This window comes from Mauremys mutica, chromosome 4 (genome assembly GCF_020497125.1).
Source record: "Mauremys mutica isolate MM-2020 ecotype Southern chromosome 4, ASM2049712v1, whole genome shotgun sequence".
In the NCBI taxonomy this organism is placed as follows: Eukaryota; Metazoa; Chordata; order Testudines; family Geoemydidae; genus Mauremys; species Mauremys mutica.
Genome location: NC_059075.1, coordinates 30455414 through 30564709, shown reverse-complemented (window position 1 = coordinate 30564709; position 109296 = coordinate 30455414). Strand labels below are relative to the sequence as shown.

Sequence of the window (109296 nt, the reverse complement as noted above, 5' to 3'; positions counted from 1 at the left end):
AAATCATTGTCAAGTGCATAAATTATCAAGAAGGTAAATGAGATGCAGATTATGAGTTGCCATTTGACTTAGCTGTGTCCACCTAGATTGCACTCACTATGCAGCTCTTCCTGTGGAAAGGAGATTCGGGGGACACAGTCAAATAAAAAAACGTAAAATCTAGTCCATTAAGAAAAAGTGAAAAGAAGTTTCAAGGACTGCTCCTGCTCCTAAGCCCCACAGACAATTTGTGATTTTATACTCACCTTTTTGCTATGTAAAATGTTTCTCCCCTGCCACTACTATGGGAAAGACCCACACAAATAACAGGAAAAACTGATTAACTAATTGACTGTAAATATGGGAAACAGACTATGTACAAAGAATCATTAAATGCACAAAGTCAATAAAGAGAAAAGATCAGAAGATATTTTCACTAATCTTTCAGTAACAGCAATCTTGGGCATTACTTACAATAGCAGCAGGAAGTGTGATTAAGTCAGCTCAGTCCTTTCTTTACTCTCTAGTGGCTAAATAATGGACTGAACAGTATTATTGCCCAAGGAGGAATGCAGTGGGGGAAACACAGTACCTCTAAACAGATAGTCCCAAGCTTACAGAAGCAATCTCTGCAATTCCAGGGGCTTATTAGAATTTGATTCATGTTTCTCTTGGAGAAAGGAAAATGTATTAGGGACTCTGACATTTCCTGCCTATTTTTGCCCCCGCCCAAGTTTTCCAGAGGATGGGAAGATTTAGGTGGCAGTTACCAAGCTATTGCATAACAGACCTGATCTAAAGTCCAATGAAGTCAATGGTCCCAATATGCATTATTTCCGTTAGCTATGAAGCTAACTTGTTTCACTTCTGTGCATTTTAAGTTCTATATAATTTTTAAAAATCAAGATGACTTTTTTGTGAAAAATAGTAATCAGCCAAAATGTGGCTGTCAACCACTAAATTCAGGAGACAGCTGCCAGCACGTGTCCACCTGTATTAATAATCTGTAAAATACATTATTTTTAAAAGGCAAACATTTCTGTCTATATCAGCTCATCAAAAGGATTTTATTCGAAGTGATTGCTCACCCTGAAATAAATATAATTACACGTATATAAGAGATTGCACAGATACACCACATGGTTTAAACTTTCTTTAGAGTCTTTTGGACAAAAAATAACCATTCCATGATGGTGGTTTTCCAATGACAATACACATTTTAAGTAACCTACCTGAATATTCTCAACAAAGGTATCCAAAAATTTAATAGGAATTTAAAATTTAGTTCTTATACAACATAATACTTGCTTTCATACATCAAATATGCCTACTGACCTTTCAGAAATCAAATTTCAAAGGACTTGAATGCATTCATTAATTTATCCATAATAGAGATTTTATAACAGATACTAGTGATCTGAAACAAAAATTCAACATGATTGATCTGCTTCTAAATTTGCCTTAACCTTCCATTTCAAATCCATAAAACTCTGCTACATTGGGGAATGTCATTATCGTATGAAAGTGATTCTGAAGTTGAATTCTTCGTGAAGACTGGAGTAACAAATTGAGAAACTTTTCTAGAGAACAGTTTAAAGGAAATGAAGGGATGTTACCATTTTATCTATATATAAATAAAGAAAAGTTTTGTTGCATTCATTATTTTGACAGATTCGATACAAGATTCTGTGATTAATTTTATTTAAACATAACTTTCGCAACAATTTAAACTAAGGGTACGTAATGAAAATGGAGAGGATTAAAGGCTGACAGTTCTAATATAGAACTTGCACAATAATCACCTTTAACACCGACTAAACAAGGAATGGCATAAACAGGATTAGAAACTAGACATTTTTAAACGAAGAAGCTTTGTTGCAGATTTTAACTGTTTTTCTGAGAAGGTTAGTTTTAACTTTCAGTATGCAATTCAATACTTTATCTGCAACATGTAGTATAAAGTGTACAAGTCATCACAGGTAAATTTACATAATTGGCTTTGGCTCTGGCCTTATATAGACCTATTTACAAATCTGGGATAAGTAAACATCTATTTACCTAAATTCTATACATATGTTCAAACTTTAAACCTGTTTCAAATCAAATCCTGCACGATAAAAGTCTTTTAAATATACATCTTAAACCATTACAGTACTGCAGCATGTGTGTATACATATTAAAATTCCCATGGATCTGTTAAATTCTCCATTGATAGCTATTCACCACATGGAAGTTTTTAGGGAAAAAAAAATCAAAGATATTCTCCAACTCCTTTGTTTCCAGAATTAACACCTTGGTGCCTGTGGTTTTGGATTGCCATAAGCAGCTATTAGACTGGGAAAAATATAGCTCCTGGTGCAAAAAGGATTGATGTGCCTCAAAGTGGCCCAAAATTTGGGGTGCAACTTATCCTCTTATTAAGAGAGGGATATGTTTTTACGTAAATATAGTTGGGTAACTGCAAGTATTTTTGTTGTCTCCAATAATCAAGCTCCTACATGCTTCCTTACCTCCTCCTTTGGAATTTGCATCATGAATGGGCACCCCAAATATTATTCTATATTAATTTTGGTTAGAAATATTAATTAATGTGCAGTGGTGCTTCCTCACATGCCCATTGTCAATAACAGATTGTGCTCTTTGACAAACTGACCCCAATACCAAAGAGTTAATATTGCTGTTGCACTCCTGAAACAACTCAGAATACAGCTAGTGTTTATGAGTCCTACAGTTTGTTTTGCAATTCTACAACTGAGATAGAATAAATTTTCTCCAGTTTAAAACCTACCTCAGAACTAATATGAACAAAGAGGGCAGTTATTCCTGTGACTCCTACAATTTCCAAAGCACGGTTTAGTTCATAATTAAATTTAAAGAAAAACCAAGTACATCTGCAAACAAGTACAGAGCTTTTTACAAAAGGCCTCTTTGTGATCAATTATATAAAATATAGAGTTCTCATTTTTCTTAAAGTGCTATCATCATCAATATTGATTCAGAATCATCTATTGTTTTAAGAGGTCTTTTAGTACAGCACCAGCACTGGCATCAGGCAACACTGGCAGTGGTGTAAAAGTAGGCAATGCATCAGAAATAGGTTTCATAAGCAGATGCCCTGATCCACCAGTTCCAAGAGAAGTGGGGGTGATTAGGGGCACTGCTGCAGATCGGGGTGCCAAGAACGGATTTGCATCTGGTCTTCTACTGGTTCCCGAGCCTGTAGTTTCTGAGATTTAAAAAAAAACAAAAAACAAAAACAAAAAAAACACACACACATTAGAAAACATTTACAATCCACCAATTTTCAACGCATTTGTGTAGAAAGCAGATTATCCTTCAACTCCTCCTTCTTCGTTGCATCAAATTCAATCTTCTTGCCTTACACTTCAAGGCCTTTCACAACTCTGCATCCTCTCTACTTATCTACTCTATTATTACATCCCACTGGTAAAATTATACTAGCTTTGATTGCCCATATATCAACTTCTCACAATCTGCCCCTTCTAGACAAAACTCCTGCCCATACTAGCTTTTGTCCAAGTCATTTCAAATTCAGTATAAAAATTCTCTCAGTCCCAGATAAAACTAGGGCCCTACCAAATTCATGGCCATGAAAAATGCATCACCGACTGTGAAATCTGATCTCCGCTGTGAAATCTGTCTAGTGTAGGGGAGGGGCAGGGCTGGGGGCTCCTATAGTACACCATGCTCCAGTTGCTAGTCATGGCCAGGCTGGGGAGGGATGGGACTTTCTCTTCCCCGGCAGGGGCCATTCCTGGGACTGGGTCAGATCCACCTCCGGGAACCTCCCGGCTGCAGGAAGCTCTGTGGCTGCTGACTGGGAGCCCAGCTCTGAAAGCAGCACCATAACCAGCGCGGAAGTGAGGGTGGCATGGTATGGAATTGCCACCCTTTCTTCTGCGCCCCCGCCAGTAGCAGTACAGAAGTGAGGGTGGCAATACTCAGGGCCGGTGCAAGGATGTTTCGCGCCCTAGGCGAAACTTCCACCTTGCGCCCTCCCCCATCCCCAAGCCCCCACCCTTAAGCGCCCCTCCCCCCCGGCAGCAGTTCCCCCCTCCGCCCTGAGGCACCCCCCTTGCAGCAGCTCCCCACCCTCTGCCCTGAGGCACCCCCCCACGCCCCAGCTCACCCCTGCTCCGCCTCCACCCCGAGCACGCCGTGGCTGCTTCACTTCTCCTGCCTCCCAGGCTTGCGGCGCCAATCAGCTTAGGCGCCGCAAGCCTGGGAGGTGGGAGAAATGAAGCAGCCACGGTGTGCTCGGGGAGGAGGCAGGGCAGGGGTGAGCTGGGGCGGGTAGTTCCCCTGCGTGCCGCAAGGTGAACTTACTTGCTGCAGGCGGCCCTCCCCACGGTCCCCTGCCCCAGCTCCCTCCACCTAAATGCCGGCTGCGACTGGGGCGGCCAAAGATCCAGCCGCCGCAGTCACTGCCGAAGAAAATGCCGCCGCCCAAATCCTAGTGCCCTAGGCGACCGCCTAGGTCGCCTAAATGGTTGCACCGGCCCTGGCAATACTGTGACACCTCCTATAATAGCATACCATACCATGCCACCCTTACACTTCTGTGCTGCTGCAGGTGGCGGTGCTGCCTTTAGAGCTGGGTGCCTGGCCAGCAGCTGTTGCTCTCCGGCTGCCCAGCTCTGAAGGCAGTGCCACCACTAGTAGTGCAGAAGTAAGGGTGGCAATACCGTGAGCCCCCCTACAATAAATAGCCTTGTGACCCCACCCATGATCCGCTTTTGTGTCAAGATCCCCAGGGTTACAACACTGACATTTCAGATTTAAATAGCTGAAACCATGACATTTATGATTTTAAAAATCCTATGACCCTGAAATTGACCAAAATGGACTGTGAATTTGGTAGGGCCCTAGATATAACCTATGTTTTTCCTTTGTGTTCAGCTATCAGAGGGGGAAGCAGGCAAAAAAAAAGTATATATATCAGGTTTATAGTGGAAACTAAGTTGCTACTGCCACTCCATAATAATTCAATAGTTTTTTTTTAAAAAAAGATCTTTTATCACACAACTGGATCAAACTCCTATAAATATAGCAAGGCTACTCAAGTCCTTTTGCATTGGTATGGGATTTACATCCTTATCTTATGCTTCTTCCATATGGTATATCTCTAGCAACTGAAAACTTAGATACCAAAACCAAAACAATTAAGGGATATAGGATGGGTGTCTGGTTTTATAACGGAACAATATGGTTCCTCAATGAATAAAGGACCTCAGAACTTAGTTTTTCCAGACTAGGAAAATGGGCTTTTGCCAAATAAAATAGGGTACCCTGCCTATATTATTATAAATGTCAAGAGTACAAAGAAATATGAAACCTAATTTAAGTTTATTGAAAATAATACTTTCAGAGATAAGCTGATACGGCAAATTGGAAATTCTTTCTTTATGTTTCTCCAATTTACTTGTGGCTTGAAAAAGTTATTTAAATCTTAATATTGCAGCTTACAATTGTTGAAATTTTAATTTAAAAAGGCTCTATGATCAGCAACAGTTGGCATCTAAAGATGAAGTCCTAAAAAGCATATTAAAAAAAAAATCATTCCATATGCAGAACTCTGATTAATTAAATTAAAGACTTGATCCTACAAGGTGCTGAGCATCCTAAACATGTATTACTCAGCAGCATGTGCTCAGTGACTTACAGGATCAGAATCTAAAGGAAAGTCAATTGATATTTATGCACATACCTGCTAGGAAGTATTTCAAGTACAGGCATAATTGTTAAAGTATTCTGACTTTACCAACACGGAGAACAAATTAGAGATCCTTTCTCAGATAAAAAAAATCAATCTCCGATTAGCTCACATTTTTAAACAATCTGCTAGTTTTAGCCTAATACTTAGGAAGTGAACTGGTGTTACACATCACAAACCATCATAAGCTTGGCATTCTTAGCTCTATGAGACCCAGGCTAAACAGCAGGGATGCTGCAGATCAGGACTAGAGAGCACAGACATCACCACATGCAGGGAAGATTAACTACCATCTGTCTGGCTCTAGTGCTGGCTCTCACCATCAAAAGCAATATATTCACTCAGAGATTAAGGGGACTTTTTGGGGGATGGGGGAAGGGGGAAACAGAATATCAAAGTGGTCTAAGGGAGCTAGGAGCTTAACTCCCGTATGGCCTTTAGAAAATCCCATCAGAATGAAAGGATGGACGGACACACACAGTTTCTCTCTCCCTTTAGATTTAACCCAGAACTTCAAATTTTCCACCAAGATATGGTGTTACCTGTATGGCTGCTGGATCTGGTACTACTAGGATTACAAATTCCTGCTGCTCCTAAAGGTTTCATGTCATGAACAGAGAGCGTGGGTAGGGGAAGGTTTGGACGTGATTCTGTTTCAAGGAACTTCACAAACAGTTCTGAAAAAGACTAGAAAGAACATGCCCACTAATTAGAACATTTTCAATAATGTTCTTTAACTGATAACTGCTTCTGGACCAGAATTTAGAAAGAAAGACTGGTCCTGAAAAGATCTGTATTGGGCTGCAAGAATTTTTCTAGCCCTAAGGTCACAAGAAATCAGACTTTAACATGCGGTGATCAAGGAATTTATTTAAAAAATATCAGTTAACCTTCAGTGACACAGCAAAAATATAATTGGAATTTATTAAAGTTTTAAAGATAACATTTGTACCTCCACCATCAAAGTCGGATTTTTTTTGAATCCCATGCTGCTACTGACATCATAAGCAGTATAACATGGACACAGGAATATTGTCACCCAAGTTACAACAGCTTAATAAAGAGGAGAAAATGTCAGATTTTTTTTTAAAAAGGCCATTACTTTCTCCACTTTGTTTATCTGGCACACTATGCCATGGATATCAGACTGCTTATGATGTCAGCAAAAGCACAGTACTCAGACTTTGCTAGGAGAATAAGCACTGCAGATACAAAATTATTAATCTTCCTCTTTATGCCTGTGAAACTACTAAGACAATTTACATTATTAGCAAACACACTGGGAAAAAACATTTTCTAAATTAAATTAATTGACATCTACACCTTAAAAATCACAGCTCTGGCTGGTGGCTTACTTTATTACTCCACTTCATTGCTTGTGTCATTTTAGTAGCCAATATCCTCCCATAAGCTTACAGTTAGAGATTAACGCTTTACATAAATTCTCCAACATTTTTATTCTGTGGCACGGTGAACAAAAAACAACTTCCAAACCCTCTTATTGCTCACTGCTTGATTCTCAAATATGTTCCATTCTGCTGATCACCAAGAAAGACTCCAGTCTACTGGGGGGCAGGGATAGCTCAGTGGTTTGAGCATTGGCCTGCTAAACCCAGGGTTGTGAGCTCAATCCTTGAGGGGGCCACTTAGGGATCTGGGGCAAAAATTGGTCCTGCTTGTGAAGGCAGGGGGCTGGACTCAATGACCTTTCAAGGTCCCTTCCAGTTCTAGGAGATTGGTATATCTCCACTTATTATTATTACTAGGTGTCAGAATCACCACTTTATAAAACTTGAAAAGTGGCTGCTTTCTCAAGAACTTCTGAATCTAAGACCAATGACATACAGCACAGAAAAGCTAGGAATTCCAGCTTTCAAGTTAAAATTGAAAGGAGGGTGGGGGGGCCTTTGGGGAAAGGGAAGGACAAAATTGTAATCAAAGTATGATTTCATGGTCTTATATCCTGCAGCCTGCTGAAGACTCCCAGCTTTCAAATAATGCATTTAACCTCTAGTTCTGAAGGTTCACACAATAAAAGTCCCTGGTGGACAATGATGTTATCAATCCCTAGAAGGGCTGTAATATTTTGGTAGTAGCCCAGCACTTAGCATGGACCTCAGGCCAGTATGACTTTTAACCTCCTGTTTATTACTGGTTTAAAAAAATGTTGGAAAACTAAGTAGTTGCACTAAGAACACAAGTAATTTAAGATCTATTATCAATAAAACCAACATTAAATCAAGACCAAAATACCAAAACTAAAAATGTTAGCATTTATATATAACTGTCATGGCTTTTGCATTCAAATGTAGAGAATTGTATAATTAATCCTTACACTATTGAAAACAGATTGATTAGTTGGTCTTATAGGTGTGCTCGGGACACTCTTTGATCCAGCTCCTCCTCCACCAAGCCAACCAGTCACCCAACTGGTAACACCTTTTTGGTCTTCAGACACTAACTAGAGAGAATTAAAAAAAAGAGAAATGCTGAAATAAAGAAAAAACAGCAAAACCAACCAACAAAAAGCAAACAAACAATAAAAATCAGCTTATGGGCTGGCTCCCTTACATTTGCTCACAAATGGCAAAGGGAACTGTTCCAGATTATCTTATTTGACGAACAGCGAACCCTTATTTACTGACAAAAGCTTTAAAACTGTTCTCCACCCCTCTGAAATATCCCACTGGTCTAAAATCTTGTTATGCATAAAACCATTGTTTAAATAAGCCTGTATACATGAGTTAAACTAGTTTGACTAACTGAAGTAAACATTCTGAGACTGTCATATTACAGCTACTGTACTAACAACCAAGTGAAGCTCTTTCCTTCCTCTACAGCAACATCCATCAGACAAAATGACATCCTGCATCTATTATTCTATTAAAATCATTGTAAGATCCAATAGAATCAGCATGTTCCTCTTTAAGAATGAACACAGATGAAAGGCCAAATTTTTTATTTTCCATAAACATTGCTTGGCCGTGGCATTTAATGTAGCAGCAGAAAACAACACTGTATTTTACTAACATCACAAATATATGTTAAATGAAAGAGGAAGTCTAGTTTTTAATGCGGTATTACCTGATCTAGCTCTTCCTTTTTGATCCCCAAAATACTTCCCATTAACCTTAAGACCTCATGACGCTTATTCTTTGGAGTATGAAAATGCCCAATGAAGAGATTTCTCATCAAGACCCTATAAAAATGAAGAGAAAGAGCTAATTAATCAATTCATCTTTTACAGAACTCATGTTGTCAAAATATTAACATATTAATCCTTATTCTTGAAATGATTTCACATACACTTTTCTAATTTATCATCATCATCATAAACCAAAGTCAAAATGTATGATGCAAGAAATAAATGGCAACCTCACCAATTTCCTTTAAGCTCCCAAAACACTTCCTCTACTGTGGGTTATAATTTGGAGAAGCTTGCAAATGGTCTTATTGTCTACTGAGACAGAGGGAACAATGATTCACATGCTGAGGAAGTGATATATTTCACTGAGATGGAGGAAGGAGCAAGAAGCAAGAAACAAAGTACTGTCTTGAACCAATCCTAAGGGAGGAAACAGTGGAGTGGCTATAGTTTTAATATCAATTCTAAGTGGGGGGAATCAAATGAGAGTCTGATATCCAGATGATACCAGCTATGTGAGAAGGCTTACTTTTTGTGCCCTAGACAGATTACAATGTACTAGCATTGAGCTACAGATAGAAAGTCAAGAAATTAGAGTCAAACTAGAATTATAAATAAGGAACAATCAATAATGCTAATTTTGTTTAGACGACATATTTTAATTCTGTTTAGACAAACATTTTTATTTCAATTTTCAAAACTAAGCTTTAAAATGACTGCACAATGGAAAATATGCAAGTATTCACTATTTTTTGAAAGATTTTATGCAGAAACCTAAATCTACACCATGACTACTATTCTTATTCTGTTAGTGTAGTTTTAAGAAGGGATGTATAGGATGAAGAGCAAAGAACTTATAATTACACCAATTAAAAAAGTCACTTACTTGTCCACTTTCCCTTCTGTGCTGTTTATAAGGTTCATTAGTTTGTTTTGTGCATCTTCCAACATTTCTTGTTTGATCTCACCTAGAGAATTAATATGTAATTTCACTGTAAATTAACTAAAATAGATGATTTTAAGATAATATACACTTCAAAGTTATATACACATATATGTTTTCAAATAAAATGCATCAATATTATTAAAATAACTTTTTTTTTTAAATAAAGATGATGTATTTGGAAAGTGTTCACTTAAGGTATTTAATATTTTAATATGAGCTAAAATACCCAGTACATTCAGTGCAAAGTGAGCCAAAGCACAGACAGCAGGATATAAATCCACTGCATGAGGCTTGGTAAATTGTTCAGCTGCAGTTAAATTAACTAAAGCTGGAAAATAAGATCTTATGCAACAGTTCATGAGCTGCTTCAGTACATTCTAGGTATGATTTCAGTCCTATCTGAAATCTTATATAGTGTAGAATATGAACTTAGAAACCACTTTGGTCATCATAATACCCAAACCTACCCCACTGGGTCTCCTGAATTAGCCATAAATCACTATTGACACCCCAACAGACTTGGAAATGTTAGCACTTTTAGAGCCATTTTCTCACACTGGGAAATAGAAACATTTATTTGTATTTTACTTTATCCCAATTTCCAGGTATAATTTTGCAGACTGCCAGTTTGACACAAGACTGCAATGACTCTTACGGTGTGTTCTGGTCTGTAACAGGGTCAGTGTATGTCATCTGGTCATGTGTGTGCTGCCTTTTTAGCTTCCAAGTGCACCCAGATTCTCATGAGAAGTTCCATCCCTTCTCGGGGTTTGGTTTATTAAAGTAACTTCACAGTTCAACATCACCTCAATGCAAAACAAACTTTCACGGACTCCACCATTCTTTCCCAAAAACCAGATCCAACTGTGGACCTACAGCCTCTCATCAGTAAAGCTTCAATCTCCCACTAGGCAGTCCCATCTGTTTGGCACGGAAGCCTCCCACCAGGGTCCTTCCTCTGGCCCTGGGTCTCTCTTCTTTTTCTCTTTAGCAACCCTGGGCTGCCAGCACCTAACTCAGCCACTGTCCCAAGCCGCAGAACAGGGTGCTGAAACATGTGCATGCACTCCAGATCCAGCACACTTACATGGTCCATTATGCCAATAACCCTTATGATGAAAAGGAGTTACAGGAGAGACTGAAATGGCTTTTTGGAAGTATGAAAGTTCAGTTTAAAATGGTTGGACTGGAACATCACAGATACCATGACATTTCCTTGAGACACGGAGCTGAGGGACAAATGAGAGGGCCAAAAGCTGTTATTTATTTAATTTGCAAATCATACGATATACCTATCAATACTTACGGAGTTAAATAAAAAAGTTTCAAAAATGGATCTTTATCCGCTATCCTGAATTCCTACTTGCCAGCTCCATGTTCCAATTGGTTGTTGTGATGCAATACCCTGATCTGCTGGATCACAGCTGAGTGGAAATCATAGGCAGAATGGTAAACTACAGTGTGGTTTTGTGATTGATATGTCCGGTATGGAAGTTACCAAGAACAATGATTCATTTCATACAGACCAAACAGGCATCAGATTTAGTCCTTTTGTTGCTATGATCATCATTCTTCCCAAACAGTTTAATGGCATCCATTTCTCTATGCATCTAGTATTACATATAACTCAACTGCTTGCCTTTTCTTATACACATACAATCACCTAACCACCCTATGGAAATGTATCCTGGACTCTGTTTGACCTTCCATCACCTTCATCATTCATAAGCTGATAAAAATAGCTTATGAATTCCTAAAATATCATGAGAGAAAAATAAATCCCTAAGAAAATTCACACAACAAAACCATTTTATTCAACATTAATGTTGTGAGAAAACATGCCAAGATTCCTACTCATAAACTTATATTAAAATATGAATCAAAAATAGCTGATATTAGATAAATTAAAGATTTTTTGCACAATGAAACAGTACAGTAATTGCTAGACAACTTCTTCACTTTCAAAATGTTTTGGGATTTAAGAAAAAGTTGACAATTGCTTAGGAACTAAAAGATATTTCCAGGGTAGTATTAGATGATAAATGGTAGTGTTAGATGCTAAACTCTGGTGGTTTCTTCTCCTCTCATCATCACGGCAAATCCCAAAGGAAAATGGCCTCTTTGCAGATCGAGCACCACTTGGATCAATCTTTGACTAGTTACATTTCTCATCAACACACAGGATATCGGAATGCCCTTTCCGCAAGGTTTCATTGGTCAGTTTCACCTCAGTGACAGAGAATCTCTTAGCCACTTCAGCTACATGGACAATTGACTAGATTATACTGAAGCTGACCATCTTGATAAACACCGTCACAACATGAACGACCCTGGAGAGGTCTTCTCCCCTGACTAGGGTTAAAATGATTGCCAAGTATGGATTTTGCAAGATGTATTCTCTCAGGGTTACATTCAATCTAGTGCAAAGGGCAGGTACAAATCTCTATGTACCACATATAAAGGATTAACTGGGACACAGGAGCTTCATGCAGAGCCTCTGTGGTAAAATGGATTTCACGCTCAAGTAACACTAACAGAGACCAGGAGCTTTTCCTTCCCTTCCTCTGCAGAGTTGAGTGGCTATCATCTTCAGTCCTGTAGGAAATGTCCATCAGGTTCATCTACCCTTGCAGGAGGTTCCCCTTGCTCATGTGTTTGTATATTTCAGAGCATTTCAAATTATACTTGTAAATTTTAAGTAAACTTTTTAAATTTAAATCCAATATTTTCTCTATTAAGAAGCTGACCATGAGATATGGACATCTACAAGCCTCAATCCCTAAAATATGTAGGTAAAATTCCTATCAATTACTATCAATAAGTAAATATATATTTGGGGCGGGGGAGCGTAACTTTATCTACCTTTTTTGGTTACAAGTCATCTGACATACATGGAAAAACAATTCACTCTAATTTCCACATGGCTTGTAATCCTTTATAAAATTCAGCCCACAACCATGTTGGCACAGTGGGGTTTTCTCAATTAACAATAATAACTCCCATGCCACCCTCAGCAGGACTTTCTATATACATCAAAGACCTTAGCTGTGAAACTGATATGTTCTAATGTATCCTGTTTGAGGACTCCAAGTATAACTGTAATAATTGTGAGTCACAAACTGAATTTTATAGAGTACAAAGCGGAAAGTAACTAGTGTAATGCTTAAAAAAAACCTTACTCCAGAGGCATAAGGATTAGTCTTTTTATTCAAAACAAAGTAAAGATTGATTAATCTGTCTTCGCAATTACACACACACACACTCCCCTCTAATAATCAGATTCATTATTGTACATCTGTATCAATTACACTCTGAATACAAGGGTATATTGAAAAATCCCACATATTAGCATTAACAAACTTTGAGGATGTGATGAGATCAGAGAACCATCCTGATGCGTAAAGTGCCAGAGAATGGCTGCTTAAATACAAACACACACTTGCAAATTCCAATTTTTTGCAAATGCTAGACATAAAAGGGTGTGGGGGGGAGAGAAAAATTACACTGCTTTTAAAATCAAGGTTTTAAAGATATAAAGAAGCATAATTTATATAAAATAACTTAATATGTGGGATTCCACAAGACCAAAGTTTAAAGAAAGAAATGTTAAGAAAAGATGACAGCTGTGGGGGCCGTATGAGTTAGTTGACATGGTATGTTGTGTAGGTCTTTCAGAGAGGAACAGGGAAGAGAAAATCATTTTAAAAAAATTGGAAAATGTGATTACAAAACCAAAAAAATTGACAAAGAAACTCAGGAGCAGGTGTAGTATCTGAAATACCTTTTAACAGTTCCCCCCTCCCTTTTTTTTTTAATTGAACATATTTCAACTTAATGGTGTTGCTTTAGACTACACTATTTTTCAACTGTCCATCTCAAAACTTATTCCTCATAGTCAATACAAACATTACCAATACATTTTTAAAGTGAAAATATTATTGCTAAATATATTATTCTACTTTTGTCAAAACATTTATTCTATCATGAGCTCATTAAGGGTCACTTTAATAGCTATATTCCATCATAAGTTTAATAAGGGTCAATTTTAATGGCTATTACACATTTACACATTTGTAGAGTGAATAAACTGTTTTATAATCAGTCCACATCTCAGAAATATATTTCCTTCTAAAGTATTGTGACATCACAAGTATAATTACACAGTTGAATACAATTTAATCATTTATTTCATGGGTATGAAAAGAGCGCATAGCAGAAGAAACCTGAGCCAAAATTCAGCATGGATTGCTGTAAACGAGACATTTCTGACAGTCTCCAATAATTTGTAAGCCATTTAGGGCAATTCAAAAAATTGCATCTGGTATGTCTTATATTTTCCCATTAAATATCAGTTCTCCTGCCAAAAAAATCCATAAAGAAATTCTTCAAAAGATTTGGCCAACAAAGCAGTGTCTGGGAATGTATTTGGCCCATTTTCAACAGTACATCATATGTTTTCTTGAATAAATAACATGTTAAAAAACTGAGAGCCTTTTCTGAAAAAAACAAAATCTACTATTTGATAGGTACTTCTAACCAAGTAAAATGTTGTTTCCCTTATGCATCAAGTTTTTAAACTAAACTGCTTATATCACACTGAGCGAGACAAGGTGGGTGAAATAGTATCTTTAATTGGAGCAACTTCTATTGGTGGAAAAGACAAGCTTTTGAGTTACACAGAGCTCTTCCTGAGATTTGAATATTTCCTCATTCACCTTGTCTCTCTCATATCCTGGGACCAACATGGCTAAAACAACACTGCAAATATCATATTATTGTTTGAAACCATACTAAGATCCAACCTTGCCTGTAAGTTCAAACCTACTGAGACCTACCAACCTTCCCACCACCACAATCACCAAATGCAAAACTATGGGACTAAGTTTACCCTGGCATGAGCACACCCTCTCACGGGGGGGGTGGGGGGGGGGAGTTTTGTCTGCTTATGCCGAGGTTCAATTTGGTCCTTGGTGTCAGGGAGAGTTTCACATGGAACGACTATACTGAAATCAAGCTATATATACAGATGGTTCAACTCAAACCAAAAAAGGTAACTAGCTGCATCTTCATGTTGCAGCTTGACATTTAATTTACGCTGTAAAAGTCATATGTGGACTTGGGAAAATACCCCTAACTTTGCCCACGGGAGGCCAAGTTTTGCGCACACACAACTGGAATTTGAGTAAACACTCATTCAGTGCATCTGATGCATCCGACGAAATGGGTATTCACCCACGAAAGCTCATACTCCAATATGTCTGTTAGTCTATAAGGTGCCACAGGACTCTTTGCTGCTTTTACTCATTCAATGAACTAGTAAGAGTCACAGCTTTTCTGGAGAATAGTTGCTGAAATAGCTGAGAGTTGCCAAATTACTTTGCACCCCTACTTCCTCTCTAACCCCAAGCTTTCCTATCTGTTTGCTTTAAAATGAAAAGTTTGTTTTAAGGGACAAGAATGAGTTGGTCAATGCAGATGAGGAACAAAAAAATAAAAACACCAAAAAAGTTTTAAAATGAGCAGTAGGAATCAGATGAATATGTTCACTGCTCAACAGCAGAAGCTACCATTACAGGGTGCGATGAGACACTCTGGGCTCCTTCCCCCAAGGAAACTCAAAAGAAGAAGGATCTTCCAATAATTTCCATTTGACAGGGGGAAGAGAATGAGAAAAACCAAGAGCTGCTAGTGACTGCAGGGCACAAGTGACCCTTTGCTATCCCCTCATCTTCAGACACTAATTAACATGGGCACCTTCTGGCTCTCTTCCTACCCCTAGACTCTCATATCAAGCCTGAATCCATGCAGTGAATTGGGTAGGTTGAAAGCAGGGCATGCAAGTAGAGTAATGGCAAAGCAGGTTGGACTAGGGCACCTGGACAGAGGAGGGATGGTCAGGAGAGCAAGAAAGAAGAGAAGGAAAAGGTAACAAGACAGGTACAGAACATCCCCATATGCCTGGAAAAAAAGGTTTAAAACTGGGCTAGATTATTTAACAAACTCAGTACCCTTAATTATTTGTGGGTATTTGTTCAGATCACAAAACCACCATAAAACTTGAGGCAATGGCATAACTATAAATCTTGCCTCAAGAAGGGAACATGACTAATGTAGAAGAGATAACAGGTCAGGACTGGGTTATACTGACGGAGCTGTGTAGGAGAGCTAGCACGTTTGATGCTATCAGACCACTCTGATGGCAACAATTAATTCAACAAGAAAATAAAAACAAAATGAACCCAAAGTTCTTCATATAGCAATTATTTGAATTGCATCAGAGGCATCTATTTTAAAGCTAGTATTCTCACAATCTAGCCTTACTGATGTTTGTTTGCCATATATAAACACCTAAATTTTCACAACTTAAGTTTTCACTTTGGGAACTTGAGACCATATCATACAATGTGCTGATAAGAGAGATGAAAAAGCAGATTTGATAATTTTCGCTAAAATGTTACTGTGTCTTTTAAGGTTTCCTAACATTGTTTTAATGTTAAAACTTTATGACAATGAATCATTAATCTCCAGCTTGTTTATGAAAGAAAAAGCCACACAACTCTTCTTTACACGATTCATGTCTAAGTGCAGTCATAAAGCAAAAGCCATTTATCTCTTTCAAAATTGTTTCTCCTGGCAAACTCCTTCACTGTCTGGCCAAGTTTTGTCTTAAAAATAAAGTACAGTATAACAACATTTATCAACATTTAGAGTACTTAATCCAAGAATATGTTCAAGACATCTTTCTAAACAATAGGGCAATCAAGAATCTTGCATTCCAAAACAGGTGAAATCAGATCCGAAAATTCAGTCTCTGATATAGGCACATAACTCCCATTGATGTCAATGGGAGATAGGTGTATGTGAAGTGATCTGACGCTTTATTATGAAGATTAAAAAAACAAGCAGAAAGTATGAATATAAATTGCTTTTTGCCTATTGCCACACAGATGTCAAACCATAACACATCATATCCTTTTTCTACTCTAATATCAATCACTACCTTTCTGAATGCCCCTCCATCCAATCTCACCTCTGCTGGTGCAACTTCTGCTACCTGGAACATCTTCTACTTCTCTGCCTCACTGCCTCTTCATCTCATTTCAAATCTCAATTGAGCACATCTTTCTCTCTTGTCTCTATATTTACCTTTCATTTTTCTTCTGCTATTATTAATTTTGTAACTATTTAATTCAGATCAAAACTTCCAAATACAATTTATATCAAAAAGACACGGTATTTTTTTAAACAGGATAAAAACACGGACCCGGGATAATAAACACAACAGAAAAACAGTTAATGTTCAAGAAAAAAAGCTGAAGCTCCAGGAGAGAGGAAATAAGTCAAGTTCTATTTGCATATCCATATTTTATTATGGAAACTATTTATAGTTACGATATTTTTATGGCACTCATCACTGTCATATCTGAGCACCTTAAAAACATGCTTTTAAAGAAGGTGACAAAACTCACTTAAGGGCACAGGTATCTAAGAAAGAAGTCTGAATACAAACGGCTTCTCCTGGTAGGAGATCATGAATAAAAGAACTATAAACTTCCTTCAAATCATCAGTTTATAAGAAAAAATTAAAGATTGTCAAGGATGGCACAAAACTGTTCTTTTACTTCACAAGAGGAAAAAAGGGAAGTTACCTTATTGTAACCCAATATGCATGGCTGCTACCTGTATTCTACTGTGGGGTATGCATGCACTCTACACACCTGGGACTGGCTACATCTTAGCTCTCCTTGTGCTTTGTAACAATGATATAAGGCAGTGGTTCTCAAACTGTGGGTCGGGACCCCAAAGTGGGTCGCGACCCTGTTTTAATGGGGTCACCAAAGCTGTTGTTAGACCTGCTGGGGTCTAGGACTGAAGCAAAAGCCCAAGCCCTGCTGCCCAGAGCCGAAGCCCGAGGGATTCATCCCTGGGTGGCGGGTCTCAGGTTACAGACCCCTCGCCTGGAGCAGTAGGAGCAGTAGGGTTTTGGCTTTGCCACCCGCACCTCACCCCCCCTGCCCTGTGTGGCGGAACTCAAGCTTTGGCCCCCTCCTGGGGTCATGTAGTAATTTTTGTTATCAGAAGTGGCAGTGCAATGAAGTTTGAGAACTCCATAAAGGATGGTGGAGACCAACCACCTCTGGTTCTCTCTCTACTGCAAATTGTTTAAAGGTCTGAAGCAGAGGGGAAGGAAGGCGGGTTGTGCAACATAGACAGGGACCACAGATCTCAGAGAACTCCAGTGACAATAAAATAACTTCCTTTTCTTCTTCAAGTGCTCACCCGTTTGTATTCCACTGTGTATGATTCACAAGCAATACTGAGGTAGGAAGAGGGTGCAAAGTTGCAAGCAGTTTAGGATTGTAGGATTGCCACCCCAAAGGATTAATCATCTGTGGAGGCTTGAAGAGGGTGTGGTACCTCATGAAAGTATGGCTAGAGCTCCACATTGCTGCTTTGCAAATGTAAGTAAGGACACCTCATGAAATGATTACTGAGGCTGCTTTTGTAGGAAGGGAGATACAACCCAAGATGCACTTAGGGATTCTTTGAGAGAATAAAGCTTGCCCTCTCATTCATTTTGCTATAGAAACAAATAATCTAGGTGGCATTCTGATCATTTTTATTCTTTGCAGGTAAAATGCTAATGTACATCTCACATCGAGGGAATGAAGTCTGCTCTCTTCATTGGTGATATGAGGCTTCAGAAAAAACCCACAGGTAAGTGTATCGCCTGATTTATGCAGAAATCTAAAACTACTTCAGGGGTGAATTTTATGTGCAGCCATAGCGAGACTGTCTTTGTGAACTACAGCATATGGTAGATCAGCCACCAGGGTCCTGAGTTCACCTACTCTTCTAGCAGACGTGATGGGCAACCAGGAAGGCAACTTTTATGGACAAGTGGGACATGGCTAACAGCTCAAATGGCCTAGTCCATGGGTAGTCAATAGCAGATCATGGACCAAATCCAGACTGCTAGCTAGATGCTTTTAAATGGACCACAAAATCTTTGTATTTACTTATCATTATTGTTATTATTTTCTCTGGAATCTGGACCTTGACTGTACCTTGACCAATAAATTTGGACCTTGACTAAAAATAAGTGATGACCCCGGCCTAGTCAATGTTGAGAATATGAAGATGAGTTCCCATTGTGGGGTTGGTTTCATCACTGGTGGGAGGGTTCTAATCAGACATTTGATATCACCAGGTGAGTGAAGGAATGAATAGCTTTCAATTGCTTGGGCCATTTGAGAGCAATGAGAATGACAAGCTCTCTGTCACAGAACCTGAGGTAATAGCAGAATGGGAGGAAAGGCATACCTCAGGTGGCCTGTCCAGGACAACAGGAGAGCATTTCCTTCAGAGCTGCGTCCCTGAAGTCTCATGGAACAGGATGTGTCACTCTTCCTGCTCACCTGGGATGCAAACATCTCAAGAAGGGGATCCCCTCTAAGTGAAGATGTTGCTCACCACTGAGTCATGTAGTCTCCATTTATGATCAGTGGCAAAATGTCTGGTGAGGCTGTCTGCCAGTGAATTGTGGCCACCCAGTAGATGCAATGACAGCATAATGTGGTTCCCAACACACCAATTCCATAAGTTGACCGCTTATGGTGGGTGGATTTTGCCCCCTCTGCTTGTTTATGTAGAACATTGCCATAATTTTGTCTGGCATTATCAGGATATATCAGGATCATGTGAGTGGTAAGAATGACATGCAAGCTTCAGAATGCTCTTAGTTCCAGGAGATTTATGTGCACTCTAGTTTCCCAAGGTGTTCAAGTACCTTGTGCTATGTGATCATCTATATGAAAGGGAGTATCTGTAATTACCATTTTGTGTTTGTCTATGCATACACATTGAGGGTCTTTCCACCATGTCAGCGAAGCCTTCACCTTGAGGGTATATATACTGTTCAGAGACAAGCTTGTAGGCAACAGAAATGGAATCTGGCAAATGGCATCACTTCATAGAATCATAGAATATCAGGGATGAAAGGGACCTCAGGAGGTCATCTAGTCCAACCCCCTGCTCAAAGCAGGACCAATTCCCAACTAAATAATCCCAGCCAGGGCTTTATCAAGCCTGACCTTAAAAATCTCTAAGGAAGGAGATTCCGCCACCTCCCTAGGTAACCCATTCCAGTGCTTCACCACCCTCCTAGTGAAAAAGTTTTTCCTAATATCCAACCTAAACCTCCCCCACTGCAACTTGAAACCATTACTGCTTGTTCTGTCATCTGCTACCACTGAGAACAGTCTAGATGCATCCTCTTTGGAACCCCCTTTCAGGTAGCTGAAAGCAGCTATCAAACCCCTCCTCATTCTTCTCTTCTGCAGACTAAACAATCCCAGTTCTCTCAGCCTCTCCTCATAAGTCATGTGCTCCAGCCCACTAGTCATTTTTGTTGCCCTCCGTTGGACTCTTTCCTATTTTTCCACATCCTTCTTGTAGTGTGGGGCCCAAAACTGGACACGATACTCCAGATGAGGCCTCACCAATGTTAAATAGAGGGAAATGATCATGTCCCTCAATCTGTTGGCAATACCCCTACTTATATGGCCCAAAATGCCGTTAGCCGCCTTGGCAACAAGGGCACACTGTCGACTCATATCCAGCTTCTCGTCCACTGTAATCCCTAGGCCCTTTTCTGCAGAACGGCTGCCTAGCCATTCAGCCCCAAGTCTATAGCAGTGCATGGGATTCTTCCGTCCTAAGTGCAGGATTCTGCACTTGTCCTTGTTGAATCTTATCAGATTTCTTTTGGCCCAATCCTCTAATTTGTCTAGGTCCCTCTGTATCCTATCCCTACCCTCCAGTGTATCTATCACTCCTCCCAGTTTAGTGTCATCTGCAAACTTGCTGAGGGTGCAGTCCACGCCATCCTCCAGATCATTAATGAAGATATTGAACAAAACCGGCCCCAGGACCGACCCTTGGAGCACTCCGCTTGATACCGGCTGCCAACTAGACATGGAGCCATTGATCACTACCCCTTGAGCCCAACGATCTAGCCAGCTTTCTATCCACCTTATAATCCATTAATCCAGCCCATACTTCTTCAATTTGCCGGCAAGAATATTGTGAGAGACCTCATCAAAAGTCAAGGAATAACACATCCACTGCTTTCCCCTCATCCACAGAGCCAGTTATCTCATCATAGAAGGCAATTAGGTTAGTCAAGCATGACTTGCCCTTGGTGAATCCATGCTGACTGTTTCTGATCACTTTCCTCTCTTCTAAGTGCTTCAGAATTGATTCCTTGAGGACCTGCTCCATGATTTTTCCAGGGACGGAGGTGAGGCTGACTGGCCTGTAGCTCCCCGGATCCTCCTTCTTCCCTTCACATAAGTACATGATGCCACATGCCCTAGAGGAGTGAGGCATACCCAAAGTGACATCTGATGGTTGCACATGACTTGGTCTATTAGATCAATTGTGGCATGGTATCGGTCTGTAGCAAAATAAGCCCTTGCCCTGACTCAAGTCCAGAGTTGCTCCTCTATATTCTATGGAGTGTGTCGGGGTCAGAATAGATTTTTCCAAATTCAGGCGGATACCCAGAAATGTTAAGAGATGGAGCAGCAATGGAGTTGATGCCAGGACTTCTGGTCGGGACCTGTGTGACGAAGTGGGGATTTTCCCTTGTTATGTTGTATGTGAGTCTTACTATTGAGCCTATGTGAGTTTTACTGTTTTGCAAGAATACTGTGCGCGCCTCAGTTTCCCTTTGTGCTGCACCAATACGTTGGTGCTGGGAATAGGGGTGTGTGACTTTGGCTGAGACCTCAGGGGCAAGTGAGGCTGCTCCAGCTGCTTGCACATATGCTATGACTGGTGCTGTAACCTGAGACCCAGGGGGAAACGATACAAAGACAAGGAGGAGGAGCAACGGGGGTTTCTGAGGTCGTGTAGCTGGAGGTTGGCAGTCTGCTTGGGAGACTGGAAGAGGGGGAATCCTGGCTGTCTGGCCCAGGACTCCTCAACATGGACTTGGCTGAAAGTCACTGATTTCTATGATAGCAAGCTCTGTCCTACACTGTCTTCCTGTCAACTAATAAACCCTTCTGTTCTACATGCTGACTGAGAGTCACTGCTAACTGAAGAGTTGGGGTGCAGGGCCCTCTGGCTTCCCCAGCAGCCCCGCACGGGTGGATTCACTATGGGAAACGCACAGTGTGGAAGGGGATGCTGAATGCTCCGAGGTCAGACCCAGGAAGGTTGAAGCTGTGTAAGCGTCTTGCCCTGGCAACAGAATGCTCAGAGAGAGGAAGCATGCTCCCCCAGAGTCCTGACTGGCTTCGTATGGAGTAGTTCCAGAACATTGGCCCGGTGACTCCGTGACAACCTGCCTTTCAGAAGCCAGCAATCTAAGTATGGGAGGATGGTGGAGCTGTTGTAACTGTGCAGCGCTGCTACTACTGCAAAGACTTTTGTAAAGACCATGGGGTACTGCTGCAAACCAAATGGAAGAATTCTATACAGGTAGCGGTCAGGACCCACTACAAATCTGAGGAACCTTCTGTGAGAAGGGTGAATGTACACATGAAAATAAGCATCTTTCACATTAAGAGCTATAAACCATGTGTCTTTGACTAGGGATGGAATTACTAATGTCATTGTGATAATGCAAAATTTCTGTTTACAAATAAAAACACTGAGTTGAAGTAGGTAAGGAATAGGTCTCCACCCTCCCTTCTTGGGGACCATGAAATATTTCAAATAGAATCCTTTTCCCTGATGCTGAGGTGGCATCCTCTCAATAGTCTCTCTCCTATGACAGGAAACAATCTCCTGCAGGAGAGTCTCCTTGTGATAGTGATCTCTGAAGATGGATAGGGAACAGGGTTTTGAATGGGATAGAGAGATACATTTAATGGTATAGCTAGGATGGATAATATCCAGCACCCATCTGTCTGTTGTTATTCTCCAATTGTGGGAAAATTGGGCTAGGTGACCACCAAAGTGAACCTTGGAATTGAGTGGATATGGCATCAACATCAGTTCACAGCTTCTGAGTGTCCTGTCAAAAATATTTTTTTTGCAGGGGGTGAGGTTGAGTAGATGCAGCTGATGTAGAAGGAGCAGTGAATCTAGATCATTGCACCTTTTGCCGTTTGCAGGGCGGCTCATACAAACACTAATAATAAAAGGGTGTAGAAAGGGCATATGTTTGCACGGCTGCTTATGAAATCATCTTTACCGGATTGGTGTGTATACAGGGAACGGAGGGCTGCCCTGGGGGTCCTTTAACAAGTGCAAGGAATCATCCATCTTTTCATTAAAAAGGCTGGTTTTGTCAAAGCACAAGTCCTCTGTGGTGTTTTGGACTTTTCTAGGGACTCTTCAAGTGTGTAGCCACAACTGACAGCACATCACTAGGGCAGTTGCCATTCATCTTGATGCTATGTCTCCTGCAACAAGCAAAGAGGTTCTGGCCACTAACTTGCCTTCATCTGTAAGGGCTTGAAATTTAGCCTGGTCTTTTTGAGGGAGTTTCTCTTTGAAGCCCAGAAACTTTATGTAATTTATAAAATCATACTTGAACAGCAGAGCCTGGTAGTTTGATATTCCAAATTGGAGGCTAGTAGACATAAATACTTTCCACCTGAAAAGGTCTAAGCATTTGGCCTCTTTATCTGCAGGGGTGACCCTGGGGTGATGCTGCCTGGATCTTTCAGTGGCTGCCTGAACAACCAAGGAGCTTGGGGCAGGATGGGAAAAGAAGAACTCTGCTCCCTCAGTTTTTCTACCCTCTTGGGGGTAGCGGCACATGTCACATATATCATACGGGTCTTGCCAGTTCCAGTATGGCTTCACTGATCGGGAGCACTATTCAACTGAGTATCATGGATTGTAGGATATCCAGAAGTTTATGCAGTGTGTCCTGGATCTCTTTTAAGGAGATCTGCAACTCCTATGCCATCCTCCATAGCAACTCCTGGAACTTTCAATGGACATCTGGAGGAGAGAGTGAAGCCTGAGTGACCATCTCACTGTTGGTATTGGTGATTCCAGCTCATCCTCTTCCTCTTCTGTGGGTTCCAGATGAGGTTCTGACTGACCCCTTGGAGGAGAGGGGTAACATGACTCCCTACTTGTTTGCATGGACTCCAAGTACCAATACCAAGTAGGAGGGGTCAAATGTAGGCTGTGGAGGCCCTGACGGCAGTGGGTACTACTGCTTCTGAGAAAGATATGCTAGGTTGGGTGGATGAGGCTGGTTGCAGGAGACTTTTGATCCCCTGTCTGGGCTGATCTCTCTCAGTGGAGTTGATGGAAGTTCCTCTGGTATATTTGATTCTCCTAACAATGAAAAAGTCAGGTCCATCTCCATCAATGGTGTGGTGGTACCACTGAAGCTGCAGGGAGCAAACAGGAAGGTGGACTTCTTTCAGAGACCCTGCTTCCTCCTGAAGTCATAATCTCCCTAGTCAGGATGGCCCCGACAGTAGGGGAGTTTTCAGACCTGGTAGGAGGAACATATCCTCCAGAGAGGTGTAAGTCTCTGCCCTCCTTGAGAATAATGGAGTCTTATCACCTGGCACTGTTGGTGTCGACATAGCTAGAGTCTTAGTGGTTGGTGAACCGTTACAGGGGTGCCCATAATGCATCTCCCTTTGAATGCTCTTCATGGATAACAACAACAGTTCTGGGTCCTTAGAGTCCCAGTACTTAGATTTTGTCAGTGTCTGAGCTGGTGCCACTGTTGGTGTAGAGTTCAGTACAGAAGGAGCTCTGCTCCTATGCATCTTTTGATCATGGCCATGCGGCTTAGGAGGGCCTAAGTTCCTGGGTCCAAAGACTCTCCCAACTCTGACAGGGTCAGGGAGGGATCTCTCTTCCTTGCAGTGGATTTACAGAGGAATCTGCTTTTATGTTTATGAATGTCCCCTACTCTCATAAGACCACTCAGACGAAGGATCTTTAGCTTTGCTTCTTCCTGCTCCTGAGTATGACATCATGCAGGGAGGCAAGCTCTTCGATGACTATGGCTGATGTACAAGGAGTCCCCCTAGTCTGGGACTATCTGAGTGGCAGATACTGAACTTAGTGGAGATATGCTTCCTTGAGGCAATAAAGGCATCATTAGCTGGTTGTCATTGACTGAAAAGGAGCAAGGACAGGAAACAGTTTTGAAGCCTGGTATCCTGGGCATAATCCAGCCTTCCCAGTATGGGATACAGGAGCGTACTGGAGGGGTTGGGGTGGGATTCTAACTAATAGCTAACTATACTAATAAAACTAATACTAGCTAGCAGAAAGTCTATAAAATCTCACAAAACTTTGTTATTTTGAATATTTACAGAATGAAGAGAAGGATCAGCTCTGGACAGTGGAGGGTCCATCACAGATCATATGGCAGTAAGGAGGAACTGGAAAGATGGTTGGTTTGCACTGCCCCTTATGCCTGTGGTTTGAATCACAAGGAGAGCAAGGGAGCAGGTATGGACCAATGGACAAGATTCTTCCAGTCCCAGATGCATGGAGAACGTTTGTATCCCAGAGTGAAATATTCACAGGGACCAACACTCAAAGAAGTTATTAGTTCACACCTTTGCTAACTTTCCCAGAGTACCACACCATCTCCTCAATTTCTTGCACACTTTTAGAAAAAAAAATCAACTTGTTTACCTTGTTTCCTAAGGTCCTCAATTTGCTCCTCTTTGAGATCCAACTGCTCAGTCAGCCTTGATGCTGCATCCAAGGCAGCATTTGCTTCCTCTAAACTTTCCTGTAAGGAGAGGAAAGTCACTATCACAATAATCTATTGTGATGACAAAAATAAAGTATTTCAAACTCAAAGATTTTAATCACTGTTATTTTAAATTCTTGGACTGTAAACATACGAGGAAAATGAATAATCAGCACAATTTCACCTAATTGGCTAGCTTGTCCTCCTTTTCTCCTCCCTTCCACCAGTCAAAAATTTTACTAATGACTTATAAACAGCATTATCTAATATATTCCTGTGTAATAAGGTATTTAAAACCCAACAATCGGGATTATTTAATACAGTAATTTAAAAATCTTCTCAGCCCACCTGTAAAGACTCAACCCTTCCTTCTAGCTTTTCAGCTTTTTTTTTCCATTCTGCAGTCTGTTTTTGGTGTTTTTCTAGTTCCGCTGAATACATGGCTTTCTCCTCTAAAAGGGGGGAAAAAAACAAAACCCACACAGTTAGTTCACACTTTCTAATCCTCAAGGTTTTACTGCTACACATCACAAAACCTAAGGTATGGAAATTCAAATACAGCACCGCTAACAGTGAAATTTCTGGACCCGCTGAAGTCAATGGGATTTTCACCATTGACTTCAATGTGGCCAGAATTTCACCCTAAGTGTATTAAAGGTAAAATTGAGATTTTGAAATTAAAATCTACTTGAATGCAATTGGTGATCGCCAAAATTAAAAACAATGCACCAAACCACAACTCTATTATACTGATTGAAAATGTTCATTGCAATCTTTTCTTCAAGATTTTTGATGCAACTTACCCTGCTGGAATTGCTCTAGTACCATCTGCAGGTTGGCCAGTGACAGTGCATACTGTTTCACCTGATCCTGTGACATGGTAAGCTGTAGCAGAGTTTCATCTCTCTGTCTGGACACTAGGTTCAGCTGCTCTTGCAAGGATTCCACCTGCAGACTGGCTTGATGGCTTCATCAAAAGAAAATATTTTTTTATATACATACATACATACACACACACCCATTTAATTCCAGTTCTCTTTATTCCCTCTATCTGATAAGCCGATAGTTATCTGAATCCAGAGTGCATTCCCCATGTTAATTAATAGCACTTCCATTGATCCAAAAGTTGGGAATGTCCCCCAGGACAGGAACAGGAATGTAGTGTAGTATAGTGTGTAAACTGCTTATTGAATACAGTAGAACCTCAGAGTTACAAACACCTCTGGAATGGAGGTTGTTCAGAACTCTGAAATGTTCATAACTCTGAACAAAATAAAAACAACGAGGAATCCTTGTGGCACCTTAGAGACTAACAAATTTATTTGGGCATAAGCTTTTGTGGGCTAGAGCCCATTTCATCAGAAGCATGACGTGAAAAAATACAGGAGCAGGTATAAATACATGGAAGGATGGGAGTTGCTTTACCAAGTGTGAGGTCAGGCTAACAAGATAAATCAATTAACAGCAGAATACCAAGGGAGGAAAAATAACTTTTGAAGCGGTAAGAGAGTGGCCATTACAGACAGTTGACAAGAAGGTGTGAGTAACAGTGGGGAGAAATTAGTATTGGGGTGATTGCATCATGCGTGGTGAAAGTGTGTATGGAGGACCACGTCGCTGCTCTGCAGATTTCCTGGGTGGGAACCTGCACCAGGAATGCCATTGAAGAGGCCTGAGCCCTGGTGGAGTGCACAGTGATCGAAGGAGCAGGCACCCCTGCCAGGTTGTAGCACTCAGAGATGCAGGATGCGATCCACAACAAAATCTATTGAGAAGAGACAGGAAGACCTTTCATTCTGTCTGCCACTGCAGTGAATACCTGGACAGACTTTCGGAACGGTTTCGTTCTCTCAATGTAGAAGGCTAGTGCTCTGCGGACATCCAGTGAGTGAAGTCTTTGCTCCCTGCCGCTCAAGTGCGGCTTAGGGTAGAAAACAGGGAGGAAGATGTCCTGGTTGATGTGAAACTGGGAGACAACCTTCGGGAGAAAAGCCGGGTGAGCTGAACCTTGTCCTTATGGAATACAGTGTAAGGGGGCTCTGACATTCTCCTAGCCGAAGTTATTGCTACCAAAAATGCCACCTTGTGTGAGAGATAGATCAGGGAGCACGTCGTCAAAGGCTCAAATGACAGCCCCATAAGTCTGGATAGGACCAAACTGAGGTCCCAAACTGAGACAGGCTGTTGGACCTGCAGGTATAGCTTGTCAAGACCTTTAAGAAAATGGCTGACCAACGGGTTGGCAAAGACTGAGCATCCCTCTGCACCTGGGCAGAAGGCAGAGACGGCAGTCAAGTGAACCCTTATTGACAACACAGACAGTCTCTGCTGCTTGAGGTGAGAAGATAGTCCAGTATTAGTGACACCAAGGCGGCGGCGAAGACGAATGGTGCTGCGACAACCAGACTGAAAATCTCTTCCACTTGGCAAGGTACGTAACTCTTGTGGAGGGTTTCCTGCTGCCAGGGAGAACTAACTTGTCTGACTTGATCAGAGTAAGAAAGCTCCACCGGGTTCAGCCATAGAGCTTCCACGCCACGAAGTGGAGTGTCTCGTAGTTTACATGTTGGAGACAGCTGTGATTCTGAGTTAGTAAGTTCAGAAAGAGCGGCAAGGTGACTGGAGCTTTCACGGATATTTCCAGGAGTGATGTGTATCACTGCTGGCGGGGTAAGCTAGAGCTATCGGTATCATTGAAGCTTCTTCCCTCCATATGTTGAGGAGCACCTTGTGAACGAGAGGGACGGGAGGGAATGTGTGTAGGAGACGGCCTCCCCATAGGAGGAGGAACGCATCCGTGATGGAGCCCAGCCTGCGATTCAGGAAGAAGCAAAACTGCTGACACTTCCTGTTGCATCACGCGGCGAAAAGGTCTATCTGGGGAAAGACCCACTGATGGAATATTGAGTTCACGACGTCCAGGCGATGGACCACTTGTGGCCGTGGAACGACCTGCTGAGATGGTCCGCCAACTCATTCTGTACTCCAAGGAGGTCTGATGCTTGCAGGTGTATTGAGTGTTCTACACAGAAGTCCCAAAGCATGAGGGCTTCCTGGCACAGGGGAGAGGAGTGTGCACCCTCTGCCCCATTTGTTGATGTAAAACATCGCCGTGGTGTTATCTGTCATGACTGATACACATCTCCCTGTTAGGTGGGCTCGGAAAGTCTGGCATGCCAGGCGTACTGCTCTCAGCTCTCTGACATTGATGTGTAGCGCAAGATCTGCCTGAGACCAGAGGCCTTGTGTTCTGAGGTCTCCCAAATGTATCCCCCAACCCAAGTCTGACGCATCTGTCACTAGTGAGAGGGATGGTTGCGGGATGGTGAAGGGAACCCCTACAGATACTACCTGCGGGTCGAGCCATCACAGGAGGGAGTTGAGTACCGGGCAAGGCAGGGTTACAATTCTGTCCAAACTGTCCCGGGCTGGATGATACACTGACCCTAGCCATGACTGAAGAGGTCGAAGTCTGAGTCTAGCATGCTGTACTATGTAGGTAAAAGCAGCCATGTGTCCTAGAAGTTTCAGGCAGTTCCATGCTGTATAGGTGAGGAACTGCCTGAGACCTTGAATGATGTTGCTGGGAGCTCAAAATCTCGCTTCAGGAAGGAATGCCCTTGCCTGTGTCGAGTCCAGTACCAACCCTTCAAATTCTATCCTCTGAATCGGGGACAGCTTTGATTTCCCCTCGTTCAGTAGCAGACCCAGTTCACCAAAAGACACTCTTATGAAGGTGATTTTCATCTCTACTTGAGCCCTGGTTTGGCCCTTGATCAGCCAGTCGTTGAGGTACGGGAACACCTGTCGCCTGCACAGGAATGTGGCTACGACTGCCATGCACTTGGTGAATACGTGAGGTGGCGTTCACAGGCCAAACAGGAGGACTGTGAACTGGTAGCGGGTATTGTTCATCACAAACATGAGGTATTTTCTTTGGGACGGAGTTATTGCTATGTAAAAGTAAGCGTCCTTCAAGTTGAGGGCGGCATACCAGTCTCCTGGATCCAGTGAAGGGATGATGGAGGCCAAAAAGGCCATGAGGAATTTGAGTTTCTTCACAAACTTGTTGAGTTCTCGCAGATCTACGATAGGCCTGAGCCCTCTTTTGGCTTTCGGTATTAGGAAATATCGGGAATAGAAGCCCTTGCCCTTTTGTTCCTGAGGAACCTCTTCCACTGCCCCTAGTGAAAGGAGCGAGGAACCTCCTGTATAAGGAATTGCTCGTGAGAGGGATCCCTGAAGAGGGACACGGAAGGAGGTGGAAGGGCAGGAGGGCACAGAATTGGATGGAGTATCCCCTCTCTACCATGCGGAGCACCCAGCAGTCCGAAGTGATACGGGACAATGCATGGTAGAAAGGGGATAGTCTGATGAAAAGGTAAGGTGGGGTAGATCCAGTTCTTGATCTGGTACGCTATCCTCTTGCGCACCTTCAAAAGGCCTGTTTCTGGCCCTCAGAAGGCTTGGTCTGGCCAGAGCCCTGCCCTGAGGATGGGTGCAGCTTCTTCCTGCCACTCAGATTCCTCTTCCGGGAACCATCCTGTTGGTTGTGCTGGTAAAACCGCAGAGGAGGTTTCTGCCTGAAATGCCTGCATTGTGTGGTGGGGGTATGTATACCCAGGGACTTGAGCGTAGCCCTCAAGTCCTTTAAACTGTACAATCTTCTGTCTGTCTTTTCAGAAAACAATGCCTGACCTTCAAAAGGTAGGTCCTGGATGGTCTGTTGGACTTTGTGAGGTAGTCCAGAGACCTGGAGTCAAAAGGATCTCCTCATGGCCACCACTGTAACCATTGTATGGGCGGCCACATCCGCGCCATCAAGAGCCACCTGCAAGGAGGCCCTAGAAATGAGTTTGCCTTCATCAACGAAGGCATTAAATTCAGAACGAGAGACTGGTGGTAACAGCTTGGCAAACTCGGTCATCGCTCCACATGTGTTAAAGCAGTATCTGCTAATGATGGCCTGTTGGTTTTCAATTCAGAGCTGTAAACCACCTGTGGACTATACTTTCCTCCCAAATAAGTCAAGTTTTGGCCTCTCGGCTTTTAGGGGAGGGTCCCTGGAACCCCTGGCACTCCCTTTGGTTCGCAGCATCCACCACCAGGGAGTTGGGTGGAGGGTGAGTGTACAAGTACTCATACCCCTTTGAAGGGACAAAATAGCGTCTTTCATTCCTCCTTGCTATGGGGGGGGATGGGGGAGGGGGAAGGGCAAGGAGGCCAGGGTCTGCCACAAAGTTTTTGTGATTTCGTTTATAGTTTTAATAACTGGCAGTGTGATACGCAAAGGTCCAGAGGGGGCAAGGATGTCCATCATGGGATCCGCATGCTCTACCACTTCCTCTGCCTGGATCCCCAGGTTCTGGGCCAGTCTGTGCAACAACTGTTGCAGGACCCTACTCTCCTCCAAGGCCGGGGCCATTGACGTACCCAGAACAGCCTCATCTGGGCAGGACGAGGACGAAAACACTGGCCCATGGCCCTGGTCACTGCCCTCGGCGCCAAGAGGGTCACGGTGCTCATGGGACTGGCATGCTGATTGTGCTGAGGCTGCCAGTGCCGAGCTCAAAGCGGCAGGCGGGGGTGCAGGAGTCATCACCGGAGATGGACCAGGTGCCTGTTCCTGCGGAGGGGCAAGGGATGCTGATGCGATCAACACTGATCTGGATCTTGACGCCTGATTCTGACGCTGGGCCCAGGGAGTCCAAAAGGGCCACTGAGTTGGTAGTTACCACAGAGGTGGCCATGGCCACGGAGGAGGCTGGCGGTGTTGCCTAGATCTAGACCTCCTGCTGCTGGACGATATGACCCTGCCTCGGACTCCGAGGTCTCCAAAAAAGAAGAGCACGGAGAAGCAGTACTGGATGATGCTGAAGAGTGATGCGGACCCTCTGGGGACTGATGCGGTTCCCCTCCATGGGCAGATGGCACCAGGAAGTAGTGTGCTGGAGCAGGGGAGTGGCGTGACATCATTGCTGACTTTGCCCTATCACCGGTGCCTCGTCCCTCCTTGGAGAAGGCGGAGCCATCAGACGAATAAGGTCCTGTACCACCTCAAAAGTCTCTGGAGTGGAGTTGAATGTCCCGGTCATGACAGTCCAGAGAATGGGAGTGGGCCGGACTCAACTGGACCCCTTGCGGGGCAGGAGTCAATGAGCCCCTGGGAGCTGCCAGGCCCAAAGTAGGCTGGGTGGGCTGAGGTCTCCCTGCCGGTGTCTCCTTAGGCTTAGGAGGGGAACAGCAACCACTCTCCTGCCTTTTTCTTCTTGGGCACCGGGGACACAGATCGGCACCTACCAGAAGTCTTATGTTTGGTGACATGTTGGTGCCAGGAATCTGTGGGTACCACTGTGGGTCTGTGGATGAGGGGAAAGCAATGGACGTGTTATTCCTTGACTTTAGCAAAGCTTTTGATACAGTCTCCTTCAGTACTCTTGCCGGCAAGTGAAAAAAGTATGGGCTGGATGAATGGACTATAAGGTGGAAAGAAAGCTGGCTAGATCGTTGGGCTCAACGGGTAGTGATCGATGGCTCCTTGTCTAGTTGGCAGCCGGTATCAAGCGGAGTGCCCCAAGGGTCAGTCCTGGGGCTGGTTTTGTTCAATATCTTCATTAATGATCTGGAGGATGGTGTGGACTGCACTCTCAGCAAGCTTGCAGATGACACTAAACTGGGAAGAGTGATAGATACGCTGGAGGGTAGGGATAGGATGCAGAGGGACCTAGACAAATTAGAGGATTGGGCCAAAAGAAATCTGATGAGGTTCAGCAAGGACAAGTGCAGAGTCCTGCACTTAGGATGGAAGAATCCCATGCACTGCTACAGACTAGGGACTGAATGGCTAGCCAGCAGTTCTGCAGAAAAGGACCTAGGGGTTACAGTGGACGAGAAGCTGGATATGAGTCAACAGTGTGACCTTGTTGCCAAGAAGGCTAACGGCATTTTGGGCTGTATAAGTAGGGGCATTGCCAGCAGATTGAGGGAAGTGATCGTTCCCCTCTATTTGACATTGGTGAGGCCTCATATGGAGTAGTGTGTCCAGTTTTGGGCCCCACACTACAAGAAGGATGTGGGAAAATTGGAAGGAGACCAGCGGAGGGCAACAAAAATGACTAGTGGGCTGGAGCACATGACTTATGAGGAGAGACTGAGGGAACTGGGATTGTTTAGTCTGCAGAAGAGAAGAATGAGGGGAGATTTGATAGCTGCTTTCAACTATCTGAAAGGGGGTTCCAAAGACGATGGATCTAGACTCTTCTCAATGGTAGCAGATGACAGAACAAGATGTAATGGTTTCAAGTTGCAGTGGGGGAGATTTAGGTTGGATATTAGGAAAATCTTTTTCACTAGGAGGGTGGTGAAGCACTGGAATGGTTTATCTAGGGAGGTGGTAGAATCTCCTTCCATAGAGGTTTTTAAGGTCAAGCTTGACAAAGCCCTGGCTGGGATTATTTAGTTGGGAATTGGTCCTGCTTTGAGCAGGGGGTTGGACTTGATGACCTCCTGAGGTCCCTTCCAACCCTGATATTCTATGATTCTATGATTCAGGAGTCCTTAGTCTCCTTTCTAGGAGCTGATGCATGCACCATCGGGGCTGTTGCACTGCACACGGAGGCAGTGGCACTTGGCATGGGCTCCGCCAACCCAGGGTTGGATTGCAGGTGGAGGGCTGCCCCCATGAAGATAAGTCTGAGTCTCTGCTCGCGATCCTTAAGGGTCCTCAGCCCGAACCCTTTACAAATGCGGCACTTGTCCTTCTGTATCAGAGGGGTAGCCGTGTTAGTCTGGATCTGTAAAAGCAGCAAAGAGTCCTGTGGCACCTTATAGACTAACAGACGTATTGGAGCATGAGCTTTCGTGGGCAAGTACCCACTTTGTCGGATGCATGCCTTGTCCTTCTGGTGACTCTCGCCAAGGCACTTCAAACAAAGAGTGTGTGGGTCCCTTTTTCGCCTCAATCTTCCGCAGACTTCACCACATGGTTTGAACCCCAGCGACCAAGGCATGCCTGGCGACGAGGGAGAAATGGGGGAGGGAGAACCCCCCCACAATGAAAACTTAGCCAACTAACACTACTACTACTATTAACTTAAGACAAAAACTATTAACTATATATAAAATACAATGGGACACTGTTAAAGGCACTTGCAGAAGCAAGAGCGAGGGAAGTTCCAGCTAGCCATCACTGGTGGTAAGAAGGGAATGAAGGGGTGGCAGGTCAGCAAGGCCCTATATTGGGCGCCATGAGGGCACGACTGCAGGAGTCACACAGGCCAACCCTACGGATGCTGCTAGGGGAAAAATCTTCCAGCTGTTGTGCACGCAGCACACATACACCTGATTGGAACTGACATGAACAAGCACTCGAAGAAGAATATCGATGTTCCATGCCTTCATTTTACTCAGTGCTTAGCACATCTATGCTCTTTAAAGCTAATAAAAATCATATCACCATCACTCTAGAATACTTCAATTATTCAAAGAAATGCTAATGCTGGATGGAGGCAAATATTACCTGGCATTTTCCACTGCAGTAGAAGAGGACACTAGTTTTTCCTCCAAAACCATGACCTTCTTTCTTAGCTTGGTCTCTCGGTCCTCTGCAGCTAAAGCTTCCTGTGTATAGGAGTCCTCCATTTCTAAGAGGTGATTGCGCAACCTCTCCAGTTCCTGGTTTAGACGCTGCTCCTTATCACGTAAATGCTGCACCTGGGTAAATATAGTGTATGTTCGATTGACACATACTTCTTTGTGCATGATACTATAAGCAAATCAAATTATTTCCTTTGATTTATATTTAGGGCTGTCAAATTATTTTTTAAAAAATCGTAATTAATGGTGAGATTAAAAAAATAATCATGATTAATCACAGTTTTGATCACACTGTTAAACAATTGAATAACAATTTAAATTTATTATAAATGTTTGGCTTTTTTCTACATTTTCAAATATATTATTTCAATTACAATATAGAATACAAAGTGTACAGTGCTCACTTTATATTATTTTTTATTACAAATATTTGCACTGTAAAAAACAAAAGAAATAGTATTTCTATTCATCTGTAGTGCAATCTTTGTCGTGAAAGTGCAATGTACAAATGTAGATTTTTTTTTAACATAACTGCACTCAAAAACAAAACAATGTAAAACTTTAGAGCCCACAACTCCCCTCAGTCCTACTTCTTGTTCAGCCAATAGTTACAACAAACATGTTTGTTTATATTTGTGGGAGATAGCGCTGCCTGCTTCTTATTTATAATGTCACCTGACAGTGAGAACAGGTGGGTTCTGCTTCATAACGAGCCAAAGCAGTGCAGCCCAATGCACCTTCATTTTCATCATCAGAGTCAGATGCCACCAACAGAAGGTTGATTTTCATTTTTGGTGATTCAGGTTCTGTAGTTTCTACATTGGAGTGTTGCTCCTTTAAGACTTCTGACAGCACGTTCCCCATCTCGTCCCTTTCAGATTTTGGAAAGCACTTCAGATTCTTAAACCTTGGGTCGAGTGCTGTAGCTATCTTCAGTAATCTCATATTGGTACCTTCTTTGCGTTTTTGTCAAGTCTGCAGTGAAAATGTTCTTAAATCGAACAACCTATGCTGGGTCGTCATCCAAAACTGCCCGAACGTGATATATATGGCAGAATGCGATACCACGGAGCAGGAGACATAAAATTCTCCCCCAAGAGTTCAGTCATAAATTTAACTAACACATTATTTTTTTTAATAAGTGTCATCAGCATGGAAGCATGGCCTCTGGAATGGTGGTTGAAGCATGAAGGGGCACACAAATGTTTACCATATTTGGTGCATAAATACCTTGCAAGTCAGCTAAAACAGTGCCATGAGAATGCGTTCTCATTTTCAGGTGACATTGTAAATAGGAAGCGGGAAGAATTATCGCCTGTAAATGTAAACAAACTTGTCTGTCTTAGCAATTAGCTGAACAAGAAGTAGGACTGAGTGGACTTATAGGCTCTAAAGTTTTACAGTTTTGAGTGCAGTTATGTAAAAAAAATTCTACATTTGTACATTGCACTTCCGTGATAAAAAGATTGCCCTACAGTACCTGAATGAGGTAAACTGAAAAATACTATCTTTTGGGGGTTTTTTTACAGTGCCAATATTTGTAATAAAAAATAATATAAAGTGAGCACTGTACACTTTGTATTTTGTGTTGTAATTGAAATCAATATATCTGAAAATGTTGAAATACTTCAAAAATATTTATAATAAATTTAAATTGGTATTCTATTATTGTTTAACAGTATGATTAAAACTGCTCTTAATCATGACTTTTTTAATCTTGTTAATTTGTTTTGTGTTAATCACTTGGGTTAACCGCAATTAATGGACAGCCCTAATTGTATTGCATAGATATATATTTTAGATGCCTTTTTTATACTTATCTAAGAATTCTTAAGGCACGGTAAATTCTCTGATTTTTCTTATTCACTCACCCTTTTTGTGCTTTACTCTTGTTTAATGTCATACCTCATTCTGTAGGGCACTGCTCTCCATTTGTTTCTGTTTGAGTGCTAACATGACTTGGTCTCTTTCTTGTTGAAAAGAAACAGCCTTTTCTTGCATTGACTTAACTTCATTTAACAGATGATTCAATTCCCCCATCTTGCCCTTTGGAAGGAGGACATACAATTAAAGAAAGGTTGGAAATGTATAAAAACTTTTTTTATTTGTTTAAAACACTAAACGAGTCTATTATAACTATTTATTAGGCATTTCTGCATAAACATGCAAGACACTGTATAAAAGGAGGTACAGTTTCTGTTCCAAAGAACTTGCACTCCAAAAAAAAAGATGAAATAGACAGACATGGATAGAAGACGAGAGTGCTTACTGGACAGAAGATCCTTTGAAGAAACGGTTGTCTATTTTGCAATGATTTTATTGGCATATTGTCTGATAGATTAAAAACTGTTTCTGAAGTCATGCACAAATATAATGTATTCACTAACAGCAGTAAAATAAATATCTAGCACCCCTCCATTTCAGACATGTAAACTTCGAAACTGCAATTCCCCTAAACAAATTTCTGAAGCTATACTTCCTGTTAAGATAGCTGTTTCTAAAGTAACTTGATTTGAATCTTCTTTGGGCATGTGGTTTATATTATTATTTATGTAATTTGTTTATGATAGCTATATAGAAATAAACACATTCCAAAAGGTATAAAGTCAGATGAGTAGAAATGAAATAAATAAACAAACAGTGGCTACTAATGTTTTTAGGCCCACTATGAACTTTCAGTAATAAAAATAAAATGATTATGTAAAAAATGGAATCTTCCATCTACACAGATCTGCTCTCTGCATGTATTCAAAATCATATCAGTTGACTTTAACAAAAACGCTAGAAACTTCTTCTTATTTAGTTACTACTCTTATTAGCTCTGCACAGCCAACATAGCTGAGAGAGAGCTATACTATCTGGTGCAACATCAAATAAGTTGTTTACTAAGTTCCAGTCAGTTATATTTGTGAAACCCCATTTAAAACATTTGGGCTGCACTGGTGACACCAAGAGGCCTAATTTAGTCTGCAAGACTTTTATTACTGAGGATTATGCAAGAGATGGAGAGAAACAAGTTTGACTCTCAAGCGCCTGGGCTGAGTTTGCAGGGCTGGCCATTAAAAAAAAAAATATTTTTATTTGTAACTTTATTCGATACAAGATCAAGAGTAAACATGAAACCCCACAATGACATTTTATAGTTTTTACATAACCAAACTGTATTTTAAATCACTGAAGTGCCTTATCATTGCAATTTCACAGTATTTAGTTAGAACAGTACGGAGTAAGAAATTTGGACTGGCAAGAGTACTTCACATGTGTCTGAAGATGTCATGGATAAAAAAAAACCCAAAACCAAAAAACACCCACACAATTCTAACTGCCATAAAGATTAAGTTATTTGAATTACATAAAAAGTACATTTTTAAAATCTACAAAGACATTCTTTTTCAGAGAAATTGTGCTCTAGATTCCACTTGGTAGATACAAAATGCTCTAAGTGATGCCAAAAATATCATCATAATTAAACTATGTCAGGTTACTTTGCAGTGGTTTATTTAAACATTAACAGTAATACTTATAACCTTTGAAGACAAATACAGGTTTCTAAGAGATCCTGAACAAAACACCCACTAAACTTTGAAATTCATTCACTTCTGCGAGGTTTCATATAGTAGATGAGAAGCTGCTTTTAGGCAAATACCTCCAGACTATATTTGTGAGAATTCAGTCATATGTATGATTTCAAGTTTGTATTTTATCACTTAAATATTTATAACTAATAGAACAAATAAAAATTCCTCACATACCTGTTCTTTTTCTTTCAATAGTTTTTCAAAGGCAAGAGCTTTTTCTTTCATTGAGTGGGATTCAAATTCTCTCTCTTTCAGCATCATTGAAAACTGCATGTTAGTCTCTTGTAATGCCCGGAATTCGGTTTCTTTCTCCCTGCACCTTGCTACTATTTTTTCATTTTCTTCTTTCAGCTTACAGATGTCCATTTCTAAAATTAGATTTCTTTCTTTAAGATTAGTGACAGCTTGTTTTAAAAGCTCATTTTCATTTTCTTTGTTACTAAGATTTTCACTTACAGAAAGTAACTGATCACTTTTAGATTTAATCAAGAGGTCTTTTTCCCTAAGTGACTTCTGGAAAACATCACATTTTCCCTTTATCTGCTTCATCTCTGGATCAGTGTCCTTTTGTCCCTTTCTTTCTAATTCTAATGTTATAGCCATGGAATCAGACAATCTTTGATTATTTTCCTTAAGAGTTCTGATAGTGTCATCTTTTTCTTGTAACATTTTTTTAAGCTGCTCCAATTCCTGTTGAAGGAGTTTGGATGCATCACTGACTATTTCAGGAGGAGTACTGCTTGGAATATCTGATGTTTGTGAAACAGAAGAAGCCATCAGCAGAGGTGGTGTTACCGTATCAAGTTTTCCCAGAAGAAGATCCTTGGTATTATGAAGCTGTCCTATACTATGCTGAACTTGTGCTAACTCCTGACTAAAACTTTTCATTTTTTTCTCATTCTGCTCATAACTCTGGATCAAGCCATTATAATCTATCTGTAATTTAGAATTGCTATCACTGTCAACTGAAATTTGTGCCTGAAGCTTGTGTAGCTCCTCTTGGAGATGAGCTGACTCATGCTGCATGTTCTGGACTGTAGTCATTACTTGTTGCTTCCACTCTTCCATCTTCTTTACTTGTTGCTTTAATTTATCACGCTCTTGTAAAAGCTCCTCAAACTGATTACTATTAACACCTCCTGATCCACTGTCAGTACCTATGTTGGATGTCTGTAGGACAGTCAATAAGGTTTGGCATTTTTGACTCAAGGCATCTATTTCAATATCTTTCTCTCGAATGATACGGGACAAATTCTGAACAGTCTCTCTAAACATATCTTGGCTGCTACTTTCAAACTTATTAGATAATTTTTGGTTCTCTTCTTGCAACTTCATCAGAGCTGCTTCCTTAGCTGCCACCATATCCATGATTTTATGATACTCTGTTTTTAACTGACTGTTTTCTCTAGTTTTTTCACTCAAAACTGCCAGCACTTGTTCTCTTTCCATGGCATAGGCTTGCAGTTGCTGTTGAAGGTACAGAACATCCTGTCTATATGATGAAGAGGAAATACTTGCATGGAGAGCTTGTATCTCTAAGTCTTTCTCTTGGATGATCTGAGTGAGTTTACCAACTTGATCTTTAGACAAGTGATCAATTTGTTGAGTTAAAAAGACATTCTTTTCATTCAGAAGCTTAATCTCCCTTTCTCTCTCTTTGATACCTTTCACTAGTCTTTCAATTTCAGACTTAGACAAGTCATGTTTTTCGTTACCATTTTCTCCATTAAGTGCCTGGGCTTTGGTTTCTTGAAAGAGATCAGAGGAGTCTGTCTGAAAGACGAGCCTCTCATTGTGCAACTGAGTTTTAATTTGTTCAATTGTTTTCTGCAAACTTTTAATTTCCTCATCTTTCTCCAAGAAAAGCTTTTCATGTGTGACATTCATTTGCTCATACTGAAATTTAGACTCGCCTATTTCCCTTTTATGCTCCTGCAAAGACTGTTGAAGTTGCACAGTTTTCTGACTCTGATCTTCAATTGTTTTTTTGTGAAGTTTTATTTCCTCCTCAAGATTATTCTTTATTACATGTAACTGTGCTATCTCAGTTTCAAGTTCAGTAATAATATCTAGTGTTTTAGGCTCAGCCACAGGTGGAGATCTGCTTTGCTGGTCCTTTAGTCTTTCAATCTCTTCTTTCAGATGATTGTTTTCTTCTTTCATGGCTGCAAGACTTTTGTCCTTTTCTTCTAAATTTTGCCTTAAAATCTCATGCTTTTTGGAATCCTTAACATATTCCTCAAGTTCCTGTTGCAACTCTAGAGCTCTATTTTTAAATTTTTCAACAAACATCTCCTTCTCTTTTATGAGTTCTGTCAACTGCTTTTGTCCTCCTAAGCTAGTTGTCAACATCTCTTTAGTTTCTTCATGGTCAGCTTCCATCTGCTCAATGTTTCTTTTGAGTTCTGCTATCTCAAAGTCCCTCTCTTGATTGCATTTCACCAGACGCTCATGTTCAAGCTGTAATGCATCGGTGTTCATGTTACGTGCATTTGACAGGTCCTCAATGGTTTGTTCATATTTTTGTGCTTGTTCCAACAGCCGCTTTTCGGTCTGGCTTAATTCAGTTTCCAACTGTCCTTTTTCCATTTTCAAAGCCTCTAATATGGTATCTTTTTCCAGGGAAATCTTATTTTTCTCAGCAAAGGCTTCATGCAACTGCTGTTTTAGTTCTTCACAGACAGCCAGCAGCTTTCCATTTTCTATTTTAAGATCACAAACTGATTTCTCCAAATTTTGATTTAGTTGTTTATTTTCTGAAATATCTTTATTTAGTTTTTCAATTTCTGCTTCTCTTTCTTTAAGTGAAAGATCTTGATAGTTACTGTTAGATTCTTGATTAATTATCTTTGTTAACTTGTTCTGGGAAACAGAAAGTTCCTCCTCTTTTTGTTTCAGATTTTGCTTCAATTCTGCAATTTCCTTTTTATTATTCAAGTTACAATTTTGGAATTTCTTTAGTTGTTCTTGTAAATCCTTAATGTTATGCTGAAGCTGCTGATTACTCATATGCAGATCATTAAGTGCAAATGTACAGTGGTTCATTTTTAATTTCTGGGTTTCTAATTCCTTACTCATTTCCATCTTCTCAGCTTCTACTTCAGACACTTTCCTTCTTTCAAAATCTATGTCAAGTTTCAGCTGGTTGATGGTACTATCAGCTTCTGTATGCTGTTTTGATAGCTGCTCTTTCAGGGTAATCATATGCTAAAATAAACAGAAACAAGCATTCATCAGGATAAAAACAGAGCCAGTAAAAACAGAGCTTTCATTCATCTTATCATCTGGATCACAAAAGAATGTAAAGGATTTTTTTAAAAGGAGTTGACTAAGCAGTTATTTTCAAATTATTAAAAATATATTCCATCAAACCTATAGAATCACTCTCCAAAAGAATAAGTCGAATGTAAAAGTCAAAAATTTCCAGGATTTCTCAGGATAATTAAATTGGCATACAGTAAAAATTCATTTTAGCTGTGTACTTCCATATATTTTGAGCTATTAGAGTTAGTATGCATTAAATCAAGTCACAAATAAGTAAACGTGATTAATGTTCATTCACATGAATACATAAATATGAATTAACATACAGTCTGTACCACCTGCAAAAAGTGTTTATATTTGAATTGCACAAAAAACTTGGTAAATTGGTACAGCATGCCTGCCTAATATAGACCATATCAGACTATTTGGGACTCAAACAGAGATTAATCATGTTATTAGAAATTATAAGAATATTTCTTCCTCCAGTCTTTATTAAAAAGCCTATGAAAAATATGGAACATTTTGAGACTATTTTAAACATGGTCAAAACACAATGACATTAGCACACAACAGCAAATTTATTGAATATTCACTTTTCAATAGACAGCTCTGTTCCAGTACATTTTTATGTTAAGAAACCCAATATTTAACAAAACGTACTGTCCTTTCATGGACTTGCTTGAGTGCCCCTAAGGGCTTGGCTACACTTACAAATTTGCAGCGCTGCAGCAGGGTGTGAAAACACACCCTCTCCAGCGCTGCAAATAGCGGCGCTGCAAAGCGCCAGTGTGGTCAAAGCCCCAGCGCTGGGAGCGCGGCTCCCAGCGCTGTCCGTTATTCCCCACAGGGAGGTGGAGTACGGACAGCGCTGGGAGAGCTCTCTCCCAGCGCTGGCGCTTTGACTACACTTAGCGCTTCAAAGCGCTGCCGCGGCAGCGCTTTGAAGTGTAAGTGTAGCCAAAGCCTAAGAGAAGTTAGTGCTTCCCAAGAGCGGACAGCCTAAGATTTTCAGATATACCGTAATAATTCTATCAAACCACTGGTGTTCAAGTGATGTACTGGAAGGAAATAGCATATTATATTTAAAAGAGAACCCATATTGGTCTACAAGATAGCTTAAGCCAGGAAGCCTTAACATCAAAGAAATCCCAGGTGCATATAAGATTTGGTTAAGACAAAGGAAAACTTTTTTCCCAACTAGGTCAAATGAACATTTGGAACTTTAAAATTCTTAACACAGTAGTAACAAAATACAATTGAAAATTTGACAGACAGCTCATTTATTATAGACAGCACAGACAGTGATGCATACAGTTAAGATGCCCAACATTTTCCATTATAAGACTTTGTTTTCAGTTAATTTTGCCAAACAAACCATTTGGGCTGAAATTTCTCATGCCAGGTGCCCAAGGCTGATGTTTTGGGGACAGTTTCAATTAAAATGCTTCAGCCATTTTTGAGAATGAGATTAGTGAAAAATACACCTTTTTGCCCATATTAAAAAAGTCTTTACAATAGTTTCAATGAGCATCTCTAGCACCTCCATACTTTGGAGCAGGGACTTGAAATTTTGTAGTGAGGGAATGGGATCAGGTGTGGGGGAGTCTCTCCCACTAATGCTAGTGATGTGCTTTTGCTGTCCCTGAGAAAATTCATCCAAATTTGGCAAAGTTCTAATCCTTTGAAAAAAAAAAAAAAAGTCTGTTTGCACATGCCCAGTAGAGAGACATTACAGTTTTGCAACTAAATTCTCTGAAGATTCCATTTGTACTGAGCATGCTCCACTTCTCACAGCTCTCATGTGCTGACTAGACTGCACATGATTCATGCCCACAGTGTGCTGGAGCATGCACCATCCTGTGGCTTCAGGGACTGAACAGGACCTTCACTGCAATTACTCCTCCTGGCTGCCAGGAGCTGCTGTAGTGACAAGGACAGGAATCGAGAGCAACTCCCAATGCTCTCTCTACTGGCATGCAGGCAAAATAGAGGAGAAAGAAGCTACCTGACTCAAATGAAGAATAAGGGTGAGGGTAAGGCAGGAATAGGAGCAGAAAGACAGGGGCAGAAGGGTCTATAACCACTGGGCATACTCCCCTATAGGACTGAGAATTGAAACCATTATTCTATAGTCTCAATATTCTTTTGCAGTTTAGCAAAAAGCTATGAAATCCACCTGACAGTGTGTCTTCACTCCTCGTCTAATGGCAGGTCCACATGGAAGGTGACAGTCTTCCATTGCTACCAGTTTCTCTGTTAGCTCATGTGGGAGAGGTCTATGTTATGAATCTAAAGATCCATGGCAGAGGTCTATGCTATGGATCTAAAGCTCCCAATCCTACAGATGACCCACATGTGGGGCCAACATGGTTCCATATAACTGAAAAAACAATTTTCTTCAAACCTCTTAAAAACATATGAAATTACATTAAACAAAATATATCTAGAATTTAAATTTAAATTAATTTAAAAATTAAGAGAACACTGAGGTTGCAAAGTAAAAAGCCTACAAAATGCTTGAATAAGGTTGCCCATTCAACCGCCTTGTGCGGATGTATTATTGGTCAAGCTTGACTGCATTTCTTTGTTTGGGTGTAATGCAATAACTTTTGACCATCTCATCCAATCAATTCCAAAAGTTAAGGGAATATTCGAAGCATTAATGGGCAGAACACTATATGCAATTTGGTGAAAAATATGAAAACCTTAAGGAGGAAATGGGGGACACATTAAGCCCCTGGCATCTGGTTAGCAGAGCTAACATCTCCAATCACCCTTGTAATTGTCTATAAATTGAAGAACTGATTTATCGCATTCATTAACATATTCCAGCATAACAAACCACCTCATTTGAGTTCTGCCAATCCTCCCAATGCTGCTGACACATTGAAAGGGAAAGAAACGGGGGAGGGGGAGAGAAGGAGACTAAGAACGGTGGTAGTGGGGAATGGAGATACACACAGAGGGAGAAGGAGAATGAGGGATCATGGTATTGGGGCATGAAGGAATAGAGGCAGGCACAAGCTCTGGCAGGAGAAAAAGGGGGACCTGGAAATGGGGGCACACAGAACCCCTGGCATGGAGAGGAGGGAGAAATGGGGGACACAGATCCCTGACCAAGGGGGTAAAGGGAAGACCCTCATTTGGGGCCACACACAGCCCTTGGCATTTGGGGAAATGGAGGGGTCACAAAGAACCCCTAATGAAGGTGGGAAATGGGGAACCTTGATACAGTTTGGAAGGAAGGTACGGGGGTGCACATAGCTTCCTGCATGGGAGGGAAACTGAGGGACCCTGGTATGGGGGAAGAGGTAAAGAGACAGCACACAGAGCCCCTGGAATGGGGAGTCACACACTTGGTGGAGGTGAGAATGGGGGGCAGAAAGCAAAGATTCTCTGGTATTGGGCTGTGTGTGTGCAGTGAGTCACTGAAGTAAAAGGGGGATAGAAGGGTGGCACACAAGAGGCTTGTTGGAGTGAATGCAAGGAGTCGCTGGTGTGTGCAATGATCACAGATAGGAGGAAGAATTTAATCAGAAAAATGTGAATGATAATTAGGAATCCTTTAAGAATACCTTACTAGATGCCCCAAAAGGCACAATCTCACAATCAAGGAAGAAGGCTGTGCTGGTAAAATAACCAACCTGGTTTAGAGGGAAGGAGAGTGAAGGCAGCTGTAAAAATGTGTGACAAATGGAAGAAAGGGGAAGTTGATATAGTGAATATAAATCAGAAGTTAGGAATTGTATAAAATTGATAAGGGAAGCCCAGGGACAAAAGGAGAAATCTATGGCTGGGAGAATTAAGGATAATAATATGGAGTATTTAAAATATATTAGGAACAAAAAGAATCCTGACAATGGTATTGGCCCATTACTAGATGGAAATGGTAAAATTATCAATAATAATGCAGAAAAGGCAGAAGTGTTCAATAAATATTACTGTTCTGTATTTGGGGGAAAAAAAACAGATGATATAGTCTCATCATATGGTGATAACACACTTTCCACTGCACTCACATCTCTGGAGGACGTTAAACAGTAGCTACTAAAGTTAGACATTACCTTGTACTCGAGGTATAAAAGAATTGGCTGCTGAGCTTGCTGGATGATTAATGTTGATCTTCAATTAGTCTTGGAATACTGGGGAAGTTCAGAAGACTGGAAGAAAGCTCATTTGCCAATTTTTAAAAAGGTTAAATGAGATAACTCAGTTAATTATAGGCCTGTCAGCCTGACATCAATTCTGGGAAGATAATGGAATGGCTCATTTGGGATGCAATTAATAAAGAACTAAAGAAGGGTAATGTAATTAAGGCAAATCAAGATGGGTTTACAGAAAACAGATCCTGTCAAACAAACTTGATATCTGTTGTTGATAAAATTGTTATGGGGTAATCCCCGGAGAATCCGTTCAGGCCTTAAGTAAAACCCAAACCACTTCATGTCTCCTTTACCACCACCATGTTTTATTTTGTTGTGCCAGCAGGTCTCTACCTGTAGTACTATTTATTTATATTTACAAGCCCTAGCCAGCACTTGCTTCTGGAGAAGGGAACAGAGCTGGCAGCAGTCAGCCCTGCCCATCTCTGCTTTCCTTCTGGTTCTCAGCTCCCCCTTCCACAGCTTCCTTCCTCTCAAATTATAGACTCCCAGATACTGGGGTTGTTTCCCCCTCTAATTAGCCCTTCAGATGTAGCTCTACTCAGCTGACTGACCCTTCACAATTAATCTATATTGGTGGGGATTTGAGAGACAGGATGCTGAGTCAGCTCCTGATTCAGCACACCCTGTAACAGAGATTACAAATTTGTTTGATAAACATAATAGTGCTGATGTAATATACTTAGACTTCTGTCAGGCATTTGATTTGGCACCGCACAACATTCTGATTAAAAAACTAGAACAATATAAAATTAACATGGCACCCATTAAATGATTTTAAAACTTCTAACTGATGGGGCTCAAAAATGTAACTGTAAACAGGGAATTGTCATCAAAGAGGTCTGGTTCTCAGTGACGTCCCTCTGGGATTGTTATCTTCGCCCTATGCTATTTAACATGTTTATCAAATAACCTGGAAGAAAACATAAAATCATCACTGATAAAGTTTGCAGATGACACAAAAATTGGAGAAGTGGTAAATAATGAAGATGACAGGTCTCTGATTCAGAAAGATCTGGATCACTTGGTAAACTGGGTGCAAGCAAACTGTGCGTTTTAATAACTTAAATGCAAATGTATACACCTAGGAATAAAGAATATAGGCCATTTTTACATCCACCGCTTCTCCCTTATCCACAAGACTCATTATCCTATCAAAGAAAGCTATCAGATTAGTTTGACATGATTTGTTCTTTACAAATCCATGCTGGCTATTCCCTATCACCTTACCACCTTCCAAGTGTTTGCAGATGATTTCCTTAATTACTTGCTCCATTATCTTCCCTGGCACGGAAGTTAAACTAACTGGTCTGTAGTTTCCTGGGTTGTTTTTATTTCTCTTTTTGTAGATGGGCACTATGTTTGCCCTTTTCCAGTCTTCTGGAATCTCTCCTGTCTCCCATGATTTTCCAAAGATAATAGCTAGAGGCTCAGATACCTCCTCTGTTAGCTCCTTGAGTATTCTAGGATGCATTTCATCAGGCCCTGGTGACTTGCAGGCATCTAACTTTTCTAAGAGATTTTTAACTTGTTCTTTTTTTATTTTCTCTTCTAAACCTACCCCCTTCCCATTAGCATTCACTATGTTAGGCATTCCTTCAGACTTCTCGGTGAAGACCGAACCAAAGAAGTCATTAAGCATCTGCCATTTCCAAGTTTCCTATTACTGTTTCTCCCTCCTCACTGAGCAGTGGGCCTACCCTGTCTTTGGCCTTCCTCTTGCTTCTAATGTATTGATAAAAAGTCTTCTTGTTTCCCTTTATTCCCGTAGCTAGTTTGAGCTCATTTTGTGCCTTTGCCTTTCTAATCTTGCCCCTGCATTCCTGTGTTGTTTGCCTATATTCATCCTTTGTAATTTGTCCTAGTTTCCATTTTTTATATGACTCCTTTTTATTTTTTAGATCATGCAAGAACTCGTGGTTAAGCAAGGTGGTCTTTTGCCACATTTTCTATCTTTCCTACCCAGCGGAATAGCTTGCTTTTGGGCCCTTAATAGTGTCCCTTTGAAAAACTGCCAACTCTCTTCAGTCGTTTTTCCCCTCAGTAGTTAGTAGAGAAGTCATTTTATCAGTATATTTGGCTCTAGCACATCTGCTGCTGGAATACTGTGCCCAGTTCTGGTGCCCTCATTTCAAGAAGGATGTGGATAAACTGGAGAGGGTTCAGAGAAGAGCCAAGAGAATGAGTAAAGGATTAGAAAACATGCCTTATTGTGAGTTTAACAAAGAAAGGGTAAGGGGTGACTTGATTACAGTCTATAAGTACATACATGCGGAACAAATATTAAATAATGGGCTCTTCAATCTAGCAGAGAAAGGTATACCACGATCTAAGGGCTGGAAGATGAAGATAGACAAATTCAAAGTGGAAATAAGGCATACATTTTTCAGTGAGCGTTATTAACCACTGAAACAATTTACAACGGGGTGTGGTGTATTCTCCAACACTGATGATTTTTAAATCAAGATTGGATGTTTATCTAAAAGATATGCTCTAGGAATTATTTGGGGACATTCTATGGCCTGTGTTATACAGGAGGTCAGACAAGATTATCATAATGGGGGGGGAAGAGATAGCTCAGTGGTTTGAGCATTGGCCTGCTAAACCCAGGGTTGTGAGTTCAATCCTTGAGGGGGCCACTTAGGAATCTGGGGCAAAAAAAAAAATTGGCCCTGCTAGTGTAGGCAGGGGGCTGGACTCGATGACCTTTCGAGGTCCCTTCCAGTTCTAGGAGATTGGTATATCTCCAATTATTACTATTACAAGATTATCATAATGGTCCCTGTTGGCCTTAGGATTTGAATCTATAGGGAACAAATCTGCATTGGATAGAACGCTTTTTTTGGGGGGGGAGGTCCATAGGGATAACAGAATGATTTAATAGGGGTTTTTAATTTCTGAACACTATAATTCTTTCCCCAGACGTTACAGAATTCTCTTCTCTCTTCTTCAATTTTGCAGATCAGAACACCCTGCAAATAAAACCAGTGAGCTGATATAACTGTGTGGCTTTTTCATACCAATTCAGTTTTTTCTATTCTGAGTTTATATTAGCATATGCTCAATAAGGCAGATAGACTCAAGTTTATGGGAAGTTTTGTCCTGAAAGATAAAATTATTTTGACTCACACGGCACATTTGTTTCATATGCTGTCATACTATTTTGTAATGTTATTGTAAGAGCCCTGCCAAATTCATGGCCATGTTCTCAGTGGTAGAAGATGACAGAACAAGGAGTAATGGTCTCAAGTTGCAGAGGGGGAGGTTTAGGTTGGATATTAGGAAAAACTTTTTCACTAGTAGGGTGGTGAAGAACTGGAATGGGTTACCTAGGGAGGTAGTGGAATCTCCTTCCTTAGAGGTTTTTAAGGTCAGGCTTGACAAAGCCCTGGCTGGGATGATTTAGTTGGGTTTGGTCCTGCTTTGAGCAGGGGGTTGGACTAGATGACCTCCTGAGGTCCCTTCCAACCCTGAGATTCTATGATTCTATGATTCTATGAAAAATGCATCATGGACCATTAAATCTGGTCTCCCCCCCGTGAAGTCTGGTCTTGTGTGTGCTTTTTTATATAGATTTCACAGGGGAAACCAGCATTTCTCAAATTGGGGGTCCTGACTCAAAAGAGTTGCAGAGGGGTCACAAGGTTAATTTAGGGGAATCACAGTATTACCACCCTACTTCTTCACTGCCTTCAGACCTGGGCAGCCGGAGATTGGCAGCTGTTGACTGGGCACCCAGTTCTGAAGGCAGCGCTATGGCAGCAGCTACGCAGAAGTAAGGGTGACAATACCATACCACCCTTACTTCTGCAGTGCTGAATCCAAAGCTGGGTGGCCAGAGAGTGGTGGCTGCTGACTGAGGGCCCTGCTCTGAAGGCAGCAGTGCAGAAGTAAAGGTGGTAATACCATACCATGCCATCCTTACCTCTGTGCTGCTGCTGGCAGCAGCTGTGCCTTCAGAGCTGGGCTCCCAGCCAGCAGCTGCCGCTCTCCAGCTGCCCAGGTCTGAAGGCAGCGCTGACGTCAGCAGCAGTGCAGAAGTAAGGGCTGCAGTACCGCAACTCCCCTACAATCACCTTGTGACCTCCCCGCCACCACTTCTTTTTGGGTCAGGATCCCTACAATTACAACACTGTGAAATTTAAGATTTAAATAGCTGAAATTTACAATTTTTAAAATCCTATGACCATGAAATTGACCAAAATGGACTTTGAATTTGGTAAGGCCCTAGTTATTGTGGTATTGGCCATTTTCTTTCTGAAAAGTCAAGTAGTTAATGTGAAACAGATTTATTTCAAATACATTTTTAAAATCTGAATATCAGTTTAAAATAGTGACAAATATAAAACTATTAATATTTGATTAAAAATAATCTGTGATCACTAAGTTTCACATACTTTGTTCAAAATCTGATGATTTAAAAAAAGTTTAAGATGTTATGCTACTATAAACTACTAACATTTAAAACTGATAAAAGGAAATACTTTTTACATAACACACTGTTAACGTATGAATTCATTGTCACAAGTTATTATGGAGGTCAAGATTTTATTAGAATTAAAAAACTCTAAACATATCCTTGGTATTGCAACATTCCTCAAAAGGGAAATAAACCCTCATGCTAGAGGGCACATGATAACCACTACCTGACAGAAATTAGTAAGAAATTTCCATTGTGGGTAGCAGGTATGTTATTCTATAATTGTCCATTACAGGAATTTTTTTGCATTTCCTTGAAGAATCTGGTATCAGCCACTGTCAGGACGGATGCTGGACTAAATAAACCACTGGTCTTATCTAGTATGGCAAGAATAGACTATTGGGAACCTAATAGGCCCTGATATCTGTGAGCAAAGATTAACATCATACACTGAATGTCTAAAAAGTAAATATGTCCATTAATTCTCGGCAATATTTGTTACCTGCACAGTTTCTTGATTCTGCTTGTCCAATTCTTCTAATTCTGCTGTTAGTGTTGCTCTGTCTGTAATACTTTCTTTGAGTTCATGCTCCTTCCTTTCCAACTCTTGCCTTAATTGATTTAATTCCAAATTCGTGTCTTCAATAGATGCAGATGTAACATCCTCATCTTTATGTTGTAAACTTGCTAGTTTCTTCTGAAGTTCTTCCTTATATTGGACATAAATTGGATTTTATACTATTATTCAAGTTTTTAAACACTGGTTTGAAAACAGACTTTATATTTAGTCAACCAGAGCATTTTAAGTTTGAAAAAAAAAAAGCAAGTCTTTTGGACACTAGAACAAGTTTACTTGAGTTTTATCCCAACTAAGCATTATTCAGTGTGAGGAAGGTGTCTCATTAACATTAATAAATATACATAAATTAGAAGCATTTTCATCACAAGGATCCCAGTGCAACTTATAACTGCACAAAGAAAAACCACATCATCCACAAGAGAAATCTGTCCTCAGCTGGTGTAAACTGTCATAGCTGCATAATGGATGTGGCTCTTGGAGCACAGCATGATGCATAATGGAAGAGGGAAGGGAGGGTTTTGACCAAGGGTATCCGAGTAAACCTCTGATGAAAAATACAATGGGACTTTTAGTGTCCATGCAGAGTAGAGGGGACCTCAGTTTGAAAGTGCTTCCAAACACATAGTAAACTACATGGAACTCTGATTACCATAGAATAACGAGTCAACCCTGCCAAAACTTAGAGGTTACTCACCATGTGCAGTAACATATTCATTGAGACGTTTGTTCCTATGGGTGCTCCACTGTAGGCAGTGTAGCAGCACCCCTTGCACCTGGGCCACACCGGCGCTTCTCCTTGTCTCACACCATGGGGGGGGGCATCTATATATAGTGCTGTGCGATCCAACCATCCTCAGTTTCTTCTCTACTGCAGGGTTTATCTTTGAGTTCTAAAGCAGAGGGGAGGAGGGCGGGTAGTGGAGCAGCCATAGGGGGACACATCTTGAAGAACCTCAGTTACTGCACATAGTGAGCAACCTTCTCTTCTTCCAGTAGTGTCCCTCTGGAGTGCTTCACTGTAGATGACTGTAGAGCAGTGCCCATAGATGTAAAGGCTGGGGCTTTGGAGTGGTGTCCAATAAGGAGGAGAGGACAGTGTGTCCTAGTAAGGGATCTGATACTGCAACATGGATAGTGCATAGTGTTGGCCAAAAGTGTCCACAGATGCCCAGGTGGCCCTTTGCAAATGTCAGTGATCGGCACATTGTTGAGAAAGGCAATCAATGTGGAAAGAGCACGAGTGGAATGCGCTCAAGTTCCAGGTGGAGTTGTGCAGTTGATAAGAAAGGCATATGCACTGAGAGATCCATTTGGAAAGACACTGTTTGGATGCAGCCACTTCCTTTGATCATTTGGTGGTTGAGAGGAATAAGCACAACAATTGTCTGAAAGATTTAGTTCTATCAAGGTAAAGGCTAATGCTCACCTAATGTCCAAGGTGTGTAGCATTGCTTCATATTGGTTGGTATGCATTTCAGGAAAAAGCAGGGAAGGTGGATAAGTTGGTTCAAATGGAAGAACAGCACCATGGCTAGGAATTTTGGATGCGTGCATAATGTGACCTTGCCCTTATGAAAAACTATTTGGGGGGTATGCCATGAGAGCCCCTATTTCTTCTCTGTCAGGCAGACATGATGGCTACAAGAAATTCTGTTTTCATTGAAAGATGAATGTAAGAGCATGTTGTTATGGGTTCAAATGGTGGTCTGGTGAGACAGTTCAAGATGAGGTTGTGATGTCGTATGTGAAGGTAAAGGTTGTAAAGGCCTTTAAGGAATCTCTTCATGAGCGGGGTATGTGAATATGGAAAAGCCATCTATCTTGGGGTGGGGAATGCTGTGATGGCAGCCAAGTGCACACGAACAGAGCTTGTAGAGAAGCCCAATCTTTTAAGATCTAATATATAATCTAGAATGAATGGTAATGGGGCATTTATCACAGACATGACTGGCTGTGCACCAGGATTGGAATTTTTCCCATTTTTGGAGGCAAGTACAGTGAGTCGTCTCACTTATTTAAGAGAACCTCTTTAATTGTCTCTGAACAGGACATCCCCAAATCCCAAAACCATGAAGGAGACATAGATTGGGTTGGAGGACTTGGCCCGCATCCTGCAAGAGGAGGTGTGGAATCAATTGCAGGGTGATCCAAGCACACAATGTCATGCATAGGATGTAAGGATACCAAATTTGTCGTGGCCATGTTGGGAATATGAGGATGACTCAGGCTCATTACACCTGTATTTTGTTCAGTACCTTGAACAAGAGGGGAAAAGGTGGAAAGGCAGGGTAGTGGATCATCCCATGTAATAAGGAAGGTGCTTCCTAGAGACCAGTGGCCTAGAGCTGCTTGTGAGCAGAATCGAGGGAATTTAGCATTCTTGGTGAGGCAAAGAGATCTATGTGGGGAAATCCCCAGTGGCTGAATATGCACTGAAGGACTCTTGTATCTAGTTCCCACTCATGGTCTTGTAAGAACTGGCTGCTCAGTGAGTCTACCATGGTGTTCTGCTTTCCAGGAAGGTATGCAGCTGAAATGTTGATTTACTGTTGGATACACCAGTTCCACAATTTCAGTGCTTTCAAGAATAGGGAGTGGGACCTTACTCTGCCTTGTCTTTTGATGTAGAACATGCAGGCAATATTATCTGTCATTACTTTTATGGCATGATGTCTGATCAGTGGTAGGAAACGTTGGCACGCATTGTTAACCGCTCAGAGTTCTAGAAAATTGATGTGCATGGAGAATTCTGCAGAAGACCACCTTCCCTGTGGGTCTGAAGGTGTGCTCCCCAACCAGTTAGGGAGGCGTTGGTTGTTAGAATCAGGGACAGTGTTGGTTGGAGAAAAGGGACCCCCATACAAACATTTTGGTGTTGAGTCCACCAGACATGAATAGGAGTTTGTGTAGACTTGTGTCTGTGAGGTACATACACTGTGTGTAGCCACACATGGAGACGTGCAACCTGGCGTGTTTTACCACGAATGTGGCCGCTGCCATATGGCCAAGCAGCTGGAGGCACTTCCTGGCGGAGAGCTGCGGGCTGGTTCTCACAGTGGATATGAGGTCGACTATTATAGAAAATCTGTGAGCTGGAAGGAAGGCTCTGGCCTGTATTGCATCCAGGTGTGGCCCAATAAACTCAAGATGTTGCACAAGTGACAGTGTCCATTTTTGGATGTTTATTTGAAGGCCAAGGTTCAAGAAAAGCTCCATCTTTCATATGGTGTGAATTGTTTCAGGTTCAGATGGAGCTTTGAGGAGAAAGTTGTCTAAGTATGGGACTATGACAATGCCTTATTTGCACAGGTATGCTGCCACTACCACAAAAATTGTGGAGAATACTTGGGGGTGAGGGGCTGTAAAGAGTCCAAAAGGTAGTACCTTGTATTGGTAATGATTGGTTCCCAGGATGAATCTGAGGAATCAGATGTGAGCAGGGTGTATGGTGATGTGAAGATGCGTGTCTTGGAAGTTGAGGGCTGAAAACCAGTACCCATACTCCAATGCTGGGATAATGGTTGATAGTATAACCAGACTGAAGTGTTGCAGTTAAATTAACTTGTTGAGGTTTCGTAAGTTTAGGATCTGTCTCCAGACACCGGATTTCTTTTGGATCAGAAAATAGTGGGAATAAAAACCTTTCCCTCTGTGTTGGGATGGGACCGGTTCTATAGCCCCCAGTCTCAGAAGGTTATTTCCTTCTTCTCATAGAAGGTGTTTGTGATAAGGGTGTTTGAAGAGGGACAGGAAGGAGGGAAGGGATAGGAATGGAATGGAGTACCCTTTGTTGATTATTTCCAGAATCTATGTATCCAAAGTGATTTGTCACCATGACAGATAAAAAGGGGCTAAACGGTCGTCAAACTGGTGGGTTGTTAAAGATGGTTGCAGCAACTTTAACGGGAGGCGGCTTTCTTGGGCCTCGACCAAACCTTCAAAATTATATTTTAGATGAAGGTGCATAAGAGGTAGCTTCATGAGACGGTATTTGTCTGCACTTCGGAAGGGGTATCTGTCGCCTTTGTTGCGTGTCATACTGACAGCGAGGAGTGAAACATGGAACTCAGGATCTCAGCTGGTATTTCCCCTGATGTGTCTTCAGCGCTGGTTTATATATGCCGAGAGAGCGGAGAATCACTCAAGAGTCCTTTAGAGTATGTAGGGACTCATCCATGTGCTCGGCAAATAGTTTGGAACCTTCAAAGGTAGATCCTTGACTACGGACTGTGCACCTCTTTAGGGAATCCAGAGAGGTGAAGGCATGTCACTTGTCTCGTTAACACAGCTGTTGCGATGGAGTGAGCAGCCATGACTGCAGAATCCAGGAAAGCTTGTAGTACCGTGCAGGCAAGGTGGTGTCCTTCAGACACGAGTGTCTGGAATTGCTCCTTATTGTCTGGCAGATGTTGAAGAATTCCTGTATTTTAGAATAGTTCATATAATTGTATTTGGCCATAAGAGCCTTGTAATTAGTGAGATGACACTGGAGTGTCACAGAAGAATATGCTTTGAGACCAAACAAGTCTAGTTTCATCCAGTCCCTCTTGTAGGAGTTTGCCCTGGGGTGGTGTTAGCATCCCTTCTTATGTACCGTATTGACGACCAGGGAGTTTGGAGTAGGATGGGGAAAAAATTCCAAGTCCTTAGTGGGGACATAATATTTTGTGTCTTCTTGCTTGTAGGTTAGCAGGATGGACGTTGGGGTCTGCCAGAGCACATTGACAGAGTCTAATAGGGCTTCATGAATAGGGAGGGCTATCGTCACCGATGTGGAGGCATGTAGGATATCAAACAGCTTGTGTTGTTGCTCTTGGGACTTCCTCCAGCAAGATCTGGAGAGATTCAGCGATTCTGCAGAATAGTTCTTGAAAGTGTCTGAAATAGTCTGCCGACGTAGGAGGTGGTGGCATGATCGCCTCATCAGGGGAAGAGGAGGAGAAGTGGAGTGGTGGTGTAACCTCTTCCTCTGTGTCTTCCTGCTGTTCCTCCATCATTACTGGGTTGACATCAGATGGTCAAGAAACAGATGAGGATGGCGATCATTCGTGTTTCTGGATCTGCTCTATGGGTGGTTTGGAAAACTGTGCCATACAGATAGCCCATGGGGCCCAGTAGGGCCAATCTGGAGAGATTGGCATGTGGGGTTGCATCCATGGGGGTCCATACCAGGCCCTCGGTTTGGTTCTGGATAACGCAGACGAGCAGAGGATTGTCTGTGTTCCAGATATGCAGGTGGAATGGAGTACTCGTCATCCTCTTCCTCTTTGTCGTTGCTGGGAAAGGGTGGTGCAGTTCTCAGTGGTGAAGGGGGTAGGGTTCTGATTCCGGGAAGAGGATGAACTATAAGGAGCTTGCAATGGAGGAGCGGAGACTCCAGTGTATCACAGATGACCAGGTCCCTTGGATATCTGAACTGCTGTAGCACAGGCAGGAGCATCATCAGCACCAGTGGTTTAGAAATTGAAGGAACTATCAATGCCGAGGGTGGAGTGCATTCCCTCGAGCAGCCAGTAAACGGTTTAGATGTCTTACTTGATCCCGAGAGCTTGCTCAGTGCTGAGAATTTGGTCGATGCCGACACTGTTGTCAGTGCTGACGCACCCAAGGTTGTCTTGGATGAGGCACTCAGTACCGTTTCGGAAGCTCTTGCACTGTGTTTCTCGGTCCTGAGAGACAGTGTATCCGCCTCTGGTCCTGTCCATTTAGGGCCCTTGGACTTTCGTTTAGCTCCAGTATCAGAGGTACTCAGATGGTCATGGGAGCTAAGTCTCACTCCTGATGATGTTGAGGCTAGTGACCTTGCAGGGGATGGCTTTCTCTGAGACGGTTCCTTGGAAGGTGAAGTAGTGGCCCATTTCTTCCCATCTGAGTGGGAAAAAGAGGATTTCCTCTTGGATGGCCATGGCGAGTGGGAATAGACTGCTGACCGAAATGAGGGTGAGAGCCAGGCCAGAGAGGTATCAAGGCTGGGATCCAAAGCTGGCCGTAGAAAACTCTCCATGAGGAGAATTTTGAGTCTGACTTCACAGTCCTTTGGGGCCTTGGAGGTCAAGTTGATGCAGTGGGTGCACTTCTGTGCGACGTGGCCCTCATTGAGGCAGCGGATGAACCATGAGTGCCCGTCACTCACAGGAAAGGCCTCCTAACAAGAGAGGTACCTCTTGAACCCAAGAGATCCTGGCACAGTCCCGAGGAGGATGAGGGCTCCCATTTGGGGAGGGCAGAAAACAGGGAAGCGTAAGGTAATGGGAAGGGAAGAGTAACTATAAAAAAAATGTTTTTAGGGGGAGAAAATTAACAGAAATGGCTATTCACCTACTAATGTAAGGTTAGCTAATGAGAGTTTCTCTAAAGGTTAAGGAGGTAGAAGGGCTCTGCTCCGGATTCCATACCAAAGGCGACTGAGAAGGAACTGAGGGCAGCTGGACCACACAGCTATAAGTTACCCACGGCACAAGATGGGGAGGAGTGCATGTGGGGCCCCATGGGCACTGCTACCAAAGATCTTCAATCCCAGGCACAGGGGATCACATCACATACAGTGGAGCACCCATAGGCACACTACTCAAAGAAGAACCTAAATTTCCAGGGAGACCAGGTATTTAAACTTGATGCTTCAAGCACTATGTCATTTTTCTATGTTAACAACTTTCTACCAAAGAAACTGAAATCTTTGGATCTATGGTGTAATATCAAAATGTCGTCGTCATTCGCGGGGTGGGATGCAGTGTGAAAATAACGGCAAACAGAATTTAGAGACCACAATGCAATGCCAAATATGAAGGGCAATCATATTTAACAAAACACTGACAGAAGCTGATGGAAAGCGATAGCTACAAAGCTAGTAATTCAGAGATTCTTTTTGTCCTTTTCCTTTTTTTTTTTTTTTAAATCAACATCTGAGGCAACATATCAATGCAATTCTGTAAAATGGTTAATTTACAACTCAAAATACATCAGCTTCTATGATGTAATATTTATCAAGTAAACAAAAAGTGCAAAGGCGGTCTCTTTCCCTTACAATATGTCAATGGGATGTACTTTCAAGCAGTAGTAACAAATACAATTCAGAATCGAATACCAATTTTAATATGGGAATTTAACTGAAATAATTTCTTTTAATTTTGAAATGGAATTAAATTATTTTCTTGAGATTTTGTAAAAAATTGAGAAATAAAAATATACTACAAGTCCAACAACTTCATACAAATACCTTAATGAACAAAGTCAAATTTTCTAAGTAGATTTAAGGCTGGTCTGAAAACTTTACACAGAATAGTAATACGTGCACAATGTGCTTGTTAATACTCTCTTATACTGCAGTAAATGTATATATAAAACTAAAAGCAAAGATGGTCAATTAACTAACATACCTTTTCTTTTCCTAGTTTATGATTTTCTTCTTTTAAAACTTGTGTATCTGTTTTAACCTTTAGACCATCTTCTCCTGCACCAATAAAACTATCAGCCTACAAAAAAAAAGTTGGTAATTCATCTGATAATTTTGTTTCTTCTGAATCTGTATCAAAGTATCAAAACAATAGCATCTGCAAGATGTCTACAACATTTTAGATTTTTCTATAAAGGAGCATGTAAGAATGAAAACAAACAATTTTTAGAAAGTGACAATGCAAATACTGTAATACTGTCGAAAAGTCTACATGTGATTTCTAGGATGCCTTCACCACTTAATTAAAAACAAGTTACACACTGTATTACATTGAACAATACACTGTTAGAGGGAGTGCAATAGTTCTAACTACTAGAGTGTGTGGAATTTCTCATACCAGATTATATATAGAAGAGATAGGGAAGGCATATTTAAATCATGAAATTATTAGCCTAAAGTTATTTCTTTGATTACCATAAGACTATCTACATGAAAATAAAAAAGCTTTAAAGATGTTCAATATAAAACATACAGTTTCAAAAGGGTGCTTTTCCTTACACTTGCACTGAGGTTGAGATAGAAGAGGGAGCAAGACCTGTTGAAAGCCTCTGGGTCAGGAGTAAAAGGGGTAAAAAACAAGGGTGATGTCCTGGTAGGGATTTACTATAGACCACCCAAACAGGAAGAAGAGGTGGCTGAGGCTTTATTAAACATTTAACAAAATCATCCAAAACACAGGAATTGGTGGTAATGAGGGACTTCAACTACCCAAACATCTGTTGGGAAAACAATAGACCAGGACACAGATTATCCAACTTTGGAATGCACTGGAGACAACTTTTTATTACAGGAGGTGGAGAAAACAACCAGGGAAGAAGCTATTCTGGATTTGGTTCCGACAAAAAGGGAGGAACTAGTTGAGAATCTGAAGATAGAAGGTACCTTGAGTGAAAATGATCATGAAATGATACAGTTCATGATTCTAAGGAACAGTGGGAGGGAAAACAGCAAAATAAAGACAATGGACTTGAAGAAGGCAGACTTTAAATACAAAAAGGTCCGTATGGATGTGCTACTAATATGCATAAATACGCTAGCCTATATAGTAAGTGTACCCAAAGATTTATGTGGGTGAGGGAATAAGATTTGGGCATGGAAGGTTGGGAACTGACATGAATATTCAGGATAGTCCAAGACCCTATAAGAGGGCAAACCACCAAGCAGAGTTAGTTCTTTTAGTTCATCTTTTGTTTAGCTACCAACTACATCTGGGTGGGGAAATTGTAAGCAGGGTTCAGGAAGTGGCTCAGGGTAAGGGACTGGGCGCGCGGGATGTATGAGGGGGTTCAGGGAAGGGGGTTGGGGGTGTAGGAGGGGTGCAGAGTGCAGGAGGGTGCGGATTGCGGGAGGGGGCTGAGAGCAGGGGGTTTCAGTGCAGAGGGATGTGGGGTGTGGCGGGGGCTCAGTGCAGGGGGTTGAGGTGCATAGGGGTGCAGGGTGCAGCAGGGAGCTAAGGGCAGGAGGTTGGGGTGCAGGGTGCATGAGGGGGCTCAGGGCAGGGGGTTGGAGTGTAGGAGGGGTTCAAGGTGCAGGCAGGGGGCTTAGGGCAGGGAGTTGGGGGGTGGGATACAGGAGGGGTTCGGGTGCCGGTGTGGCAGCGGCGCGCTCCGGGGCCAGGGCAGGCAATCTGCATGCCTTCCCTGTCCCCAGCCCCACGCTGCTCCCGGAAGCGCTGCAGCCCCTGGGGGAGGAGGGGCGGAGGGCTCGGCGTGCACTGCCTTTGCTGCGCCTCCAGTTACCTCCCCCGAAGCTCCCATTGCTGCGGTTCCCCGTTTCCAGCCAATGGGAGCTGCGGGAGGCGGTGCCTGGAAGCAAGGGCAACGCTTGGAACCCTCTGCCCCCCCATCCGGGGGCTGCAGGGATGTGGTGCCGGCGGCGCTGCAGGCCGGATCCAAAGCCCTGAGTGGCCGGATCCAGCCCGCGGCCCGTAGTTTGCCCACCCCTGCCTTAGCTACTCTACATTTGACCCTTCTCCCCACCATCTCAGCATTGAGGAACCTGGATCATCGGACTCATTTGGCATGCCAGAGACAAGGTTAGTCCTTTGTCTTCCATCACCAGGTCCCCAAGGAAGGGTGAGAGTAGCTTTTGTAAGGAATGATACCACAGGTACCCATAGAACTATATTATTTCTTTCTGATTCTATGGTTTGGAGCTTTGATGACCTTTTCTTTGATTTTAATAAAAATCTCTAAAGCTTGGCTTTGTCCTCAGCAGGAGTGTTCTTGCCACAGACCCTGAGAGTCCTTACAAAGTATTGGATTCTCTACATTCTCTAATTCTGTGGCCTGATTTCAGAACAAGAACCTGATTATGGTTTTACAAAAGGTAGATTGTGCCAAACCAACCTGATCTCCTTCTTTGAGAAGGTAACAGATTTTTTAGACAAAGGAAACGCAGTGGATCTAATTTATCTCGATTTCAGTAAGGCATTTGACACGGTTCCACATGGGGAATTATTAGTTAAATTGGAAAAGATGGGGATCAATATGAAAATTGAAAGGTGGATAAGGAACTGGTTAAAGGGGAGACAACAACGGGTTGTACTGAAAGGTGAACTGTCAGGCTGGATGGAGATTACTAGTGGAGTTCCCTCAGGGATCAGTTTTGGGACCAAACTTATGTAACCTTTTTATTACTGACCTTGGCACAAAAAGCGGGAATGTGCTAATAAAGTTTGCAGATGACACAAAGCTGGGAGATATTGCTAACACAGAGAAGGACCGGGATATCATACAGGAAGATCTGGATGACCTTGTAAACTGGAGTAATAGTAATAGGATGAAATTTAATAGTGAAAAGTGCAAAGTCATGCATTTAGGGATTAATAACAAGAATTTGTTATAAATTGGGGACACATCAGCTGGAAGTAACGAAGGAGGAGAAGGACCTCGGAGTATTGGTTGATCACAGGATGACTATGAGCCGCCAACGTGATATGGCCGTTAAAAAAGCTAATCCAGTTTTAGGATGCATCAGGCGAGGTATTTCCAGCAAAGATAAGGAGGTGTTAGTACCGTTATATAAGGCACTGGTGAGACCACATCTGGAATACTGTGTGCAGTTCTGGTCTCCCATGTTTAAGAAGGATGAATTCAAACTGGAACAGGTTCAGAGACGGGCTACTAGGATGATCCGAGGAATGGAAAACCTGTCTTATGAAAGGAGACTCAAAGAGCTTGGCTTGTTTAGCCTAACCAAAAGAAGGTTGAGGGGGGATATGATTGTTCTTCATAAATATATCAGAGGGATTAATATCGGGGAGGGAGAGGAATTATTTAAGCTTAGTACCAATGTGGACACAAGAACAAACGGATATAAACTGGACACTAGGAAGTTTAGACTTGAAATTAGACGAAGGTTTCTAACCATTAGAGGAGTGAAGTTCTGGAACAGCCTTCCAAGGGGAGTAGTGGGGGCAAAAGACATATCTGGCTTTAAGACTAAGCTTGATAAGTTTATGGAGGGGATGGTATGATGGGATAGCCTCATTTTGGCAATTAATTTAGCAATTGATCTTTGATTATCAGCAGGTAAGTATGCCCAGTGGTCTGTGATGGGATGTTAGATGGGTTGGGATCTGAGTTACTATAGAGAATTCTTTCCTGGGTGCTGGCGGGTGAGTCTTGCCTACATGCTCAGGGTTTAACTGATCGCCATATTTGGGGTCGGGAAGGAATTTTCCTCCAGGGCAGATTGGCAGAGGCCCTGGAGGTTTTTCGCCTTCCTCTGCAGCATGGGGCAGGGGTCACTTGTTGGAGGATTCTCTGCAGCTTGAGGTCCTCAAACCACAATTTGAGGACTTCAATAACTCAGACATAGGTTAGGGGTTTGTTACAGGAGTGGGTGGGTGAGATTCTGTGGCCTGCATTGTGCAGGAGGTCAGACTAGATTATCATAATGGTCCCTTCTGACCTTAAAGTTTATGAGTTTAAAGTCTATGAATCTTCTCATCAGATCATTGATGCATATAATTAACCAGCCCTCCATAAATCAGGTCAACAGGACAATCCAGGGAATTATAGACCTGTCAGCTTAACTTCAGTACCCAGAAAGATAATGGAGCAAATAATCCATCTGTAAGCACCTAGAAGAAAATGAGGAATAAGTAACAGTCAATAAGGATTTGTCAAGAACAAATTATGTCAAACCAACCTAATATCCTTCTGTGACAGGGTAAGAAGCCTTGTGGATAAGGGGAAAAGCAGATGATGTAATATATCTCAACTTTAGTAAGGCTTTTGATGCTGTCTTACATGACATTCTCAGAGAGCTATAGCCTACACAAATCTACTATAAGATGGGTGCACAATTGGCTGGAAAAATGTACTCAGAGTAGCTGTCAATGATTCACAATTAAGCTGGAAGGGCATATTGAGTGGGGACTCACAGGAATCTGTTCTGGGTCTGATTCTATTCAATATCTTCATGAATGATTTGGATAATGGGTACAGAGAATACACTTAAAGTTTGCGGATGACAAACTGGGGAGAGTTGTGAGCACTTTGGAGGACAGGATTAGAATTCAAAATGATCTTCTTGACACACTGAAGAAATGATCTGAATTAAATAGGATGAAACTCAATGAGGACAAATACAAATCAACAGCACAAATACAAAATAAGAAATGACCACTTTAGGAAGGAGAACTGCAGAAAAGGATCTGGGGGTTATAGTGTTCCACAAACTAAATACGAGTCAGCAATGTAATACTGTTGCAAAAAAAGCAAACAACATTCTGGGTTGTATTAGTAGGATAGTTGTAAGCAAGATGAGAAGTAATTCTTCCACTCTGCTCAGCACTGAGAAGGCCTGAACTGGAGTACTGTGTCCAGTTCTGGGCACCATACTTCAGGAAAGAGGTGGACGAATTGGAGAAAGTCAAGAGGAGAGCAACAAAATTGATTAAAGGTCCAGGAAACATGACCTGTAAGGAAAGATTTTTAAAAATGAGTTTGTTTAGTCTGGAGAAGAGAAGACTGAGGGACAACATAACAGTCTTCAAGTACATAAAAAACTGTTACGAAGAGGAGAGTGATAAATTGTTCTCTTTAACCACTGAGAAAAGGACAAGAAGTAATGGGCTTAAGTTGCAGCAAGGGAGATTTAGGTTAGGAAGTTTTTCCTAACGTCTAACTGTAAGGGTAGCTAATCACTGGAACAAATTACCTAAAGAGAGTGTGGAATCATTGGAGGTTTTTAACAAAAGGTTAGACAAATGCCTGCCAGAGATATTCTAAATAATACTTAGGCCTATGGCAGTGCAGGGGACTGGACTAGATGACCTGTCAAGGTTCCTTCCAGTCCTACATTTGCATGATTCTATGATTCACATTAGTTCTTACTATTATGACTTCAGCGTTGGTATCATTTCGAAATCAGTTTACCTGATTTAAGGTATTAAGTCTCATTATTTCTTTTTCTGCATCTGTAAAAAGAGCAACAAAATTAAATTATTTATTTTGACAACCAGAAGATTAGGTCATTTAAATTGCTATACAAATTAAGTAGAAAAATCTTAGGGAAATAAAACCAAATTGATGTCTCCAAGCAATAAACCTGTATACTTCATCAGCATGCTCCAATCAGTGGGAAAAAACCCATAATGTAACAACACAACAGTATGATTCAGTTTTCATCACTTCGCAGCTAGAGTCAAGCCAAGATGTTAGAACACAAACAAAGTTACAGACACAGTCCATCAGTAGTTACTGAAATTTAGCTTTGAATGACTAAGTACTTAAGACTTATAAAACACCAAAAAAAATATTCAAAACGAAAGGATTACATATTTTACCATAACACAGACACTGCCTATAAATCATAAAGACAGCATTTTATTTTTGTGAATTACATTCCTATAACATCAAAAAACAATTCCCTATAATGGAAAAATATTCATTTAAACGTAACTCCTACTACTGAGTTTCTATAATGGTTACAAGCAAAAACATATGCTTCTGTTACTTAAAAGTGGTCATTACTGTGGGAAACTCATGGCTAACAGTCTCGTTTTGAAAGCAATTCCCTCACAAGAAACCCCAAAAATCCCTATGTAGAAAAAGTTTAGGGGAAAAGAAACACTACAAGGTTCTCCTCAGTCTCTTCTGGATTCTGCAGTCAGGAATAGGATTTGTCCCCTAAGAAAGAAAGAATAAGGACTTCTGGCCCTGTGCTTTGCTATTTTCTGGGAAACTACTGCAGAGGCTCCCTGGCTGGACCACCATGTTGCCAGGACTTCCCAGACTGAATGCCCTGGAAGCCCCTGAATGGTAGCTTCTATAAAATGGATAGGGCTCAGACAGTATTAACCCCTGAGCAGATCTACTTTGGGGAGCTGCAGCCCTCCCTCTCACACTTTGAAAGAAGATCTCTGGACCTGCAAAGAACTCTCTATGGGTTTTGTGGGAAAAACCAAATACTGCTGCAGATAGGGAGATCCATATTCAGAGGGCCTCTGTGTTCAGATATCTACAGTATACCATACCTAGCCCAGGGTTTGCTGGGGGCAAGAGAAGTAAAACAAGACAAAGTGTCAGAGCAAGACAGCAAATGGATCCGAAAAAGGGAAGTAAAAGAAAACAAGCCCAGGTTGATAAGGGAAGGCAACCCAAGCCAACAGGAAAAGTCATATTTCATGTGCCATGCCATAATTTTAAATTGTTCAATTGTCATCTTTAGCGTCTCTTCTTTCCAGTGTAAATAATCTTAGTATTTTCAATAACATTTTAAGACCGGCCATATCTCTAACTTTTGTCAGCATCTCTCTACATATTTTGATCTTAGCTGTATGTTTACAGAGTGAGGCAAACAATATTAGAAACCACCATCATAAAACTGGCATTTTATTTATTTATTTTTTTTAACATTACGGCAAAACAGAGAACAAAAATTCCTGCTAGGCTCTAGCCAGGCATCTTCACTAAGCTATCCAGAGACTTCTACCTCACTATCAGAGTAGTGCCAAGGTAGTCCTTTCAGATCTTGTTTTACTTGATCATTTCAGAGGTAAACCCTTTTCTAAAGTGGCTCTATTCATAGTTATCACAATCTCATTTATTCATACTACTTTTCCTAAAATGGCTTCTATTTTTAAATGTGTAAAATATTTTGGATAGGAGCTGAAAATCTCAATTGCTTCCTACCCAACAGTGCTTGTTGTAGTCTGAGCACTTCTTCCTCTGACGATGTCATCAGTGGGAGTTTTTTCCCCTGTTCTTTCAGAAGGGTCTCCTGTTCTGCAACATAATTTTGAAGCTTAATAAACTCAGATTTCAGTCTTTCATATTCTTGTGTTATTTGGCTGTTTTCCATCTTTACCAGTTCTCGCTCATTCAGCAGGATTTTGTTCTCATTTTCTACAGAAGAAAATTTCTCATTTAAATTTTTTACTTTATCCTCCAGTTCCTTCATATTCTGTATGTCCTTTAGTTTTTCAGTTTGTAGGATTTGAATGTTCTTTTGCAAGTCGCTAATTTTAGAATAATCAGTGATTTCAATGCCTGCACCACCTGAAAAAGCACAAGAGATTGAGTTTAAACTAGTAACCAAAGTCAGCATTATAGAATTTTCTCCTGGAACAGCTACCAACTAAGAATTTTTATTCTTGAAAGGTTGGCAATGTTAAACAATAACTATAGTGAAATGGAGGCACTCACTTCATCTACAGAAAGCAAGAGAGACATTTAGAAGAACTAATGTTTGAAGTATATAAAGATACGTGGTTTGCTTTAGAAGAGATACACCTCACAGCTGCTTATGTTGATAACTATAAAATGGCAATTTTGAAATAAGTGAAGTGAGGCAGATACAGTTCTAATCACCAATAGTTAAAAAATGGACTTTAAGGGAAAAATAATCAAAAGTCATAATGAGCATCAAAAAATAAAATTGTCTAGTCAGTCCTTCATATGTTCCTAAAACTATTTCTCCAGAATACTGTTAGCTACCAGGTTCATTCCAGATCAAAGGACATTAGATTTTGTGGTTTGTTGTTTTAATGAGTTAATGAATGGTTGTCACAGGTTATAATAATTTGTATATTTCATATGTATTCATTTTAGTCAATTTTAAATTCTCAGGATTGTGGCTGAAAACTGGAGATTAGTACAAGCATATTAGATTTATTTTAAGTTCCTTCAAGAATTAAAGAATGTTTTGATGACAATCATATATTCTATACACAAACACAACATTTAAATTCTCATTACATTTGGTTTTGCCATTTTATATATAAATCCTTACATTTATAATTCAATATACAGTAAACAGTATTGACTTTTCCTCTAAAGGTTTACATTAAAAAATATACATTATCAAGCATAGAAGCAGAGACACATTATTCTGCAATAAAACTCTCAGACTTTCAACCTAAAGGTCATGTTCAAGAGAAGTTGGGTTTTTATAGATACAAGATATAATGTCCCTAAAACTTTAGAAGCCTCTCTATAGCCAGCGTAACTTATAATGCAAATCATTTATACAAGTTACAGAGTTCAAGAAGGCAGAAAGCCAAAATTTAGATAGAAGCTGCTAAAAGAAGACATGTTGCTTGTCTATTCATGACTACGTAGATTCTGAAAACAAGAATTTCTAGGTTCTGCATCCAGACGATCCCTGATGGGTGAAAACGCAATTTAGCAAGGGTATGGTCATAGGTGAGTAATATCATACTAAGAAGTGTGAGAAGTATTTTGTCTTACAGCTGAGTCATGATGCAAGAGATGTGTGGCTCATGCCTTTGATTTCACCCAAGACTCTTTAAAAGGATTCTTTTGAAAGAAGTCAGAAGACAGAACAATTTTAACAGGCATTACGATACCATGAGTCAATTCCCTACCACTCTGGTTCAGACCTCAAAAGGTTCTTACATGGTGCTTCTGCCTAACTCTATATCTGAGGAGACACTGTTGGTAATGGAGTTTCTCTTTCATTCTGGGAAGGGACAGTTGTCATTTGAAGTACGTCTCTTTCCCAAAAGGGTAACGTACTCTTTGGGTGGCATAGTTTTGATGAATCAATTACAAACGAAACTTACTAAGTTTAGATATGAACTTGTAAATGAGGCCCCCTTCAAAAAGAAACCCAATTAATAAGACATACAAACTTTCACTTCTATGCATCCAGAGATATCCCAGTACAAGAAAAACAGATAAAGGCACTTGTTGCTAGAAAATGTGCTATCTACCAACCCATCCAACCAGGAACTTATACAGCCCTCATCACCATCAACTCTGACTTCATATCATTCAGTGAGTGACCCATTTAGTACCTACTACTTGCCTCCAGAATTTTTTGTGTTGAAAAGTTTTCACTCTATTCTGCAGTCTCTTTCCAAATCAATATTGGATTGGAATCAAACATGTCTTGGCTTTATGGATTTAGTGCAGTGGTTCTCTAACTTTTGTACTGATGACCCCTTTCACATAGCAAGACTCTGAGTGCAACCCCCCCTCATATAAATTAAAAACACGTTTTTATATATTTAATACTATTATAAATGCTGGAGGCAAAGCGGGGTTTGGGTCGAGGCTGACAGCTCGCAACCCCCCTCATGTAATAACCTCATGACCCCCTGAGAGGTTCCGACCCCCAGTTTGAGAACTCCTGATTTAGTGCATACCACCTGCCTGAGGATATGGATGTAAGTAGATTATGAGGGGACAAATTAATGTCCAGGAGTTTAAAAAAATATCCCGCAATGAATACAAGTGAAGAGAGATATCTGTTTCTCAGATAGTTTTCAACTCTAGTAGATTGGGGAATAGCAGGAGAGAAGCCTTCCACAGATAGTAAACCCATAGGTCTGAAAAATTAATTTATCAGACTTGAAGAGTTTCTCACTCAGTATCTAGACCAGAATCTGTGTGGTGGACAGCTGAAAGTCACGTGTATTTTCTTCTGAAGAGCAGCCATTAACAATGCAATTAAATGTGCTCAAGTCAATTTTAATCAAACTAAAGATTTGCTAAATCCATATTAATCTATGTCCAATACATTCTACTGCTCATTTGTATGTGCATTTGGTATTCTGAATAAAGTTCATTCCATATAAAAGCTGAGGGTAACAGCCTATAAAATAGAATGATCGCAGGGTAATAAATACCTTGCTGTAACTGATTTTCAAGTTCTTCAATTCGTTCCTCATATTCACTTAACTCCTCCCGGTGCCGACGACTTATCTCTGCTAGTTTCTGTCGATGCGCATCCTGTAATACTGAAAGCTCATGCTGATGTTCATCTATGTCTTGACTTAAATTCTGTTTCAGCTCCTAAAAAGTGTAATTGAAAAAAAAAATATTTAGAATGCAGACACACAGTATGTGTACATTTTAAAAGAATATTTTTCTGCACCTGCAAAGATACTGCCAAATATTTTACACCAAAAATAAAACGTGCCTGTTTAAAAATTATTTATTTATACAATCAATGTGGTTGGCATGGTACAAACTAAAAAGAGCCCCACCTCAAAGAACTTGTAATCTCAGACACATAGGAGAATGTATACATTAGGACAGGGATCGGCAACCTTTGGCACGCGGCCCATCAGGGAAATCCACTGGTGGGCCAAGATGGTTTGTTTACCTGCAGCGTCCGCAGGTTCAGCCGATCGCAGCTCCCACTGGCCACCGTTCGCTGTTCCAGGCCAATGGGGGCTGCGGGAAGCAGCGTGGGTCAAGGGATGTGCTGGCCGCTGCTTCCCGCAGCCTCCATTGGCCTGGAATGGCAAACCGTGGGAGCTGCGATCGGCCGAATTTGCAGATGCTGCAGGTAAACAAACCGTCCCGGCCCACCAGCGGATTTCCCCTGACGGGCCGCATGCCAAAGGCTGCTGATCCCTGCATCAGGACATCCCCCACCTCACCTCTCACATACACACACTCCCACTCACATTAGATAAATTATAATCAGGTTAATATTGTCTCAAAATGTCAAATAACTTGTATTTTCAGATCTATCACCTTGTTTCAATGACAGACAAAACATCTCTAACCTCTATTAATGAACATTCAGATAATATTTTTGTTTGGATGGAGAACTCATGTTAATTAGGAAACACTAATGACTGATACATCAGGGCTGCCAAGTAAACAGGTGAACAAGTTTCTTGAACAAGAAATTAATGACAACAAAAATCTGTGTGTGTGTGTGTTTTTAATGGAATCATGAGCACAAAATGCTATTTTCCTATTTGTAACTGTACATGTTGTCTGACTACTTTTGTATAACACCATGCTGTGTCCCATGGATATGCATTTCTACTCTGATCTTTTCAGCACAGAGAAAAGTATAGCAATAGTGACACATACCCCACACCACCCTACAGTCCCAGGTAAAGCAATCCATAAGCTATGTTAAATACCCTTAGCTTTTCTTCAGATCCTCAAGTCCCTGGAAGTGCCCACTCTGAACATTATCACTTAGATAACAAAAGTACTTAGCACTTATACAGCATGTCACATCTTCTAAGAACTTTACAAATACAGAAAGGAAAAAATGTCATCTTGGAGCTTGACTGTAATACAAAATTGAAAACAAAAACATTTATCAACTATAAGGATAGTTGGCAGTGTTCTTTCATCAAAAAAGTAACTTAGGCCTTGTGCACATGACAAGTTAGTGCCTGGGAAGCCAGCATGTGAATCTACAAGGCACAAGCTTGCCATGCATTAACTCGCCCCGGGGACATTATTATAGTGCAGTGGAAGTGCCAAAGTACTATTCTACACTCCGGGACTTTTACTGTGTGGTAGCAGTGTCCATATAGTGAGTGGCAAGCTGATGCCCTGTACATTCACATCCTGGCTTGCTGGGTACTAACTTTCCACGTAGACAAGCCCTTACCTTATGCAAACACAGGAATTTACTAACAGCCAGAATGTAGCCCACAACCTTAGCCTCAACTTTCTCCTCTTTAAGCAACAAGAAAATTCAGCCTCACTAGGGAGAGTAGCTGGGACTATTCTTGAAAGAAGAATCAAGATCATGGTCAATTCATTTGTACTGGTGGGGGGGAAAAAAACAAAAACCAACTTCTGCCACAAATGGCTAAAAAAATTAAAATATTGGATTGCTCCTATTTTGACAGAAAGTGGGCTCAATTCTGTAACCTGGACTCATCTTGGAAGAGATTCCACAACCCTGAGATTCTCACAGAGGGCTTAAACTTGCTCCAACAGAAGTCAATGAGAGCCCTGCAACAGACTTCTTTTGGAGCAGGAGCAGGGCATAGGACTAGAGGCTGGCACTTGTTTTGGGAAGAGTTACAGTGTGTGGATTATTTACACCTTAGTAGACACATTACAATACATCACAGAAGGCAAAAGAAAGACTAACTTTCTGAACCAGCCACAGAGCAAAGTGTCACACAACTTGTGGAAAAGGCTGGTCCACAATGAAAAGTACGTAAAAAAGGGCTGCAGAGCTCACTCAGACTTCTGTTATACTTATTTAGAGCAGTGGTTCTCAACGATGGGTTTGCGTACTCCTGGGATACGCAGAGGTCTGCCCAGGGGTACATCAACTCATCTAGATATTTGCCTAGTTTTAAAAGGCTACATAAAAAGCACTAGCGAAGTCAGAAAAAACTAAAATTTCATACAATGACTTGTTCATATAACTCTATATACTGTACACTGAAATGTAAGTGCAGTATTTATATTCAAATTAATTTATTTTATAATATGGTAAAAATTAGAAAGTAACCAATTTTTCAGTAATATTGTGCTGTTGCACTTTTGTATTTTTATGTCCGTTTTTGTAAGCAAGTAGTTTTTAAGTGTGGTGAAACTTAGGGTACGCAAGACAAATCAGACTCCTGAAAGGGGTACAGTACTCTGCAGAGGTTGAGAGTTACTGATTTAGAGCTTTTCCCAATTTGAAAGTTGCCTTAAGTATCCAAGACTCTGGGGAAGAGACAACTGCAACAACATACCTTCCTTCTAATCATATTTATAAATTCAATATTATAAGCTTATTGGAACTCTAGAAAAAATAGCTGTTTCTAGTACTGTAACTAGAATTCTGCATCCCCGGCAAGGTGCAATTAGGTTTTTCACTTTTCAATACAGAAAAAAGGTGAGCACTGTTTACTTACATAGGATAAATAATAAGGATGTAATAACTAACATTTAATAGCAGCAATGCGTGATCAGGAGGAGTTTTCCTGTCATTCCCTGAACTTCTCCAGGTAAGTATTAATTACCAGGAAGTCTCCTCTCCATCATTCATTATAACTTACATTAAAACACACAAATATGGGAGAAAAACAAATTTAAGTTATACTAGATAATACACTTACTCTCACCTTACCATGTATTGAAGATAAAACTGATTTGATTTTCCAGCTTCATTGTAAGTATAAAAATGTATTTGTCTTATTTCACCATTTACATTATGTATTTATATATGTATACCATGTAACATTACCAGTATATGCCTTCACACCTATGTAGTACATTAATAAGTTAGAGTGGTTAACTTGAAAAACAGGACTCAGAACAGAGCAAAATTACATCCAGATATGCACCTGTACAAAATAAGACCAAAATTTGTATGGTGTCTAATTTAGCCATCAAGGGTCTGAAATTCAGAAGTGCTTAACACTTATAGTTCACACTGACTTCACTTGGAGTTGTAGAGACTTGGGAAAGGGGTTGGAGAGGGAAAGCAACCTCAAGGTATCCCATGATGGGCATCCAAAAATTGAGGCACTACAAATCACTGGCTACTTTTGAAGTGTTGGCCTTAATCTTACAAACTTTATGCTTTCAAGCCTATAATATTGTAGCAAACCAGTTGCATAACCAACCGGAGAGACACTCATTCATCTAATCAATCAGAATTTTTTTTAAATATAGGAGGTGTGGCAACATTTCAGTTATAAACACAATTATATTATATGCCAATACACTTTGTTTAGTACCCGATCATGCAAACACTTATGCATACACTTAACTTGATTCACTTGAAATGTGACTGAAGTCATTGGGACTACACATGTAAATGTTTGCAGGATTGGGGGCTTAGCTGCAAATTATAAAAAATGTATGGGTGTGGGTTGATTTGTGAAAACTGTCACCTTACTTTGATAATATTTTGCAGCTTGCAGATTTCACTTTGATCAGCATTATTTGTTCCTTGTACTCTGGAAGACTAGATAAAAGAAGAAAAATAATACTTTAGTTTGGGAAATAAATTGAGATAAACAACAGTTTATTTTCCTTTGAGCACTTCAACAGCAAATAATTCTTAATAAAATACAAAATGCAAGGACACTAAAAGTACTTACTAAAAAGTAAGCAAGCCTCTATCACAACATTCAAACATAGGTATTTTTATTATAATGTAAAATTTAAAGCTACAATAGCTTTATTTCAAAGAAAAAAAATATAAAATAGCATATCTCTATTGAAACATAAGAACAGCTATTGGGTTTCTTTGTGCACAAATTTCACAGTATATTGATTGCATTCCCCACATGCTAGCATATTTAACAGTTTCTTGCATTTAAAGAAAACCTAAATATTCACTGTATTTTAATTCCAGTATAGGTAACTGTAGATGCTATGGACACAAGTAATATCACTGAAATCAAATGCACTAGTTGCTTGAGTAAAGATCAGTCACATAAGTAAGAGTTTGCAGGACTGGGCTCTACTTGATCACAGCAATGAGAATTTTTTTAACTGACAGAAAATCAAGTTAAGTGGTAAGGGAAAATTACAGATGGTAAAATTTATAATAAAAATTGGCAACTACCGTATCACTTTGTGTATTGGCAGAGTAGTAACTTACAATCAATAGCACAAACAACAAGAGAAAAAGTACTTTTTAGAAGCCTACATATGAAAATCCCCAAAGTAGTTATAATATTTTGGGTAGAACCCTTGTAAATGTTTAAGAAACTCTTTGCCTGAACAAATATGATAGGCTTATAAATAGGGCTCTCAATTAATTGCAGTTAACTCATGCAATTAACTCAAATAAATTAATCGTGATTAATCACATTGTTGAACAATAGAATACCAATTCAAATTTATTTAAAATATTTGGATGTTTTTCTACATTTTCAAATATATTGATTTCAATTATAACACAGAATACAAAGTGTACACTGCTCACTTTATAGAATTATACTTATTACAAATATTTTCACTGTAAAAATGATAAACAAAAGAAACAGTATTTTCCAATTCACCTCTTACAAGTACTGTAGTGCAATCTCTTTATCATGAAACTGCAATTTACATATGTAGATTTTTTTTTTGGTTACATAACTGCACTCAAAAACAAAAAAATGCAACACTTTAGAGCCTACAAGTTCACTCCGTCTTACTTCTCATTCAGCCAATCGCTAATACAAACAAGTTTGTTTACATTTACAGGAGATAATGCTGCCCACTTCTTATTTACAATGTCACCAGAAAGTGAGAACAAGCGTTCGCATAGGACTTTTGTATCCGGGATTGCAAGGTATTTATGTGCCAGATCTGCTAAACATCTGTAGGCCCTTTCATGATTCGGCTGCCATTCCAGAAGATATGCTTCCATGTTGATAAGGCTCGTTAAAAAATTAATGCGTTAATTAAATTTGTGACCCAACTCCTTGGGAGAGAATTTTATGTCTCCGGCTCTATTTTACCCACATTGTGCCATATATTTCATGTTATAGTAGTCTCAGATGATCACCCAGCACATGTTCATTTTAAGAACACTTTTGCTGCAGATTTGGCTAAAGGCAAAGAAGGTACCAATGTGAGATTTCTAAAGATAGCTACAGCACTCGACCCAAGATTTAAGAATCTCTTCCAAAATCTGAGAGGGATGAGGTGTGGAGCATGCTTTCAGAAGTCTTAAAAGAGCAACGTTACGATGCAGAAACTACAGAACCCAAACCACCAAAAAAGAAAATCAACCTTCTGCTGGTGGTATCTGACTCACATAATGAAAATGAACATGCATCAGCCAGCACTGCTTTGGATGGTTATCAAGCAGAACCCTTCATCAGCACGGATGCATGTCTTCTGGAATGGTGGTTAAAGCATAAAGGGACATATGAATCTTTAGCATGTCAGGCACATAAATATCTTGCAAGGCCAGCTACAACAGTGCCGTGAGAACAAACACCTCTTCTCCGTTTCGGTGATATTGTGAACAAGAAGCGGGCAGCATTATCTCCTGAAAATGTAAACAAACTTGTTTGTCTGAGCGATTGGCTGAAGTAGGACCGAGTGGACTTGTAGGCTCTAAAGTTTTACATTGTTTTACTTCTGAATGCAGTTATTTTTGGTACATAATTCTACATTTGTAAGTTCAACTTTCATGATAAAGAGATTGCACTACAGTAATTGTATAAGATGAACTGAAAAATAATATCTTTTTTTTACAGTGCAAATATTTGCAATAAAATAAATATAAAGTGATCACTGTACATTTTGTATTCTGTTATAATTGAAATCAATATATTTGAAAATGTAGAAAACATCCAATAATATTTAAATAAATGGTATTCTTTTATTGTTTAATCGTGCCATTAATTTTTTTAATGGCATGATTAATTGTGATTAATTTTTTTAAATGGCTTGACAGCCCTACTTATAAAACATTTTTACAGATTTTAAGGGGGTGGGAGGCTGTATTATTAATATAATACTGAAGAGTAAAGAAATTCAGTCTCCATAACTAAGTCTTACTATGGCTCCTTTTCTCAGAAAGTAAAAATAATATTTAGAAATTATAGTGCTATATATTTTTCAAATCATCATCTACAGGTTAGTTAATCTTTATACCACTTCTGTAAGACAAGTCTTTATGTATTACCACTTTTTTACAAATGGACAACAGTGACTGAAAGGTACCAAGGGTCACCAACCAGCAAAAAAAGAATTAGAATGTATTAGTGCCTATGGGGATTAATGCAGCACAACTACGGCGCCACAGCTATGCCAGCATAACCCAGCAGTGTAGACATAGCCTTCACCAACAGAAGGGGTTTTTCCGTTGCTGTAGGAACCTCCCTGAGCAACAGTAGTTAGGTCGCTGGAAGCACTCTTCCATCATCCTAGCTGTGTCTACATTGGGGATTAGGTCAGCATAGCTATGTGGTATTCAGGGATGTGGATTTGTAACACCCTTGAGCACAGCAGCTATGTCAACCTAAATGCTACTTCTCTACATTTAATTGCTGAACATTAACTTGAACACGACTGGTTTCAAGAGTGACCAATTCACTCAATGTACTAAATATAGGGAAAAATCACCCACCTGTGCTATCTGCATCCAGTGGTCAACCTCAGATTCAAGTCTAGAAACTTCATTGGACAGTCTGTTTATTTCTTGCTGGGACCAGATTACATCTCCAAAGTCCATGTCATCCCCTTGAAAACCTGAAGAATGATGTCTAACCACAGGAACAAAGGAAGCTGATGTAGTGGTTGGCGGCAAAACACCAGCTCCTAACTGTGCTGACTGAGCAGCTGTCTGCAACTTCTGCAATTGTTCCTGTAGTGCATTCTGTCTAGCTTTTAGATGGCTGATTTCAACCTAAATATATAGAATACAGTGCATGATTTTAGTAAGAAGAAAATCTCAAAGTATATTCACTTTATCTCTTGTAAATGGATGAAATTTAAACCTATTTGTATTTTAATCTGAGATAAAATTACTGAAGTCTCCTTGTTCTTTCACTAGAAAAAAAAAAGGTTTTCTCTCTAACTCAATGGAGAGGCATGTTCTTGACTGGCTTCTTATAAAGCAAGGACTCTTGTAAAAACTGCTTCTAAAAATTATTCCTTTACCATTTAAGCACTAGTCAGCTAAAGGCACCATATAAGCAAAGTATCCGCACTTCCCTTAAAAAGAATGCTTCCCTTGTAAATAAAGGTTTTGGGGTATTCAGCAGGCAAATGTATCTAAATTCTACAGCAAGGCTTCTGATTGCCAAGTCTCACAACACAGTTAAATATAAAAAGTGGTAGATTTTTTAACTAAATATTAAAATAAAAACAAACAGTACAGGGTTCCTCAGGTTATTTATTTTGATACTAAAATTGAGGTTATTTTATACTCCAACTTTTCAGTGTATTGCTGGTTTTGCATTCACAACACACTATATTAAACAAGTCACTCAGAGCAAAAGAAAATTGTTTACACTAAGATACAGAATGGACAAAATATTACAAATATCCAGATGTTGCTTTTCCAACTTCAATATGTCCATTCTTATGCACATACAAATCAAGAGTCTGATCCTGCTCTCACTGAAGTCAATGGGAGAGCTGATATTGACTTCAATGGGTGCAACACACGTCTCAAAGATATTATTTCTGCTAAAAACCTGTTCAGTAAAAGCAATTTTTATAAATGCGTTGCTAGTTTTCCTTGTTTAGAAGACTCTAAAATCTCACATTATACAGCTGCATGCCTAGAGGATTACTTTATGCCCAAAAATCCACTTTCCAGAGCTGCAAATGCTGATCCTGTCCCATTTTTAAGTCTACACTTAAACCAAATGAACATCTGAAAGAACAATAGAAATAAGCACTTTTAAAGAGAATTTTCTCTTACCTATCCTTCCAAAAAGTATGATTTAGGACTATAAAATAATTTATAATAATATGTAGTGCTTAATCTCCTCTGTTGCTCCTTAGTGGTAATAAAATAGGGAGAAACTGTGACATCAGACAAGGTATTTCTGAGGCTATTTAGATCAATAGCTACATTATATTAAGTTATCTGGCAGGTGTAAGCGTAAACTGATGTGACATGATTTGGAAGCATTTTGTGAGTGATTGAGACAATCTGTACAAAATGAGCAACAGCATAAATGACAGGATGAGCAATAGGGTACTTTATATCATGATGAACAGTCTGCTGGCCTCTCACCTTTAGAGATTGTATAATAGATAACTTTATCTCTTCAATAAGTATACAAACAAACTTAATGTAGTACATTTTTGTTAACGAATAGACATATGTTGCCTGAAATTATTTATGCTGCACTGTACCTCTCTTTGCTGCAGCTGATTTCGGTACTCTATGGACAACTGCTTTATCTGAAGCTCTGCTGCTTCATGCTTTTCTTCTAGATCACTGCAAACCTTCTTCAGTCTCTCATTCTAGAAAAGTGTAAAGTGACTATTAATAAATGTAAAAAACTAAAGCTTATGTTCCTAAGGAATTTGCTAATGGGAGCAAAAATTAAAATAGCTATGTTGCAGACTTCCCATGTTGTCCTACTTTACTCTTTCAAACTTAAACCCCTCTTTGAAATTTAAAATACCGCATATAAAAATCTGGATTGAGGGTTATAGGCTGGAAATTACACCTTCTAGATTAGTTTTGATTTGTGGCCAAGTCTGAAATGCAAACCAGCTATTCATAAAGCATCTACTTATCTCCTTATCAGCCAGAAAAATGCTGAAAACTTACAAGAAACCTGGACTTGAGACCATCTCAGAGCCAGGAGCTATTGTTACATTTCAAAGTCCCACTGTCTGACATGAACAATGTCAGAATGGAGAAGGCAATCAATGTAAGAGGTAACAAATCTACAACACACATATGTCCATGCCCACTAAACAAATCTGGCCCTCTGAACGTAATGATGGATTGGGATTTAAACACCATTGTCACCCTCATTTCTAGAGTAAGCATTTTTTTAAAATCATATTTCTAATACATGTAGAAACAATCAAAATCAGCCTGATCAGCATCCCTTTATTTTGCCTAATTACCTGCATTCCAGAATTGCTTACCTCCAATCTCTGTGTTGCATGAGTACCTTCTATTTCTCTTAGCCTAGAACTGGATACTTGGAGTTCTGTTGGTGCATCTGAAAGATTAAAAAAAAACAACACTCACATTGTGCTCATCTGAATTGGTTGTGACAATTCCACAGGAAGACACACAAAATAGAATTCTCAGGTAAAGAGAATATTTTAAAGTCTTTATTTGGCTTACTTACATATTATTACTCCTTAAATGTATTAGTTATTTTCCTTTCTATCTCTTAAAAACATTTTATGGACTACAGTGCAAAAAAACCTCTTCAATTCAGGATTTTGGAATATTTTCTGTTATCTAGGCTTTTTTTTAAGAAACTTCTTGGAACCAATGGCAAACTGTAACTTAAACTGTCAATTTATTCCTGCTGCATCTAAAACTACTATTCTAATCTGAAATTATTTAAATGTTCTATTTTACTGTACCCTTTATAATTTTAAACACCTCAATGAAATTCCTCCTATCATATTTTTGCAACACAAATCATATAAATCTCAAGTTGCCTCTAAATGTTTGTCCCACTTCTTCAATTTTGCTATACCTTTCCTGAAGGGAGACAACCAAAATTAGAAAAAGCACAGTATTATAGATGAAGGTATATCACTGTTACATATTGTAGGTAATATTTTCTGCATGATTTTAACCCATTTTAAAGCACTCCAGTATTCTATTTGTATTTTTTCCTTACTACAGTTGTGTGATGGGGGATATGCCTCTTCATTGAGCATAAAGGTCTTCTAGGTCTTCTTCCCCAAAGAAGTTTGCAAAATTCAGAGCTGATTATCCATATAACAGAAATATAGACTATTTTTGACAGTGTTCATTATCTTACACTTATCCAAATTAAATGTAATTTGTCATCATTTTACCAATTCTGCGTCCTGCCACCACTGTGTTTAAATTTAACTGGAGCGGCTCACAATCTTCCATAGTTTTTACTAACCAAAATAACTTGGAGCAATTGGGAAATGTGCTCTGTATCATTACATAGGGTCATATGCGATCGAAAATATCCTTCACTTCCTTTAGCCCACTCCCCCCTAGCATTTTTTAAATTTCCTTATGACTATGACCCATTATTACCTTGTCTCTGTTTGGAGGAGCAGGTGTTCACTACGAGCTACATACACAAAGGGACGTAGACAGCGTGATGCTGAACGTCACAGTGCCTAATTTTTAGGCACCTAGAAAAATCACAACACTGATTCATAAAGCCCAAGTTAGGTGCTAGGCTCCCTATACAATGCATAGAGCAAGATAGGTGCCTTAGGTTGTGTCCACACTAGCTCTTTTGTTGGTAAAACTCCTGTCAGTCAAGGGGTATGAAAAAAACACCCCCCTGACCAATAAGTTTCACCAACGAAAGTGCTGGTGTGGACAGCACTATGTCTGCAGGAGACACATTCTCACCGACATAGCTACCACCGCTTGTTGGGGGTGGTTTAATTATGCCGATGGAAGAGCTCTTTCCCGTCGGCATAGAGGGGCTACATGGGAGACCTTACAGCAGTACCTTTGGGAATCTAACTCTATGTGACTGTTTCTTATTGCTGAATAAACTTTTAATCCATACCAGGATTTTGCCTCTTTCCACAAGGCTTACTTGTTTTTCTTAATACTCCCATGTGATGATCGCATTAAAAATACAAATAAATGATGTCCAATGGGTCACCTTTTGTGTACTTTTATTAACTTTTCCCAAAACAAATATGAAAGGCAGATTTTCCTTAACACAAGCCAATCTGATTTGACCATATAAGGTTATTGTGATTGTTGCATTAAGTATAGTCTATCCTTGGACAGTGTAATAATTGGTTTCCCTGAAAAAACAGGTAAAGCTCACCACTCTAGTACAACTTATCTTGGATCCCCTTTTTTAGCAGTCAGACACTACATTAACACTTCCTTTTACTAGGGAACAATCATTGTTTTTAAAAGATGTATAGAATACCGTTGGCAGTCCTCTTATTTCACACTTTGTTAGAGTTTTGAATGAAGTAAACAATGCTTGGCTATTTACTGCATTTGTAATCTCCCACCTGCTCTATGTATTTTGCCGCCTCAAGCATGGCAGTCAGGTGGCTTTCGGAGGCATGCCTGCGGGATGTCCACTGGAAATGCGGATTCGGCTGCATGCCTGTGGGAGGTCCGCCGGTCCCACGCCTTTGGCGTACCCGCTACCGAATTGCCACCGAAACCGCGGGACCGGCGGACCTCCCACAGGCATGCTGCCAAAGGCAGCCTGACTGCCGCCCTCACAGTGACTGGCAGACCACCCCCCGCGGCTTGCTGCCCCAGGCACGCGCTTGGTGCACTGGTGCCTTGGATAAATCCAAAACTGTACTTACATGAACACACCTAGTCTGCCTAGATATCCAGCAGACAGAACAGCGTTGCTCAAAGTGATACACTTTGGCTGGTGTTGGATTACCTTCACCTAGGAGCAGCAGGGACATGTCACCGGTTGCGGGGAGCCACCTGAAGTGAGTGCAACTCGGAGCCAGCACCCCACACCTTCTCCCATACCCAACCCCTAGTCCTGAGCCCTCTCCCACACCCAAACTCTCTCCCTCTTGGTTAACCTGAATTTTTGACTTACTGGCACCCCCCCCCCATTTCCCCAACATGCCAGATAACAAAGCTTGTACTGTAATATAAGCTTGGGAATGTTAAAACAATTATTAAATCTAAAACTGCAAGTAGATCTTTCAGAGTAGAGAGAAATAGACAATCTTTTCTCAGAGTATATTGCAGCCATCACAACAAATTCCTCTCTCTTTTGGAGCATTTTTATATTGGCAGTCCTGTAACCAAAATATCTTCATCCCATTTAATATTGGAGCCACTTAATACTGGAACAGCCCGCCTGCAGAGAATTCCTACTTTGATGATTACCCACTTCATAAGATCAAACTTGTGAAATTATGTTCTTTAATTCCAAATTCTGGTCCTACTATTGGTAATAACAAAACCATTAAAATCACAAAGGCTTCAATTAAAGAGTATTTCTCTAACAAAGCCATAATTTTCAGATGTAATATTATGTTAACTATATTAATGTATGTATATTTTCACCATGTTGGGCAGATAGCTATAAGGCAAAGTCAAACATTTAATTTAAAAAGCTTAAATGCCTTGGAAAAATTGAACACCAATACTAAAACAGACATAGAATTAACACTGTGTCTGACTGTCATTGAACTGATCACTTTGCTTGTACATTACATCCCTTTTGTTCCCCCTTTGCTTCTTTCTTTCATTTTAGATTTTAAGCTCTTTCAGACAATGACTGTGTTTTCCTATTTTGTTGTACTTAATGCAGTGGGCTCCGATCTTGATTGGATTTTTTGGGCACTACTGTAACATAAATAAAAAAAATTTCAATTATATTAAAGCCTTGTCTGGGAGACACGTCAGACTTACAATCACATACATGTGGAAAATACTGAACTAGCAATTTGTTTGCAGTTTTAGAAAACTTCCCCCATTCTAAATGGAACCGATCAAGCCAAGCTGTAGATAAAATGAATAAACATAATAAGCCAAAGACAAGTTTGATATGCTTTCAAACAAAGTACCCTAATGCAATTCCAACACCTCAGGACAAGAAAATAAGAACAGGAACAGGACACATGCCAATAACTTTTGTAATATATATATATCTCTAAATAAGTTTATATTGTACTTAGTTTGCTTTGCTAAGTTTATTCTCCACAGAGCCCAGATAGTGTGGTGTGCACAGAATAAGAACTTGACAGAAGTGCAGGAGTGAAATCAGGAAGGCCAAATCACACTTGGAGTTGCAGCTAGCAAGAGATGTTAAGAGTAACAAGAAGGAATTCTTCGGGTATGTTAGCAACAAGAAGAAAGTCAAGGAAAGTGTGGGCCCCTTACTGAATGAGGGAGGCAACCTAGTGACAGAGAATGTGGAAAAAGCTAAAGTACTCAATGCTTTTTTTGCCTCTGTCTTCACGAACAAGGTCCGCTCCCAGACTGCTGCACTGGGCAGCACAGCATGGGGAGGAGGTGACCAGCACTCTGTGGAAAAAGAAGTGGTTCAGGACTATTTAGAAAACCTGGACGAACAGAAGTCCATGGGGCCGGATGCGCTGCATCCAAGAGTGCTAAAGAAGTTGGCGGATGTGATTGCAGAGCCATTGGTCGTTATCTTTGAAAACTCATGGGGATCGGGGGAGGTCCCGATGACTGGAAAAAGGCTAATGTAGTGCCCATCTTTAAAAAAGGGAAGGAGGAGGTACCGGGGAACTACAGGCCAGTCAGCCTCACCTCAGTCCCTGGAAAAATCATGGAGCAGGTCCTCAAGGAATCAATTCTGAAGCACTTAGAGGAGAGGAAAGTGATCAGGAACAGTCAGCATGGATTCACCAAGGGCAAGTCATACTTGACTAACGTAATTACCTTCTGTGACGAGATAACTGGCTTTGTGGATGAGGGGAAAGCAGTGGATGTGTAATTCCTTGACTTTAGCAAAGCTTTTGATATGGTCTCTCACAGTATTCTTGCGGGCAAGTTAAAGAAGTATGGATTGGATGAATGGACTATAAGGTGGAAAGAAAGCTGGCTAGATCGTTGGGCTCAACAGGTAGTGATCAATAGCTCCATGTCTAGTTGGCAGCCGGTATCAAGCAGAGTGCCCCAAGGGTCGGTCCTGGGGCCGGATTTGTTCAATATCTTAATTAATGATCTGGAGGATGGTGTGGACTGCACTCTCAGCAAGTTTGCAGATGACACTAAACTGGGAGGAGTGGTAGATATGCTGAAGGGTAGGGAAAGGATACAGAGGGACCTAGAAAAATTAGAGGATTGGGCCAAAAGAAACCTGATGAGGTTCAGCAAGAACAAGTACAGAGTCCTGCACTTAGGATGGAAGAATCCCATGCACTGCTACAGACTAGGAACTGAATGGCTAGGCAGCAGTTCTGCAGAAAAGGGCCTAGGGGTTACAGTGGACGAGAAGCTGGATATGAGTTGACAGTGTGCCCTTGTTGCCAAGAAGGTTAACAGCATTTTGGGCTGTATAAGTAGGGGCATTGCCAGCAGATCGAGGGACGTGATCATTCCCCTCTATTTGACATTAGTGAGGCCTCATCTGGAGTACTGTGTCCCAGTGGGCCCCACACTACAAGGAGGATGTGGAAAAATTGGAAAGAGTCCAACAGAGGGCAACAAAAATGATTAGTGGGCTGGAGCACATGACTTATGAGGAGAGTCTGAGGGAACTGGGATTGTTTAGTCTGCAGAAGAGAAGAATGAGGGGGGATTTGATAGCTGCTTTCAACTACCTGAAAGGGGGTTCCAAAGAGGATGGATCTAGACTGTTCTCAGTGGTAGCAGATGACAGAACAAGGAGTAGTGGTCTCAAGTTGCAGTGTGGGAGGTTTAGGTTGGATATTAGGAAAAAAACTTTTTCACTAGGAGGGTGGTGAAGCACTGGAATGGGTTACCTAGGGAGGTGGTGGAATCTCCTTCCTTAGAGGTTTTTAAGGTCAGGCTTGACAAAGCCCTGGCTGGGATGATTTAGTTGGGGATTGGGTCCTGCTCTGAGCATGGGGTTTGACTAGATGACGTCCGGAGGTCCTTTCCAACCCTGATATTCTGTATTCTGTGAGAAAAATGGAAGAAGGAGAGAGAGAGAGAGCACCCTTCCAGAAAAAACACATAGAAGAAAATTTTGGTTGTTTTAATCAGCAGTGTTAATGCTACCCCTCACCAACTCCAATAGGTGTAACAACAAACTCCACTAGCACTAAACATTTTATTTCTCTTTATTATTGTTAAAAATGGAAAATGAAGGTAGCAATTCTCTCGTTAAACTGGTATACTCCCGTAAGACACTTAAAATCTCAGTCATGTTTATCTCTAAATTCAGGTGGTCTAGCTGGTCACAGTCCTAAATAAACTGTTACCCACTTACAACAATTGCTATATCTCTTCGTTATCATTCATATGCTATCAGATGAGTACATGGTACTAAACACACATATAAAACATCACAGCCCATAGAGCTGACAATCTTTCCCCAGCACTCAGTGCCCCCCGGCCCCACACTCATCGCAGAGGGTTGGCACACCCCCCCCCATGGCCGCCGCAGCAACTCCTCTTCCCCCCCCCCTCCCGGCCCTCTCTTACCTCCCACTTCCTCGGTGCCCTCCAGCAGGATGTCTTTGGTGAAGCTGGAGATCTGGCCGGTAAGGGAGGACAAGCTGCCCCCTACCTGCCCCAGGGACTGGCCCAGCCCCGAGCCCAGGCCCCCTAACCAGGAGGCCATCTCTGCTGCTGCTCCTCAACGGACCCCAACTGTCCTCAGCGCTGGCCAGAGGCCTCCCCGAGGCAGCGCCCGCACCAGGGGTGGCGCCGGACCCCAGAACAGCTCGGCCCCGGCTCGCTGTCTGCCCCGGGGGCTGGGCAGCCTGGGCTCGGAGAGCCGGCTCCTGCCACCCCGCACGCTCAGGAAAGGCCGGGCTCCTGCTGGCGCCTAGTGAAAGAGTCCCAGCGCCCCGGCCATTACTCCCTGCCCGCTCAGAGCTCGGCTTCAGCGGCTCCTCCCGGCAGCTTCAGGCGCTGCCACCTCAACGGACGCCATGACACCTCCGAGTCCACACAGACGCCCTGCATAACCATAGAGAATCGCTACGTGAGGCTAGAGCGGCGTCACGACTACTGGGACGTGTCCGCAGCAGCAAAGGCGCTCGGGATAGCGGCGGTCTAACAGCATATTCCGTCCAGGTGTAGGTTAGCGGCGTGTGCTGCCGCCGGAGCTCGCTCCCGGGGCACCTGGCCGGGGCCTTCACCGACAGTCCGCCACCGCCACTCACCGCGTGGCATAGCACCGGCCGCGCGGGGCATCCAGACTTAGCCGCTTCCACTACCAGGCGCCCTTGGTCTCTTCTCATTTGTGCGAAGACTCCGCTGGGGTGACCAGCAGCAAGCGTGAAAAATCGGGACGCGGGGGGGGGGGGTGTAATAGGAGCTTATATAAGAAAAAGACCCCAAAATCAGGACTGTCCCTATAAAATTGGGATATCTGGTCACCCTAGTCACTCCGCCAGCTGCGTACAAACCTGGCCCCTGGGGAGTACCCGAGCCCCTCGCACCGTGCCAGCTACACACACACCTGGCCCCCAGGGAGTCCCCGAGCCCCTCGCCAGCTATGTACACGCCTGGCCACCAGGGAGTCCCCAAGCCCCTCGCACCCTACCTGCTACGCACACACCTGGCCCCTGGGGAGTCACCTCGCACCCCACCAGCTACGCACAAATCTGGCCCCCGGGGAGTACCCAAGCCCCTCACACTCTGACAGCTACACACAGACCTGGCCCCTGGAGAGTACCCGGGCCGAGCCCCTCACATCCCGCCTGCAACATACAAACCTGGCCCCTGGGGAGTCACCTGGCATCCCACCAGTCACACACACACTGGACCCAGGGAAGTTCCTGAGCCCCGCTCTCACACCACGCCAGCTACACACAAACACACAGCATCACCCAAATCAAAGAACCTCACCCCATAATTTTTACATGAAGCCCATATTTTCTGTTTGAACTATAGAATATCCTTTAAAATGATATCCACTCTTAACTAGACTCTGTAGATAGTTGTTCCAATAGTTACCCTCTCCATTAAAAATATGCACCCGAATAGTCTGTATTTTCTGAGCTTCAGCTTCCAACCACTGGATCTCATCATGTCTTCTGCCAGAGTAAAGAGCCATCTTCCTCTCAGAAATCTCTTCCCCATGTAGAGTGTGTGGCATATCACGATAGTCACTTATTAACCTTCTCTTACCCATTGGGCTTCTTAAATCTCTCACTATAACTCATGTTTGCTAGACCAACTTTTTGTAGCTTTTCTGAATCATTTCCAGTTTTCAACATCCTTTTTGACGTTTGGACTGCAGAACTGACACAATATTCCAGTAAGGGTCTCAATAATGTTTTATAAGAGATAATATCACCTTTCTACTCTTAATATTCCCCTGCTTATACACCCAAGAATTGTAATTAACCCTCTTAGCTACAGCTTAACTCTGAGAGGTCATGTTCAGTTGGTTAGCTGCTGTGACCGCTAAAGTAAGTCCTTTTGAGAGTTACTGTTCCAGGACACAGTCCCATCCTATAAATGTGAGCTCCATTCTTTGTTCTTAGCTGGATGACCTTTCATTTCACGGTGTTAAATCATGTGCTATTCATATCAGCTCATGTTATCAAGTGACCTTGGTTAGGCTCATCCACATTATTATTTACAGTTCCACCAACTTTTGTGTCATCTGCAAATTTGACTAGCCCTGATTTGTTTTTTTCCAGATCATTGATAAAGATATTAAACTGCATTGGACCAGAGAACAGATCCTTACAGATCCCCTCTAGAAACACCTCCATTGGCTGATGAATCCCCATTCACAATTACTTTTTGAGATCTCTCTGTTAGCCAATTTTTAATCCATTCAATACGGACTACGTTAATTTTGTATACAGAATGTAGAGATCTGACCACAATAAACTATGGAACTTGTCTTTATTTTCATCACTGATGCATCAGCCTTTGTCAGAATTTAATCTCTGATTTAAAATGGTCATATTACAGGTAATACATATAAAATGTTTCTCTATTTGAATTTACTTTATTGTATCCAGTCTCTGATCATTATTACAACAGGTGTTTCTGTACAGTTAATATAGGAAAATGTTTAATAGCTTTTCAGATGTTACCGGATATTAAGTGATCATTAATACAAGATACCCTGAGTTTATAAGGGCCATCCTTGTCCCATTACAGTCATTCTCTCACCAGAAAAAATACATTAGCCTGATCATTATCATTTCCATTAATTGGTACCCAAACAAAAAAAAGTATATTTTGTGTAATTGCAAAATTACTGAGAGTTCTTCTGGGTACTGTTCTATGAATAGCTCACAGATGAAACTGTGACAGCAACATTCATTGGTCTCCTTGTTCATTCACTGATCTGTCTGCAAATGACACTGCATCAGAGGCATGCAGACAAACAAAAGTATTACCCCACATTCAGACCCATGTGTCACCCAAAAGCATAAACTGGGCCAATAAAACCCTATGATTAATGTGAAACTTATCCCACATACTCATACTTGCCTATTAATAGTATATTGTCATGAAATTTAGGCCTTAAATATAGGTAGTATAAGAAAAAATAATTTACAAATTCTAACACTAAGGTATTTTCAGGAAATATTTAGGTTTTTTTAAGTTTAAGATTAAGCTTAAAAAAACTCATTCCTAGACAGCATGGACTTGTTTTTTAAATTAATCACAGCCCTTCTCCCCAAAGAAACTGTATATCCATTCAGCTTTTCCATAATAAAAAAAAGACATTCCTGAAACAACATAATTGGGGAGCAGTCACAGTCTTACAGACAATGCATCAATATAAGGTACAGGTATAAGATTTATATTCATATTGTTACTAAACTAGCCAGGGATTTGGATGGCTTATTGGGACTGGTTTGAATTCAGCCACTTTAGTAGTTATCAGGTTATTACTCAGGGACAGCTGTAGGGGGTTAAGTGATGCTGTAAAATGAGACAAAACAACACCCCCCCCACACACACACGACAACTGAAATCTTAACTGTACAGAGAAGTCAATAACTCAATAGGCACAGAGTGAACACCTGAGTGGCTGATTTGGGTTGAGGCATGCTGTTGGGGCTGTGAAAAAAAATGCCTGTACTATAGTTTTGGTTAAGTTAAATAACTTCACTCTCTGAGGAAATTCACTTTCCTTAGAAACAGAAATAGCTATCAAAGTGGAATCAGCTTTTCAGTAACGTGAATGAACTTGTTGAGTTAAACTTTGTAATTATGGGTTGGGCATGGCCCCCCCTTACATATAGGATAAATGTAAAGAAGCCATTGTAACAAGGTGGCTGAAACAATAACATTAGCATCCAAAATATAGGCACATGGACATTCTGAGCAAAAGCTGATCATATGGCCCTATGGGTTTGACTGGTGGAAATGTTTTGAGGTAGGGGAGGCTGTCTGAGAGAAAGCCATGAAGACAGTAACAGAAGGCTGGTAAGAAAGCTTTACTGAGAGAAAGCTAAGAGAAAAGGCTTTCGGGATATAGAGTGCTGGCTGGAAAGGTAGGCTTGGAATAGCATTTATAGTGCAGAGTTTATATTATAGTGCCTAAAATTAACCATAATTAAGCATGATTGTGACCTGGCCTGAAACTGTTATAGCATGATTATTTCCTTACCTGGGAGGACAGAAAAAAAGTTACAATCATTTTACAGAACCGTGTTTTAATTCTGTACCTACTCAACATGGATATCATTTTTTCTTCCCTGACTTCTGTGGACAGAAGAACATACTACATCACATGGACCATAATAATGATAAAAGATGATAATTTTTGTAGGATAGACAGGATCTAAAGATCTTACAAATGTCAGACTGGAACAAAAATGATTTATTCTCCTGCATAATGGGCTCTCTACTAATGCTACAACATTAGGATGAAACTTCAGCTTCAAAAGATGGCTACTGCTAGCAAAAGACTCAAATAGTTTAAACTTTATTTACAAAAGTGTTTCACAATTTATACATGTCAGTAAGTGCTTATCACTTAAAGAATGCACATTGAGAAAATGAGATCAGTTTTTATTGATGGCTTCTTGGCAGCTCCACACATTCTGTACTTTGGATCTACACTGTAATATGTGTATTGTCACTAGTTCATATTCACCTTTTCCTTTGGTGCAATTAATGTATGTAGCCTCCAGGGCTACCTCTTAACTAATTCACTAACAGGTCACCAGTCTGAGTGAGCTTATTACTTCTCAGAAGGCCAAGTGCACAATTAGCTCACTTAATTTTTAGATGATACCGTTTATTGAAAGGAATATGGTTATTCATAACATCTGATTCACTCTGTTGTGCCTTTTAAGCATTATATGATCTTACATTTCTTGTATGCTACAATACTTAGGCAGTGAGGTGGTTTGACATCACTAGAATATAAGAATTCAGATTTTTATATAGGAATGCTACAGTATATAGCCAAAGAAATATTAATTTATAACATAACTGAAGAGGAAATTAGCAATTACCATGTCTTAAAAAAGAAGTCTCTTAACCAGTCTTTACAAATCTGTATCCATTTATAAAGATAAAACCCTGCATTTTAAATTAAGTCAAATAAGTTCATCCAGCTGTTGTCTGCCTCATGCCAAAAAGGAGAATGTTTATGACAGGCAAAATGTAGGCAGAAAAAAAGAAAAATCATGATGAATTTCCAGCCACACAAAAACAGTATTTCATGCTTTATATGCATCCTTTTTCACTTTCATTTACAAGGAACAGTCAATCTTGAAGCTGAAATCTATACTGATAGGTTTGTGCAGCCATTCAGCATTGCAAACCTGGGGGAGGGGGGGAAGGAGGGTGTTGTTTTTTTTTAAAGCAGTGACTTTGTTTTAAAAACTTGGTGCAGCAGGCATGGCAAAAGAGTTAATCTGTTAGTCAATTAGGTAGACTGAAATGCACAACAGTATTGCCTACCAAGGATGAGAATGGTGGAACTAAAAAGCAATTCTAAAAAGCTTTACTTGTCCTCTGGTCATATCCACATTGCCTTACTCATGCAAGTATTCCTACTGAAATCAGTGGAAATTAAGCATACAAGTAAAGGAAACAGAATTTAGCCTAAGGATCTCTTTTACAGTAATATTCTAAGCCATCAAGAAGCCATCATTCTATACAAATCTTTACCAAAACCTAACGGCCCTTTTATATACAGTACTATTCTGTGCTGAATGTTTATTTCCATCTAATTATAATTCACTCTAACTAATTATAATTAAATACATTACTATGGTGCAATAGTATAATTTTAAAATATTTTGGTAAAGAAATCAAATGTATAGTTTCAAAAAATTATTCTTAGAATGTCTGTGGCAACTGCTTACATACTAAATGAAAAACAGCTTAAACACCATACATCTATAACATATTTCCATATAATTTATATGTAAACAGAATTTATAGTTAAAGCACCATTTATGAAAAAAGAACATGTTTAAACTGTTGCAGTAAAGTTGAAAGCCAAATTTGGTCACTCTGTCACACATTCATCTTGAGTATCAAAGGGTAAGTCTTACAACTGATTGAACAAGCTAGCTTGCATACTTTGCTCCCCATTTTTCTCAGTAACAGAAACAACATGATAAACAAATTGTAAGGTGCATGAATGAAGGCCATTCCTGAAAAAGCTGTAAAATTCTGACAAAATAGAAGATATTCATAAAAACATTTGAGAAAAAACATGCGCACACATACAAACATAAACAGTCAGTCTTAACAAAGCTACTTGCACAGGGATCATTTCAGATTGCAGGAATGCTCCTTAGATATGTGGCACTGAAGTTATGGCATCTAAATCTCTTTCTCCCTCCTTTCCCACCCCCACTCTCAACAAAGCTTGATGAACTAACTAACCAGGGAAGAGAGAGAGATTCTTACTAGTAGTGTGAAGGAAGAAATGGTGAGAGGCCTAGGTAAGGGGAGGAACTCAAAGAGAAAAAACATAAGACAAAACAGGAGAATTAGAAACAAGAATAAACTGTTTAGCCCAACTGCCAACATGTTATGTCTCTCTCACAGAAAAAAGTACAATCTCCAGTAAAGCCAACTTTGGCATTCGGTGGAAAGAGTATGAAGAGGTAGCCAAATCATCTGACCTAAAGTAAGAGAACTGGAGAAATCTTTGACATGAACCTTCCTTTAATGATGATTTTCAAATAATGCTAAAGGTACTGCAAGTACAAAAAATGTAGAAGATCTTAAATCATTAAGATAACTTGGGTAGCATTATAATTACAAATATACTGAAGATTTTTCTTTTCAACTGCCAAGACCTCATGGTTTTGTGTTTCTCCTGCAGAAATGATCCTATCGCAAGCACAAAACAGCAAAGCAGAGAGCTCTGTTCTAGGTTCTGGGAAGCGAAATACCATCAATTCTTGCAGGAGAAACACATAACCATGAACTCAGGTTCTAGAGGGTAAAAGATTGAATTAAATTTTTTTAAATTTTAAAATGTGCTTACTGGTTTTAAAATTTGTCCATATTTTCTATTAATGATTTAAGAGCCTAACTTTTTTGTATTTATTTTTAAATTATTATTGAATGGCATCTGAGTTCACTGATAAGAAAACTGCACTAATTTAGTAATTTTGTGCTGAATTCTCCAAGCAGCTGACAGTTAATAAGAAAAGAAGGTAAATTATACTTGCCTCTTATTTGGGGCATCCAACACACAGGCTCTGAGCCTACAAGGCACTTAACTTTGCTCACTTGAGTAATCCTCCTGAAGTCAATGAAACTACTCACCTGAGCAAAATTATGCATGTGTTGAAGTGTTTTTCAGCATCAGGGCCATAATATCTAAATTGGTGCAATATTTTTGTTATTTTCAGATCCCCTTTTAACTCTGCCCCCCTTCTTTTCATCTGTGGTTAGACAATATCCCATGTCTCTGAAATGAACCCTGCTTGTACAGCATCCACACAAGAATATTATAATGGAGATTGAGTGTTCTGACAAAAGAAAAAATATTTTGTCATTTCTTTTCTTCTGTATTCAGGCAGTTCCTAACAGTTTCCAAGGACATATTCATGGCTGCTTGAAGCATGTCTTCTTCACTCATATCACCTCCTGCCAGGAGACAAACATACACAAAATATTTATGTCTAATTACTTCTGGAATGCAGCTATAAAAAAGTAAACATTTTTCATATCACTTCTTGCCTCTTGTTTCTATTTGTTTATCATTCCATGTTTTTTCAGATGTCTTTTGCTTTTTTTGTTTTCTATTATCAAATGATCATTTCAGACTTACTTTTCAATGCACTGTAATCATTCTATAAAAAGATATGAAATAATGTATAATTAATTTTAGATCTTTGATATTTAACATTAGTAATGTTCACAGATTTATTTTCTCTCTCAATTACATTGTTAACATGTTTCCACACATAATTAAAAATAATACATTAGGCTGGAACAGACATATTTTTTTTACAAAACTTGAGAATAGACATTTAGAGAGAGATTTATTTTTCAACATGCATTCTGTTGTTAGTAATAAGAAGTGCTGCATAAACCTACACCAAGAGCTACAATACTATATTCAACTAGAAAGAAAGTAAAACCAGAACCTGCTTGATCTAGGAGCAGTGCTGTGCACTCCCAAGAAGGAGAGATCTACATTCAATCACTATCTCTAGATTCTTAGGCCAACAGGGCTGAGAGCAATGTGCAGGTAATGCAGTCCACTCGTATGGGACAGGTGATCTCATATCACTCAAAAGTGACCCTTTTGGCCAACACAGCAGAACAGGCTCTCTAAGAGCCCTATTGTATCCTCCCCAGCAAGAAAAATAGTGGCGACGTCATGTAGCCCCAAGGGCAGTTGTTAGGAGAATTAAAGGGGGGGGAGAGAGATAGCTCAGTGGTTTGGGCATTGGCTTGCTAAACCCAGGGTTGTGAGTTCAATCCTTGAGGGGGCCTACTTAGGGGTCTGGGGCAAAAATCAGTACTTGGTCCTGCTAATGAAGGTGTGGGGCTGGACTCAATGACCTTTCAAGGTCCCTTCCAGTTCTAGGAGATATACCTATCTCCAATTTTTTTTTTTTTAAGGCAAGGAAAATTGGGGAACTGTTTTTCAGCAGAGAGAAAACCCACCAGGGATAAACCTAGATTAACATCTGTGTTGAAAACCATAGGTTGAATAAAACAATACCTGGGTCTGTTCCTAGTGCATTTGAACTTGTAGTTGGTTTATCATGTAAATCTGGGGTCTGGCCTTGCTGCAACTGTTGCTGCTGTCTGAAATTACCAAAATAGTTTAAATTAGTGAAAAAACAAAACTAGGAGCACAAAAATAGTATAAACTAGACAAACTTCTAAGTTCCTAGTATCTGGTAGAGTTCAAGTTACCACATTTATACTTTAAGAAAATATTACCAGACACAAAACTGACTGTGAGATAATCCAGAATCTCTGGGTTTTATATTAGGCACTCACTTCACTATATTCTGATCCCTGCAAATAATTTGATCCACAAAAAAAAAAAAAAGGCAGAAAATAGATAGCTACCTACTATCAACCTTAAGGAACCCATAGTGGGTAGTTAGAATTATGAAAAAGGGAACTTTTAAAATGTATTAAAGTAGTACTGTCAACTTAAAAATCTTATGTTCTAAACAAAGTTTCTTTACGTATGTTCAACACCATACATTGTGCAGCGTTGTCAACCCTCCAGGATGTCCTGGAGTCTCCAGGACTTCAAGATTAATCTTTAATTAAAGATAATGCCATGTGATGAAACCTCCAGGAGTTCATACAACCAAAGTTGGCAACCCTATATGCAGGGTTGTTGTAGTTGTGTCAGTCCCATGATATGAGAAAAACAAGGTAGGTGGGGTAATATCTTTTATTGGATCAACTTCTGTTAGTGAGAGAGAGATGCTTTCGAGCAGAGTGTAAGCGTGAAAGCTTGTCTCTCTCACCAACAGAAGTTGGTCCAATAAAAAATATTAACCCACCCACTTTGTCTCTTTTATATCATACATTAAAAGACAAAACTTTAAAATACCAGAGAACGTCACAATTTATACCATTTAATTTTAACATTTATATCAGCTTTGATATTTTTCAATTATATCAGATTCACTTTCAGTTCCTTACTGCTAGGGTTCCAAACACTGCAGGAAAATATTTAGTTGTTAAAAACAACTGTTTTTACTGAGTTTTTTTTTTTTTTTTAATTGTGAAACATTTCCCTGGATCTGAGGCTTTACATCTGTTCCCCCCTCCCCCTAAAATTTACATACAGGTCCAAATTTAAATCCACAGTCTCCATTTAAAGCTCCTCATCTTGTCGTTATTGTCTTTTTCTGAAGTCCTGTTCTGACACCTCCCCTCTGCAAAAAAGTCATTTTTCATTCCATGGAAAGCCAATGAGTGAGAAATATTTGGATGGTGTTAGGCACCATCATATGCCCTTTCACCCCAAATCCCTTCAATTCAAATGTCTGGCATTCTCATCCACAATCTTATCCACTTGCTACTTCACTTTTCCTTCTGGTTCCCCTCTCTTTCCTCACTAGAAGATCAAGATAGAGAGAAGGAAAAGCAATAGTAACAACGGAAGAGATGCAACTGGTTTATAGTTCTGAAGCAGAAGCTGAATTGGTATTAAGAATCTACTTGCTCATCGCTAAGGTTAGCAGAGAACAAGCTCTGCCTAACATTTTGTTCAGAGGGGGAAGGACTCAATAGATGAAAATTATGTGACTCCCTGCATTTCTCTCTCACCTCTCAGGCACATACCCCCACTAAATATTGATTTTTTTTTTCATGGGGTGCACTCTCATTAAATCATGAAGGACACATACCCTCTATAAAATAATTAGTGTTATTTACAACAATACTCCTAAGACTTCATATAAAACAGTATCTTAGTACCTATGTGTGCACAAAGCTGGACCTTTACCTTACGGCAAACAATCTCCTTCTAACTAGTATCTCAAGTAACTAATTAGAAGCTACAGGATTTCCAGAATACAGTGCTAAAAAGGCCATTAAAAAAAAAAAAAGATAAATAAAGCTAAATCTGACCTCAATGTGTGAAAAAAATATTCTACTATCCTAAAATATAATTACTTCAACAAGCAAATTCAGTTTTTCACCAGATACTTTACTTTTCAAAATATGTCTGTCTTCTCCTTCGCAGCTCTTCTGAAGAAAGAGATTCAGACTGACTTATACCAGACGAATGTGGTATATTCTGCGATACAGAGTCTGAAAACTCACTTCGATGACCTCCTAAAGTTAGAACATGGTATTTCATTACACCAATCAAGATGGGAAATTTTAAACTAACAAATGTAACAAAGCTAAAATTACCTCTCCAAATCTCGATGAAGAAAAAATTGTTTATAACATGATCATCATATACAATTATCTAATCTCTATTACTACGGACAAAAGTCTTGAAACAATAGATCTGGTGAGGAGTGAATGGCTCAGGGATTTGGGGAACAGAGAACTTCACTTGAAGATCAACAGTTCAAATCTACCCATGCAGTAGCCAACCTAAAAATTAATGACAGGTTTCAGAGTAGCAGCCGTGTTAGTCTATATCCGCAAAAAGAACAGGAGTACTTGTGGCAACTTAGAGACTAACAAATTTATTTCAGCATAAGCTTTCGTGGGCTACAGCTCACTTCTTCGGATGCATAGAATAAAATGAACTTTCAGTATACTTCCTAGCGATCAACTATTCACATCATCACTGACAACATTTTTAAGAGTCACAAGGAAAGGACCAAAGTTCACACTTAAGCACTTCATGCTTAGGAGGCAGACTTTCCAGAGGGCCTGATCAGTGGGCCTGAGACACATTCACAGGGAAAACAGCTACTGTAGTTGACCCTATGAACAGATTTCAGCTGTCAAATTTCACTTTTCACAAGAACTCAACTAGTCAAAGTGATCACTGGATAAAATTGTAGCTTCTTTTAAAGTAAGTCTTTTACCTTGCATACTAAGTTGAATGGCTCTACGAAGATCAGCTTCTTCATCTTCCATATCAATTTCCTGTTTACTTAGAGCAAGGGCTCTTTGGAAATTCTCCTCATCTTCATCTAACATGCCTGTTCCATCATAGGGATGGTTAACGTCTAAAGCTTGTTCCAGGTCAGTTTTTTGCCCCCTGCAGAATAGATATCTCATTGCAATTAGCCTTAGATAACATTTTCATTTGAATCTCATAATAAAGAATAATGCTTTGTGTTGATTTAGCTCTGCATTTTCAGGGTACTGTAAAAACATTCTTATCTGCACAACACACCTCTGAGGTAGTTAAATATTTCCCCCTTTTACAAATGAAAAACAGAAATACAAAAGAAATTAAGTGATTTGTCCACAATCACAGTGCTAGTCAGTGTCACAGTGAAGGGCAGAACTCAGAAGTTTGTGGTTCCCAGTCCCATGCTCTATCAACTAGGCTATATTGCCACACAAGATCTCTGTTTTTACCTATTGCAGAGCCATGGAAGTTAACCTGTATACCAAGAGAAAGGAACATTTATGAAGTAATTCCTTTGAAAATTTAAAGCTCTCTTAAATCTCTTTAAAAGCAATAAAATTTAAACATGATAAAATGGAACAAAACTATACCAGGCTGACTAGAGTATTTTAAAATGTTTTAAGATTTGGAAACATTTAAGGATTAATGTTGTACTTGTAGGATAAATCAGAAAATAGCAGCTTTACAACTCAGTGAAATTATAATAGTATATATAATGAATTAGAGGTACCTAATACTACTTTGTAAGTTTACTTAGAAATAAGTGCCTTGGTTGTAGGCATCAGTCGCTAAAAAAAATCATGTTCAACACTATTAAAAATAAATCTTTATTTACCTTACCTTTCATCTCTTGATTGTGCAGTCTCTTCCCCAATCAGTTTTGGTCGCTGCATCTGCTGTACCTGAATCATTTGCAGTAGTTGGTCAGCCTCACAATCTGGCAGGTCACCCTTTACAACAAATATAGAATAACCTGGGAATAATAAAAGCAGAAATACTAAGTATAAAGTGTGTGGATTATTAAATACCCCCAACTAAATATACCATGAAATAAAAAAAATGTAATTTATTACCAGCAATATAATAGACATTCAATATTAGACTTTGCCTCTCATTATAAGGATTGTATAGTTATTTCACGAATTCAGTCACAAAACTGATGCAAGATAGACTGGATACAAACACTCTTATAAATAAAGGTTAATTATCTGATTTTAATCATGTGCTTTCAGCCAATGAGGTTTAACATTTGCAAACTAGTATTACCTTCCTGTTGTAACTGAGCCAAGAAAAGTGCAAGGTATGTATCTGATATTAGTTCTGGACCCATCAGGAGAGAGTTCAAGTTAAACCACTATAATTTGAAAACAAAAAAAGATTTGAGAGAAAAAAATTAGCATGGAATTTATTTTTGGGCAATCTGGTCAATTTCCACAATGAAATATCGGATTTGTAAACTAATCATGTGAAACATCAAAAATTCCTTTCAACCACAAAAGCACAACAACATAAGTATTGCTACCTGCCACCCTTCAAACAGTCCTCAGCTGACACAAACTCTGAAACTTTATAGGGAAATTTATGTAACTTTAGGCTTCCTCCCTACTCATATCAGGAGAGTTTAAAGGGGAGAAATTTGAACAATTTTTATGTCATGGTTTCTGCTGTTACTTTATGATACTGTTTGTTCTGGTTTGCAATATTTGTTCCTGGAGATTGTCATTTGATACACTGAGGTTTTTTTTCCTTCTGTCACTCCACCATAGATTCATATTTGTAGTGGAAAGTGGACAGAATCCCTATTTAAAGGGATGGCTGAAGAAATAGTTGAGTGTTTTCTCTTAAGAATATGTGTAACAGTGCTGCCTTTAATTGCGGATACTATAAAAAAAGATTGCTTTAATCATAGGTAACTGGTTTCTCTACATGTATTTTAAAGATAATTATATCAACCAAGTTCACTTGGAATGCTTTTATCATCTATGTCACAAACACAGCCTATATTAGGAGGAGGCGAGACAGGATATAAAGATGTGTCCGTATAAATCACTGCGCGCACACATACTCCAAAAGGCCAATTAGTCATTAATAGTAATTATGGTAATAACTGAAAATGTATCCAATTTGGGGAGAGATGGATATTATAGGAGCCATTAAAACTATCAGACCTATCTCTTCACAACACTCTTCCATTGTGCTAAAATCATGACCTTGCAGAACCACTTCAGATGGCAACAGAATTCAGTTTCCTTTCCATACAATTCTTGGCCAATCTACTGAAACTGTCAACAAGAGTACTAATTAATATATAAGTATATTCTTTGTGATAGAGGCTAATGTCCATTGATAGCTAGAATGAGACTATTAACTTATTTCAGATGCTACTGAACCACCAATTACTTTTGGGCCCAATCCTGCAACATTTTAAACACATTTAAATGAAATCAGTGGACTCCTCATGTCCTTGAAGTAGAACATGCATGTGTCTGCAGGATTGGGGTCTTGATTACTGTTCACCTGGAATAGAGTCATCAAATAGTTCCATATCATACGGCCAACATTTTACCCCATTCACACCACAAAATTTCCTCTTAAAAAAAAATTTTTTTTTTAAATCCATCCCCAAATGGTGTGTGGGCCAAGGGTGTGGGGTAGAGATAAAAAGGTAAGGTATTGATATATGTACGTGAGTGTTGGGCTTTTAAAATGGGGATTGAAGAAAAAACCTTTTCGAGATAATAGTTTTACTTTATAGTATAACAAATAATAGAGATGAACGAGTCAAATTAATGTTTCCTTCACTGAGCTAATCTATTTTGTCTAGGGATGGATTAACAATTTATAAAATGAATCCTCCTTCTGTATTACTCTCTGAATAGACACCAAGAAGTGCTTTATTGTGATTATAAACTATGTAATATCTAAAAAAATAAAGTTTTAAACCCAATTTTATTTTTATTTTTAAATCACAGTGACAGAATAGCAGCTTACCAAAAAAAATCTGAACTACACATACGCATTTAGCCTGGAATGCTCTCCCCCATCAGATAACAGTTTTAAAGTGAACACTAATGTCCCTTCGATATAAAACATGAAAAAATGCTTACAAAATGAACATACATTATTTTTAAACTAATCCTGAATGTAAAGTCTGTAATGTATTCCCCATTTTCACCATTTACGCCAGATGTCATTTCCACTTGAAGTAAACCACAATCTAAGTGCACTTTTGAAATTTGTATTGGCCTGAAAAATCATCACTAGTATAAGGCAACACTTGCAGCCAAACCACTTTGAGCTTTAATTTTTTAACAAAGAGGCTTTATCGGGGATGTTTGGTGCATTCAATGGGCCTTTTCAGCAGAAAACAAAAAGTTTCAGTGCCATATTGAGAGCAGTGGCCTGGTTAGTTTCATCTACAAAAAGTTTACTTATTTTTTCTCACCTGGATGTCAGCATGGCTGCAGCTTCCAAAAACCTTATTCATGGCTATGTGAGCTCCTTTCCATTATTGTAGATGATTTTACAAAGTTTACTTTAGGAGTGTTTTATACATTTTAAAAATGTAGTTTAGTTATATGAAGAATTATAGAATCTCATCTAGAAAGGGACAACTTTGATTGGTATTCTATCTCTGTGTGTTAAAAAGACCCAACTTTTTCTGATCTATCTGGCTGTTTGGTTATGAACACTTTATACAGGCACACCATCCCTTATTTTTAGGGATCTACTTTACTATTTCTAATTTAATTCCTCCTAGAAGCTCTCCTAAATCTTACAGAGTTAAAAGCTGCATTTCTACTTTTCCCCACTACAATCCCTACTAATACCTCTCCAATGTTGGCAAACATAAATATTCAAAGGTCTAATGTGTTAATCACATTTCCCATATACTGACTAGCCATTTAAGATGCAGAAACTACCTGCAATTTATTTTTACAGCACCAATGTAATAGTATGTGTAATGCAGCAAAAAAAAAATTAAAAAAAAAATCTGACCCTCAGTACCTCTTTATAATGTATAAAGATGACCTCAAACTTTTTTCGAAAGTATGATTTTCTGGCTATTTGTTATATTAAGTCTTCTCTCTTTTCTGACGAATATGTAGTGATGTCACATAAAGCTGTAACCAGAGCTGCAGCTCTTGCTTCTTATAACTGCATGCAGATTCTTAGGGGATCTGATCCAGAGTCCTTCCTTATGCAAACATTAATGCCAAGCTGCCTGGCAGCATTATGATATAAATGAGCATTTGCCCCAAATATTTTTATTTGGGATAGTCTAAAACAAATTTCAACCCAGATCTTCAAAAGATGAAAGGCCAGCACATGGCCTCATTGCAACCATTCTTTCCACCCCCGCTCTGAAGTCAACTTTTAAATAAAAAAAGACAAGGTCACCTGTTTTCCTAACTTTCGAACTGTAAACCAGTGTTCCTTATAATTACAAATAAATGATCTTTCATTTCTGCAAAAAGAAAAACACAAGGTATACATAAAATTAAATTCTCTAATATTGGAGCTCATACTAACTTTTAAATTATTTGTTATCACTAATTTATAAATAAATTACAATATTTTGGCAATACAACGTAACTATTGATGCTATAGAGTGTTTAAATTGCTCTTATTATAATTCATAACATTTTAAAGTGTTCTTTTTAATTATGTACTGAAATCTATATAAACCTGGTAATGTCATAAAGCATATATGACATCACATGCAACTCAATCAGCATACTGTGATGCCACAGATACTGAGATGTCATGAAGGCTCAGAGGACAGATCATATTAATCCCCAAAATATGAAAAATAAAAGGCTGAGGGGATAAAAAAGGAAACATCAAAATGTAACAGAGCTTGAAACAGTAATTTTAAAAGAAACTTAGTAATCACAGATTTTCAGCGTTACTTTTCTGTAAAATGAAAGCAGGGTGCTAAAAAGAAAGTCTTACATAGGGTCGATCCCGAGCCTCTGATACTCTGGGCTGTTGAAGAGGATTAGTTCTAAACCCCAAACTTTCAAGGCATTGCTTATAACCTGTCAAAAAATAGTACTTTTCATGAGACAAACCAGTCAACTCCAAATTTAAGCAATGCAACCATTTTAATCACTATGAACAATTATATTGTTTTCATAAAGCTGTGCTTTTAAAAAGTTGATATAAAAAGGAAACCTCGGGATCAGAATATTCAAAATGCAACCTTCATGAATCTACGATCACCACACAACATAGATAGCATATACAACAAAGATGAATTACAAAACTACAGTTTGACAGAGAGATTCTCACAAAGCACACCTCCTTGATTAGGTTATAGTCTTATATACAGCTGTATGCTTATTACCTTCTTATTTTCACCCTCAAAACTACATTATTAAAACTGTTTGGCATTTTGCAGCCATTAAGATAACACAAGAAACAATATTAGGGCTACTGTTAACTTATTTAGGGATCATCTACTCTCATCCTTTTTGAAGACATGTCCACTAAGGCTTTTAACTCACATAGGTCCTTAACTTTGCTACACTACAAACTAGAACCATGTTGCAACAAGATCCCTGACTCCATTACAACTTGTGTAGACCTGAGCATCAAGGCTTACCAAAAATCCTAGACTTCCAACTAGGGATCTCCCTAATATCTGCTAAAGTTCTAACTTATTTTAAACATTAATCAGTACGTTTGAAATTTATGGATGAAATCAAACCTCTTAACACTACTCACTTAAAGCTGTTTGGGATAAAGGTATGGGGAGATTAACAATTCATCCTCACCTCAGCCAGTCAAAAGTGTAGCAAGTGAGCAAAGAAATGGTAGAGCAAGAAAGTAGAAACAAAGTAGGAAGCAATTTTTATCAGCTTCAAGGTCACTGCAGCACAATTAGGAAGTAAGGAATTGCCATGCTGGCAATGGCAGAAAATATATTTCAGAAATGAGACTGGGAAGTAAAATTAGCAAATAAAAAGAGAGCCCTGTGCATCTACAAAACAGAGTAATGGGAACAGAAGTTTACATGAGAGTATGGAAAGAAATACTGACCAACATACATGGGGGCCACAAGAAGAGAAACAAAAGGTACAGAGCATGACCTAGGGATCCAATATAGGTAAAAGCTACTACTCTGGGATTTTTAATGGGGTTTTTGGTTCTATTACAGGTATTTAAAAGATTCGTTACATATTAAGTAAATTCCCTTTTTAAAAATAAACTTTTTTCCAAATAGCTCTAAAGTTTCAGAAGTGTGAAATAAAGCCTTTGGAACACAAATTCTGCAGCCTTTTCATTTTGCAGATTACTTTGTAAGAGAAGGATTCTCTCATGGACCCCGTAATCACCAGGAAGGCCTCTGTAATCCATAATTTAAACCTGATGCTCTAGAAAGCCAGAACTCTCCTGCATTAATCCTACAAACTAGAAATTGGAGAAGAATTACTAAATGTTATCAAAATTCTTTTGAAGAAAATATATATAATGCAACCTCACTGGTTGTAAGAAATTGTTCTGACCACAGAGTCATGCTTACTTGAATGGAGAAGTAGCCACTGTCATCCATATTTCCAGAAGGCTGCTGTTCAATGTGGGTGGAGGAGAAAAAGAAAAATTGTGATCAGCTCACATTTCTAAAAAGGTTTATGAGAAATCATGTGTAAAAATAAATACAATTGTGTACACCTACAACAGAGACTCTGTACACCCATTTCAAAAAAGACTGCTTGCCCTGCCCAAAATACACTTTTAGTGAAAAAACTCAATCCCATATCCTTCTCTCCATGCCTGTAAGATGGGGATAATATATTTCTCATAGAAGTGTTGTGATGCTTTAGTAGTGAATTAATGTCTGTAAATGCCAATTTAACATACTTGTATGAAAAAGACTATAAAATTGAAAAGCATTATCACTTGAAAATGGAGCTCCCATAACAAAGCAAGAATGACAAATCTGTAAAACAAAAAATTATGTTTCAAAAAAGCAAACAGATGTCAAGCAATCTAACATTAAAATGATTGTTACCTGTAAAAACGTTCTGTACTCTTCACTAGACACTCCTCCCTCTGCCATTCTTATTCTCTCTTCCTCATCTAGCTGCTGTGCAATAGAAGATAACTCCACAGGGCTAAAATATTCCCCTTGTAGTAAGTTATTCAGACAGTGCTGAGCGCACAATGAGCCTTCTTGCTAAAATTGTAAAGGAACAAAAATATATATAAGAATTGTTTAAATGTTTTATTATATCTTCGTTGCTTCAATCATCTATGTTTGCCAAGGGAGTATATTTACCCCCAAGCTTTCCTACAGTGCATTACTAGTCTCCATGCCTGTAAGACCCTGGGTTATTTCTCAAGAAATGTAAACATTTTTAGTCCGTAAGTTTACTTTTAATTTAGAAGATAATTTAAGAATTGGCCAGTGACAGAAGTCTCTGCAGACTGATGAAGTCACAGAGGGACTCCAACTATTCTTGCAAACAGCAGCAGCTACAGACTTCATTCTCTCCCAGGCAGCCTCCACATGTGACTCTCTCATTCTCCATATCAGATGCACTTGTCCCATATAAATCTCCCTCTTCTTTTTTCTCCACGACAGTGCCATGTACCCCTATGTCGCTTCCCCTATCATGGATATACACCCGCAGGCAGGGGCAGGCAAACTTTTTGGCCTGAGGGCCGCATCAGATTTCCAAAATTGTATGAAGAGCTGGTTAGGGGAGGCTGTGCCTCCCCAAACAGCCAGGCGTTGCCCGCACCCCGCTCCCTATCCGACCCCCCCTGCTTCTCGCCCCTGACAGCCCCCCCAGGACTCCTGCCCCATCCACCCCCCCGTTCCCTGATGGCCCCCCCCGGGACCCCTGCCCCATCCACCCCCTCCATTCCCTGTCCCCTGATGGCCCCCCCCGGGACCCCTGCCCCCCACCACCCCATCCAACCCTTCCTCTCATTCTTGACTGCCCCAAGAACCCCTGCCCCTGACTTCCCCCCCACCCCATCCACCCCCCCCCCGGACCCCTACCACCATGTTCCCCACCCTCTGACTACCCAGACCCCTATCCACACACCCGCCCCCTGACCACTCCCCCCAAACTCCCCTGCCCTCCATCCACCCCACCCCCTTACCATGCTGCCTGGAGCACCGGTGGCTGGGGGTGCTACAGCCGCACCGCCCAGCTGGAGCCAGCCGTGCCACTGCACAGCAGAGAGCACCGGATCATGCCGGGCTCTGCAACTGCGCTCTGCACTGCCCCAGGAGCTCGCAGTCCGGCTGCCCAGAGCATTGTGCCAGCGGTGCAGTGAGCTGAGGCTGCAGGGGAGGTGGGAAGAGCAGGGGAGGGGCCGGGGCTAGCCTCCCGGGCCAGGAGCTCAGGGACCGGGCAGGAGGGTCCCGCAGGCCAGATGTGGCCCACGGGCTGTAGTTTGCCCACCTCTGCACGTAGGCCATGAAGACTTTGTAAGTTTGCCTCAAACTGATGCATCTATTAAATGCATCCAAATATACACATGTATATAGCATGTGTTTTCCAAAGTAAATAGAAATGCATATTTTTGTATTTTTTTACCTTAAGAACTTCAATATACATGCACTTTCAATCATATGAAAGGCATTCCCATTTATTAGGGACTCTTGAAAAAGTTGGTTTTGAAGATTCTATGTGAATCAGATTTAAAATATAAGTCAAAGCATCAAGAAAATCTTTGAAAGAGAATGATAGGGAAATTTTTAAACCCTACTTCATTGAAAGTCCTCATGGGATTTGCCCCAAATATTTTTACCATCCTAAGATAATATATAGTATGCAAATGTTCAGGTGTACTGGGGTTTTTCTTTGGTGACATTAAGGGTGAATTGAGGGGCAAGCAGAGGAAGGCAAGAAAATTAGGCTCATAACTGAAAGTAGCTTTAACCTTAAATGTGGAGACATAGCATTCTTTCATAATTAGAAGCCTCCTCGTTCAACCTTGTCCTGACATACACTTGTGCTCTGGCCATTCATTTATTAGAGCTTTCAACATTTTACCCTAGAGCAGAACTTCCTGTCTTTTACAGTAGTGGCTCCTTAGGCATGGAGCTTGCCCCCCTTAGACCTATCTGAAAAGGTATCCCTACCTACCTTTTAAAATTATATTATTTTCTTTTCACGCTTGATTTTATGGTTAAGAATTTGATGTGTGTGTATTAAAATACTTTAACTATAAACACGTAAGCAGCATTCTGAATACTTTGGAGGAAATGGGGGCACTACCAGTGAACTGAAATGCAGATCTTTATTAAAAATGATGTTACATACACACTTGTTCACATTTTTCCCCAGTGAAGGCAATTAAAATTGAGGGCATGGTAAATAATGAAGAGGACAGGTCACTGATTCAGAGTAATTTACATCACTTGGTGAACTGGCCACACACAAACAACATGCATTTTAATATGGCTAAATGTAAATGCATACTTCTGGGAACAAAGAATGTAGGCCATATTTTCAGGATGGGGAACACTATCCGGCAAAGCAGTGACCAAAAAGATTTGGGTGTCAGGGTGGATAATCAGCTGAACATGAGCTCTCAATGGGACGACGTGGCCAAAAGAGCTAATGCGATCCTGGGATGCATAAACAGGGGAATCTCGAGTAGTAGTAGAGAGGTCATTTTATCTCTATATTTGGCTCTAGCACAACCACTGCTGGAATACTGTGTCCAGTTCTGGTATTCACAATTCAAGAAGGGGGTTGATTAATTGGAAAGAGCCCAGAAAAGAGCCATGAGAATGAGTAAAGGATTAGAAAACATGCCTTATGGTGACAGACTCAAGGAGCTCAATCTATTTATCTTAACAAAGAGAAGGTTAAGGGGTGACTTGCTCACAGTCTATAAGTACCTACATGGGGAACAAACATTTAATAATGGGCTCTTCAGTCTAGCAAACAAAGGAATGACACAATCCAATGGCTGGAAATTGAAGCTAGACAAGTTCAGACCAGAAATAAGGCATACATTTTAATGTCAAGAGTAATTAACCATTGAACCAATTCACCAAGGATTGTGGTAGATTCTCCATCATTGTCAATTTTTAAATCAAGATAGAAAAACATCCAAACAGACAAATTCCAGGAATTATTTTGGGGAAGTTCTATGGCTTGTTCTATACAGGAGGTCAGACTAGATTATCACAATTCTGGCTTCAGAACCTATGAAAATAATTATTACAACAGAATAAAAATATATGTTGTTTACTGCTTAAGATATCTAACTAGATGTTTTATCTCTACCTAAGTAATCTAACTACTAAATTGTCAAAGAGCAAGTATGTTTCCATATACGTAAACACATTTCCTGTACTGCAGACTGATGTAAAATATTTGCAGTTTACACCACTTACACAATAAATGGCAATTATTTTGCAACATAGATTAAAGGGCAGAGTATAAATAAGAATATCAAGCTTCAGCAGAATTACTTCTATCATTCCAATCCTATAAAGCCATCTTTCCACAGTAACTTATTTTAAAACAAAAAATTTTGGGGTTTTTTGTTTGTTTTTTAAATTCCCCTCCTAAACATGGCAGTCTAGGTCAGATAGGAACTAGTTTGGTTTAATTACTGTATCTCTTAATAACTAGAGCAATCTGCATTTACAAAAGAAAATGTATTAAGAATGACCAATTGAAAAACAATTATTAATAATAAAGATGGCTAAAGAAACTAAATTACAGGAAGCACATAAAGAAGACACTAGAATGTGATAGTGTGATATAGAGATTATTGTTTAGGAGTTTGGAGGCAATCATGAGTAGCAGAAGTACTTGTCACCTGAAACAAAATATTTAACACGCATATGGTGCTTTACATTTTCAGAAGCACTGTAGAAGACATTAAATAAATTTTAACAACACCCACTTTGAAATAAGTGTCATAATCTCCACTTTGTACATGCAGAAACCGAGGCAGAGAGAGGTTGTCATGAGCAAAGACACAGCAAGACAGTAGAAGAAGTCAGGAATAGAGCTCATATCTCCTGCTTCCCATCTTTATGCTCATTTCTCATTTAAGCAATGCTGCCTTTCTCAAGAGAGTAAAAACTTCATTCTGCACGATCAAGTTCTCTGTATTTATCTTTAAAGGACCAAGAAAAAAATCAGGAAATAAACTCAACATGAAAAAAGTTGTCTATATAAAAGGAAGTAATATTGACACTTGTTTGTGACTACTTTTGAAGCTTTATAGACTTATTTGTCCAGCCATTTTTTTTAAACCACTCAGCTGGTAGAAACTTCAGTATTGGCAAGTTATGCCAGCAGACTGCCCGAGAAACTAGATTCCCCTTCTGAAAGGTTACTAGATTTCGTCTAAGATGTATTTAGTTGAACTGTCATTTCACCTGGCTCTCCCCTTCCACTTGAGAGGAATCTTATCAGCACTAAGATGTTATAGTAAGGGGCAATATGACATCAAGTTCAATTGGATAAGAGAATGTAGTCAGGGGGTTGTTTTGGGGAGTGTTTAAAAGACAGTTTCAAGTACTACCCTACTCTAAGTCATCCACGGGACGGAGGGAACTCACCACCCCCGGCTCCCAGCCACTGGCTACGGCTCCCCTCACTTCCCCCGCCCTAGGATGCCGCTCCGCTGCCACCTGCCAACCCCCTCCCCGCCTTAGGCTGCCGCCCCTTCCTTCCTTTCCTCTCCTCTCCCAGCCCAGCCCCAGCTCCTACCCAAGCCTCTGAAATACCCCCCCATCCAACCGCTGGCTCTCTGCGGCGCCCTCCGCCCACTCCCGAGCCCCACGCTCAACCGTAAGCGCCCCCTCCCCTCGCCGCACACTCACCCTCTCATGGAAGATGACCTCCATGTTTATTTGTCCCAAGCCAGCAGCGGCCTCCACCTCACGTGACCACATCCCAGCCCCACAGCAGCCAATCATCGCAGCAGCCCCGCACCCCCTCGCCCTCTCCCCACCACGTGATCTTACCCCGCCCAATAAACCACGGCCTCTCCAGCGCCGTGACAGTCATGTGATCACAACATCGGTGCTTGCGCTGGAGTCCTGGGGGCGGGGATTGCGGGAGCCAGAAGCGGCTTCCGGGCTCGCATAGCTGGCGCGGGCGCCCCCTGTCGGCTGCCGTGGGGAGTGGGGGTTGGACGCCGCAGTCAAAGCCTCAGGCCCGAGCTCATAGCTGTGGTCTGAAGAGCTTTGTTAGCGCTTACAACCACTTGGTTACCCAGGCGGTCTCAGCTGTCTGCCCTGTAACGCGTTGGTTGGAGCTGTGCATAGGACCCCCGGCCCCCCCTGTGTGTCACAAGCCCTGTATTGCCAGGAGCTGATGGAGATTATCCTGCACCTCCATAGTATTTTAAGGGGGCAGGGTTGTGCTTTGCGAGCAGCAGGGTCTGTTTTATTCCTACAGGGGCCAGGTCCTTCCAAAATCCACCTTGTTCAGTGTGGTGATAATTAAGTTTCAGTTAGCCACAGTTTTGTCACAATGCCCATATACTATTCTACACGAACTCAGTCAGAAATGAATTTAATTCACTTTCAAAGCAAATTATCCCATTTCTCATAACCGTCCGTTTAATTGAAGGAAAGAATTGTCAGCTAAATTCAGGGCATTTGAATGAAAAGAGGCTCCTGCTGAAGGCATGCCCTGTCAGTCTGTATGAATTGTGAAGGCCATTTCCTACTCTCCCCTTTATCAGTACAAATGGTGGCATTTGAAAACTAATGACTATGATTAACTTTTTTAATTAAGTGAACCAGCTGTCTGCTCTGCTGACTTAAACCTCTTTCTCTCTCTGCTTTCCCCAAACTCATTCATTTCAACCAATATAAGGAGGATGCAAATGAAGAGGATGGAGAAAGCAAGGGAGGGAATGGCTACCACTTGGCAATGAAGCGAGGTAGACATAGGCAACAGCCAGTCATAGACACTCTGGTACATAAAATATTAATATTGAACGCAAGGGAGGAAAAAGAGGGAAGGGAGAGTAGAACACAGAGAATTTGGTGGGGAGGTGCTCCAGCAGGAAGGCGGGGCTAGAATGGAGCAAAAGGGAAAAGAGAAGAGACATTTTTAAAGATTGCAGTAGCATCAGAAATCTGTTAGGCTCTTGCCAAACATGAGGAAGATACAACTCCTTTCCCAAAAAGTTTACTGAGACAGAACAAATCTGGTGATGCTCATCCTCAGTAAATAGGAAAAGAGAGAAAGAATCAACCAGCAAAGATAAAATTACCTGTTTTGTCTTATACCTGTATTGTCCATCACTGTAATATCTGAACATTAAGACTCTCAGATACCAGAATGATGGGCATAGCCCGACCACATAAACTGATCAGTGCTAGGATGAACTTTTGGCTAGCGCATGTAATTTATGCTACAAATCCATCAGAACATTGTTTAGGTGGATGACATTTCTAGAATACAGAAAAATGGCTCTTCCAAAGGAGCATGTCCTAACAGTAGGTGCTTAATTTGGAGTTTTCCTCTTTCCAGATGAGCTGTCCCAGTAGTCTACCACTTCATGTGTGATAAATTATGGGCTTTCAGGGAGGCAATATATTCTGATTACTATCCTATTCTGGCTCTGTCATCATTTAGGAGGAGAAAAAGAAGTAGGAAGTACTGACACCACTGCATAATGACTAAAAAGTCTCACCTCCAGTGCTCTCTATAGCATCATTCTAAATTCAACACCACAGGGATCTTGGTGTAAGTTAATACTGATACCAAAACTCATTGAGGATTGTGGAACACCAGCATTTGGGGAAACCAAAGACTTTTTATAGCAGACAGTCTGGGAGGTATTGAACCAATATGCAGATTTATGGAAAGCTGCTGGTTTGAGGGGTGACCCTTTCATGTTCTGAAGGAGAGCAACCACTGTGAGAAAAATCAGTCAAACTCTATGACTGAATTCAAGTCTGTGTTTTAAGCACCTTTACACCACACCATGATCATAAAGGTCTGGAAAGCAGCTGGAATCCCTCCCCCAAAGCCAAAAATTTCCTCAGCACAGGGAATTCCTTGAACAGCATAGAGTTGTTAATTACTTGTATTGCTGTAGCACCAAAGAGGCCCATCATGGACCAGTATCTTATTGAGCTAGGCACAGTAGAAATACAGAACTAAATATCCTCCAGTCCTTGGCTCCAGCCGCTTACGATCTAATATAATGGCCCTATGTCTCTACCCCTCACAGGCCTTGGTGCAAAGAACGGGCTGTGGCATGGCCCATAAATGGTTTCTGGAAGTTTCCATAAATTACAGCAGTTCCAAAGGCTGCTCCACTTTATGCTTGGTGAAT

The 109296-nt window shown here is 40.4% G+C and overlaps 2 protein-coding genes across 13 annotated transcripts; both read right to left on the bottom strand.

Moving 5' to 3' along the window:
- Positions 1–2984: 2984 nt before the first annotated feature.
- On the bottom strand, positions 2985–83641 carry TRIP11 (thyroid hormone receptor interactor 11). Its single transcript, XM_045013484.1, has 21 exons — positions 83493–83641; positions 77315–77391; positions 76565–76675; positions 74823–75101; positions 71643–71711; positions 67663–67828; positions 64703–65068; positions 62945–62985; positions 57481–57576; positions 50027–50233; positions 37852–40884; positions 36005–36145; positions 34023–34216; positions 26308–26471; positions 25853–25956; positions 25444–25543; positions 9745–9826; positions 8798–8912; positions 8049–8174; positions 6256–6400; positions 2985–3205 (listed from the first exon to the last, which is right to left on the bottom strand). The coding sequence occupies exons 1-21, from the start codon at positions 83629–83631 to the stop codon at positions 2985–2987; spliced, it is 5976 nt and encodes a 1991-aa protein (XP_044869419.1). The 5' UTR covers positions 83632–83641.
- A 5154-nt stretch (positions 83642–88795) lies between these two features.
- Positions 88796–107025, bottom strand: ATXN3 (ataxin 3). 12 transcript variants are annotated; one of them, XM_045013726.1, is made up of 12 exons: positions 106820–106926; positions 102020–102184; positions 101531–101575; positions 99958–100043; positions 99403–99469; positions 96268–96355; positions 95842–95974; positions 94949–95124; positions 94112–94235; positions 92149–92234; positions 91246–91267; positions 88796–91061 (listed from the first exon to the last, which is right to left on the bottom strand). In XM_045013726.1, exons 1-11 carry the CDS (start codon positions 106913–106915, stop codon positions 91263–91265), a joined length of 1071 nt encoding a protein of 356 aa, XP_044869661.1. In that variant the 5' UTR covers positions 106916–106926; the 3' UTR covers positions 88796–91061; positions 91246–91262. The 12 variants fall into 12 exon arrangements, 11 of the variants coding, with proteins under 11 accessions (XP_044869661.1, XP_044869664.1, XP_044869665.1 ...); XM_045013729.1 differs by lacking the exon at positions 91246–91267 and adding an exon at positions 105892–106107 and having other exon boundaries at positions 106820–106891; XR_006578865.1 differs by having other exon boundaries at positions 91039–91061; positions 91155–91267.
- Between the last annotated feature and the right edge of the window lie 2271 nt (positions 107026–109296).

Bases quoted from the DNA above. Each gene is read 5' to 3' on its own strand.
- TRIP11 (XM_045013484.1), bottom strand. From the start codon at position 83,631: ATGGCCTCCTGGTTAGGGGGCCTGGGCTCGGGGCTGGGCCAGTCCCTG. The intron at 77,392-83,492 runs GTAAGAGAGGGC...TTAATCTTTCAG, and splicing joins GGGCACCGAGGAAGTGGGAG to ATGCACCAACAGAACTCCAA. The intron at 8,913-9,744 runs GTAAGTGACTTT...TCATTTTTATAG, and splicing joins ACAGAAGGGAAAGTGGACAA to GGTCTTGATGAGAAATCTCT.
- ATXN3 (XM_045013723.1), bottom strand. From the start codon at position 106,915: ATGATTGGCTGCTGTGGGGCTGGGATGTGGTCACGTGAGGTGGAGGCC. The intron at 99,470-99,957 runs GTAAGACTTTCT...TTCTTTTTGCAG, and splicing joins AGGCTCGGGATCGACCCTAT to AAATGAAAGATCATTTATTT. The intron at 92,235-94,111 runs GTAAAGTATCTG...TGGTAATTTCAG, and splicing joins AGACAGACATATTTTGAAAA to ACAGCAGCAACAGTTGCAGC.